The 144,179-nt window shown below is 35.3% G+C and overlaps 1 protein-coding gene across 1 annotated transcript; it reads left to right on the forward strand.

Moving 5' to 3' along the window:
• The first annotated feature begins 364 nt into the window (after positions 1 to 364).
• On the forward strand, positions 365 to 68,914 carry FBLN7 (fibulin 7). The gene is made up of 8 exons (XM_012540098.2): positions 365 to 865; positions 38,506 to 38,665; positions 45,977 to 46,147; positions 57,248 to 57,373; positions 58,337 to 58,474; positions 61,746 to 61,883; positions 64,037 to 64,175; positions 66,939 to 68,914. Exons 1-8 carry the CDS (start codon positions 791 to 793, stop codon positions 67,309 to 67,311), a joined length of 1,320 nt encoding a protein of 439 aa, XP_012395552.1. The 5' UTR covers positions 365 to 790; the 3' UTR covers positions 67,312 to 68,914.
• The last annotated feature ends 75,265 nt before the right edge of the window (positions 68,915 to 144,179 follow it).

Below are 144,179 nucleotides of genomic sequence, written 5' to 3' on the forward strand. Positions count from 1 at the left end.
TGTCCCCCAAGAAATCACCAACTGGCATGACTTTAACAGCCAACAATGACATGTGTCCTGTTCTCCCCCGAGAGATTTCTATCATCTCTTTTCTATCAGATGCTGAAAGAATGTGCTGGTTGTTCTCAGAGGCTTTCTCTGCAGGAGCAGCCCTTCTCTTTTGGATGAGACAAAGAAGGAAGGAGCGTTTCAGCTCCCTTTGAAGACAGTGCAGGCTGCAAAAAGGTCCCATTTGCATCTCTCCCCCCCCCCCTTTTTCCTTTCCTCCCTGAATCCAGGAAAGGGCCTGGGGACTTAGCCAGCAATTTGGCAGGCAGAGACATATGCTTGGTGCTGTCCTCTCCACTCCTCCCCCCCACTCCCTACAACTTGAGGACTGGCATAGGCTTTGCTGGGTATTTGAGTGGGAGGAATGGAATCAGAGCCAAACCAAGCCACTTAGGTGTTAGCTCATAAGCCCTGAGAGCAGCAGCAACCTCTGCATCTGGGACAGCAACAGCTGTAGCAGCAGCAGCAGCAACAGTAATAGCAGCAGCAACAGCGGCAGCAGCCCCACAACTACGAGCTGGGTGCACAGAAAAGTGCTTGCAAAAGCAAGAGTAGCCAGACGTTTCCCAGTCTTTAACATCATTAACAAACAGTTGGAACTCTCCAAGGCGTCCTAAACTAGAGTACTGCTGGATTCCAATTGTTGTCAGGGCTTTGGACCCATTTAAGACAATCTTGAGGGAGGCTGGGGGAAAAAAAGAAGCACTTTTCCTCTCTGCAAAGAAACTCACAAAGTAGCAAGATGATTTCAGGATCTCAATGTGCCTTGTTCTTTTTCTTGTCCTTCATTGCCTGTCAAGGATCTCCGGCATCTCAGGTAAGAAGGTTTTCCTGGAGGATTTCATGGCTGAGAGTTTGGTGTCCATCCACCTCTCACAGGTGGAGGATGCTATCTCCAGATGCATAAGCCCCTGGGCTTTTTTCACATTTCATGTGGGTGCTTTGGGGCTGAGGGGATGGGGACAGATGAGAAAAATAATTTAAACTTTGTGTCATTAAAGAAGCACTTTTACTAACTTTTTCAAGAATATATCTGATTCTCCTCATGTGGCACACAGGTCTTGCCTACAGGTAAGTGGATGTATTTGCCAACTAGTAACTCAATGAAGAAAATGACTTGGAATATGCTCACACAAGCTTTAAAAAGTGATTACACACATGGTGATTTGTGGGAGATTTCTAACTGATTGTCCTTTGCAATATTTCAGTAGGAATCCTGGTCTCTTGTTAAACTTGAAATATCCCCTACTCTGGACAGGTGCTTGCTCCCTACTGAAAACACTATCATAAATATTTTCCCCCTCTTGTGAGAGGCAGAATGGTATAAGGAGTAGAAAACTGACCATGAATAAGATCATGAAGATCTGTGTTCAAATCTTACATCTGATACTTAACTGGCTGTGTGATCCTGAATAAATCATTTAAATTCCCAGTGTTCTGTGTAAATTTCTAAGATTATAAATTGCAGGGAAAGTGCTGACCTGTTTTGATGGAAGGAATTTCCCGATGGAAGAGATAGCAAGTAAAACACAGATCTAGTTCCTAATACTGCCTCAAAATAAACATCTTGTCTCTGTATTTGTATTAGTTCCAGGAGAATCAAAGAGAAGTGACTAACATTTTCTATAAGGGCATTTGGAGTTTGGGTTTGTATTTTATTTCACATAGAGAAAAGGACAACTTGCCTTTTTGATTTTCCAATCTGGCTGCTCTTAATCATTGAAAGAATTCCAAAGGATTATGCCATATTTAAAATTTTTTCTTTATTTTTTTGACTTTTGGTCTGATACTTGTGTGGTAGGTTTCCTAGGTAGGATAAGATTGGAACTTCCTTGGATGCACATTATTTTTGGACAAGGATAGTAGGGAGGAAGGTTAGAACAATTCTGGGAAACTAAAGAATTTTGCAGGATCTATATAGATATCTTCCAACATTAGTGAACTTAGGGGACTTATGGTCATTGTTGTGCAGATGTGCTGGTTATATTTAGGATATCAGTATCTCATCTGCACTACTTTGGCAAAATTTTCTATATATTGGACTGGCTCTCCTGGGTAAGTGATCTGTTGGCCAAGACTAAGTACATTGTTTTGACAGATACATCAATATCTTTGAAACACTTAAGAGATGATGAGTGCTTAATAGAGGAGCAGATTACTTAAATTATTGTTTTTCCTAAGGAATTACTCAACAAAGATTACAGAATTTCAGAGTTGGAAAGTATCTCAATGGTCTGACCCATAATCTCATTTAATCCATTTACCATTTAATTTCTTTCTCCCATTTTACAGAGAGTCAAGTCAAATCAGAAAATTTTTATTAAGTGTTTGCTATGTGACAGGCACTACAAAGAAAGCTAGTATAATCAGGGGAAAAATGTCTTGGAGCAGCAGCTAGAACTTGGACCCAAGGTAATTAGTTGACAATCTTGGCTCTGTTAATAATCATATGACTCTGGATAAGTCATTTCACATCTATAAAAGGGATACCTATCTCAAAGAGTTGCTATGTGGGAAGTACTTGAAAATACTATAAAATATGAGTCATTAGTAGATGAAAAAATTGAGGTTAATCAGACTTTGCTTCTTGGCTCCAAATTCTTGGCAGATCTGATCCTTTATCAGATCATACTAGCAAGGTGGTCTGAGAAACTTCCAGAGAATCCTGATTTCCTTCTCCAGATTATAGGAAGGGTGAAAAAAGCTCCAAAAAGGATCAGCTTCAAGTGGCTGTTTATTGAACCCCAATAGATTGTAGGTTCCTTGTGGGCAAAGGGCTGATTTGTTTTTGTCTTCAAGAAGTCGGGGGGTGGTTAGAGGTTAGAGAGTCAGCTTTGCAGTCAAGAAGACCTGATTGTTTTGACTTGCATTGGTTACTGGGGTAAGGCCTTACCCTCAGTGCTCTAGATGCCTCTCAGAATTGCAAAAAAGATACTGATCTGCCTTGATAGAGGGAGTGAAAATTTTCTAAATGAACTAAATCAAAATTTCAGGCCTTATCTCCTCTCTATGCTTAGTGTGTGGCACATATCAAGCAATTAATAAATGCTTATTGATCCCATTCCTACAATTTATAAGGAATATAGGGAATGAAAGAGAAGGAAAAGGTTACTTCCAGTGGTCTTGGACCATTCTTCATGAAGAAAATTAGATAATTATAGTGAGTAGATGAGGGAGGAGAAGGAAAACTGTTAATCCTGATGGCAACAATCTGGCTAATTAATTTTGTATTGTTTAATATTATATTACCATTTGTTGACTGTAAATAATAGATGTGATTAGACCTAATATTGCTAACATGAAGAAACTATAGGAAAATGTGTTCTCATAGAAAAGAAAATTGTTCCTAAGCAGGGCAATGGAAAGCAATTCCTCAATTTTCAGTACTTGTTCTGATTATACTTTGGTCAGTGTCTCTCTATTCTTATCTTCATCAGCTTTCTCAATTTTGACTTCTCTCTTCCAGCATTTCCTATACTTCCTCACCCCCATCTATTTTTCAACTCTCAATCATTCCTAACTTATTCTTTATCTCTTTGGCCCAGTTATAAAGCTCTGTGTAGATCAGTTATACCCCAGTTGATTTAGGCGCATATGACTATGAGATCTGCTTGTCTCTTTGTGGTCCAATTCTCCTCATGAATACACAAGTGATAATATGCTTTTAATGAAACCAGGAAAATGCAGAGGACTCCTTTAATATATGGGAGACATTTTGTTGAAGGAGAACCCTCAAAATTATGTTTTGTGTTGCCAAGGTAAATGCTTTTTAAAAACAATCAAAGAATAAAAAGGTGGGATCTTGTATTCTTTTCACTTTTTAATTAGCTGCTTGACTATAAACATGTGTGCTGTCTTTTAGAATTTCTTGCCCTTATGTTGCTTTCTTAAATTTTCATCAGTGATTACTGAACAGTCCTTATGAAGAGTTTTATAGGTTATTGATAATGTCTATGATATTTTCAGTCATTTAGAAAGGTTTTTCCATCAGCTGTTCATCTTTACTTCCTTTTCCTTGTTATGGGTACAGAGATATCAGTGATGAAAATAGATTGATATTGAAACATTACCCTTTTAAAAATTTGCAATTTTTCTTTTGCATCTAAAAATTCTGATCCTACACCTTTATTGCTATTCACGGACTTGTGAGATGTATTCATACTCCTCTACTAAGACAATTTACAAATAAATGTGTTTATTTTCTAAAGTTATTTACCATATTTTTTGCTTGAAGAGAGCAAATATTTGCAGATTCAAGTAACTTCTGATCTATTTTTATATCCTTGTGGTGGCAATTTCTTTTCATTGGCTAAACTTCTGTAGGAAATGTAATCAAAGACAATTGTCTTTTGCTTTATTCATTCTAATTATTCAGCATCAGTAGTTTGCTTTCCTCACACTATAGTAAAAATAGTTTGTGCCTTTGAATTAGGGGGGCTGAAAAGAAAAGAGATACTGAAAGGGGGAATGCAATGACTTTTGTGAATTTGATATTCTGAAGGAGGGATCTCCATTGGTTCTCAATTGGTGGTAGTAGTAAATTACCCAAGGGAGCACCATGGGAAATTCCTTCATAGGCTTTCTATTTGGGGGCTGACTTGAATTTGTTTTATAACAATGGTAACAAGGGGAAATAATAAGATGACTTTTCTATTTGTCCAAATTGCGAAGCTATTCTTATTACAGAGCTGAGATTATCTTTGTAAGACTTCATAAACTCTTCACTCCACTCTTCTACCTTAAATCATGCCATTAATTTTCTTTTTCCCACATATACCCGTCTACTCCTCATGTCAGAGTTGTAACTAAGAATTTTTGTACTTGGGTCAAGGAGGATGATGGTTCTAGAGTGGGAATGTGGGCTGGAAGACAAGATTGTGGGGAGGGTAAGGTGAAAAAGGAAATGTGCCCCAGATAGTGCTTTTGTCAACACTCTGGAACAAAGTCCTGGTTGTCTTACTGATATTATGAATTTCTCATCTTTATCTCAATCTTATTTTTCATAATGCCGGCTGAAAAAAAAAACAGGTGAGTGTAAAGAAAGAGGAAGAAACATTTCATGAATAAATAGTCCAAAAGATTCTCTATTCTAGTTCTTCCCAGTCACTTTCTCTTAGTGGATGGGAAAGTCATAGATAAATCATGGTGAAAGAACTGAGTCAAAAGTTAATCAGCTCAGTAAGCTAATTAGCTCAGAGCCAGGGACCTAGGTTGATGTTGAGGATTTTTTTTTTTTGTTTTATTGTTTGGAGACAATCAGAATTAAGTGACTTGCCAAAAGTCACACAGGTAATAAGTGTCTGTGATCACATTTGAATTCCAGGTCCTTTTGACTTCAGAACTGGTGCTAGATGCACTGTGCCATCTAGGGCTCTATGGTTGTGAATTTTTAAAGACTAAAAAGAGAAATTACAGTGGTTTTCAGTACCTTGGGCAAAGAGCAAGTCAAAGAGTTCTCCATCTATTGGACTGCAAGACAAATTTTTAGATTCTACTTTATGATGTGAATAAACATAATAATAGTTTACATTAGGTTGCAGTCTACAATATACAAAATGGACCTGGCATATCTATTGGTTATCATTGTTTTGGGAAAAAAGATTTTATTGATTTTTTTTGTTTTATTTACATCACCTGTGTTTTCCCCTTTTCTCTCCATCCCTTTCCAGAAGTCTATGCCTTATAACAAAGGACAAAGAAAGAAGAGAAAATAGCAAAGAATAACTTTAAGTTGGTAACAGCTTAGGATGAAAAGAGAGAAAGAGGGAAAAAAAGAAGGAAAGCATTTTTTGAATGCAGGAAAGATTTATTTTACATTCTTGCAAGAATAAGTGTACCCCAATTCCATAAAATGGGAACCCACTTACAGAACCCAAGTCAGGCCTTTTTATGGGGTTTAATTAACCCTACTTCAGGAAAGCAGTTATTAAACACTTACTATGTGTTAGGCACTGTGCTAAGGGATAGGGATCCAAATACAAGCAAAAATAAAGGTGGTTTGGATTGCTCACAAATTAGAAGAGGGTGTTAGAAGGTGGAGGTAAGAGGTAGAAAAGTCTGGAGAACTAGGGGAGCTAAATAGAGCAAGTGAAGTTAAATAATTTTTTCAAGAATACTTTGGTGGTCCAGAGCAGGGATGAGATGGGAACCAAATCAGGTACACCATCAGTCTTTTCAAGAGCTACATATCCCTGTCCTAGAGAGCCTCTTTTTTAGAACCTATCTTAACCCTTAAATTGCAAGATAAATCTTAACCGTTTTGTACTAGTCTCTTGTTCTAGCTGTTGTTTAGTGGGGTCTTGGTGAAGGCCCTTTGAGCAAAGTTCAATCTTCTAACAAAGAGCTTACTAGAGAAAAAAACCACATTCTAGGAATTAGAAATTTTTTCCATCCAGTAGCATCTCTATTTCCCACTTCCCAACAGGTGCTGTATATGATAAAAGGAGTTTTCTCTTTTGAAAACTTATCAAAGAGGAAAAGATGTCATAAAAACCTAAAAAGATTTTTAAATAAATTAAAAAATTAAAAGATCCTTGCAATGGAAAAGAATTTCTTAACTCAGGACCAGGATTTTGGAACTCGTATAAGCAGATTTTTGAAACCAGGTGTTTGAAAATGAAGGATTATATTTGATAAACAAATATAAATCCATGAAGAAGGGGTATTTTGGGGGTGTAGGTTGTTAGCAGTTGATAACCATGAGTCAGTGAGGACTACTGGGAAGAGGAAGTAGGGATGCCCTGGACATCTGTGCCCCAAATGGAAGAAGTGTGGGAGCTTCCTCTTTACTCAGCAGGACACCCCTTCCACAATGGGTTCAGTTGCCATCATGGCTTTCATCAAAACTCATCCAGGACTCCTAGTATCAGCAATATCATCATTAAGATGCTAATGATGAACAGTGGTTATAGCTTCCTTTAAAGTTTCATTCAAATTGCATCTTCTACATGAGTAGGGACAGCAGTCCAGGCCCTAGGGGGAGTAAGTACAAAGGCACAGTACAGGTGAGATGCTGTTTGTGTGGGTGTGCACACATATATGTGTGTTATTATTATTGTTTTTAGCCATTATTGCACCACACCTCTTCTTTTATTAATTATTATACTAACTAATTTCAGGTACACTTGAATTTTATTAAAAAAAGCTCAAGTCAAAGGAAAGAAGTATAGAAAATATACATTTATGTAGCATTTTATAAAGCTCCATATCTTTGAGACTCATAAGTGTTCAATGAGGTAAATAATGTAAATGTTATCCCATTTTATAGATGAGAAAACTGAAACTGAGGGGGGTTAAGTGCCTTGGCCAATATCAACTAACCAGTGGAGTGTGTTTCCAATTCCAAGTCTAGTACTTTTTCTGCTAAACTACAATTACCTTTAATTATTGTAGGATTTCAGGTATCAACTCCATAGAGAAGGTGTATGTGTGTTTTGATGGGAGGCAGGAAGGGGCTGGGCTTCCATCCTTTCCTGAAATGCCTGGAATGCCATGCTGGTAAACCCTTGGAGGAGGGCGAGGAGATTGGAAGATCTAGAATTGGGAGAGGAAGACCCCAGCCAAAAGCAGAGGCAGTTAAATGTCATGGAGAGGGGGTCCTAAAGAAGAGGGTCCTGGGATCCATCCAACAGCATGAAATGTCAGCAGGTCCTGGTCACTTGCCTTCCCACTGTATATATATGGAAAAACTAAAAACATCCACAACTGAATAAACTATAGTGCTTAAAAGGGTAGGACACACTTTATATGTATTATTTGCATACTAGAATAATTAATGGTTATTATCTTTAATTCCAAACCTATGCTTCTTCCTAGCTCTAACATCTCCTTTCCATATCTCCTCCCCACTCTCATTTCATCAACTCTCACTTGAGCTATCCCAGCCTCAAGGATCTATCTGTCTTCAATCTAGCCTCCACACAGTTGGCCTAAGTGATTTTCCTAAAACACTGCTCTGGCTCCTTCCTCAATAAACTCCAGTGGCTCCTCACCTTTAAGATTAAATAAAAATAAAAATTCTTCCACTAGACATTTTAACCCTTTTAACCCAATCTATGCCTCCAGCTTTATTCCACATTACTTCCCTTAACTGAATCTCTGGTCCACCTTATTTTTCTCCATGCATGGCATTGCCTCTTTTGCCTCTTGTACAGAACATGTAGGATGCCATCATATCAATCTCTCTCTAGATTTCTTTAAGTGTTAGCCAAGAGCCATCTCCTAATAGAGCCTCTTTCAATTCTCCCCTCCCTGAAATTATCATGTTTCTATGTTTTCTCTAATGATAGAACATAAGCTCCAAGAGGGCAGGAACTACCTCTAATTTTGTATGTGTTCTCAGCAGCTTCCTTATATATGTGATTGTTTTCAGATTTAAAGATTCCTTTTAGTTCTATATTCTTGATACCCAACAGATACTTCATAAATTACTACTGATTGTTTCATTTGAATCTGACAATAGCTCTTTGAAGAAAGTACTAATATCCCCATTTTACATGTAAAGAAACTGAGGCTCAGAAATGTGAAGTAAACTTAATCTTGGTCAGAAGTGGGATTTGAATCCAGGCCATCTTGACATCCAAGACTAACACCCTGTCCTCCATGCTGCCTCTCCCAAAGTCACTTAGAAATTCAACAAAGATGAGAAGTTGAAATTCCTGCTTGTTGCTAAGGCGTTTCATAATTACAGTTATTTCCAGCATTTAATCAGTCACAGATGATTCCTAAGACCCCCCACCTACCCAGTGAGGACTGGAGAATGTGGCTCCCTCCACTGGAGCCCCCATATCGATGTCTTAAGAAATTAATTATATCATGATAAGTTACTTATATAATATCCCATCAAAGGAAAAACCATAGCATCTTCAAGTTGGAAAGGGACATTGGAAGTTATTTAGCCCATCCTCCCACCCATCCCCAAGCATCCCTGATAGAGTAATTCATCGGACTTCCAGGATCACTAAATCAATCTCCCAGAAGTGGAAAGCCTAATGAAAACCATATATCAGTTTCCCCAAACCCAGCCAACAAGAACTCTGAACCCCTCTCCTATTTGATCCATTGCCAGTAGACAGTTCCATTTCCTTCCAGTCCTTTGGCCTGGCTCTTTCTATGTCCTAACCTTCTTTATTTCCAAGTACGACTTCATGAAGACATTGAATCATACATATTTGTATGCTAAAAAAGAGAAAGACTATTTGTTCCTATTCTTTCCAACAAGGGAGAGATTTACCTTATATCAACTCTATCCTGAAAAATGGTATAATTCCTTTTCTGCTGTTTAAATGCTTCTAACAAGATCTGTTCTTTAGAAACAGCTGTTGCCATTCATGTCCCAATTGTGATCTGGTTCTTTTCTTTGTTTTTTTTTCTTCCAAATTCTGGCTCAGTTCTGATCACAGTAGAGTTTTTCCCACTGGTGTTGAGTTGTGGCAAACAAATGATACTCTTTGCTAATGTGGGAAGACAAGACTAAAAAGAAACCATTAAAGTTGTTTGCATAGTGTAATGATGATGCCTGGGTGCTAGTGAAGAGAACATCTTAGAAGAGATTGAGAAAAAGCCAGAGTAACTTAATCCTTCAAAAATGCATTTGAAATCAAGACTCTACCATGATAAAAAAATCATACATAGCTCTCCATTACTAACAGAATAAAGTCTTAAAATCCTTTCTCAGCCAGCAAGTCTTTCCATGGTCTAGCTTTAAAAAAAACACTTTTATCTTTTTGTTTTATCTTTTGTTACTTCCTTTCATACACCTTATAGTTTGTATTGCTCCCAGTTCTCCCAATGTATCCCATGCTTTCCCGCCATGAGCAGATTTCAGAGCATTTGGTAAAAGGATTGGCAAGATTCCATGGTATAGAATTCTTCAGAAGCCAGAGTAGGAATGCGGGGAAGCTGAAGGGGAGAATGAAATTCTGAAGATGCAGGAGGAATAATTCCAATGGGCAGGAAATAAGGGAGTTGTCTAAAGAGGCCGATGTGGATGCACAGGGAATCCACTGATCAGCTGAAGATGGAAGAAAAGTTGAGTAATGGAGGAAGAGTACAAAGTGTTCTTGCCATCTTTTGAGAAGAGTCTCAGAAACATCAAAGTTCAGAATTGGTTGAGGTAAAGAATGGAAACTAAGGATTAAAAAGGGAAGGAAAGGAGGACAAAGAATGAAGGAAAAAATAAAAATAGGGCTGGATAGGGTGATAATATCTGAAGACTGGAGAAGTGACCCTACTTAACTCAGAGTTACCCTACTTAAAATTAATTTTTTACATTCATCTCTCTACCAAAGAGGGAAATCTTAAAATTGGATTGAATAGATAAAATACAGGTAATCAGGACTCAGTCAAGGAACATTTATTAAGCGCTTACTGTGTGCTAGGTATTTTGCTAAGTGTTGGAGATCCAAAGAAAGGTAAAAATATGATCCTTGATTTCAGTGAACTTTACATATGAACTGAGTTGATACCAAAGATAAGTAGGAGGACTGCAAGAGATAACTGAGCTGTTCTTGGTGAATTCTGAGGTTTCTGAGGCAGATGGGCTCCATTTCAGAGTCTTGAAAGAATCAACAGATGTGACTGCAGAGCCTTTCAAAAGATTATAACAAAATGGATCAGCATCCCAAATTAGAGGACAAATGATGCTCCAATTTTCTTTTCTTTTTTTTTTTTTTAATAATAACTGACTCTTATCTAGGGCTTTAAAGTTTTCAAAGCCTTAAACACAGTATATGTCATATACTATTATTCCCATTTTGCTGATGAGGAAATTGACACAAAAGAGGTTAAGAAATGGAATTAAAGTCACACAGCTAGTAATAGAGGCAGGATTTGAAGCCAAGTCTTATCTTATTCCAGAATTCCACCCTACTGTGCATTGCCTTTCTGTTATCCCAATTTTCCCAAAGAAAGAGAATATAGTCTACAACTATTGGCTAATGAGTTAGACTTGGATTCTTAGAGCTAAAGGGATGATTTTTGATCATATAAAAAAAAGGAGGCAATGTTTATAAGAAACCAGTATGGCTTCCTCAAGAATAGGAAGACCTTTTTTGAGGCAATTGGAATTAAATGATTTTTCCAGACAGTTGGTAAGCATATGAGTCTGGATTTGAACTCAGGTCCTCCTGACACCACAGCCAATTGCAAGGAACACCTATTTTTGCTAGACTAACCCTAGTGCCCTTTTGGAAAGGGTTCTAAAGGGAAAGACCAGGGGGTATAGTGAAGATGTAATAAATTTAGACTTTAGCAATGAGGCAAGTGACCTTGCCAACTCACATGTCATGGCATCCCTCCTGATGCCATGGTCTTCTTTGAGAATGAAGGACAAAAACGACAGCAAGTATTGTGGACAGGATTCAGAGATGTGGGCTAGATAATTGGATTCAGAACTAGCTAAATGAGCAAAAGTTAAGAATTTGATGACAACATGGCCAATGGAGTGCCTCAGAGATTTTTATTTAACTTCATTTTGTCAGTGAGTATAACAAGCTGTTGATTACTCAGTTATCACAATTTTGAAAGTCATAAAGATGTGTGTGTGTGAGAGAGAGAGAGAAAGAGAGGGGGGGGAGGGAAAGAAGGAGGAAGAGAGGAAGGGAAGGAAGGAGAGAAAAGAAAGAGACAACTAGGATATTAGACAAAAGGATTAAAAAATATTGACAGACCAGAACATTGAACCAAATCTAAGAGGATATTTCCCAAGTCATGCTTGGGTTGAAAACATGAACTTTGAAAGCAAAATAGAAAGGAAAAATGTCCAAATAGCAGTTTTTCTGGGAAAAAAAAACTAAGGATTTCAGAGAATTTCAATATGAGTCAGCAACAGGATGTGGCAGTTGGAAGAGACAACGTAACCTTGATCTTCAATAAAAGTTAGGCAAAGTTTCCAGGATTAGGGAGATGATAATCCTTTCTTATAAGTCTTCTGGTCAGATCTCAATTGGAGTTGTGTATCCATTTCTAATTTCATTCCTAAGAAAGACATTGATAGGTTGGAGAGAGCTCATAAGAAGGCAGAAATAGTACAGAAGAACCTTGGAATTATGTTTTATGGAGGTCATTTGAAGGAACTGAGGATATCTAGGCTAGAAACAAGAAAATTTGGGCAGGATACAGTTATTTTCAAATATTTGAGGTACTATTATATTATGTGTAGGAAGGATTAGATTTGTTCTGCTTGACTCCAGAGGACAAAATGAGAATCATTGGGTAGAAGTTGTAGAGGCAAATTTTGGTTTAGTAAAGGAAAAAAAAATTCACTTAGTTATCCTAAATTAGAATGGGAAGACTCAAGATTAGGGATCATGTCAGCTCTGTTGCTGAGAGGGTTCTCATTCTGGTGCTCTCTGAAGGACCTTTCACATGTTAAAGTCTTAACATTCTGTGATACTATCTTTTCCTGGGACTTTGAGAAGATTCTCTGCCTGTCTTATTTCTCTCCTCAACCTATACCCATTGGATCTCTTAACCATTCTTTAGAGTAGAAGTCAAATATCCTGAAGTATTCAATGATGTTGCCTAATCAAATGTAATCTCTCCTATTAAACATTGTATTTCTCCTTTAGCAATGTCTTTCCATTTAAAATTACTATTTGTATCTTAGATTATTTCCTCAACTATTTGATAGATTGTTTCTTATTCATCTTTGTGCTGAGCAAAGTAACAACCATTTAATCACTCAATAAACATTTATTGAAGAAATGAAAGAAAGCAATACCTTATTGCAGTTGAGATTAAAGTAATCCACAGATTCTTATACTAGGTTTTCTAAATGTGGGTTTGTTTGATTTTAGTATAATGCTCAGCACACAATAGGGGTTTAATAAATGTTTGTTGATAGTTTTGTTGACATGAATACCAAGATGAGGTGGATATTATTCTCAGATAGGATTGATTTCAGATTTTCAACATTTCATTAGAGAATATAATCTAAATTGTGATCAAATCAAGTAGTACTTACCTTGGATTTTTCAAAGTAGTTTTCTGACAACTTTCTGGACTTATTTTTCCTTTTTAAAATTTTTTTTTGTTTATTAAGAATATTTGTTTATTAATAATTAATATTATTATTATATAAGGTTAATTATGGATCAGTAAACAGGGACTTAGTAACAAGAATACTAGATATGGAGCCAGAGGATCTAGGTTCAAATGTGGACCTTGCTACTTACTATCTGTGACTTAGAATCAGAATTTCATAGTTGAAAGAGACATAAGTAGTTGTTTTATTCAATCCATGCCTATAGGTTTCCCTTCTACAATACTAGATCATGGGAGCCAGAAGATATGGGTTCAAATGCGGATTTTTGCTACTATCTGTGATTTAGAATCAGAATTTCATAGTTGAAAGAGACATAAGTAGTTGTCTTGTTCAAACCATGCCATACAGACTTCCCTTCTACAATATACCCATCCTGTGGTTCTCCAACTTTTCTTTACAAGCTTCCTGAGGGTCTCATTCCCTTCCAGGGCATCACATTCTACTTTGGGATATTTCTATTTGTTCAGAATGTTTATTTTTTTCTGACACGGACCCAAACTTTGTTCATTTGAAATTTCCATATATTGCTCCTAATTCTGTTTTCTGGAGCCAAACAGTATAAATCTAACACCTCCTACACATGGCAACCTTGCAAATACTTAAAGATAGCTAACAAGGACCTTTTGAATCTTCTTTTCTCCTATTTAAATATCCCAAGTTGCTTCATGCACTCCTCATATGACATTGTCTCAAATTCTTTCACTTCTAGGTGCTTCTCCTCTTTAACTGAGTCTGACTAGTAAAGACCAGAGTAAGGGAGAGGGAGGGGACAAATAATCCATCAACCAACAAGCATTTCCTAAGTGCTTACTATGTGTCAAGTACCTGTGCTAAATGCTGAAGATGCAAAGAAAAAAGCAATGCAGTCCCTACCTTTATCTAATAGAGTGATTATATTTGAATCCATTCAATCCATCAATCAATCAACCAACAAGCATTTACTAGGTGCACCTGGGTTAGGTACTGTGGTTTCATATACAAAGAATGAAACAATTCCTGTGTTTGGAAAGGTCACATTCCAACAATCGCCTTCTTATTCCTGAAAGCTCTGCCTCCCAATGCTACCCCGTATTGCATTCCCTTTCTTGGCACCTCATCATTCTGCTGACTTACTGCTCTTGATTTCATTTAACCCCCTAGATCTTTTTTCAGACTAAGAGCTGCCTAACCAAGCCTTCTCATACTATACTTGTGAAGACACAAATCAATAAGACATATGTTGTATGCTTGAACCTGAGTGAACCTCTTTGGATTTCATTTAATTGTATTCTAACCAGGTCTTCTTAAACTTTTTCTATTGGAGACCCCTTTTCTCCAGAGAAAATTTTTATATGACCCCGGGTATATAGGTATATAAAATAAGTAAACAAATATTTTGATTTACTGATAATAAATCATAATTTCATGACCGACCACATTTAGTTATGAGACAATCCACAGTTTAAGAATCTTTGATTTAATCTGCTAACAATGCCTCCCTGCTTTATGTCATCTGCAAATTTTATAAGTCTCATCTATATCTCCATCTCAGGCAGGAAAAATATATGAAACAGCATGGAATCCAGAGTAGATTCTTGATTCCTTAGTTTCACTAACTTCACTTCAAATCACTTTAACCTCTCTTTTTGAGCTCCAAGCACTATACTTTCTTTTTTAAATAAAAAAATTACTAAAAGTTTAATTTATAGAATAAAATAATGAATATTCTATAATAAAAAAGATGATTGCATATGAAATCTATTATGTACAATTTGATATTCCTTTAAATTATATAATGAAGTTATGTTAATTTCTTTTTTCCCCTTTTCTTCCCTTATTTCCTCACACTCCCTATCTTGGCCATAGAGATGATTACCATTAGATCATTATACTTTCCAACTCTAAAGTCAATGATCTCTTATAAACAATGATCCAATGGAGAGTATAGTGAGCACAGGAGGGAAGGTTACAGTAAAAGGGGTTGTTTGTATCAAGCCTCATTAGGTAGTAGTAGCTCTGACTTAGTAAAATGTACTTTTTTTTGGATTTTTGACACTCTACCACTCTATTTGCCTCTAGTCAGTGTTTCTGAAGCTCACAACACCCCCTCCCCTTTTAATCCCAAACATAGCCTGTTGGCCAAGACACAAGAAGTCATTATAAGCATTTTAGCTGTACCTCAAACTTGAATCCCTGGTTTGTTTATTATAGCCCAGTTTGTGGAAAAAAAAAAAGAATAGCACAGCCTAGAGAAGGAGGTTTGAATCAGCATTGAGCAGAGTGAAGGGTCCCTAGAGACATGCCTTTAGACATTTTTTACATAGAAGTTGCCTTAAAGGGAAGTTAAAATTTAGGAAAGGTTGTCTTTTTCCTCTTCTCTACCTCCCTTAAAGCCACACTGGAAATGGAAATCAAGGTCAGTATTTTACCTAACCAGAATCCTTGATAAAATAGCAAAGTAGGGGAAGCTCTTTGCAAGCTCTTCTCCATGCAAAAGAAAATATTGGAGCTAAATCCGTGTCTGGAGTTTGGAGCAGTGGAAAGGACACTACATTTGGAGGCCAAGGAGGGCATAGGTTTAAATTCTGTCTCTGATCCTAGGCATGTTATTTAATTTCTATTATATCGGGCCTCAGTTTTCTCCTATGTAAAATGAGGGAAGTAGAATAAATAATCTCTTTGATTCTAGAAAACTAAAGTTCTGGCTAATGTGTTCATCACAGGGAAGACCCCAATGCTAAATGTGTCATGCTACTATTGGTTTCATTGACTGGTTCTATGGCTTAGATAACTAAAGTAAGTGGTGGACTTCTATTTATAGTTTTATGATTAGTTTTTTCTTTCCCCCCTGCAAAACTACTCTGGGCATACTTTAAAATTTAATTTACATTTTAAACATTTTCTTCATCACTTTCTTAAGTCTGGACAAAAAAAAAAAAAAACCAATAAATCTAGTCTGATCTATAGCATTGGATTTCTGAAGTGTAAATGCTCACACTGAAAATTTAACAATCAGCTTTCTGTCCTAGAGCTGGCTCCAACACATGGAGAGTTAAGATCATTTCCTTTGGAGACAAACAGACTTGATCGTGGGAGAGTTAATTTCTGCTCCTCATTGAGAGGTTTTACATTTCTTTAAAGGTCACTGGTGCCTTGGAAGGCCTAAGTGCTGCTCAGAAATGGTGCTCTTCTCTCTATTGTTTCTGTGATATAGGGATACTTAACCTGAAAATTGTGAACTTGGTTCAAATTTTTTCTCTCTCTCTACCCAATATAATCGGTTTCTTTTGTAATCCTCTGTATTTTGTGCACTTAAACACATCATTCTGAGAAGGCGTTCATAGACTTCACCAGACTGCTTCCCAAAGGAGTTCATGACTCTTAGGTTAAGAAGAACTCCAATTCTAGTGGGAAAAGTATTGGACTCAGAGTGAGATCATTTGCCTTCAGGGTCTAGCCCTGGGCTTCAAAAGCTGGGAAATTTTGGCTATTCACTTGACCTCTTAGGCATATGGTCCTCACCTGGAAAAGTGAGTAAATATTGGCAAGGTTATGACATATGTGTGTATAGTTCTTTGTATGTGAATTATAACACATTGCATGGGAATTCCTTCCCAGTGCCCATATAAGATGAATGATAAACACACACTGCCCTTGAGCTTTGGAACAGAGAGCCTGCTTGCTTCTTTCTTCTTAGTATGCCTTCCAGGGTAGCAGATTCTTTCTATTCTCTCTTCTATTCCCATTTAATAATTTGGTTTGGATTAACAAAGAAGTATCTTCTGTTTTATTTTGTCACTTCATTTAACCAGGATTCAGAGGGTGGAGCTTGGAGATTATGGGCTCCCTGATAAACTCTTTCCATTTCATCTTCCAAAAATTTGTACCTTTTTTGGTGTAGGTTCTCCCTCCACCTCTATAGACCACAAGACACCTGAGAAGATGGCCTCATAAATTTCTGGGGCTGAAAAATAAAGGTAAACACTTTTTGGTGAATCTTCTGCTGAAGATGTTCAGCAAATTCAACATGATTCAGCCTTCAACAACAAACTGTTGCAGGCAGAGTTTTAAATAGATTGGGATGGCTAGAGATTTGACCCCAGGTGTTGAATTTAGGGGTTGTGAACATTTGCAACGTTTCAGCATCATAGAAACAACAGCTCTTAACAGTCACCATCTAGCAAAAAAAAATAGTTTAAATGGGAAGTTACTAGGTGGTGGCTGGGGCGATCTCCTCTGCTCTCTGCACTAAGCCTTCCTCGTAGCTGGTTGCCCCAATATGTCTTTCTTCTGCAATGAAATGATATCTTGCTCTCACTTCCTCCTTCACCCCTGTCCTCCAATTAACTGAGTACTCATGTCCATGCTTTTTGTCTTGGAATCATTTGTGATACTTGCTGTTGCAAAGGCTCTGACTGGTGGCCAGTGCTAAGAACCTTTCTAGTTTGGTAGGATTGTCAGAGAATCTGTTCTATTGGCACAACCTTTGGGAATCTGTGGTCATCTCCAGGCCCCAATGAGGCACTGGACTTCAGGGAGACTATTCAGTATCTTCATCTTCATGTGATTAGGAATATTACTTATTTTTTTCTTTTGTTTTCTGAAAATAGCACTCCCTGACTCATTCCCCACTCATTAGGGGGCCCAATCCCACTGCCAATCTGCACAAAAGCTTTGACTTGCTTCATTTCCAACTTCGATCACTTTACTCTCCTTAACAACCTGGTTCTCTTTCCCTCCCCTTTATTAGTGCCTAGGGTGGACACCCTATAGCCTTGAGCCTATTACAGTTCAAAACTCTTGATGTCAAGAAATCTACTAGCCTTGGCTTTCCCAAGAGCAGGGATTGTAGGTGTGCACACCATGTCCAGCATATTTTATTGTGTCTAGTGTCTAACACAGTTCCTGTAATACAGCAGGTACATTTTAAATGTTTGTTGACTGATTGATTGGGAGATGAGAGAAAAACCATTTATACTGCAAATCCAAATCAGGATCCTTACCTTTTAGTTCCAAACTGCCGAGTGAATCTCCAATTTTATTTTAACATTTTATCTAATGTAAAATCCTGATTGGGATTGAAAGATCTTCATAATTTGATCCTTTTCCACCTTTTTAACATTCTTATTCCTTATTATTTCCCAAGAATTTACATTTGGCCTCTTGGTGGTTTTTTGACTACATTCCACTTCCCCTCTTGTCTTTAGATCCTATCTCTAACATCCAGGATGCTCTGCCACCTAATCTAAGCCCCTTAATTTCCCTGGCTTCCTTTAAGCATCCGGTCCAATCCTATTCTCTATGGACTTTTCCTGATCTCCCTAACTACTAATGCCTTATCCCTTCAGGTCACCTCCATCAGTGTTGTCTCCCCAATTAGAAGGCAGTCCTTGAGAATAAGACCCCTTTCTTTGTATTTCTATCACATAGTAAGCACTTAATAAATATTTATTTACTTCATGTCTAATTTGCTTTGCCCTTTAGGCAGCTCAAGGGCTCTCATGATCTCTTGTGACTATTTTGCTTTTTCCTACATCCCCCTTTAGGCTTCAACATCATGCTTCCACTCTCTCCTCTTCTTGTCAATCATCATGTTAGAGAGGAATAGTTGATAGGTTTAACCCTTAGAGGACATATCTGTGCTTTAAAAGGGAAACTTCTTCATTAGTAGACTGTATAATGGAGATAGTTTTGAGCAGTGGAGTCTTCCTGGTTCCCCTTATAAAGAAAGGGAACCAAACACTCAGTCCTTGCTTCTGAGAGCCAGCCTTGTTTTTATGGACATGGGAACTTTTCTAGAAAGCTTTGGGAGCTTCGGTGTTCTAGTATCCTTTTAAGTTTCTTCCTTTTCCTCTTGTGACTATTTCTGACTCAGACAGATGCTGGTGGGTGAAGAATGAAGGGATGAAACCCAGACAGGCTGGTTGAAAAAAAAAAGCAAAATATACATCAGGCTGATTCTCCTGCTAACCGCAATTTTTTTAAAAGTAAAATCTCAAACCAGAAACCCAGTCTTTTCCTGAATATTCTCACCCCTTATTGGATGTCAGAATCGATTCATAAGCAGAAATAATCTTAAGTAAAGAAGAACTATTTTTAGAGGGTTTTAAATTTTGTAAAAGCACTTTTCACAAAACTACCCACAAAACAGATATTTATGTCCATTTTCTAAATAAGGAAATTGAGATTTAGACAGGTCAGATCATTTGGCTGGGGTCACATGGAGACAGGATGATTTAGTAGACATAAGGCTGGCCTTGGAGCCAGGAATGTGAGTCTGAGCTAATAACTTGGCTTCTTGGAGATATAGCCTAGGCAACTCTCCATTGAGTTTAGCCGAAAGTGCTGCCCTGTATTGATTAGAAAACTCCTTCATCTCACAGTGCATTAGGGGAGTGAAATCATAAATCCAATTCTCATCCCCATATTTTAGCTAATGCCACAGAAGGACTCTGAGCTTCGATTTTCTGACTTTAAGTCCAGTAAATCACACTGTCTCAACTTCTCCCTTTGCAGCTAGTTACCACTACCAACCATTTTCCCATTGGGATCTGATCTCTCCATCTTCATGCTCCCTCCCACTCTTTCCTGTTTCATTTCCTTTTCCCTCCTCAAAACTGAATTGCCTCTTGCTATATTCTTTCAGAAGACATTAGTAAACAGGCTAGTAAATATTTTATTCAAGTACAGATAGGACTAGGTAACTTTAGAGCATGGATTTAGAATTAGAAGGGACTTTTATGATTATTTTAGTCCAAATCACTCATTTTATCAGATGATGAAAGTGAGACCTAGGGAGTAACTTTTCAGATTCTATAATATTAATCAGATAGTAGGATACAACTGAAATGACTTCAAAACAAATTCTGATGCCAGTTCCAATAGTCTTATGATGGAGAGAGCCATCTGCACCCAAGAGGAGGATTGTAGGGACTGAGTGTGAATCACAACATAGTATTTTCACTCTTTGTTGTTGTTTGCTTTATTTTGTTTTCTTTCTCATTTTTCCTTTTTTGATCTGATTTTTCTTGTGCAGTATCTTAAATGTGGAAATATTTATAGAAGAAATTGCATATGTTTAACATATATTGGATTATTTGCTGTCTGGAGGAGGGGGTGGGGATAAGAGAATAATTTGGAACACAAAGTTTTAAAGGATAAATGTTGAAAATTATCTATGTATATGTTTTTGAAAATAAAAAGCTTTAATAATAATAATAACATACTGATGAGTGATAATAAATGAATATCCCAGTCTCAAACAACATTATTTTAATTTTATTTAAAAACATTTAATTGATAAATTTTGGTTTTATATAATCTTTATTTCCCAACCCTGCCTAGAAAGCCATCCTTTACAACAAAGAATAAAGAGAAAGGGAAAGAAAAAAAAGCAAAAACTATTAGGCATATCAATCAATTCTAATACATTTTTATTTTAATAGATCTTTCTATAGATATGACTTTTCTAACACTAACACAACAAGAGAGATGATCTTGAATAGATAGGTCTTTCTATACTCTTTAAATCACCTGTAACTGGATACTCTACTCCTATCAACATCTACTGAGAGGGTCAAAACCATAAACAGGAATTCTTGTACTTGGAGAAAATTTGGAGTTTTATTGGGGGAGGATGGTAACCACGAAGAAAACAGTCCAACAATGGGTGCCTGTCCCCCAGCATCCTGAGGCCTCTTTGGAAATGGGACCAAAGGCAAATTCTCTCTCCTTGAGAGGGGGGAGCCATAGCCCCTGAGAGTTGTGGCCTAGGGGAAATAAGAAAGACTGTCCTACTTCAGACTGTTGTAGGCTGGCTTAAGACCATAAAATCCTCATGTTTTAACAGTGGTTGACACAGGGACTCCTTCCTCGCTTGTACACCTTGATACAAAACTCCACTTGCACTGTGTTAATTATGGTTCTGCTTTGGACTCTATGTTCTTTTGCATGACCTGTCAAATAAATAGAAATATATCCTTTTGTGATTAGGCTTTCCTCACTCAGATTCACAGTTTGTTGAGGCAGTAGATGTACTCTACACAAGGACAGGTTTGGGTATTGCATTAATCAGAAATCTTTGCTGATCCTTATTTAAAATGTCTGGAAACAAGAGAATTCACTGGCTATAAGGTGAAGAATAATGGCTATCATGTATTCTACACTTAGTGCCTATAAATGTGTATTTTACAAAACATTTAAAAGTGGGGGGAGGAGAAGTGGACAATAAAAGTCTTTCCCAACATAAATCTTAGTGTTCTAGGCAAGAGCAGGATTAAATAAATACAGGAGCAAAAGCAAAATAACCAAACTGGAAAACTGAGACAGTGCTTTCAAAGTTTGCAATGAAATCTCATTAGCTCATCATCAGCATCTGGGGAATTAGCTATTCTCCTGCCTCCTCTATTCTTTTCTCCTCCTTTGAATAGTGAGTAACTATCCGACTCCATCAAAATAAACACATTTTTATTAAAAACAACCCATGATTTGGCAGGAACCAAATGTATCCATTTCCAAGTAAGTAAAATCTGCATCCCAAGAATTAATCTTTTTTTCCTTGAGTGCACTCAGCCTTGTGTGTGGGAAAATATGTACCCATCTGGTTGGATACAGATAGATCCGATTTTTCCATTTTTGAGATGAAGTCATCCTTAGATCCTCTATGGAGCAGTACTTGGTGCACTAGGGCTGAATGACTTGGAAGAAAGGGATCCACTTTTTTGGTAGGCAATTTAGCAGCTCATCCCTTGCCTTTCAGAGCAGTTGGAAGCAAAGATGGGATACCATGTGCTCAGGATTCATGTGGTGAGGATATCGGGCCACTGAATTGGTGAAAACAAATTAGGTTCAAGAGTGTTCTGGCCTAGCAAAAAGGGCTGTAGGAAGGAAAAATGATGCTATTGTCATGGTAGGTGCATGGCATTTTTGAAGATCCTGAAGTTTATTTCATCTGCCTATTCCACATAGATTCTTGTCCTTTTTCTTTTTTCAGATCTCTCCTTACAAAATAAAACAACGATTAAAAATATTTTCAAGCATCTAAGTTATAGCAAACTGTGGTAGTGACTGGAGAAGGTAAAAGTTTAGTTAAGACCTAGTTCCTGTCAATTCCATTCAATTCATTAATTTATTAAGCACCTATTTCGGTCAGGCACTGTTATGCACTGGAAAATTTTTAAAAATCTCTATCTTCTTAAGAATTTATAATTAATCTTAAGTAGCTTTTGTGTTTTTCTTTCTGCCTGTGCCTTTCTTTTTTGTAACATACTCCCCTAGCCAGTATCTAAAATGTCTTCCTAACCATGATTGGTTAACTACCTGATAATGAATACTTCCCAAGCTCAGAATATAAAAAGAGCATCTACTTTGGACTCATAAGGCCTGTTTTTGATTTCTAGTTCTGCTTCTTACCGACTATATGATTGTGGTCAACTCACTTTATGGTCTTTAATTTCCTCAGAAGTAAGATAAAGGAACTAGTTTATATATGACATTAAAGACATTTTTTCTAAATCCAGAATCTTCTGATTATATGAAATCAGACCAATTTTACATTATGGCCTTCTGACTCCTACAGTCAAGGTGAAGCCATATCAGGTCTTTTTGGGGATCATAAAATTTAGAGCTGGAAGAACTTTTGAGGTGGAGTCCAACCCTCTTGTTTTACAAATAGTAGGCTAGTCTTTTTAAGAATGAGGTGATTCAGGCCAATTCCAATATTCGTTATAGAGAGCCATCTACAATCAGATAGAGGGCTCTGGGGACTGAATGTGAATTGCAATATAATATTTTCATCTCCTTTGTTGTCATTTGCTTGCTTGTTTTTTTTCTTTTTTCTTTTTAATCTGACTTTTCTTGAGCAGTATGATAAATGTGGAAATATATATAGAAGAATTGCACCTGTTCAACATATATTAGATTACTTGCTGTCTAGGGAAGGGGTGGGGGGAAGGAAGGGAGAAAAATTTGGAACACAACATTTTTCAAGGATGAATGTTGAAAACTATCTTTGCTTGTATTTTGAAAATAAAAAGCTATTATTAAAAAGACAAATAACAGGCCAAGAAAGATGAAGCAACTAGACAGACGTCAGTCACACAGACAATAAATAGTGGCGCCAGGTACTCTGATTTGGAGTCTAACACTACTTAGTCAATTTTATTATTTATGCCCTTTTTTATACATCCTGCCTGCTAATAATCATTTAGCTATTTTTCCTCTTCCTCCTCCTTGTCCTCCTGCTTAAAGTCTCTTTTCCCTTCTTCCCCTCCCCCCTTATAAAAGAATTGAACTTTTTCTCCCAGAGGCTCATTTCCACTGATCATTAGGAACATGAGCTCACACATATAGAATTGGAAGAGATCTCAGAGCATGTCTACTCTAAACTCTTTATCTTACAGAAAAAGAATCTAAGGCCTAGAAAGAGTATGATGTGCCCAAAACTACATAGACACGCCTGCAGCAGAGATAGAATTTGGACTCAGTTCCTCTTCCTTCAAATCCAGTGTTTTCCTTAATACACCATGTTGCCTCAGTTATATTTTATGTAAATTAATCATTGGAATAATAAAAAGCACTCATGAAATCAAGGAAACCAAGATCAAGTCATTTAGAGTGGCAATATTTGTAAGTGAAAAAAACCAAAAGCAGTTAAAAAATTCCACAAATGGGGACTAGCTGAGCAAAAAGCAGAGGCAGAAGCAGAAACAGCAGCAGAAGAAAAAGCAGAAACAGAAGAAGCAACAGCATTATCAGCAGCAGCAGCAGAAGAAGAAGAAGAAGAAGAAGGAAAAGAAGAAGAAGAAGAAACTGAGGGCTAATATATATATGGCTATATAACAGGCACATAGAAATATAAATACTGTACAAAGATGATGGAGAGAGATACTACAACAACAAAATTATTGAATAATCAAGGCCTCAAATAGGGACAAATACACCTTGTTCATCTTTGTTGTGGATGTTCAGCTCTTTCAGTCGTATCTGACTCTTTGTGACCCATTTGGAATTTCCTTGCCAAAGATAATGAAATGTTTTTCTATTTCTTTCTTCAGCTCATTTTACAGATGAGGAAACTGAGGCAAAAAAGTTGTTAAATGACACTTTTTAAGTGCCCAGAGTCACACAGATAGTATTTTTATTTTTCCTGACTTCAGATTCGCTTTTCTTCAAAGATAAGACTTTTGTTTTTCGGTTATTTCTTTTGTTTTTATTTATTTCTTTACTTTGTTTGTGAGACAGTTAGGATTAAGTGACTTACTAAGGGTCACACAGCTAGTAGGTGTCAAATATATGAGGCCAAACTTGAACTCAGGTCCTCCTGACTTCAGGACTAGAGCTCTAACTACTGCATCACCCAGCTGCTCCCTGGTCATCCCTTTCAAACAATGTGGAATGAAGAGACCTAAGTCATTTAGCTTTAGGAAGCCTAGAAAAAGAGATGAACATTCCTCAAAAAGATTCTGGGTCCAAATAGACTTAGAAGTCTTAGTTTGCTTCCTTTTTCTCTTTGGAAGTTCAAGGAAAAGGGAGGAGATTCTTGGGATAAGATGAATTGAAAGATTCTCTTGTTCATAAAATCATAAGAATGTCAAAACCTGGAAGAATTCCTATTGATTATGTGATGCAGCTGGGTTCTGTAGTCAATGGATAGAATATTGGACTTTAAGTGAGGAAGACCTCAGTTCAAATCCTTCTTCAGATAACTGAAGAAGTATTTACCCTTTCTGTGCCTCAGTTTCCTCATCTGTAAAATAGGGATAATGCTGGTATCTCCAAGGTTGTTTTAAGAGACAAATGAAACAATGTATATAAAGTGATTCATAAGCCTTAAGTTATTACATAAAAACTAGCCACTGTTTCTATATTCTTGGTATCCATCTTCATGTTATAGAGGAAGAAGCAGAAGTCATATAGTGGTAATATTAAAACTCAAAATGAATCCAGAGCTTCTAATTCTAAGTAAAGTGTTTTTTATATTATACTGAGGTGCCAATTCTAACATACAGGTGTCCCAGTCTTTTAATAGGGGTAGAATTGCACAGAGGACAAAATATTAGATTGGAATAAGGATTTCTGGATTCTGTTCCTAATGCTACCACTGACTAGAGCTGTGAGACCTCAGCTCCTATACACACACAAACACACACACACACACACACACACACACACACGGATAGAGGGGATTGAGGTTAGGTTAAGTGATTCTTATTACTTCTTCTGGCTCTTGTATTTTGAGATTCAGCCCCTCCCCTCATTTTCTGAAAATCTTAGGCACAAATAAACATGTCCACGATCATCCTTTGGAAAAAAAGATGAGTGATATTGAACAGAATTTGGGGAGGTTAGCTTAGGGATTTGGAGAGATCCCAGCTTCATATGGTCATGGATGGGGGGGGGGAAGGTCAAGACTTCGCAGTTTGGAGCAAAATATAGGTTGGAAAAAGTAAGGGCATATTAATGGAATTGCTTTGATGGGAGAGTGATACAGTGGTAAGCTGGATTTGAGTAGGAAGTATGGAGTTAAAATTCTAACCCTGATATTGTATTATCTTGTCATAGAGGAGCGAGCCTCTTAACTTTTCTGGTCTTCATTTTCTTTATCTGTAAAATTAAGGGGATTGATTAGATGGTCTCTGAGGTCCCAATTCTATGATCCTGAATATATCTTCTAAGTTACTATGGAATTTAATTCAATTCAACATGCATCTATTGTGTAGCATTAAAAAAAGGAATGTGATTTCTGCCATTGGTTATAATCTGATAGCTGTCATTGCGAGAATTATCTTCATGTTGTTTCTCAAGTTTTTTCCTCAGGTATGAGGTTAAATGAACTCCATACTTTATTAACCTGAAAGAAAAAAAATTCAACATGAATCTATTAAATGACTAGTGCTCGTCAAGTGTTGTGCTTAACCTGAACGCAGAGAGACAAAAAGGAAACAGTCTTTTCTCTCAAGGAGCTTCCACTCTATAGGAGAGGGATAATGACATACAGATAAGTTTAAAAAAAAACAACTCCCCCTCCCCCCAAATCACAAACAATCCACAAAGTTAAGCAAAGAAATTTTGAGAGGAAAGAAGCGCCAATAACTGGAAAGATCGGAAGGTCTTCCTCCTATGAGGGATACCAACAGGTGGAGATAAGGAGTGACTGCATATCAGGAATGTGGTGCTGACAGATGTCAAATACCAAGAACCCAGGCCAGTTTGACTGGAATGAAGTCAGATAAGTGTTACAGATCCAGAATTGTTTTCCTTGAATTGTTCCATTTCAAATTGGTTAAGTTTCTTGAGGATAGGGACCATGTTTTAATAATTTTAATTCTCTCTCCCATTTTCAATCAATGTTTATAATATTCTTTATCAATGTGTAACAGGGGCAATGAAAAATCAGTTTCCTCCAGTGAGGAGTGTTTTTTGCAAATGAACTCAAGCTCTGATTACATTTGTCTGATGAATGTCAAAACTCCCCATCTCTACTTCCTCACTCACCTACTTACTGCTCACTTTCTTAAAATTTGTTTTAGGCATCCATGAGCAATTAATATTCTTTCTAGGGTCAGCAACGGCTCCTTAATTAATCAAGAAGGCCTTTTCTGAACCCTTATTTTCTCTGGCCTTTCTGTAGTATCTACTCTTTCATTTACTTTCTTCCTAATCTTTTTCTTTGCTCAAATTTGCTATCAAACATCCTCTCCTCTAATCTTATTATACCCTAAACATCTATCTGAAGTCCTGTTTTCTTTCTTGAATATCTCAGTTACGAAACTCATCCATTCTAATGGCTTCAAATTTTATTGCTGTGGGTTCACACATTAGTGGAACAGAGTTAGCTTGAGTAAACCTCCACAGTTTCACATCACCAACTGGTTCTGGTATTGTGAGCAAAAAGGATACAGAGCAGACCTGGGATAGACTAAATTAATTTCCCCCAAGGCAATCTAATCCAGGATCCATCTGTAGATCCTTTGGGGATGGAATATCTAAAGATAACTTTAGAATTCTGTTGGGAGCCTTTACACCCAAGAAACTTCTTTGTGGACTGTGTCATTTTGTTGAAAGTGGCACTTATTTCTTTGTGGATTGCTTTTACCTGGGGGCGGGAGATTTACTTAATTTCTTTTTATTAAAGAAATCACATATTTGAATCCTTAGCTTTGAGTAGTTGGAACTAGAACATTATCTTTATGGAATTATATATGTTTTAGTCCACTTTAAGCTTCCAATGACTATTATAATAATGTCAGACAACTATCTACTTATGCTTCATGTACTTTTTTAATTAGTTGGTTTTCATAACAACTCTGTGAAAGTAAATACTACAATAGGCATCATCACCCCTATTTTATGGATTTGGAAAATAAGGCTTGGTAAGTTTAAATGACTTGTCTATAGTTGCATGGCTAGTAAGTGTCAAAGAAAAGATTCAAACTATACACACATGTATATATGTATGTTCATGTTTGTTATACACATACATACATGCACATATATATAAATATACATTTGGAACTTCCTTTCTAATAGAGAAATAGTAGTTGAGCAACTTATGCATGCATACAATACAAACATATAATTCTATACATATACATATATATTATATAGTATAGATTGGAAATGATCTATTTTTCTGTCTTCAGTATCAATGAGAAGTAATTTAATTACCTCTCTATCCAAATACTGTATGCATATGAATGCTTGCTTGCTATTTCTCCCATTATAAAGGGAAATTCTTGAGAGCAGACATTTTTTCCTTTCTTAATGTTCCCCAGGGCTTAGCATAGTTCCTGGCATATAGTAAGTGATTAATTGATGTTTGTTAACTGACTTACTGACTGGCTTTACAACTTTAAATCTATGATCCTAAATATTCTTCAACTGAACCTTTCTGATGACACTAACCCCAAAACGAAAACAGACAGAAACTAAAAACAACTCATTTCCTTGTCTTTGCTGTTCTAGGATTCCAGTTGTTCTTGTTTAAAAAGAAGTGCTAGAATGATTTTGAAAATGATTTATTTATTACTGAGCACACATTGTCAGCTTAACATTACCACCTACATTTGAGGATCTGCATTTTGTATGGGGGGATTCCTTCTGTCAATGCAGACTGTGTTCAAGCTAGAGCACTACAAACAAGTCTTAGCTCCCACCAAGTAGATAGAGGACGGAAAAAGACAAAAGACAAGAGGTGTGGGATGTAGACAGGGTAGAGAGTGGAAGGGAAGGAGAAGGAGCATGTGTTCGGCCAGCTCCCTAAGGTGGCTGGTTTGCAATGTATACATGCTGCCAAATACATAACTAATTATTTAGAAGGAACTTAGATGCTAATGATAGTGATGTTATTGCTAAAGGCATTCCTCAGAAGCTGGCACAAGACTTGCAGCAACAAGAGAAAAAAAATAACAACAAACTGAGAAGTTTGAAAAGTAAATGCTGATGAAACAGATAGATGAAAGAGATGGTCTAGGCTAATATTTGCTTCTTTCATTCATTCAATAAATATTAATCAATTGCAAACCACTCAAAATGTGCTCTGACTGGGATAGAATTCAGTGGGACTCTCGCTTCCCTCATTGTGGAACTACACCTTGGTTGAGCACTGGACTTGAGATCAGGAAAATTTAGTTTCAAATCCTGCCTCAGATACTAGTTGTATGATTCTGGTCAAGTCACCTAATCTCTCTATATCTTAGTTTCCTCATCTGTGAGATGAGGGGATACACTCAATGGCTTCTAAGATCCTTCCCAGTGCAAACATATATTCCCATAAATGGAATAAGAATAAGATTAATTCTCCATTTCCACGATTTTGTACAGCTAGGTTCTGCAGTAGATGGAGTATTGGAGTTTTAGTCAGGAAAACTTTAATTGAATTCCTGCCTCTCATTTCCTAGTTGCATGATCCTGAGCAAGTTACTTAACCTCTGGCTGTTTCAGTTTTCTCTTTGGTAAAATGGAGATAACAATAGAATCTACCTTCCAGAGTTATTGTGAGGAACAAATGAGGCAATATTTCTAAAGCATGTTGCAAATCTTAAAATTATTTTGCTACATAAATGCTTGCTATGATGGCGATGATGATGTTTTCCCTCCCCATAAGTGGGATGTACTTAAAAATTGAAGCAATTACACTCAGAATTCAGGTCTACAATATTCTGAAGTTAACCAGAGAGATGAGGGGAAAGTCCTTTATTGGCATGAATTACCAAATAATTTTCTCAGTTTTCCTCTTCAAGTTTATGGTATATAGAAACATCCTATCCCATCCTATTCCATTCTGTTCTATACTATCCTATTCCATCCTACCTTATCATACCCTATTCTATCGCATCCTATCCTATCCCATCCCATTCTATTCTATCTTATCCCATCCCATTCCATCCTATCCCATCTCATCCTAGCCTATCCTTTCTTATTCTATCCAATCAAAAACCTTCTTTCCTGCTTTTTGAAACCTAGACCTGTCAAAAGATGAAGCCCAATTATTTTCCGTTGGTTAATAAGAAACACTTGGGGACCTGGGGGGTCCAGCTGTGTTTATATGTTCTCTTGGTTGTTTGTAGGGGGTTTTTTCTGCAAAGGATACAGAGGTATTTATTTTCAGGTCAAGATCATAGATTTAGGGCTGGAAGAGGCCTTGGAGATTATTTATTCCTATTCTCTTTATTATGAAAACAAGGAAATTGAGACTAAGTGTGGATATGAATTGCTGAAGTCATATCAGTAGGAAGTGGCAAAGCTGGGATTTGGACCCAAATTCATATAGCCTTCTTTAATAACTATATATGTTGAGGCAGGGATTTCCTCATTAGAATTTTGCTATCCACATGAAATCAGTTCCAGAATAAAAAAAAACCCCAACATAATAAAAAAAAACTATTTAAGGCCTTAGGTTTGGCATATGGTGGAGAAAAAAAAAACTTAGATCTTCATTGTAGCCAATCTATGAACCTATGGCATTTTTCTTTTTTGAGGTAAGATATTCAATCTCTAAATCTTTGATACTTTTCTTCTTTGAAATATCAAATTGAATTTATGAAGTTTATTTTAGAACAATTTATTATTGTCTTGGAGATGAGCTCAGAATAACCCAGAAACTTTTTCTTTAAAAAATATGCTTTTTATTTCATTATAGTCACTTTCAATGAAAGTCCTCAACTCCCTACAGAATTTCCTTTGTAATAAGTAAGTATAGTAAGGCCAAACAAATCAACATGTTGGCTGTGTCTGAAAATGGATGGTTCATTCTGTATCTGTATTCTGCCCTCTCTACTGAGACCCAAGCTTCATTCTTTATTATCAATCCTCTGAAATTACATTTGGACAATATATTGACTAGAGTTCTGTTTTATTAAGAAATATTTTCTGTATCACCGCCACACATTTTTTTAAAATAACATTTTATTTTTTCCAATTACATTTAGAAATGTTAATTTTTTTTCAAATTCCAAATTTTTCCCTCCCTCCTTCACTTCCTCCTCTCTGAGATAAATCAGTATAGATTTTACATATGGAATTATGCAAAACATTTCTACAGTTGTCACATCATCATACATTTTTGAGGATATTCTTGTCTACTTTCTTCATTTTATAGATTAAGAAACAAGATGTGGACTGTTGTTTTCTGATTTTAGATCTAGGGAATGAGAAAAGAAAGGAAGAAAGGAAGGAAGGAAGGAAGGAAGATCTTTGTTAGAAGATCTTTTTCTTTAGCAAAGATCTACCAATCCTATGTGACAGATTCCAAAGTCTTTAAACCCTTGGATTCAAGGTAGATACATCTGGCACTTTAAAAGAACACCAAAATCATGAAAATATCTGTTTTCCCATTTAAAAATGCCGAAATGAAATATAGTTCTGACTTGGAAAAAGACTTTCTAGCTGTGGGCTCTGGTATACAAAATCATGTTACAAAGGAGCTGCAACGTGATCACAACTCCTACCTATAATCTCAGAGATAGGATTACTCTTTCATAAAGAAATGAAAGATATCTATGGGAAATCATTCTTGCATGAGGCAGTTCATTATTTTGGACCCCTAGATTAGCTCATGTGAAAAACCCAATATATACTAAAATCTTGGGAAATTTCAGAAGCCAATGGGGGTCCCTTGGTGACTTTATAAAAACTATGTACTGTCAGATGATCTCAGAGTACATTCAGGACAGTAAATTAGAATCTTGTGATTTCCACAGAATGAGCTTCCCTTCTTTTCTTTCTTTCTTTTTCTTTCTTTCTTTCTTTCTTTCTTTCTTTCTTTCTTTCTTTCTTTCTTTCTTTCTTTCTTTCTTTCTTTCTTTCTTTCTTTCTTTCTTTTCTTTCTTTTCTTTCTCTTTTTCTTTCTCTTTGTCTCTTGTCTTCTCTTTCTTTCTTTCTTCTTTTTTTTGAGATTGGTCTCTCTAAATCTCCTCAGGCAGTAAGTATAAGCTGCCACTCAAGGGTCTGATTCAATACTATTATTAGGTTTGGATGATTTTTCCAAAATATTTGCCTAGTGGCCCCCTCCCTTACTTCCTCTCTTTCCTAGGAGATCATGGACTTAGTGCAGAACCCATTAAGGATCAATCTGACAGCAATTTAAAATAACTGTACTCAGTCAATCCACTATCCCCAGCATCCCCATAGCAGAGATTCCAGGTATGGGCTGTCATGGTGCAAGCTTCCTTTCTTGAACCACATTTATCTATCTCTGCTGCAACAGGAAGAGCATACAAACAGTAAGTGAAGGAGATGAGATGCTAAACAGTAAAGGCAATCTGGGCTTAATATAATTAATAGGAACCAAGCTAGAAAGAAGGAAAGAAAACTTCCTGGATCCCAGTGGTCACTGAAATATCATTTCTTTTTAAGTGAAAGAGGGATGTGTGTTTGTGTGTATGTGTGTGTGTGTGTGGGGTATAGATAGTTTTTTAGCTGACAGAAAATCCTATTCACTGGAAACTACCTAGAACCCTCTCCAAAGCAAAGAGTAGTTCCTGATTTAGTAAAGAGAACACAAAGGTCCCAAGGGAAGCCATTTAGGCAGATTTTGATGATAGGTGAATAAAATGATTTCATATGAATCTTTCCTAACTCTAACATTTCCATGCACTAACATTACCCAGCATTCTTAAGATTATAAGGGGCTAGTTGAATGGAAGCTAGAAAAAAAGGGGAAAAAATCAAGTTCCAGTGGACACTGAAGAAAACAACCAAGACCTGAACCATATAGAAATCCATGACTTTCCATTCATTCTCCATAGAGGGGTCACCCCCCTGACTGGATATCTACTGGTCATAATAATTTGTGTGTACCGATGCAGTAGTCCTGTTACATGCTATTCACCTATTTTCTTCACTCTTACTGCATAATTAGATTACCAACTCTACAATCCTCTTCTACTTTTTCTAATGATGCTTTTTTTTTTTTTTTTTTTTTTTTTTTTTTTTTTTTTACCATTTTGTGCCATAGTCTGGTAGCTAAGTGTTACAATGGATAGAGCACTGGACTCAGAGTCAGAAAGAAATGAATTTAAATCCAAGCTTGGACACTTTTAGCTGTATTACCCTAGTTTAGTTTCTTCATCTATAAAATGGAAATTTTACACATTCTTATGGGGTTGTTATGAGAGTAAAAAGAAATAATATTATAAAGTACTTCACAAAAGTTAAAGTGCTGCATAAATAATAGCTATCATCATTATTATTTACAAGTCATCATAATCTCTGGAGGCTTTTCATTCTACTTTTGTACAGATCTAAATGTTCAGGGAGCTTTGTACCATTTTGATTCTAAATCAACCTTTGTGAAAATTTCACAAATTGCATCTAATTTAACTCTATGGGGTTAAGTAAAAACAAATCCAACTTTTCATCCACATTATAGCTCTGTAAATAATGAAAGACAGAGAAGATGTTCTTTTCCCAGGTCTTTTTCAGATAAACTATTCTCTAGCTTATCTTCCTTATAATATACTGAAGCAATTGGTTTTCAGAACAAAAATCTGAATGATTTTATATTTATTCCTATTAAATTTATTCTTAGACCTGTGACATTGATACAATCTCTATCAAAGAACTTGCAAAATGTCCCTAACTTGCCCATTACATATATGCACTAAGCTCAAGTCATGTTAGACACTGAATTTGAGCAAAACTCAATTTAGATGCCTGGTCTTACTGAAGAGAAGATGCGATATGTTCAAATCTCCTGACTTTCTTCTTGAGTTTCCAAATGTTCAGGGTGTCATGATTCTTCACAGCAAAGATTACTATAGCATAAGAAAAGCTTCTGATTCCATCATTTATAAATAAGAAAAAACAAAGCTCAGAGATGTGAATTGTCTTGTAATTGACAATTGAATTGACAATTATCAATTGAATTGACAGTGAGTTAGTGGAAGAATTGGGATCTGAATCAGGTCTTCAGAAACCAAATCCCAAGCCTTTTCCACTGTACCAATATGGTACTAGGCTCCACACTTCAGAAAGCATGTCGGTATCCAAACTTTGCTTTCTATTTCTTGATCGAGTTGTTCCAATATAAGCTTGATTTTTTAGTTTCTTTCCAAAAGACTCTACTCCAAATACAATAGAGGTTTCTGCCCATCAAATTATTTTCTTTCAGGTTTATGTGGCAATTTGCCCAAGCCTTTTCAGTTCTCACTAAGCTCTCTGGGATCAGGGAATAACAAGTCTCATAGCAGCTGCTGCCAATAATCATCCTACAAGAGCTGGAAATTCCTCATTGGAAACCCCCACATCCTTCTCATTTCCCTGGCAGCCTCACCCCTGACAACTGGCATCCTCCCTGTTCAGGGATCTGCAGAGCTTATCTGCACCTTTGGTTCATTCTATAAACAATCAATCTGCATGGTTTGCTCACAAAACCAGAGCAATCCTTATCCAGAGAGATGGGAACTCCTGACCTTATTAGCAATATCTCTCCAGCCTTTCCCAAGCTTATTATTGTGCCTCTGTCTCAGTGAGAATCATAGGATTTGACTTGAATTCAAAATTCTTTCATCAGCTATCTGGTGAATTCCCTCAGAATCATGTTATCTTAAATATAATATATAAACTCTAGTTCTGAAAATACAAGTCAGTAATTTCTTGACTTGTCTTAATGCTATTTTCATCCTTCATAGGCAAAGGAACCAGCAAAGATAACTTTCATTCTGGACCAGATTCTCCAGGACCAGAGGCAGCATGGCTTAGTGGATAAGATATTGACCTTGAATCCTACAGCAGATACTTGCTAGCTTTGTGACCCTTGGCAAGTCAGTAGAACTTTCTGTATCTTAATTTCCAGATTTGATAGCCTCTAAGACCCCTTCCATTTCTAAATCAATGATCATCTAAATCAGGAAAAAATTGGTTAACATAATAGAAATGATGGGCACCTTCAGAGGAAGAGACCTTTATTTCTTAAGAGTTTTTGATAATTGAGGAGGGTAAAGAAAGGCATGATGAGACATGTACCACAGATTTAGGGAGAGCAGAATCTTAAAAATTTCATGAAGACAACTCATGTGGAATGGGAAGTTTTCAAGAATGAATTTATGGAGATATAAAAGAAACAGTTTTCATGATGAAGGAAAAATGGAGATATCCATTTGATTAGTATAGATATAGAGAGAATACAGTAGTCAACTTTTTATTTTTAAGAAATATCAAAAGATTGGATTGGATTCAAGATCAGTTACTATTATCTTCTTAATTTTTATTATCAACTCCTCATTTGCCATTTAAAATATTCCATATGTGTGTATATACAAACATACATATATACATATATGTATATGTATAGGTATACATATGCATATATATGTAAATTTTCTTTTATCTTTATTCTGAATTTGCCAAATAGAATAAAACAAGCATTTCCTTATATAGAGTAGAACAGAACAGAATTGTATATGAGACTGTAGATGGCTTATGGAGAACTTACTCTTCTTTTTAAGTATAATAAATTCAACATGTAGATTTTCAAAACTATTCTGCTTGTCTATAATTCCTTCTGCCAAGCTTTTGTATTATTCATTCTTTTTACCTACCCTTCATGAGTTCAAGTCACTAGGCTCAGATTAGCTTCCTCCCAAGGTACTAAAAGAATTAGCAATTGTGATAGCTGAGCTGTTTACAAGTTAGCAAGGCAGCATAGTATGGGGAGAGGGTGCTAAAAATCCCTTCTTAATTTATCTGTCACTCAATTTATCTGCGTCTCAGTTTCCTCATCTGTAAAATGAGAGGAATTATACTTACTGGCCTCAAGGGTCCTTTCCAACTAAAGCTATGACCTTCTGAGTTTTTAAAGATCATGGAGAATGAGAGGTAATATGGGAGTAAAGAAAACAAAAATTGCCCTGATTTTCATAAAAAAGACTTTGGGCATTATAAACAAGTGAGCTTATCAATATCTGGCAAATTTCTAGAATTATTACATAAACAGTTAGTACACATATAGAAGGGGAAATGGTGACCACAAAGAGCTAACCTGGCTTCATCAAGAGTTGGTCATGCCAGACTCAATTCATTTCCTTTTTTCACAGTATTACTAGTTCAGGGCAATGCTACATTTATGATTTACCTGGGTTTTAGCAAAAAAAAAGTTAATAAAGTATATTATGCAATTTGTTTCCAACAAGATAGAGAAAAGAGGAAATAGAACTTGTTGAATTGTCAGATTCAAAGATTTTTTTCATTAATGGTTCAATGTCAACTTGGAAGGAGTTCTGCAACAGAGAGTAGCAAAGTCTATGATTATTGGCCTGATGCTGATCAACATTTATATAAATTATTTAGATGGGGGCATAAATAGCATCCTTATTAAATCTGTAGGTGACATGTAGGAAGGATAGCCAACACACTGGGTAATAAAATCAAGTTCCAGAAAAGACCATGACAACCTAGAGGCCATCTGATCCAATTCTATATAATCCTTATAATCCAATTCCTATAAAATATTATAGATGAAGGAACTGAGGTCTAGAGAAGTTAAATAATTTGCCAAAGTCAAATTTCTAGTGAAGGGCAGACTTGAGATTTTAATCCAGCTTTTTAACTCTAAATTCAATATATCATGATGTCTCCCAGAAATCTAAAAAGGTAACATTAAATGGAAATAAATAAAAAATTAAATCAATAACCATTTATTAGTGCTTATTCTATGTTAGGAATACAAAATGTTAGGAATACAAAAAGAAAACTAAATTAGTCTCTGCCCTCATTCATTTACCATTAGTTCCATCTTCTCCAATCTTTTCCAGCAGATTATCTCCACTTTCATCCCCACTCTCTCTTATCTTCAATCTTTCCCTACTAGCTCCTTCCCTACTGCCTATAAGCTTGCCTATCATCTATCCTTAAAAATTCTTCTGCCTCCAAAAGACAATTGTCCTATATCTTTTCCCTTTGTGGCTAAACAACTTGAGAAACGCATCTACACTTGGTGCTTTCCCTTCCTTTCCCCTCACTCCTTTGTGACCTGGCTTCCAACCTCCTCATATGACTGAAATGACTTTCTCCAAAGTTACCAGTGAACAATAGCTAAATCTAATGGTCTTTCCCCTTCAATACTCATTCTTCTTGATTTTTCTGCATTCAGTGACAGTGATCACTTTCTTCTCCTGGATACTTTTTCTCTAACGTTTTTGAGATATTTTTTCCTGCTTCTGACAGCTGTTTCTCAATATTGCCAAGTGGCAATCTTGCTGATTACTTCTGGACATCCCTTGAAGTTTGTCCTGAATTTTCTTCCCCTTTCACTCTGTATCACCTTACTTGGTAATCTCATCAATTTCCATTAGTTCAACTAAATTCCCTCAAGATGATTCCCAGATGTATGGATCCAGCCCTAGTCTCTCTCTTGAACTGTAGACTTGAATTACCACCTGCTTTTTGGGCACATTGAACTGATGTTCTCTGGGTATCTCAAACTTAACATTTCCTAAACAGATCTTAATGTCTTTCTCTCCCAATCTATCCCTAATTCTGAACTTTTCTATTACTATTGAGAGTATCAATATATCAGCTCACAATCTCTGAATTATTCTCAATTCTACGTAGGAATCACCCCACATATCCAAATTATGGTCAAATCTTAAAATTTCTATCTTAATGACATATTTTGTGTTCCTTTCTTATTGTTCTTAAAGTTCTCACCCTAGTTCAGGCCCTGATCAGCTCTTGCCTATTCTACTTCAAGAGCATTTTAGTTGTTCCTACTTCAAGTCTCTCCTTATACCAATCCATCCTGCATCTGCCAAGGTGATTTTTCTTTTAAAAAATAGCTCTAGGTCATGCCCTTCATCAATGAGTTCCAGGTGTTCCTTATTACTCAGAAGATCCAGAACAAAAACTTCTATAAGGCACTTAAAGTCTTTGTAACCTGGCCCTTCCTATATTACCAATCTTGTTACACTTTATTGTATTCTGCACTCTATGATCCTGCTACACTAGCTATTTGCTAATCCGAAAACATGATACTCTGTCTGTTGACAGTTTCTGAACTGGCCATTCTGCATTACTGAAATGCATTCTCTCTTCATCTCTACCTTTTCATTTTCTTGGCTTCCATTAACACTCAGCTCAAATTCTGCTTTTTCTAGCCTGTCTTGCTACTAATGCCTTCCCCTCCCATATTATCACTCATCTATATATTATTTACACATTGTCTCTATCTTTAAAATATTAAATCCTTGAGGGTAGGGGATGTTTTTTGCCTTTCTTTGTAAAATATGATTGAGGATAATCTAAAGTTATACTCAATATCAGAACTATTTTAAGTTGAAAATCAAAGTTAACTCATGGACTAATGAGATGACCAATATAATACGATATAACAAATAAGGTTAATAAAATACTACAAACATTTGTTAAACAACTACTGTGTGCAGAGAGATCCCATTTTTATATGGAGATCCCATATTTATATGGAATGGAACTATGGAACTTATAGTCTCGTAGACTGTCTAGGTGCTAGAACTTTGGCATGGTGATAGTCATACCAGGTAAATCAAGTTTGTGATAGGGTATGTGCCAAGCCAGTTCATTCTGCCTCCGTAGAGTTGCTAAATTTTCAATATAAGAGTTTATACTTTGAATATAAGATGGGACTTAATTTCATGTGTTGTTGATTGTCTATTCTTAAGAAAGTTAATAGAGAAAATGTAATTAATATTGATTAAACTAGTAGCTGGAACAGCAGGAGCAGCAGCAGCGGCAATAATAGCATTTGTAGTAGTAATAGCAGTAGGAGCAGCAACACTAGTAGTAGCAGTAGCAGGAATAATAACAGTGCAGCAGCAAAAGTAGACATCTTGGGCTAGATCTCTGAGGTTATGCTCGAAAAATATCACAGGGCTATTGGAAAGACAAAAATGCCTGTTTGTTTTTTTTTTTTTGTTTTTGTTTTTGTTTTTTTTTTTTTTTTTTTTTTACTTCTGCAGAACTGTCTTAATAAACAGCAGCTTCTATCTGCTATCCGTCAAATGCAGCAGCTGTTAAAGGGCCAAGAGACACGCTTTACAGAGGGAATTCGTAACATGAAGAACCGGCTGACGATGCTCCAGAATTCTGTGAACAAAGCTCTCCCAGATGTCCCAGCAGGTAAGATGGCTAACCAGTAATGACCTGCTGCAAAGCAATCATACTAACATCTGTGACTTTTTCTAAGGTTAACTTTAAATTTGTTTTTATTTCCCAAGGTAGCCTTTATAATCCTTGATCCTATTTTGAAGATGTTGTTCTGGTATAGAAGAAAAAGCAATGAATCTTAAAATAGGAAGACCTGGGTTCAAATGCTGGCTTTTTTCTTTTCCAGATATGTGATATTTACTGAAAGGAAAAAAATGAAAAATGAACTTTTCTGTGCCTCAGTTTCCCTATCTGTAAAACAAGCAAAATATAAACTTTATATTGCTTGTTTTACAGAGATATCATGAGTGCTTTGTAAACTTTAAATTGCTATAGCAATATATTGTGGTCATTATTATTGTTGTTATTATATTTTTATAAGCCTTTGATTTTCCTGCCCTTCAAGAAGAAATAATATAAGGAAGAGAGCTTGGACTTAAATTTTGGGTCTCTTACTTCTTGTATTCCTTTCAACATGTCTTTTAATCTCTGTTAACCTCAGTTTCCTCATCTGTATGATGAGACCTTTGTTCTATGATCATTAAGCATCTTTAAAGCTGCATGACCTTTTGTCTAATTTGAGAAAAAGTATTATATCTTACTATATCAGTTCTCTGGTATCTTTTTCCCAACAAATCTAAACATCTCCCCTCTTCTGTAAGTGAACACACCCATTTACCCCTCCCCCCAGCAATGTAAATATGTCATTATTTAAATATGAGGTTAGAAAAGTATAGAATAATTACAATAAAAGATGATATAATGATACAATAAATACCATAAAACTTTATTTAAAAATATAAAAACCAACACAACAAAATATGACACAATATATAATACAATAAAACTTTATTTTTAAAGGCAAAAACTATTTTTAGGTTGTAGATATAGAAAAATAAGTGGCAGGACATATTTAGCCCTTGAACTGTAATTTACCAATTCTTGATCTAGAGGCTTGGCTGGATTAAAAGTCTCTGATAAAGCAAAACAAGTGAATACAAAGTAGGAAATTGTATAGGAAAAAGCTGGCATCTGGAAGCTTCCAGTTTTTATCATCATAGATTCCATGTCATAGACAGTATGATTTAGTAGAAAAGTCAAAAGATCTGCTTTCAAATTCTTGATCTGCCAATTACTAACTTAGCCCCTATGGACCTTATCATCTCTATCTGAATGTGGTGTTGGATTATATAATTTCTAATACTTTTTCACTTACTGGCTATGTGATCATAGTCAAATCACTTAACCTCTTTTTGCCTCAGTTTTCTTAACTGTAAAATGGGGATAATAATAACACCTCTCTCCCAGAGTTGTAGTGAGGTTCAAGTGGAATAAAATTTGTAAAGCACTTAGCACAGTGCCTGGCATATAGTAGATACAATATTAATATTATATTTTATCTTATTAACTTTAATTAATGTCATTATCATTAATAATAATAATATTAATAATAATGATACCCTGGAACTGTGGAAGTACCCTGAACATAACTATACTACAAAGATTCTTACTTTATTCTCAGAAGTCCCTCCTCTTCAGAAATCAGAACCTCTCCATGTTCATGAATTGGGCTGGCTGGAAAAATCATCTCCCTTAGGCTAGACTTCTCATAATCAACCTTGTGTACCTAATGAGAGCTGGTCCTTGCATAACAGACATAAAGGAGCAATGTAATTGACTTTATATGTAGCAATATTAAATAGAGTCTGATGTATAACCTGACACATTTATAGATCACCCAACTTCAGCCTGCCATTTGATTTATAATTATGTAGTTTGATTAATCATCTCAAGTTGTCTAATTGGAGTCTATTGTGAGAATTAGATTCTTCTTAGCAACCTTATAATCTTTTTCATTTGTAAGCTAATTAGCTTGAACTTCATCTCAGCTAATTAAATATTATTTGAGTAATAAAATGGAGAAAATTCCTTTCCTAATATATATCTATAATTGAATACTGAAATTACTGAATATGAAAAAATATAAATGGAACAAAAAGCATAAAAACATTTATAGCTATTTAAAATATTTTGGTGATGACCAATGTCACAGAGCCATGCCCTCAACACAACAGTAGTGGACATGTATAAAAATTCAGTTTAACTTTATTCATTAATCAATATTAAATAAAAGTCTCTATAAAGAATCAATATTTCTATTATAGTCTTTTTTTCCTTCATCTTCTCTTCAGCAATCATATGAAAGTCTTTTAAGATATGTTGTTTTTGTAACTTCCTCATAGATTTTTCCTAGACTTCTTTTTCTAAAGGTTTTTTCTTTTTTTAAAAAAATAATATCACAATTAAAATAATAAGAAGGACATTTCTTCTCACCTCCTTCCTGTGTCTTCTTCACAGATATCTCATAGATCCTCATGGAACGCAGATCAAACACAACCTTCTCCTTTATTCCACATAAAGAAATACTTCCCATAACTCAACTTTCTCTTTGAGACTAACAGCACAAACTACTTTTCTTGCAACAATTCACATGACTTCAGTACTCTTAAAGAAATAGTAAATTGGGGACAACTAGGTGGTACAGTGGATAGAGCACCAGTTCTGAAGTCAGGAGGACCTGAGTTCAAATCTGACCTCAAACCCTTAACACTTCCTGGCAGACCTTGGGCAAGTCACTTGACTCCAATTGCCTCAGCAAATAAAAGAGAGAGAGAGAGAGAGAGAGAGAGAGAGAATAGTAATATATATATATATATATTGTATATATAATATATATTTATATTGTATATATTATTACAAACTATATATATTCAATATACAAATGCAAATATAATATGTATACAATTTTATATATAATATACAATATCATAATCTCGGTGAGATATACATTCAAAATAGGAGTTCCTAACAGAAGACTTGTTGGGACTTTCCAGTGTTTGTGTCTTATTGGTATAGCTGATAGGACCTTAGGATCCTCATACCATATTGAGATTGTAGAGAAGGACTTTAGTTGATGCTTTGAAATAGTAGGTACTTTAAAAAAAATCACAATAATCTGTAAAATGGGAGGCATTTAGATTAAATGATCTTGAAGGTTCTAATTCCTATTATCTGATGATCCGGTAGATCTGTGACTAATGAACTAACTTCCCAGTTTAGAAATTCCTTTGAATGCAATGACCATAATACAGTACCATGAACCAGATTGGAATAATCTTGTGAAGAGAAGACACTATGAATTTGAGGAATGGACCGTTTTCCAAGCTCCTTTTCTGCTCCCCCAATATTGTGATTGAATTGTCACAGCTATTTATTCCCATACTTCCCCTTGGTCCCTTATGAACAATGGTACACTGTGCAGTCTATGCCCACAGCATAGACAAGCCAATGGGACACTTTTTCCTTTGGCGCAATTATGAGCAAGTGCTGGTACATTACATTTCCCCACTGAGGAACTGATTCATCCTGTGATGCTCTGGTTTTAAAAAATCAATTAAATTTTTTAAAAACAGGCTATTTCCTCAGCATGAAAAAGTTATTTTACTGATGTCATAATGACCAGAGAAACATAATCACTTCATTCATGAACATGGAGAGTTATGATCTGAACTTTAGAGAGCTTGACAAGATGAAGTTCTTTTCCTTTCAAAATGTTGAAGAAGAGAACTATCATGGACTCTAGTAATTTTGTGATTGACAGAGAGGCAAATCACTCTTGGCTCTAATTATAATCAAACATAAACAAAGTACCCCAAACTGGGAATTTGTCTTTGGAGCACATCATGAAAAAAAAATGTTTCAGAGATTCCAGACCTGGAATGCCAGAGCAAATAGATCCTAGTGCCATGGCTTTTGAATGTCCACATTGTCCAACCTTATGGAATCAATGATCTTTTTTATTGTTTTTCTGTATATGAATAGCATAGGCGGGTCTTAACAGTCCATTCCAATCATAGATTTTATAACTGAAATGAGGCTAGACTCAGAGTCAAAAGCTATGATAAGATACAACAATAAGCTGTAGACAAGCCAATTGGATCGTCTGGGTCAAAATTACATCCATTTGGGTGAGCTTAGTAAGACAGTCAATCAATAGATATTTATTAAGTACTTATTACATACTAGGCACGGGGATACAAAAAAAGACCAAAGCATGGTCCCTGGACTCAGGGTAGACAACACGCAAATTATAGACATATAAGGAATATATAGAGTAGATGGAAAATAATCTCACAGAAATTGATTGATATACTGAACTAAATTCTTTGCCTTGTCTTTACTGAAGAGGTTAGAAATATACCCATACCTAAATGATCTCTGGGATTGTCTAGATTCCCAGGATAAGTATTCAGCTCTCCACTTTGCTCTCTTCTGAAGACCTGGCCAAGGAAGACCAGAGGGGTCCACTCTTGATGATTCCATATTTTTAAAGTATTTATTAATACTTAATTTGTTGTTTTTCTCTGGGATTGTCTAGATTCCCAAGATAAGCATTTAGCTCTCTGCTTTGCACTCTTCTGAAGACTTGGCCAAGGAAGACCTAGAGAGGATCCACTCTTGATGATTCAGTATTTTTAAAGTATATGTTAATACTTAATTTGTTGTTTTTCTCTTTGGGGAAAATAAAGTGATTTCTAGCTTCTTAGTGTTTTTTAAACTCTAGTATTCAGATCACTCCCTCACTCCTCCAGTGTTCAATGATCAAGAGCATTAACTATGTACTTATAAAGTTTGGAATCTTTCATCAATAAGTGAAATTTGGGATAGCTAGATAGTAGAGGGGATAGAGGACTGGCTCTGGAATCAGAAGGACCTGATTTCAAATATACCTTCAGACATTCACTAGACACTGTGATCCTGAGCAAGTTACTTAACCTGATTGTCTCCCACCCCCCAAAAAAGTGAAAGTTTTTGAAAAAATTATCCTTAGGACCTTTTTTCCAAAATAGTGGCCAGCTGAGGGGTAAAATGGAGACAATAAATAAATTTTTAAAATTTTAAACTATCTGATAGAAAAGCAGATGAAAGCAGGATTTCCTTAGGACAAGGCTTCTTAAACTTTTTTCCATTAGTGACTCCTTTTCACCTGAGAAATTTTTATAACCACATATAGGGTGGCAACCTACAGTTTAAAAACCTTTGCTCTAGAAGAAGTTCCCAAAGATAACAGTAAAGATATTTGTGGCTTGTATTTTGATTTTGGCAGTACTATTAAAAAACAAGGCATTTGATAAGCCAAATAATTAGGTAACAGGTAAGAAAGTCCAGTTAAATAAAAATCTCCTTCATTCCAAACTATAGAACCTTTGAAAGAGACAATGCCATTGAAGAGCAGAGATTGTGCTATGTTTGTGTTTTTTTTTTCCCCACTATATAGGCTACAAAACTTCTAAGTATGGTCTGAACCAGGTTAAAATACAACTGGGAACTGTTTAATAATATACATAAAAATGCAATCAAACACAAATAATATTACATTTTAAAACTAAGTCAATATGTGGCCTCTAGGAATATTTATATATAGTTTGGGGTCCCCCTTTTCTATTGATTTTGATGCTAATACTCTAAAGTATCCAACAGAGTGCTATTGGATTTTTTGGGGGGAAAGTGAGGCTTTCTAAAAAGAATAGAAGTCACAGTAGAGAAAGAAAAAAACAAAAATATTAAAGAATCCAAGAGCATAGGGTAATCTAAACTTACATTGGGTAGTTGGAAGGTAGAAAAATGGGTCACAAAAAAAAAAAACTATATAATTCTCTGGAAGTTCTATCTCCCTGAAGAGGATATACATTTTCTAATAAGGAAGAATTTTCCAGTGCTCCACAAAATGATGAGGATCATGTATAAGTTCATCTAGGAGAGAGAATATCTTCTATTGGTCAAAGAAAAAAAAGAGATATGTCATGGTCATCAGTGACTCCTTGCTAAGGGTTATTAGCATGATATGAACAATGGATGAAGGTACATTTCCTGGGATTTATTTCTATGATATAATGAAGACCTTCCCTAGGCTTGATATATTTATCACTTTGGACAAGTCATTCAGCTGCTATAAACCTCAGTTTCTTCATTTGTAAAATGAAGATAATTTGACCAAATGGCCTTTGAAGTTTCTTCCATTTCTAAATATGTGATCCTCTAAGCCTACTGACTATCAATTCTCACTTCTGGGAATTTTCTTGGGGTAAGCAGAAGGAAGCTAGATAAGATCTCTAGAGATTATGAAGTCCTGAGCAAAAAAAAAAAATCTGAAGACCTTTGGAATACAGATAATCTTTTCTCTATGTCTGCCAGTTGAAAATTCTGTAGGAGTATCAAAAGAAAAAGGTATGTGGGCTAGGAAAAAATAGTTAAGAAGATGGCATATGAGAACAGGGTTTAGTGGTGGACTCTTGGCTAGGGAAAGGGGAAGGAGAAAGACGTTCACATAAATTTATAAAACAACATAGCAGAGAGAGTAGGAAATAAGATAGGAAGAATATCAATCGGGAAGACCCAATAATTTACAAGAGATACCTGTTCACTAGTGCACATCATATAAATAATTAACAAGCTCAACTAGAAATCTTCACTCAAGAAAACAAATTCAGCAAACTAATTTGTTGAAGAGGAGGCAGCATGCTCTAATAGGAGGTGCCCTAGTTCCAGGTCCTAAGTTTAATCATGTTTCTGACACTTAATTCCTGGATAGTCTTTGACCAGTCATTTACCCTCAATTGAGGGAGTTGGACTAGGTGTCTCTAAAAGCTTTGTTCACTTAACTGCAAAGTGTATTTCCAAAGGACAGGTCTAACTAACCATGTGGCCCGTCCTTCCTACTTCCTATTCAATAAACCCCAATGACTCTCTGTCACCTCCAGGATCAAAAATATAAAATGCTCTGTAGGTGTTCAAAGTCTAAACTTTCTATTCTTCCTATACTTTATGCCCTCTCTACCACTATACACTGTGGATCCAGCAACAATGACCTCCTTGATAGTCCTTGAATAAGATACTTCTACTGTCTTTTATGCTTAGAATCCTCTCCCTCTTCATCTCAGACTGTAGGCTTCTTTGACTTCCATCAAACCCCACCTCAAATTTCACCTTTCTCAGGTAACAGGTGGGAAAGGTAAGATTTTAGCTGGGACTTCTTAATTTAAAAAGGCCATAAAAGCATTTTGCCTAATTAACTTGGAAAGCAATTTCCATAGATTTACAGAGAATTTTAACTTTCCATTCCTCCTTTAAATCTATAGAATTAATTTTAGGACCAATCTTACCCTAGCTTCTCTTGGAACATAGATCATCACTGAAATAATTTCACTTCTTTTCCTTTTTTAGTCTCCTGTCCTGCACTGGAAGCCCCACACAATGGGAGAAAATTTGGCAGCAAGTACTTAGTGGACCATGAGGTCCATTTCACCTGTAATCCTGGATTCCAGCTGATTGGCCATAGTAGTCTCCTCTGTCAGTCCAATGGCAATTGGACAGGTGACAAACCGGAATGTAAAGGTATTTATTGTTCTCTATCATTTAATGGCTGGGGTGTTTCTGTAGGCCTGGGTTACCTTCACACAAGCTCATACATGACTTTAGAAAAAGTAAGTTACATAGTGACTATCCTACTAGTATAAAGAAGGAATCAATAGGAATTGGGGTGCTAATAGTAGAATTCCTATGCTTTTTTTGCTTTTCAAATCTCACTGAAAAGTGATGGCACTTTATATAGGTTATAGAATGAAAAAGAAGTATATACTTCTTTGCTCTTTTTTTTTTCTATATCTTCTTTCCCCTTCTACTTCTCAAGGAGCAGAGATTTTCCATATGGCTAATATGTTCTCATGATTTCCACATTGTGAAAGAATGAATGAATAACAAAACCTTTATTAAGCACCTGCTATGTCCTAAGTTCTGGGGATATTAAAAAATAAATAGAGAAATAGACAGTTCTGCTCTAAAGGAAGTCATACTACAAAGATAAAACATAAAAGGAAGTTTAACTATTGTGATCATTATCCCTGGGATGGAGGGATGCTTCTCTAATCCTTGGGATACTGATTTGCTACATGTCTTCTAGGCAGGCAAATCCCAGCAGAGAATCTCACTCCAGCAGAGTATATGAAAGCAGACATGGAAAGCTTCTTCCTTCTTTCCTCTGAGTGTTCTAGGAAGAATTTGCCTTCAAAATAAGAGTGTCTCTTTTGGATGGATCTTCCATTTAGCTTTCAAAGGATTGCCAATATTATCACCAAGAAACATTTGCAGAGAATTTTCTTCCATGGGGATTGTTTGATATGACAAAGTTTACATAGTTATGATTTATTAGATGTGATATCAACAGAGAAAGAATTGATAAATAGAAGCATATAAGTGTATATGTAAATATACTTATTTGTGTCTAATAGTAATCATCTATGATGGTAGAAAGAGGGGAGAAAAAAGAGATTTACATGATAATTTTGTTGTATATTTAAAAGGAATAACAAATTGTATATAGTAGGTTTACAATTTCATTTACAATCATCTTTTTAAGAAAACGCCTTATTCCATAAAGTAAAAAAAATTAAAAAATATTTAGCCATCCAAAAATTATAGTAGATATAGTTATTTTATATTGTAAATAATTGTTGATGACATTAAATAATTCATCAACTCCTTAGAATATGTAAATAAATTGAATACATACTGATATATTTCAAACTTCAGGTAGGGCTTAGATTATATAACCTGTAAGTTTCCTTCTAAATCTTAAATTTTCTTAAATTTTCAGGTCATACTTGTATCTATGGTATACCTAAGACAACAACAGCTAATTAGTTAACATCAGCTATAAGGAATAAAAATGGGTAAATTTATGAATTAAGGTTCTATTTAACCTTTTGGGAAGGATAATAATTTGTCACTTGAGAACAGGAACCATCTACAAAAGTCTTAGCTAATGAGTCAGTTTTTTCAGTTATACTGTTGAAATTCAATTGTGTAGAAATTTAAAGGATAAAAATTTGTCAGTTGAGTACAAGTACCATCCATAAAAGTCCTAACTCGCTTGAGTCAGTTTTGTCAGTCAAGCTGTTGAAATTCAATTGTGTATAAATTTAAACAGTTTTTAAATTCATTCATGACCATAATTAAAGCTAAATAACTATTTTATGTGAAAGATTTTCATTTTCATATTCATTTTCATTTCATATCATAGGGATAAAGAAAAATCGCTAATTTAGAAATTTGCTAATATTTTTTATCCTGTGCAAGTCTTTAGTTTTTGTTGCATCTGAATCAAATTTTTCACAGACCCTGTGAAGGGATTTATAAACTTGGATGGGGAGGGAGGAAATGCATCTGTATTTTCTCTAACCTCTAACTTAGAATTTAGAATTTCCTTTAATTCTTTGAAAACAAGATTCTGAGAAGTGATCCATATGCCAGGGGGTACAGGGCAAAAATACAATGCTCTATAACCATTGCACATACACAGAAGTTAGTGTCAAATGGTTGCAATGTAATGGTGTGAGTTAGAAGGTGGGTTGGTATTAAAGTGATACCTTCTTCCCCAAGTGTGACTCACTTCAAGTACTAGAGACAAGCAGAGACAAGAAATCACAGAATTGCACTCTTAGATAAGATTTGAATTCTTCTAGTCTAGGGTCAATACTCATCAGTAGTTACCAATTCTTCTAGTCATCAGTAGTTACCAAGTTAGCAAATTGACCAATTTAGGACACTTTCCTTCCTGCTCATCCACAGATTAAAATAGATTCCCATCCAGAATATATTTCTCACTTGGAAACGAATGGACAGACAGTGACTGTTTGGATTAGTTTCAAATGGATAGCTTCTAAGGAAACACACACATTTATGTCTAAGATCAGAAAGGGGTAATATCTTGTAACACAGGAAGTAGAGAATTCCCTGAATTTCAATGGCCTTGCTTAAACTTCCCACATGTGAAAATACAGAGGGTTTTTGTGATAATAACTTATCTCTCTGTAGGTATGGGGAATTTTGTTGGATTCCCTTATTGTCTTTGAAAAATGCAGCAATATTTGATTACTTATCATTCTCCTGATAATATTTGTGTTTATAATTTAGTTCTTAAGGCTAATGGTTGGGGGTAGAAGGATGAAGATAAGGGTTCACTGCTAAGTAATCTCTAAGAAAGATATCCCAGAATCTAAGAAACAACTATAGTATTCATTTCATTTTCTATATAGAATTAGCCCTAAATATTGTGTTCAGTTATTTTAAGGGGGAATCAAAGTGATTTTGAAATGATTAATTTCAAAACCTATAATGTCAATATCATTGAAAAAATTGACAAGACACATTAATATTAACCTGCCATCTTTTCACCCTGCCCCCAGTTAGCTATTTGGAAAGATGCCTCTCTGTCTGCATATGACTGATTCAACTTGGCAGGGAAGAAAATTACATATAATTACACCCTGTTAAAAATAATTTAGCGGGCAGAGGTTGGCTCCATGATGGAGAGCAGCCATTTGGCATCTTAAATGTTCAACAGATTTTTCCTTCTTGTTCCGCTAAAAGTTATATTTGTAAAATTTAGGGCCTTCCTGAAACTAGTGTAGAATAGCCTTAGCAGTTGTCCCCCTGAAAACACAGTGAATCAAGATACCCAAATACAGTTGAACCTCTTAATGCTGCTTCATTCCATTTAAAAATTCAGCACTGGTTCCATCCCCAATCTGAGCTTCTTTTGTTTTCTCTTTCCCAGGTTGCCTATCCTTCTTTAAACATTAATTCAACAAGTGTTTATTATATGTCTCCTTTATTATTGTTATAAAAAAGCATATGTATTAAATTCATATTATGTGTCTGGTACTGTACTAGGTTCTAGAGAAACAAATACAAAAATAAAACAGTCCTTGCTTTCAGTGAGTATATTTTCTAATAAAGGGAATGACTTATAAAATATAATGTCTGCTAGCCAAGAAAGGGGGGTTTTGAGAAGTGGCAGGGATGGTAACTGTAGCCTTGGCTCACTCCATGAAGCAATGGTAGATAGTATTTGTTTGATAATTGTTCTCAAACAAGGAGTTGGAAAATGGAAAGGGAAAGGGGCACACAGAGGTATGTCCTACAGAGACAGTACATCTGAAGAAGATAATTAGATTGATCACTAATCATCCACTTAGATAGATTAAAGTAGATAATTTATCTCACTTTGTTGCCAGGCACTATTCTAAGAGATATAGAAATACAAGCAAAAGAAAGACAGTCCCTTCCCTCAAGGTGCTTACACTCTAATGGAGGAAGTCAGCTAAAAGTAAAAAGTAAACTAAAAAAGGTATGGAGAGAGAGAGAAATTGTACCCACATTTATAGGTTAGTGTACATTTAAATGAATATAGTTATCCCTTGGATATTTCTTTTTTTAAGTGCAGCTGCAAAAAAAAAGCAGCAATATGGAAAGCAGTTCCTGAAATTCCCTGTTAGAAGAATTTTAGACATCAAGGAGAAGATAAAGAAAGTGGTTTTTTGGATGGGGGAAGGTTGGGTTTATTGGTATCTCTGAAATTGCAATGCATATAAGTTGTCTCCTCTGACTATGAGTGAAGGTGGACCTGCTGAGGATGCTTCAGGCAATCAATGTACATTTATTAAGCATCTGCCATGTTTTCATTACTGAGCGCTAGTTCATGTAAGAAAAATTTCTGGAGTGTAAGGGATCAGAGAGTCCCAGTTTCTTACAGAAGGTTGACTTGGGATCCTTAGTTTGGCAGGAGAAAAGGGAGGACAGGGAGAGGAGTAGGAAAAGGAATAGGAACATGAAGGCAATGTGTGGACTAATAATTTTTACTTCCAAGGAGAGTTAGGTCCATTGTGTTATGTCTCAAATCCAAACCCAGTTTAACATCAATAATAGTAGAATGATCTTTGGCACCATATCATTGGACCCAAAAGATACAAAGAATTGGATTAACAGCAGTTGTCTAAGTATCAGAATAAAAAAGCAGGAATCCCAATGAGATCTATTTTATACTGATAGATGATTTCTTAGACTTTTCACTGAATTGGAAGGTGTCTCCTCCTTTACCTCTTCCTACTTCCCCTATCTGCCTCAGTTTCTAAAATAGGGAAATAATGGCACTTATTTCCCAGGATTATCATGAGGATCAAATGAGATAACATTTTTAAAGCTCTTTGAATACCTTAAAGCACCATATAAAGGTTAATTAGAGTCAATCCTCAACTTTCACAGAAATAATATTCTTAGAAAATAGTGCAAAAGAGAGTCAAAATGCAAATACTGATACATTGATTTCATGAGAAATAGGGGGTTAGATTCCTGCAACCACTAAAAATGATCATCTTTCACTAGAGATTGCTGGAAATATGCTTTTAGGCATATAATTCTTTATAACAAAACATTAATTCTGATAACATGCACCTTTCTTAACACAGTAACCATGAGATAATTCATAAAACAATATACAAAATAAAATTGGCAACATGCAAAACATTTTTCTCACTAAATTCCTTAGAATTCTGTGATCTTTTGTGCTATCTCCATTAAAAAAAAACATTGATTTCAGATAATATTCACTTATTATGACATGAAATCTACAGTATCATAACTACTAGTATAGCAAATGAAATTCATAAAATGAAAAAATTTTTTAACCTGAATCATATCTTCTACTGTGTCAGATGGCAGTATGAGGGTATTGTTACTATTCTGCTATAAACCTCTCTACCCTGACCAGTCTCTGAAAATGAAGGAAGAGATTGCTAGGACTTAAGTCCCTGCTGTTAGAAGATGGAAAAATAGGGAGGTCTTGACATCCCCTCTAACACTGTGTCCTTTTAGGCTGGCAGATGGTATTGGAGATTGAGAAGGACTCAGTAGCTTGAACTAATCTGTCAGTGAATTTAGTACAGTTGTCTATTTTATGCCCCATTTGAGATACTTAAGAGCATCCTGGCCCATAAAGGCTACAAACATTTTTGCAAGAAATTTATCTAACACTTTTATTTTCTCATTAAACCATATCACTGACTTTACATACTTAGACTTAGAGTCCAGTAAACTTACAATATGCCTTGGAAGCATAAATGAAACACAAAACTTGAGTTTTAAAGGTAAACAATGAAACAAATGCAAGGGAGTTCTTTATAATAGTAAGGTGAACAAGAGCACTAAAGCCTCTAAGAGGCTATCAGCCACTCTACAGACTTGTTCACAACTTGTCTTTCATTTTTTTCCTCTATTGGCATAGCTGCATCTGTCTACAATTATCAATTAAAAATGAAGTTACTAATAAAATAGCACAAATGCTTGAAGTCATGAAACTTAAGCATGTCAGTATTAAATGAGATAACTGATGTGTATACTCAACATTAGCTTTGCTCTTGTAGAGGCAGTCAGGTATCACATTGGATAGAACCTTGAGAATGAAATAAAAAAGACTTCAATTAAAATTCAATCTTAAATATTAATTGCATAACTCTGGGCAAGTCACTTAACTTCTTTCTGCCTCAGTTTCTTCAGCTATAAGATGAGGAGAGCAATAGCACCCAACTCACAGTGTTGTTGTAAGGATCATAGGAGACATAGTGCCTAGAATATCATAAGCATTTAGTGAAGCTTATTCCATCCCTTCCTCTTTCTTTTTCTGATCTTCCTTATCTTTACTTTCTTTTCTTTGAGATGATTCCCAATTTATCCTGTCTCAATCTTCTTTGTACATAGCTACTTACATGTTATGCAATAAGTTATATTCTTATTGAGATCAGGAATTTGTTTCTTTACCTTTCTATCTCCAGCACTTAAAAAGTGCCTAGTATGTTGTAAGTACTTAATAAATGGCTTGTTGACAAATGCTTGTTCAACTTTCTCATTTTACAAATGAGGCTCAAGAAAAGTTAAATGATCAGCTCAAAGAATATCAAGGATTGCTTGACAATCAATAATTGAATCCTGGTCTTCTGATTCTAAATCCAAACCTGTTTCCCTTACATGGCATCAATATGGTATAAAATATAAAATTCCTCAAATTATTGTGACTTCTTTGTAATTCTTTTTTCTACTCATTTAAATATCCTCCTTCCAGGTGATGATGTATCTATCATGCTCCCTCCAATAATTACTATTTTAACTTTATAGTAAGCAAAGAAGAGAGGAAGGATGGAATCAGGAAGGATTTGGGTTTAAGTCCTACAAGTAATATAATGATATATTTATAGAAGGCTTACTGATCTGCTTTGGGAGATGGATTTTTCCATACTTAAGAGTTCCTTACTTGAATAAAATCATAAGACTAGAATTGCTGCCCTTCCACAAAGTGCAAATTTTTCAGATAGTATTGTATTTTTCCAACTATATATATAATATATATCAAGACAATTTTCATTGTCTTGATTCATTCAATCATTAAGTGATTGATTTAATCATTTAATTAATTAAATCCATTAAAATTATTAATTCAGTAATTCATTTTAAAATTTGATTTCCCAATTTTCTTCTTTCTTCCTTTCCCTAAGACAACAAGTAATTTGATGGCCAGTCTTCTGGTGCCAAGCCTTTTTAAACTCAGCTAGACTGGTGTTCTGATAGAAGCCACTCAAGTCTGTTTTTGAGCTTGTGTTTGACACCCTCTCAGCTATGTAAGACCTGCCAGAGCTTGTATTCCATGGGCATAGCCTTAAAAAACCTAGGGCAACCCAGCATTGGAAAGCCTGGTCAATGGAATGCAAAAGATGCTCTAAATAAAATAATTCATCAGGCTACCTGCTGCTTTGCCCTCCCACCTACTGGGCTTAGTACTTAGTAACATGTCAAATGCCTGTGCTGTTAAAATTCATGGATCCAGAAAATAAGGAGTTATTGGGATCTCTGAAATTGCTAAGCATTTTGCCACATTCCACAGTCTTGTCTTGTCTGACATGCTAATGTAGCTCAGTCAGGCTGCAGAGACCTGGGACTTCCTAAAGCTGCTTGAGTGGAGTGGGTAGTGGGGAGGATAAGGAACATAAAAGAATTATATCACTTCTACTAGGAAATCCAGAAGCTAAGAGGGACTTATGGATTGAGGTCAGTGGGCCATTAAATCCTCCTTGACTCCTTAGTGAGATAAGCAATAGACGGGCTATTTATGATGCCTTTCACAAAATGAAAATTCTTGGCAACCAACTCCAGAGAAGGAAATATATTCTGTCCCCAAACACCTGTACAGGGGCTGAACTTTGCATTTCAATAAGGAGCTGGCAATTATCTGGCACGCAACCCCTCATTCAGGTACAGTCAGGGTTCACTGCTTCCACCTTAGCCAAAGCAAAAAAAAAAAAAGCAGTGGAGCCGAGTCCCTAATGGGGGTTAAGGTGAAGGACAATGAGGTTAATATTCTTTGGCTTTCTGTCAATATCTTCATGGTCTAGCAGCTGGCCAGTATTTAGGCTATGCTGTTAGGAAGTGGATAGGAACAGAGGAATTCCGAGCTCTCTGGTATTTGCTGACTGACTGTCTTCATTGACATTCCTTGGAGGTGGTGATTTAGTAACATAAAGCATGGGGAATAGATTAAACTAGGGCTTATGTTAATAGGAAGTTGAAAGCATTCTTTCCAAAAAGATGTGTATCAAAGCTAAAAACAGATTTTGGAATTTTTTCTTCCATTATTAAAAACATTAACGTAATTTTCTTCAAAATTTAGATGAAACAATTCATTCTTTTAGGCTTTTTCCCAATCCATCTTCTATGGGAAGTCTTTCTTATTTCACCTTAATAGGAGCATCTTTCCCTTTACTATCCCCAATTTACTCTTTATATATTTTGTTCACATGTTGTTCTCCCATTGCTGTGAAATCCTTGAGAGCAGGGATTGTGTATTTGCTTCTCTTTGAATTTCTAGTGTCTATGCACAGAGCCTGGTACAAAATAGGAACTTAATAAATGCTTATTGGCTGATTGCCTGAATCCAGACAAACATCAAGGCTTCCTTAACAAGTAGTTAACAGAGATTTCCTCCATGTGATCCTTTTAAGAGAGGTGCATTGGGAAAACACAAACTTTAGTCTGTTAGTCAATGTGTTATTGTGCTCAGTGCTACTAAACTTTATAGTATCATATCTTTTGATTTAAAAAAGAAAGGAGAATGAAGGGATGCAATTTGTCAATCCAAGGTAGGGTAGTACAATGGAAAGAAAAACATTGGCTTTGATGTCACAATGCCTGAGTTTGAGTCCTGGCATGAGCTTGAACAATTATTAGCCTTTTTTGGTCTCAATTTCCTTATCTAAAAATGAGAGCATTGGAATCTTATTCCATCTACGATTTAAGGAAATCAAAGAATTTCAGAGTTGGAAAGAGTTTCAGAAGCCATCCAAGTCAAGTCATGCCTGAATAATAATTCTTTCCATAACAAACTCCACAAATAATTGGGGTGAAGGGAAATCCGATAGCACTTGAGACTAAAACATTCCTAGTTTTGGATATTCTAACCAGGATATTTTATTTAAAACCTAAATTTATCTGTTTTCACCATTTCTTTCCATTTCTTCTAATTCTACTCTCTGAGACCAAAAAAATTCTCTCTCTACCTGATGTTCCTTCAAAGACTTAATGAAACATAATTTCCATTTTCCTCATCAGTTATTTCCTTTTCCAGGCTAAATACCCCTAGCTCCTTTTACCATTCCTCCTATGGCAAGATTTCATGAGAAACTTGACAGTCAGTGAGAATAAATGACTTCCCTAACTGCAAAATGAAGTTTAACTCTGCAGCTCCCTTGTTATAAATGTGTGGTTCTATGAGATTTAACCATAGAAGGAATGGTTAAAGGATCAAGGTTATACAGGTAATAAATAGCAGAACCAAGACTTAAATCCAGGTGCTCTGACTCCAGATCAGGTGCTTTTTCCATTATGTTTTTCTCCAAAGCCCTTCACTAGCCTGGTTGCCTCCCTCTGAATGCCCTTCAGCTTTAACAATGTCCTCCTTGAGAATAGGGATGTTGCCATTGCTGAACACAGTGCCTGACACATTGTACATTATATTTTTCTTGATTTGCTAAAATGTTTCACAGTTCTAAGATCACTGAGTTCTCTATCTTTTCAATTTGATTCAGAAAACTTAGTAAGCATAAATAAAATGCTTGCTATGTGCCAGGAACTGTGCTAAATGCTAAATAAATAATCTCCCAATCTCCAAACCCAAAACAGCAGAAACAAAAATAATCCCTGAAGGAACTTACAATCTGCCTACTTTGTGGATTTTAAGAAACCTATCTGGTTTTAAGAAACAGGTTAGGAGAATTTATCAGAGTCTAAATGGACTGTGTTTCAATATTGCAACCTCTAACTCAAAATTGATATGTTAATATTTTCCAACGTGTGAAGTCCTGCTTCTCCAATCAACAGGTTGGTACATACTTCAGCAGTCTGTAGATCTGTGAATATGCTGGCAAATGTATGTGGCTGTGCAAAGTGGAGCCAAATTAAAGTTCATTTGAATCAGCACATGTTTTCTGCACCTGGGGCAGCCTTGGTCTTGGGAAAAATGAGTTGGCAAGGGCATGCTGAAACCAGCTTATACAGGCTGAGGAGGGCCAATTGTTAAATACTTAGTGTGATCATTTACACCTCAGAAATTGGAAAATGTTATAAAGCAGAGCTTGATTTATTGGTTTGTTGACTGTCTAGATTTAATAAGGTGATGGCACCCATAGTTGGTTATTAAACATTTATCAGCACATCCTTGGTTGTGGGTATTATTGGCATCTAGAGTTGCAGACTAGTTGTCAGGTTGGGCAGATTTCCTTTAATGCTAGTACCTTCCCTCTATTATCTCCAATTTATTATTTATATATTGTGTTTGTATGTAATTGTTTTCAAATTGCCCCCCCCCCCATTGGACTGTGAGCTGCCTGATGCACTGTCTTTTGTATTTTTTTATATTCTCAGCACTCCCAGAGTGACTGACTTGAAAGAGGGACTTAATAAAATCATCTTGACTGACTAACTAAAATAATGTACAATTACCCTTTAGCCAGGAATCTTTGAGTATTGATATAAAACTAACAGTGTTGTGTAGTTACATGGTTGTTGATATTTCCTGATTCAACAGGCAGTGTGATATTCAGGGAAATTATTTTTACTGGTTAGTACTAGCCATCTACTGCAATATCATTTCCTTTCTTACACTAATAACCCTATCTTTGATGAAATCTCTTTTTATCCAGATACTGAATAATACTTCTTGAAGTCAGAATATCTCAGAAGGCAATCAGAGTTGATTTCATCAAGACTTTACAAAATTATATGGCAAGCTTTTAAATAAGAAATGTCAAAATTCTAGACCCTTTCCTTTGGATCTTGGGAGAAGTAATTGGGAGAAGGAAAAGGGAGTTAACTCAAGAGGCAAGGAAAAGGAAGACAGGGCATGTTTGCTGGATGCTAATTCTTACAGCCTGATGATGCTCATGTTATTGTTGGGGAGGGAAATGTGGCAGCAGTGGCAGTCATTTGTGTCAAAGGAAGCTAAGTGACCCATGCACCAACCTATGCTAGGAGTTTCTGATCTTTATCTTGTGCTTTTCTATTCATTTTTATACCCCAACACACATAATTATAATTAAAATTAATTTCTTTCCTTAGATATCAGTGAATGTGCTAGCCATCCTTGTCAGAATGGTGGAACATGTGTGGAAGGAGTCAATCAATACAAATGTACTTGTCCACAAGGATGGAATGGAAACAACTGTCAGCATCAGGCTCAGACAGGTAGGTAACAGTTTTGTGAGTGGGTAGAAAGAGCAAGAAATTGGAAGAGAAAGCATAAGTCCTAATACTCCAAACTATTAATTTGTCTGTATGGGCTTGCCTCACTGTGCTTCCTCGTGATTTTCCTTTTTTTCCCAGAAGCCTATCCTCTGTGGAATGCCATTCTTTTAGCCATTCTTTTGTCCAGCACCAAAGCCACAAATTTCTAGCTATGAAAAGTGAAAAGCCTTCAAAATATAGTGACTTAGTGGGATGAATAAAAGCCACGTGGAACCAAGACAAAATGCATATCAGTCCAATCATTATGCCTGCTTCTTGGAGTTGGCCAGAAGATGCTTTTAGTGAACCTACAGGGAGCTTACATTCCAATATCTTTATTCAGCTACAAAAAGCAGTCATTTTATCTACCTGATCTTAGAATGTTCTGTATAAGAAGGCAGATTAATGACTTGTTCTAGGACTATTTCTCTAAATGCCATAAACAAAGATGAGAACAAGATTAAAAACAATAATCACTGTCATCCTGCCCAAACAGGATGAGAAGAATAAAATGACAACATTGGCAACAATAATAATGATAGCAGCTGCTGACAATTATCTAACACTTTCAGATTTGCAAAATACTTTATATCCATTATTTAATATTATCTTTACACTAGCCCTATATTCAGTACTATAGGTGTTATTATTTCTATTTTACAGATGAGACTCTCTGAATCTCAGAGAAGTTAAGTGACAACTATAGTCACAAATCAGTGGCAGAGGCAAGAGTTAAATGTAGGTCTTTTCTAAGTTCAACTTCCTTGCTCTTTGTCCCATGGACTGAACTTTCCCAGTACACTTCCCTGCTGACTCCCAAGTTCAGCTCCTTACCTATATTTAGCTGTACTCTCCCTAAGTTGAGAACAGAACTTCTCCATAGAAGATGCTCCAAGAGAAATTTAATTTTTTTTTCCTGTTCAGCGGCACCTGAATGGAGTGTGACCAATGACCCTGCCTTCAGTCGCAAGCCACGTTGTGCCAAGGTGGATAGAACTCAACACTGTAGTTGTGAAGCGGGTTTCCACATGAAAGGCACAGCGGACAACAGCATATGTCAGGGTAAGTGCTCAGGGAACCCTGTAGGACCAAGACTAGAAGGTTGAACTCAAGCCTATAAGCATTCAGTACTCTTTTAAGACCCTGGGTCTTAGTGGATTGAAAGAACACACGTTTCCCCATGGTCCTAGCTATCAGCCGTGAATGACTCAGACAGAAGGGGAAATAGATCAGTTAAATGAGTCCTGATTTTAACTTTGTGTCTGGAACATGTTGTATTTTTAATGGTACTGTCTTAATGAAAGAAGGAGCTGAGTCACTTACATCAGAAATTACCTCCTTTTGAATATCTTAAACTGAATCTTCTGCAGACATTTCCAAATCAACATGTCCAACACAGAGCTCATTACATCCCTTTTCCCTTAATCCTTCCCTCTTTTCATTAATACTGTTTAGGATACTCCTATGCTGATCATCATCTCCACACTGATTTTCTCAGTCAACATTATGCCTATGGCTCTAATATTAAGTTTGGGAGAGACTGCATTATATATACAATGTATATTAGTTAAAATAATGGAATCAAATCTCCATTACACTTTCTGTATGTGATGTAGTCCTAGTCTTTGATGTGGACAGTGGTAGCAGGATGATCCTATTGCTCTTCTCTGATGTTGTATTCCATTCACAACCTCCTCCTGTATCCCACCAAAAGCAGGATCTCCCTTCCCAGAACACCCCGCTGAATCAAGGGACTTGTTCTGAACAGGAAAAGGGCTGCTATTCAGAGATTTTGCGCAGATTTAAGGCCTTGAAAACCACTCATTTTACAACTGTTAAATAGATTCTCTCCCCTTTTATAACTGATGGTAGGAATTGCTTAAGTCTTTTAATAGAAATAGTTAAAGATCCCAAAATCCCTTCTTCCCATGCTACCTTGCTTTGCTCCAGACTAGACTGTTAGAGATAATATGCCCTGAGACTTCCAAACTTACCAGCTACAAAACAGGACACACCCAGACAAGGGCATGCAGGCTGAGAAATGCTTGTACTTTCACTGCCTGTCAACACCAGTCTGCCTGGGAAGGCACTGTATCAGCTCTACCTCCCAATAGATGAGCGGAAAGAATTGTCTTCTTCTCCAACTCCATTGGCTCCTTCCCTTGTTCTTTTTTACCCCATACCCTTATTTCTATCATCTCTGGAACTTCTGAGAAAAAAAGCAATCATTAGAACCTTCTAAAAATCTCCTTGTGAAAAGTTAGTTCAGCCTTTATGAAGAATTTCTATGCTTCAGAGGTCATTGCACCCCATTCCTTGAGGGTTTAATAGCAGCATTTCAGGATATTCTCAGGGTTAAAGGTTTTTTACCTTCTTTAGTCATGGTCCTATCGCAATGTGGTGAAGTATAAAGAACCTTTCTCCGAATAACTTTTTTTTCTTTTTTAATTTATTGAACTAAATACAAAATAAGAAAAAGCTGAATAGAAAAAAGAAATATAGAAAAGGAAAACAAGATAAAACATTGTCATGTACTCAGCAGACACCAAGGAGGATTTAAAATGCAGAACAATAAATTTCCATCTCAAGAAAGCTTATATAGTAGTAGAAAAAAATTATATCTTTGTTTTCTTGTAGATTATTCTTTTCTTCTTTGCTCAAGAACCTTTTACTTTATTCTTTTTTTCCTCTTTCATACACCTCACTACCTTTCCCAAGCAGGCTACAATTAATCACAGATATCAGTGATTATGCATAAAGTAAAATGCATAGAATTTTAAAAAATTAACTATACTGAAAGAGAATTATCAATATACACACACATACATATATATATAGATATATATACATATATATCTACATATACATATATGTACATATATACATATACCCACAGACCCACACACATATACATATATCTATATATACACATACATAGGCCTATGTGTATACATACTCACATATACTCAGACACATAGTAAACATGCATCTAAAACAATAATAATATGGCTGACACATAACGTACATTTCTTGTTTGATTGAATCTTTAGGTTTGATTTTGTCTAAGATCAGTGATTACTAGCCCTATTTTTTTCTAGTAAATTCTATTTCTGATTTTTGCTTTAGTGTTTCTGTATATCTCATATTTACTAACCCTGCTAACCACTTTAATTCTGCTCTTTAATTGCCTTGCTATTACTCAGCTTTCCCTCATGGATCCTCCCTTATCATCACCTCCATCTTTTCTTCCCTCTTTATCCTATTCCCATTAATCTACATACCTTATTCCATTCAGATTAATCTAAATACCTTTCTGTACTCCCACTTTATCTTATGCTACCCTCCCCACTTTATCCCTTACCCACTAATCTACACACCTTATCCCATTGTCATAAATCTGCATATCCTTCTATATCCTATCTTATCTCATTCTTTCTCCCCAAACCTCCCCTCTTATTTTTTTAATAGATTTTGAAGGGTGCTATATCCTATATCCTTCATGGTATATATATAGTTGCCCATATAACCCATTCCCAATGTGAGTGATTTTTCAGAACTATAAGCCCTCTTCCCCTCTCTAATGGTTCTGTGTCTAGTCTTCCTCTGTACATCATTTGTATAACATAATTCCTATTTTTACCTTTTCCTAGAGAGTTTTGCTTTTTAGAGTCAGATTGTACTGAACTCTGTCCCAGTCTTCCTTTTGAGCTACTCAATTGCTGATATCAGTCTTAAAAATATGATATACATTTCCATGTAAAGAAAAATATAAACAATTTGTCTATGCTAAATTCTTTCAGATTAATCTTTAATATTTATTCTTTTATGTTAAATTTTCTATTAAGATCAGGTTTGGTTGAAATAAAGTCCTGAATCTGCAAGTTTGTTGAATGTCCTTTTTTTTCATTCAATATTATGGACAATTTTGCTAGATATGATTTTTTTGGCCACAGGCCTAGTTCTTTTGATTGTCAATATATATGTTGCAGGACTGTGATCTTTTATTGTGGCTGCTGATAAGTCCTATACAATTCTAATTATAACTCTAGCATATTCGAATTTTTTCTTGTTTCAGAATAACAGTTTTTAAAATATAATGTATAAAAATAAAATGCATAGAATTAAAAAAATCAACTATACTGAAGGATAGTTATCAAATTATAATTGAAAAAACAAGTTCATAGACTTCAGGTTAAGAACCTCATACCAGGCAGAAGTGGCAATAGCTTTGTGGATGGCACATAGTAGCCCAGGCCATTATAATTTACATTGGCCAGAGATTCATGGATGTTGATTGTGGGGGTTGGGGAGGGGGAATTTTTTTTCTCCACAGATGTGAACGAATGTGAAGTTTATAAGTTGGAAGGGGCCAACCAACTCTGTATGCACAACTGCATTAACACTCCTGGATCCTTCCGCTGCTCTTGCCCAACTGGCTATAGGACTCTTGAGGATGGAAAAAGCTGTGAAGGTGAGTTATATACTGCTAATTAAAAAGATCACTGGTTGGAAGCGGGAGGAGATGGACTGCAGAGCAGACAGAAATACTTCCATTTCTATCTCATTCTGTTCTTTCAACTTCTAGGTCCTGAGATAAGAAGTAGAGACAGGAAAAGGGTGAGGCAAAAGAATGGAAATGATTAGTATTACAGACTGCCTTCCAAATATTCCAGCATACATAGTTGTTTCATGAACGTTTTTAAAAATTTGTATAAAAAATTCTCAAGTATGTAGACATTTTCAAGGTTGTAACTGCTCTACAGAGCTAATCTCTGGCTCAGAAGAAAGAAGCCTACCCAGCAGAGAGAGAGGGTGTAAAGTGGGGAATATTGTGCTGGAGAAAATCCTATAATTAATAATGATGATATTATTATACCTCATCTATAGGTATGATAATATCATATCTATAATTAATAATAATGGTATTATTATATATCATAGTTATTTCAGGGAGGGTGGGGTGTAATCCCTCTTTTCACTCAGGTTGCTTGATCACAAACCTCCTTAGAGAGTTGTAATCTTACTTTGGAAATCATTATCCCAGAGGGTAGTGGAGATGTGTCATAATCTGAAGGGGAAAAGAGGGAATTGAAAGAGACTATTCCTTTGATGATGTCACTTAGCCTCCTTGGGTTTCAGTTTTTTGTTATCTGTGAAATGAAGTAATTGAACTAGATGTCTTCAGATGTCCCTTCCAGAATGAGAAATAGGAGGGGAGTAATGACAAACTGCACACCTTACTATGTAAGATGTCCTCTGCACATCACAAAACTATTCAGAGAAATGAGGTTTTATTGTTTTTAGACTGGACACTAGTAATAGTAGAATTTGTGCCAAAGAGAAACAAAAAGACTGAAGGTGTAACTTCTATAACTTGTCACTTGCTATCTCCATCACTAGTAGAACTGGGATCTTTCAGAGTTTTTTCCTAACATTTTGAAATTTAACTAAAAAAATTTTAAATCGTATCTGGAAAGATAAGAATTAATATTGCTAATTTATGAGTGATATAGGGGTGTTTTGGGGATAGGGAGAAGTGTTTCTTCTTTATTCTGATGGGTATAGAATGCCATAGTAACATTAAATAGTAATGATGATGCTAATTCCTATTTGTATTATTAAGTTAATTGGTATGGACTCCATGATTTATCTTCTGAGCATCAGTCTTGCCAGCAGAAGCAACATGGTATAATGGAAAGAGAACTGATTCATGAGATTTTAAGATGAGACAAACCTGAGAGTGAAAGTTAACATATCAGATGACAGTCAGGATCTGATCTTGACAGGCTAGAGTACCAAGATGAATCTAGTAAGATGAAATTCAATAGAAATAAATGTAAAGTCATGTAATTTTGTGCTTTGAGTAAGAGAACCTGGGTCTAAACTCTATTTCAGTTATTTAAATATCTGCATTACCATGGATAAGTCACTTTACTTGCTGGTTCTGTTTCCTTACCTGTAATGAGAGTGTTGGACTAGTTCTAAGTCTCTAAATCTATAGCCTTCAGATTTATCATGTTTGGCCATGTAAGTATGTTACCAATACCGTATACCCAAAATTATTGTAATCACCAACAGGAATATCAAAGAAATAGAAAGCATATTTCCTGTACTTTCAAGGAATTTATAATATGGGTTTTTTGCAGTTATATTTTTATTTTATAATAATAGGTTTTTATTTCTCAAGATACAGGCAAAGATAGTTTTCAACATTTACCCTTGGAAAACCTTGTGTTCCAAATTTTTCTCCCTCCTTCCCTCCTTCCCTTTCCTCTCATCTAGAAGCAAGTAATCCAATATAGGTTAAACATGTGCAGTTCTTCTAAACATACTTCCACATTTATCATGAAAAATGATATGAGTGAGGGAGGGACTTAAAGGAGGGAACAAATTTGGAATTCAATATTTTAAAATATTAATGTTAAAAACAAATAAAGTATAATTTTAAATGAAAAGAAATGATACAGGTCTGGGAGAACTGGCAGCAGGTATAATCTTTTATTTCCTTTTTCTTACCCATTTAATCTCTTAGAACTTGAGGGGAAAAGAAATTCTCATGAATTATATATGATACTGCAGGGAAATGTTGATTCTCTTTTTGCTGTTTTTCTCTGTATGTTATAGATATTGATGAGTGTGCAGATTCCCAGAATACATGTACACGGGGGACCACATGTATTAATACAGGTGGCAGTTTTCAGTGTGTCAATCCAGAGTGTCCAAAAAGCAGTGGTAATGTGAGCTACGTGAAAACATCCTCATTGTAAGTAAAGCTAAAAATGTTTCTATCATAGGGTCACTTCAGTCCGAAAGTTTTTTTTCCCCCAGTGGCTTTTAGCTATTTAATGTGACTCAGGGGAAGTAGTACTTTCTAATGGGTAGGGCGCTGGGAGAGAACACAACTGGGTTTTTGTTCCATTTCCACTATTGCCAATAAGAATGAACTGGAGCAAGTCAGTTACCTTCCCTCTCAGGATAAAAGGAGAATTGAGAATTGGATATAAAGCTCAGCTCACTAACTTAATAGTTTTGTGGCCTCCTCCTAAATTAGATAGATTAGAAGCTATAAAGAAAGGAAAGAAGTTAATTGAAGCTAAAATGACTAGAAAGGGTAGGAATCAGTAGGTTTGTGAATTGGAGTAGGGCGATGACAAAGCCAGCTAAAAAGTCTGGGAACATTTAATATCAGATTAAATAATTGTTTACATCCAAACAGCCCCCTAAAGCATCCTTAAATCAAAATAATTGTCATTCCCAATAATAATAATAATTCATCATGAAAACAATCAATTCAATCCAAATAATATTTCTTAGGCACCTAATATGTGACAAACACTGGGGGTACAAATATCAGACAATCAACCAGAATTTGTAAACTTACTTTATGCTAAATGCTGAGAATCCAAAAATGAGTCATGGAATACATCCTAACCTCAAGGAGTTCAACTGAATAAGAGTGTTAAGATATGTACAAGGAGTGCATATCTAGTAAGAGAGTTAAGATGTGAACAATCTAGTAAGAGTTAAGCATTCTACAAATTTGAGTATGAGAAGTCTGAAGTGATATGAAGAAACTGAATAGAAGAGAGATCATTTCCATCTGATAGAATCATAAAGGATCTTATGAGAAAAGAGAATTTGAGTTGGGCCTTGATGGAGGGAAAGGATTTAAATGGGTTAAGAGGAGAAAGGGAGGGCAGAGGGGAATCCAGAAAGAGTATACTCCAGGCCAGAGGGATTCTGTGAGTAAAAAAACAAAGGGGAGAATAGAGTTGGGAGATGAGGAATAAGTTTTATGGTTTGGCTGGCATATGGGAGGGGCAAAGGAGAATAGTATGAGGTAAGCTTGGAAAGGTCGCTAATATTTGTGTCTCTCTCAAGATCTAGCATAAGGTCTTGTACAGAATGAGAATTTAACAAATGAATGAGCAAAAGATGAAATTAGATTATGAGGGTTCTAACAGAGGAGTTTATGTTTTATTTATTAAGTAATAGGAGCCAATGAAAAGTTTCAAAAGGAAACCACTAGGACTAGAGTGATATAAAAGAAGGGCTTATTCTGGGGAAAGACTAAGACTGTTATTAAATAAAGTTATCATCTGTTTAATAAAGGAAACACAATCAGTACATTTAAGTTAGATTTTAATCCAAAATAGTTGAAATTAAAAAGTATTGGTGCTTAAAGGAATAAAAAAATATTCTGACTCTAGTGATCTGAATATAGACCATTCTCATTACAGGTTCTGCTCATAAAACAGAGGCCTATTGAAAAGAAAATATACACATATATAAACATGTTATGTCAGTGTATTGAGGACCTAAGATTTATTGAAGTAAGAATTCTCTCCACTGAGGAAAATTGCAACACATGTAAACTTCTAGTGTCAGAAAGATAACTTTGGAAGATAGGAAGATCTGGATTCAAGACCTGATTCTGATAAATATTTGTTGTGTTCCCCTGGATAAGTTCCTTAACTTTTCAATAATTCAGATATTTATCAAAGACTAAAACTTTCAGAGAAAGTCCAACTTGCACTAATAGAGAGAATTACATCATCTGAGAACTCCTTATACTAATAATTTTACAGATCCAGTTACTATCCCTAGAAGAAAGTAGGTGGCTGGATCTGAAGTTAGGAAGACCAATTCAAATCCTGATTCAAATACTTACTACTTCTGTGATACTTAAATCACTTAAGCACAAAAAAGTCTTAGTTTCTCCATCTGTAATATGGAAATAATAAAAAGTGCCTGCCATCCAGGGTTGTTGCAAGAACAAAATGACATAATATTTTGAAGGTGTTTTAGAGCTCTACAAATGTTAGCTATAAAATCTAGCTCTCCTTAAGTATTTGAAGCTCAATATGGTTAGTGGGTCCTCGGTGGCCACAGTACTTAATATCAGAGACAGAATTTCAACCTAGATTTTTCTTAACTTCAAGTCCAGTGCTCTATGACACTTTATCAGTGCATGTAGGTTCACAGTGGAAAAAAAAACACTGATACAATTACAGTCATATATTACATAAGTTACAGTCATATTTTTTATGTTATATTTTGTGAGAAAATGTTCCATGTATAAAAGAATGTGGAGGACCAGTATTCCTGATGATAAATGATAAATTCTTTATTTGATGAGACAGTGGTAGAAGGGGGAATCAAAGATACATCTTCACCCTGCTAGTTAAGTGAATTGAATATGCTTATGTCCAGTTCATACTGGACATAATGTGATGTGATATGACATGATGTGAAAGAAACATGGCTATAGATAACTCCTTGGATAACCATTCCCTGGAACAAGGGGTTAGGAAACTGACAGATTGGGACAAAATTGTGTGTGTGTGTGTGTGTGTGTGTGTGTGTAGGGGAGATGGAGTGATTATACTTTGGGAATCTATCCCACTGTATACATATGGATGAAAATATCCTGTCCTGTATCATAAAACTTCATTGTTCCTTTTTTTTTTTTTTTTTTTTTTTTTTTTTTTTTTTTTTTTTTTTTTTTTTTTTTTTTTTTTTACAGCCAATGTGAACGCAACCCTTGCCCCATGGATAGTAAATCTTGTCACCATGCTCCCAAGACCATCTCCTTTCACTATCTAGCACTGCCTTCCAGCCTGAAGACGCCAATCACACTCTTTCGCATGGCTACAGCTTCAGCACCTGGACGGCCAGGGCCTGACAGCTTGCGCTTTGGGATTGTAGGCGGCAATAGCCGGGGGCATTTTGTTATGCAGCGCTCTGATCGTCAGACAGGGGAGTTGATCCTCGTCCAGAGCCTGAAAGGACCACAGACATTGGAGGTGGACGTTGACATGTCAGAGTATCTGGATCGCACTTTCCAGGCTAATCACTTGTCTAAGATCACTGTTTTTGTGTCACCCTATGACTTCTAGAAGGGCTAGGTGGGATGGTCACAAGCACCAATGCCTCGGGATTGTTTCTATGCACCAAAGACTCAGCTTTGGGCACTGGTTCTAAAGTCGTATTTCCCCTTCTTAACCAAATTCATACCTTAGAGACTTTTTGGTCATTGTAATGTCGCTGTTCCACATGATGGTGCTGAAGTGTCATCAAGACACTGACACCCTTAAATGCCTTAATGTTCTTCTAGTAGATTATGCACTAACCTTCTCAATATGCCTCAGGAAATGGAGAGCTGCTTTAAACGAATAGGAATGCAATCTGGAGTCAGTTGGGGAATAGGAAAGGGCAAATATACTTTTCTGATGATCTTCAAATATTTCCTATACTAGAATAACTACAATAATTACTGCAGTACAGTACTACAGTAGTATTTGAAATACTATTGTAGAGTGTTTGCCAGCTTGTGGCTTTAGAAATATTGCATGCTAGATCACATTTCCTCCATAGGTAGTGGAATATATGTTTCTCCTCTCCATAATGCAACGAAACTTTGACATGGGTTTTATCTTTGTCTCCCCAAACCAGTCATTATGGAGTCCCACCAATCAAAGAATCTGAGGGTTATTTGGAATCTTCCCTATATTCCTTTGAACCAAAAAGACTAAATAATAAATATAATAGCTAAAAGAGATTCTGATATTGCCAGAAGTAAATATTTTCTGAGAAGCTGAGTCATATATTAATAGTCCCATTTTAAAGCTGAAGAAACAAACTGTTTTTGCTTTTCTGGACTTTGTTTCTGTCTTTGGCTCATGAAACAACATAATACCATCTAGCTGCATTAATGTGGTCCTCATCTTATTGGACTAGCTGAAAGAAACCCATGGGAAAGAATGCAAGTAACAGGGTAATATGTTGATGAATGCTTGATTTTCATGCAATAATCCCACAACCAAAGTCTACTATATGGAAAATTGAAAAGCCCACCATCTTGCCATAGATTTTTAAGGGAAAAAAGTGTCACATGACATCCCCCCCCCCATATATGATTGCCTCCCATATATGGTTGCCTCCTATCTATGGGTAAATCAAAAAGTAATGCTGTCTAGATAAAAGAAAGAAAATTCTAGAAAGGGAAAAGTAAGAATATTTGTATATCTAAGAGATTTGTTTAACCTCATTACTGAAATTTCATAACATAAATCTTTATTTTAAACTTTACCAATTTATCTTCAATGTATTTTGTTTAGATTTTATTTGGCACTGAGAGGCAATGTAATGTAATGGATAGAGAACTAGAATCAGGAAGATGTGGATTCAAATACTGCCTTTAATACATACTGGATACATGATTCCATTTTCTATTCACCTTTCTAATAATTGCAGAGAAGGTGCTGTCTTACATTGGTAAAGGGAATTTCTTTATCTAAAATATCTTTATAGCAATGAAATCACAACTCTAATTGCTATCCCTGTGTATGTAGAACTGGAGGCAATTCTATTAATGTTAGTAATTTATACTAGTTAGTTAGTATATACACTAGATATAGTATCTATGTTCTGTGAATTCTGGGTGTTATAATATGGGAGCCACCTGCCCATGGCTGCTGGAGGTCTAACTCAGACCTGTAGAATGGATCTCTTCACATGAGAGGATAATGATGATGATGATACAAGGAGACTGAGAGGCGGTTGCGTTCTCTGACCTCTCTCCTCTTCCCTCTTGCCTACAATTTATTTCATTCTCAATCCACAAGGAACATCTGAGAAGGCTGCCTTGCAATGCCTTCAAGTTTATGATTCACAGCTGTGGAGGCTTTTGGAGAATTGACCTGCCCCTTCACTTAGGCATGTCATTAACACCTGGGGATGAGATGGTATTAGTGAATACAAGTGTCTTCATTTGTCACTTTATTTTTGGACTATAAATGTGACTGTCTTACTCATGAATTAATTTTAAAATGTACATTTTCTATTCATGAGATTTCTGTTTGGAAAATGAAGCTCCCAGATATCCATGATTCACAGGAATTTCCCCACAAACCTGTTTCTCAAAATTCCTCATCTTCTTAGACTTGATTGGTGCATCAATAAATTGTTTTGTGTTTTGCCAGATCAGATAAATTAGCAATTACAGATAAGATATGAAAAGGTTGCTTCCAATAAAGCACTTCTGCTTTTGCAAGTATTAAAGGCAGTATCATTATCTAGAAATGAAAAATAATCCCAGTGATAAATGAAGGAACTAAAATAATGAATAACCCTCCATATAAGAATTCTCCATTTAGGTCTATGAAGGTCTTTAGTGAAGGTAAGGGCTCATGTGGCCAATGGGGATTATGTAGTTCTCATGTAGATCTATGTAGAATGAACTATACTAGTACAATATCAAAATCAAACAAGAATTTTTGAATGCTTATCTTTTTCAGGAAAATATCATTAGTTTAGGAGGGTTCTAGTATTGTTCCTTATAGCAGAACTCTGCTATTTTTAGATTCATGTCACTGGCAGCCTTCTCCAATCAACTTTTTCTACCATTAATGGAGAGATTTTGATAACACTGGGCTAACCAAAGATGAAATTTTGAATCAGGCATTGTTTTATCTTTGCCAATTCTGATTTTTCACTTTTGACACCTTTGCCATTCATTCATTTATTCAACAAACATTTATTGAATTGTCATTTATCTTTGCTCTCCTGCTTATTCTTGCTTTCTGGGATCTCAATAGTAGTACAACACTTGGGTCTCTTCTCCTCAGAAGCACCCCTAAACTGGTAAATTTCCCTTCAATAAATACCTCTCTGGTGTCCCATTGGTCTCTGCTAGGTGAATACTAGATAGTCAGATAAACTAGTGCATATATAAGTAGATGCTGATATTATCCTTCTTGAGGAATATATTTCAATTTTATCAAGCTTTTCTATACATAGTGCTTTAACTCAGGAGTGAATTAAATGATGGACATTTCAGATATTATTGGCTGATGGAGAGAGAAAATATTTTAAGGTCAGAAAGGTCTTTTAACACACAATAATTCCACATAAGCAATAATCAATTTTGCATAGATAGAAGCCTATTTTTCTTGATCACCACCTTTGTTAAGCTTCTCACTGGTCCCCATATTTTACCATTCCTTTTTTTATCCTAGAGTGATAGCAGTTATAATGAGAGAATAATGGGCATTCTGCTACCTGGAGCAACTTCTGCCTTTCTCTAATATCTTTCAGTATATAATGCTCAGAAAGAATTTGGGGTGGGATGTTACTACTACATCCTGTGACAAGAGGGACTTTATTGATGTCCCACTTCTGAATGATTCTGACAGCTCACTGCTATGACACCAGCAAAGTCCATACATTGCATAAACTCAGTTCATTGAAAATCAGATTACTCATCTGTAAGCCATAAGAAAGAGTTATATGAGTATCCAAGAGGAAAACTATAGAACCTCATGGAAAAATCTGTATAGATTATGTTGGGAATGGTTAGGGAAGCTTTTCTACTTAAATAAAATAAACCCAAAGTTACTCCCTTTTATTAAAATAATGAATATGATAAGACAAGCATAAGAATTCAGATACTCCCTTAGCCAGTTAATGAAATTGTTACATATCTAATTAGAAGAAGGATTCTGTGATCAGAAAGTTCCAATGAATATCTTGGTCCAAAAGTAACAGGAGATGGACAGTATATTTTGAGTTGGATGGACTAAATGTAATATCTCCTTTTATCAATCCTCACTTTCAAACCTTTATTTTCACTCCTTCCTAATATTCAACGATATAATTCTGGCTATTGAAGAACACTTTAAAAGGTAGTATTTCTTGAGATCATTTTAAAATTCACCATAAAGTTGGGTTATTTAATTCAGATGAAAAAAAGTTTATCATCTCTATTCACTCCACACAAAATCAGGAATAAATATTTCTATTTTATTAATCAAAATAGTAGACTTTTTATGATGGACATACTGAACAATTTAATTTTTAAAGAAAGTTGATAAAATGGCTAATTAAAGCTGGCATGTCAGTCTGTAGATAGACTTCTGAGGATCAGTGATCTTGGATAAGAAAAAAATAATTACATGTTTATTTTCATTGGCCACTAAATGAAAATTAGCATTTCCTTTGGTTATTAAAAAAAGGGATGCATAGGCTTCACTAGATTGCCAAATTAGTCCATAACATGAAAAATGCCAAGGAACCTTTGCCCTAAGGACTGAGTTATCCTGCTTTATACAACTTTAAATTGGAGAGCAGGAAGACCTCTATGAATTAATACTGAATGTGACCTCAATCATCCAAGAAAACCCTCAAAATACCTTACAGAATACAGAAGAGTGAAAAAGCTGGAGTTGATTTTTGCCTCTCCTGCCTATTTTTGGCCTCTCTTGGTGGGAGATGTAAAATAATATTGAATGGATAAGGGACAGGAAACATTAGGGATCTGCACAATGTACAAATTTGAAAATTGGCTCTTGAGTAATGGAAAATGGGCTGAGCTTTGAAAGACTTTTTCTTTTTAAATAAAAGCTATTTTTTAAAAAAGAACCTCATAACCATTTTCTTTGTAAAAAAAAAAAATTAAGGGACTAAATTAAATGAGCTGCAAGATCTCTTCCAACTCAAAATCCTGTGACCTAAGGACAAACTGATATTAAATCATAGTAATAGTCTTGGGTTCAGGAAAGGAATTTGAAGAAGGGCTACAAAGAGTTTTACTTTGATAGGCTTTAAGGGAATTGAAGATCAGTTATGAAAAGGTTGCTGCTGACAAGCTATTGCCTCCACTTCTTGCCATGATGAAAGGGAATATCATTATTCAGAAATGGCTATATCTAAGGTGTTTATTATAGAATCTATTGCTGTATTCATGTTGATATCTGTATGTTATAACAACCCATCAATACAGCAGATCTGTTTTTAAGCCTTCATATTCTAAAGGTTGCAACTATAGCCTTTTTTGATAGTCGCACACTTGGAGAAATGAATCAGTCTAGTCTAGACTTGTCTGTCTGTTGCCAATTGTTTTCCGCATGTAGCCCACAGTCTACGATTGAAGTTTGGGGGAAAATGAAAAATACGTTCAAGGCTGTCAGCTCTTCACCACCAGCAGAAATGTAACAAAAATTTAAATGCTTGAGGGAATTCCATTGAATTGAAACTCTGAGATACCATTTTATGATAGGAAAAACTGACCCCAGGAAACTATGAAACTAGTTTTGGGAAAACATCCATAGGAAAGCAATTATGTAGGCCAAGAAAGAACTTATCTGAAATGTATCCATGGTGAGGAAAGACATATAATCTGGGAATTTCCTGTTTAAATTAATTATTCTTGCTAAGGTAGGGTTAAACTTAGTTATTTTCTGTACTTCAAGAAAATCTAAGTGCTATAGGTGATCTCTAAATTTTGGTACTCTGGGACCAAACTCCAGTTGTCCCATCGTGATTATAGTTCTTAGCACTTCACCACCTTCAATAATTAGATACATTCTGCTTGATTCTGAAAGGGTGCTCATTCATCTGTATTTCTGTATATTAACTGCCAAACAATTCATTATGCATGTATATTTTTCACAAATTATTTGAATAAATGAGAGGATTTTGGTCTAATGAAATAAAAAGTCAAATAATTTACACTTAAACTTCTTTTGAGATTTATTCACAAGGGGTATTTGTTCATAAAGGATAAACAATTCAATTCTAGTCATAGGGAATACAAAGATAGAAAAATTCTGTAGTCTTTGGGAATTTATATTCTACTTGAAAATAGAGTTAAAAACATATATATATAAGCATGGGAGCTATGAGGAAAAAAGAAAGATCCAGACAAGATGCTCTAGGAATATTTGAAGAAAAAGAGAGCATTTATAACTGGGAGGGGAAGTATCCATGAAGTAGCATCTGAGAGATAAGGACTATTAGAGGTGGAGATGAGATAAGAATATATTCCAGACAAGGGAAGATGTAGGAAATAAAATGTCAAGTGTGAAAAATGATTAGGTAGTCTAGTTTGAATGGAATCTAAAATGGAAGGCATGAAAGAGGGATGATGTAAGCAAAAACTACTAAAATAGGTTTACTCAAAGTACATAAAGTCTTGACTGGCAGGGAGGATTTTGTAGTTTATATTGCTGTCAATTAAGAACTTTCGAAAGTTTGTGTTATGACTTGTTTCAGCAAGATTATTTTAGAATCTTCATGAAGAATGAACTAAAAAAATAGAGATTAGAAGTAAGGAGAAAAATTGGGAACCTATGAAAAATATGGGAGGCCAACCAAAAAGTGAGTAAAGCCTAAAGTAGTGTGGTGGTATGTGAGTAGAAGAGACACTGTAAATATGGAATTTATATAACTTAGCAAATGATGAACTCTTGCCTCTTCCCTCTTCTCTGTTACACCTTTATCCAAAGATGATTCTGCAGTTTGGAATTTGGGTGACTTGGGAGTATAGTAGTGCCCTCAGTAGAGGGAAGCTTGTGGGATCATAGAAAAATATGGAGGTAGGGAGAAAGGATATTGAATTAATTTTTGGACAGATTAAATTTGATGTTGTAATATCCAGATAGGGATGACCAGCAGAAAGTAGCATATATAGTTCTTTGTATTTAGGAGAGATATTAGGGCTGCTTATGTATATTTTGGAATCTTCTGTGTAAAGAGGATAATTAAAAGCATAAGAGATCATTAAGGGAAAAAATATAAAGGAAGAAAATATAGGATTTTTTTTTGTGGGGGGACTAAGGAGAGTACTTGAAGAAAGAATTGTTATGGAAAATAAATGAGAAAAAATATCTAGACAGTCATTGTTCATTTATTTTTCAGTCATGTCTGACTCTTCCTGACCTCATCTGAGGTTTTCTTGGGAACGATACTGAAATGGTATGCCATTTCCTTGGGCTCTAGCTCATTATACAGATGCGCAAATTGAGACAAACCAGGTTAAGTTACTTGCCCAGGGCCACGCAATAGTAAGTATCTGAGGCCAGATATGAACTCAGGGAAATTATTATTTCTGACTCTAGCCTGATATTCTATCTATTGTACTACTTAGCTGCCCCCAATCTAAGTAAAGGAAATGTTTGACAGTATCAAAAGCATCAGAATGGCAAAAGAAGATGATTTGAAATTTGGTAACATGAATTTTTAGTGGAATTTGTTTGCATAGTCTCTTGACTTTCTTCATGATCAATAATTTGGGAAGAGAAGAAAAGAAGGATGCTATGGTTGATGGGAGTGATTCAGAGTTGAGGAAGTTAGAAGGAGAAGTCAGGGAATTTGGAATAAAGGGAAGTCACTCCCTTTTTGAACATGTTAACCATACGCTCAAAACTAAGATGATAAATAAAGGCAGTATAGGGATGATGGGATGGAAAATAGAAAAGCAAATTAAAAAATTTTTTTTTCAGTATTCAACATATTGAAGCTTTGGGTGATAATGAGTTTAAAGTGTGATGATGCTTGTGGATACACTGAGGACATTGTAATTGAGATAGCTGATGGTATCATTAACCCAGACTAACTTCATTTCTTTTTTTTTGTCTTTTTTTTTTTTTTTTGATGGTAGTTAGATTACTGCAAGGGAAAATGTCTTAATGGATAAAGATGGCCTCAGAATCAGAAAGATATAACTTCAAGCTCTGCCTTGGACACTTATTGTTATCTTCTCAGCACAATCCCTGCTTTCAGCTTGAGTTTGGGGATAGGAAGGATTACACATACATGCATATATACATATATTTACATATAAAACACATATGCATATATATATTTGATTATGATAATGATAGACAAAAGAGAAATGATGAATGTATTATCAATAACCATCAGAGAAGCAAAGCAGTATCAAAATCCAAACAGCCATACTGAATTTGTCTATTTAAATACAATTTATGGGGAACAATCCATCAAAACATCTGAATTCCTAATCTCTGATGATGTCTTTCCAAATGGACAGCTTGAGCGAATTATCATCCTATGAGCACTATTCCACAATCCAGAGAGAATTAAAATAGTGTTTTCATAAGTGTATCTATGAATCATCTCAAGAAACACATGAAAAGTTCCAATAAGAAGGAACATTATTGCAGAAACACACACACCCTTTCAGGGTTAGAACAGATCCTTGGATCCATGAGAATCCAGTGGTATCTGTACTTGGTTGTCTGTATGTTGGTTTTTGAGATTCATACAATGTGAATTATTATCAGTTCACCTGTTTCTACCACTCTCTCCTTGGGAATTGGTAACCAAAACCAAAAAATCTCACTTTATCCCTTTCAAAGAATAGAATCTTGCCCTTTGGGTATAGTCAAATACTAAATTCCACGTCTTCAAGAAAGTCTTTGTTTGCCAGCATTTTTATTATCTGTAAATGTCCTCTACAGACCTCTTTCTACCTTGAAAATACTAGCAGTTCTTTCCTGGCTTCCTTGTTCTTGATTCCCTTTCTATCTACAGAATGAATTTATAATCCTCGCTTATAGATGGGTGCAGATATTGACAAATACTGACAGGGTTCCTCTCTTTTGTCTGGTCAATGAATATATTCACATTGTTATAGAAACCTCTGATTAGTCTCTAGGACCTGGCCTCCTTGACATTTCACCACAGGGCATATGAAGAAATAAACTAAATTGCTTATCAGTAGCTTAGAAGATGTGGAACAGTTTATGGGAGGTCTTTACAAAGATGGAGATGAACAAATATACTAAAAGTACTCTCTCTAGGCTGCATCAGAAACAAAAGCAGCAAAATCTCATCAGAATTCATAAACAATAATTTGGGGAGATCCAGACCTCTTCTTTTTCTAAAGTTCTGATTTTTAAAAAGTTCAATTTCTTGAAGGACATTGCTGATAATGAGAACTTTCTTGTTCAAGACCCAATCTGGTTTGGATGGGGCATACATTCTTTAACTAGATAACCCAAGGCTTTGGATGATCTGGGTATAGAGATAGTTTCTCTGTCCAAGGGTGACATGATGTCACTCTCAACTTCTCATTTTAATTAATGTGTTTCCCGCTATGTTAATCAATCAGAGTTGATTGCCACTCCTCCTCTTAAAAAAAAAATTAGCCCTAAACTAGCTGCCAAAATTGTCTTAAGTCTAATAGATAACCAAATAATCATCCTTTTATTTATAATGTGTTACTTACTAATAAAATAAGCAAATCATCCAGACACTCTCAAAATTATTTAAAACCCCACACTATTTTATCTTTCCAATTCTTTTGCTCTCTTGTCAAGTGAAACTGCTATTTGTTCTTATAGTAACTTTACTAGATCAAGAATAAAACTTGCTTCCTATTTTCCCTGTTCATTAACTCTTTTCTTGATGTATTACATACCTTGACACTACTCAAGCTGCCACAACTCATTTTACCAATACTCTTGGTAGCAACCTACAATTGTTTATTCCCTTATCTTTCCATCATACCCATCTTTCCAGATCCCAAATCTGATAACATTCTCCATCATCATTGGCTTCTTCTGCTCTTGGTCTTCTCAGGAGAGGGGGGAGAGGTGAAGGGGAAAGTCAACAATGTGCTGATGAGGTCCAAACTATTAATAGTTTTTGTTTCTAGTCTTTAGCTATAATAAAAAATGTTGCAATAAATATTTTGGTGTTTGTGGGGATTTTCTTTTTGTCAAATGACCTCCTTGGGTTATAAACCTAGTAGTGAAAATTATGGATCCAGGGACATGGATATTTTATATAAATTGTTTCCCAATTAGTTGTATTGATTCAAATAGTGTACCATTGTTCCCATAATCCTTTTAATGTCAAATATTACTATCTCTTGTCAAATTTGACAATTTGGGTGTGTTGAAACTTCAAAATTGTTTTGATGTGCATTTCTATTAGTGATTTGGAACATTCTTTCATCTAGTTGTTAATAGTTTGCAGTTCTATTGAATGCTTTATCTTTTGACCACTTATCTATGGAGTATTGACTTTTGGTATTATTATAATACACAGATATATAGATGAGTTTATTCTTTGATCAAGGAGAAAACATGTAAATAACCAAGTATATACAATGTACATAGAGAATAGTTAGAAGGTATTCTGACATTGAGAAGGTATCAGCTGCTAAGGCAGGGGCTCAGAAAAGGCCTTCTGAAATATAGGAGAGGTAGTAGGAGAGGTAGAGGCGAGTAGGCAGAAAATTGCAATGTGAGAGATACCATAAAAGGGCAAAAATTTCAAGGAAATTATTGGGAAAAAATGCAAATGAAGATGGCCTAGCTGTACCAGTCCTAAAAGCAATCGTCATCCAATACATTTGGTACCGACTAAGGAATAGAGTAGTGGATCAGTGGAAAAACTTAAGCTCATAAGACACAATAGGCAATAAGTATAGTAATCTAGTGTTTGATAAACTCAGAGACTCCAGTTTCTAGGATAAGAACTCACTATTTGACAAAAATTGTTGGGAAAGCTGGAAAATAGCATGGCAGAAACTAGGCCATTAATCAACACCTAACACCCTATCAGGGATCCTCAAATTACAGCCCATAGGCCAGATGCAGCAGCTGAGGATGTTTATCCCCCTCACCCAGGGCTATGAAGTTTCTTTATTTAAAGGCCCACAAAACAAAGTTTTTGTTTTTACTATAGTCCGGCCCTCCAACAGTCTGAGGGACAGTGAATTGGCCCCCTATTTTAAAAGCTTGAGGACCCCTGCCTATACCAATATAAGATTGAAATGGGTTCATAATTTAGACATAAAGGGTGGTACTATAAGCAAATTAGAACTAGGGATAGTCTACCTCTCAAATCCGTGGAGAAGGGAGGAATTTATGGCCAAAGAAGAACTAGAGAACATTATAAAATGCAAAATGGATAATTTTGATTATATTAAATTAAAAAGGATTTTTTTTACAAACAAAATCAATGCAGCCAACATTAAAAGGGAAGTAGAAAGGTAGGGGAAAATTATATCCAGTATTTCTGATAAAGGTCTCATTTCTAAAATATATAGGGAATTGATTCAAATGTATAAAAATACATGCCACTCCTCAATTAATAAGTGATCAAAAATATGAACAGACAATTTTCATATGATGAAATTAAAGTCATTGCTACTTGTATGAAAAGAAGCCTTAAATTACTACTGATTAGAGAAATGCAAATTAAGACAACTCTGAGGTACCACTTCACACCTCTCGGATTGGCCAGAATGATAGGAAAAAATAATGATAAATGTTGAAGGGGAAATGTGGGAAAACTGGGACATTAATACATTGTTGGTAGAGTTGTGAAATGATCCAACCATTCTGGAGCGTAATTTGGCACTATGCTCAAAAGGACTATAAAACTGTGCATGCCCTTTGATCCAGAAATGTCTCTACAGGGTCTGTATCCCAAAGAAATCATAAAAGAAAAAAGATTGATTTCAGAAAACTAGGAAAGACATACAAATTGATACTAAGTAAAGTGAATAGAACCAAGAGGACATTGTACACAGCAACAGCAAAGTTATGTGATGATCAACTGTAATGAACTTGACTCTTTTCAACAATATCGTGATTCAAGGCAATTCCAATAAACTTGGTTTGAAAAAAAGTCATTCACTACCAGAAAGAGACCTATGGAGACTGAATGTAGATCAAAGCATATTATTTTTACCTTTTTTAGTGTTGTTGGTATTTCTTTGCTTGTTTTTCTTTTATTTCTCATATTTTTCCCTTTTGATCTGATTTTTCTTGGGCAGCATGACAAATATGGAAATATATTTAGAAGAATTGCATATGTTTAACCTATAATGGGTTGCTTGTTGAAAGGCAGGGGGAGAAGGGAAGCTGAAAAATTTGGAATACAAGATTTGCAAAGGTGAATGTTGAAAACTCTCTTTGCATGTATTTGGAAAAATAAAGCTGTAGTAAATAAATAAAAATGATATGAAGTAGAAAATTTTATGAAATGTAAAACTGTTAATTTTGATTATATAAAATTAAAAAGGTTTCATACAAACAGAACTAATGCAGCTAAGATTAGAAGGGAAGGAGAAAGGTGGGAAAATTTTTTACATCAAGTGTTTCTGATAAAGGCCTCATTTCTAAAATATATGAAGAATTGACTCAGATGTTTACACATACAAGCCAAAAGTGTTATTTTTAAGAACTTGTTAGCTGGGCAGTGTTATGGAACACAGAGTTCAGGGAGGAAAGAAAAACGTAAGGAAATTGGAAATGTTGGAAATGGCCATATACTGAAACACTCTAAATAAAAAAAAAAAAAAGGAATTTATATTTTACTCTGGAGGGAATAGGGATCACTGGAATTTAATACATAGTGGGTGACATGATCAGACTTATGCTTTGGAAAAATCACTTTGGCAGTTAAGTGGCGATGGACTGGAGTAGAGAGAAACTTGAAGAAGGGAGAAGAGTTAGAAAGCTATTATAATAGACCAGGAAAGAAGTAATAAGGGCTAGTATTAGGATGATGACTATATAAAGGCAGGTGAGTACATATACTAGAGATATGAAATAAAAATTATAAGATTTGTCAATAGTTTGTCATTGAATTAGTTCACCTAAACAGAGATCTAGGATGGGTTCTGTATTTGAGCTAACTAGATACAGAATTGAATGGAAGAAGACCATAGGCTGGAGAAAATTTGGGAAATTGTGGGGTTCTTTTAAAAAAATATAACAAGTACAAAATAGAAAAAATGTCATGTACACAGCAAAACATAAGAGAAAATTCAAAATATAAAACAAACAATATCTATTTTTTTAATTATAATAACTTTTTATTGACAGAATCCATGCCAGGGTAATTTTTTACAACATTATCCCTTGCACTCACTTTTGTTCCGATTTTTCTCCTCTCTCCCTCCACCCCCTTTCCCAGATGGCAAACAGTCCTATATATGTTAAATATGTCACAGTATATCCTAGATAAAATACATGTGTGCAGAACAGAACAGTTCTCTTGTTGCACAGGGAGAATTGGATTCAGAAGGTAAAAATAACCAAGGAAGAAGACCAAAAATGCAAACAGTTTACCTTCATTTCCCAGTGTTCTTTCTTTGGGTGTAGCTGCTTCTGTCCATCACAACATCTATTTTTAATTAATGCTATATAATAAATACACATTGTATTCAGAGCTTTTCTACTTTTCTTAACTTCAGTTCTTTTTTTCTATTTGATATATAATGTTCCAAGACCTGCAATGTTTTAATGTAGCCATTGCTAAGTCTTATGTGATTCTAATTGTGGCTCCATTGTATTTGAATTTTTTTTCTTTCTTGTTGCTCATAGTTTTTTCTTCCATGACCTGGGGATTTTGGAATTTGGCTTTGATAACCTTGTTGGGTTTTTTTTCTAGAATCTCTTTCAGGTAGTGATTGGTGGGTTTTTCCTATTTCTACTTTCTCCTCTTCTAACATGTCAGGGACTTTTTTCTTCAATTATTTCTAATATTATTGAATCCAGACTCTTTTCTTGATTGTAGACTTCAGGTCTTCTGATTATTCTTATGTTTTCTCTTATCAATCTGTTCTCCAGATCAGTTGTTTTTCTTATAAAATGTTTCACATTCTCTTTTAGTTTTTCATTGTTTGTATTTTAGTTTTTTTTTAATTATTTTTTGGTTTCATAATTTCACTGACTTTCCCTTGCCCAATTCTAGTTTTCAAGGAGTCATTTTCATCCTCAAGATTTTAGTTCTCTTTGATTAACTTCCTTTTCATAATCTTATTGTCTTTCTTGAATTATTCTTTTAAAATTTTTTTCTCAATCTCTCTCATTTGATTTTTAAAGGTTTTTTGTTGTTGTCATTCTACAAATTCTTTCTGGGCAGGTGGGGACCATTTGACATTACTCTTTGGGGTAAGAGAGGCTTTTTTTGTCTCAGTATATTCCTCTGAAGATGAACCCCCAGTCTTCTCTATTCCCACAGTAAATTTCTATGGATTTTTCTCTTTTGCCTGCTCATTTATTTTTTATATACTTTATCACAATTTGTCTTCTAGTTTTAAGATAAGGGGAGGTGGTGCCTCTGGCCTCAGATCCTCCTTCACTTTCCCCCTCTGGGCTGGAACTGAAACCAATAATTCCATACTCCTGAAAGTGTCCACAGTCAGCAGCAATCTTTTGTACTACAAAATAATAGACAATAAACAATAAACAAAGTACAAAGTATTTTTCATATAGAAGATAATTAAATGTGTTGATGAAAGTTTAAAGGACACTTTGTGACTATGATAAAATAAAACAACAAAAAAGAATTGTAAAATACAAAGTAGGCTCATAATATTTAAGTAAAGATGTAAGATATATGAACCCTCCACATGTGGTTTTTTTCCTGAACAGTTAGAATACACCTCAGAAACAGAACTTTAAAAAATTCATTCATTTATTTATTTGTTTTTTGGATATCTATATCTATATCTTCTCTGAGGAGGGTATTCCATGCTGGAAAATCCCATACTGGTGTCTCCCATGTCATACAATTGATTCTAAAGTTCTTAAGAGAGACCTTGAAAGTGTCTTTGTATTGCTATTCTCTGACTACCTTGAGAGCACTTGCCCTGTGTGAATTCTCCATAAAATAAATTTTTTTTTTTGGCAAGCTTACATTTGGCATTTGAACAATGTGTCCAACCCAATGGAATTGTGCTCTTTACAATACAGTTGGCGTATTTTGTTTAGTTCAAGATAAGACCTTAGTGTCACACTTTATGCCAAAATCATGAAGCCATTTTAACCTTATTTTGGTATGGGATGTGAGATGTAGATTTATGCTGAGTTTTTAATGTTATTTTCCAGAAGCAATTTTTGTGAAACAGTGAGTTTTTATCCCAGAAACTGGAGTTTTGAGGTTTATCAAATACTAGATTATTATTGTTACTGGTTAGTATCATGCATATCTAACCTATTGCACTGATCCACACTGTAATTTTTAAGTCAGCAGCATTCCTGTCCTTTTGCTTCTGCACTCAAGGGACTTGTGTTAGTTCTTTCTTACTCAGGATCTTGTCTTGGCAGCATAGCTGAGTTGGGTGTTCCTTATCAGCAGAGGGTCTCTCAGTCTTCCTCAGCTTGTGCCTGACTCCCCATATTATCTAGGAGAGGGAAATTTCTGTGGTTGAGCCTAGTCTACTCCCAACTCAGCTAACCCCAGGGCTCCCTGCTTGTTGCTTCAGTGGAACTAGCCTATTGGTGTCTATACTTCACATGGGCCAAATCACCATTCTGCTATATTTCTTTGGATCTTCTCTGATTGTCCTAAGAGGACCACTGTTCTTTCCCAGCTCTTGTTTATTTTTATTCTCTCTACATTTGCCCTGAGATGCTATTTTGTCTCATTTGGGGAAGAAATCTGGAAGGCTTGGAATTTTCTGACCTACTCTACCATCTTCCCAGAATCCTCTCTGTTCTTTACTACTTCTAGGAATTCCAAGCTGTTTCTTAACACAAAGACTTACATTTTAAATATTAATGTTCATTTCCCTGGGAAGTTTTTACTCATGTAACTGATTATAAAAAGCACCTCAAACAAATGAAAAAATATTGACTCTGGATTTAGAAGTTCTATGATCCCTTGATACATAATGCCTTCCCTTTCCTTTTCACTTGCTAAAATTTTATCTATCTTTTGAGACTCAGCTCTTCTATGAAACCTATTCTGAGTCCCTGAGCTGACAAAAAGGAAACAGAAATAAGAGAATGTGTATAGATTATATAGAACATTGTATTGATAATAATTCTTACCATTTTCACAGTTGTTTTTACATTAATTACTCTTTTGATTCTGCTAATTTCAAAACCTTTCCCACCCCAAAGACTAATAAGGAAGTCTCAGATGGAAGGTAGTGAAACTAAAGAGGACTGGGAAAGGTTCCTTGTGGAAGGTAGAATTTTAATAGAATAATAATCTTGGAGGGAGCCAGGGAAACTAATTTGCAGAGATAAGGAGGGAGAGAGTTCTGGTAATGTCAGAGAGTGAGTGAAAATGCTTGGAACTGGGAGATGAAGTTTTGTGGATGAGGACCAAAAGAAGTCCAGTATCACTGGATTATAGAATAAGTGAAGGGGAATAAGGTATATCCATTTTGGGCAGAAAAAAGTAGTAAGGTTATAAAGGGTTTTGAAAGCCAAAAAGAGAATTATATATTTTATCCTGTAGGTAATAGAGGAAGGAGTTTATTGAATAGGGATGGTGTGAGGTGAGGTTGTAATATTGTCAGAACTATGCTAGAGGAATATCAGTTTGAAAGTTGAGTGGGGGAAGGAATGGTGTAGGGGAGAGACTTGAGGCAGACAGACTAATCAGTATACTAATTATCCAGATATAAGGAAATGAGAGCCCGCACCATGGTGATGAAACTAGACAATAGAAAGGGATATAGACAAGGTTGTTAAGGTAGAAAGTACAAGACTTATGGGAGGTGAGAAAGAATGCAGGAGTTGAGGAGAGATTGGGAAGATGGTGGTACCCTCAAAAATGCCAACCTTGACTTGAACCCTTGTCATTATCATAGCTTTAGAGCTGAAAGTAACTTTAAAAGTCATGTAGGACAACTCCTCATCTTACAAGCATCAGCTGAGGCTCAGAGAAGGTAGGTGACTTGTCCAGCCCAAAGTCACTCGTGAAAAGGCACATTCTTCACTCTTTCCATTGTGTCATGCTGTCTCCTTTCCTTCAGGTCTGTTCTAGTGAGAATTGTAGGGGCAAGTGACTAGGAAAGGCTGGCAGTGTTGCAGTGATAGGGAAAAATGTCCTAGACTCTTTTTATAAAGGAGTTTAAATAGGAAGAGACAGGGAGCCTTCAAAGAGAAATGAGGAATATATTTTTATTGTCCTATATCTTCTGAATCTTATTTTATTTTAACTATCCCTTTTCTGCTTTGTTTTTCTAAATAAAAAATGAAGGTGGAAATATGCTTATGAGGGGTCTCCTATGAAAGTTTTAATATATTTTAAAAGTTTATTAACATGTGCAATAAACCAGCTTCCTGATTTTTGCTTGATCAAATAAAAGTCAAGGGTACCATTCTTGACCCCTTCCTTCTGAATCCATTTTTGTTTTAGTAAAGGTAAAGAATATAATTGGTTTGATTCTCTGTCTGGAAGATCAGAGACAAGGCTATTTTAGAATCATAGTATTTAGTGTATATATATATATATATATGCATATATATATATTTAGTGTATATATAGTGGCTTCTCTAAGGTCATACAGGTATTAAGTAATTGACTAAGGATTACAATTTTCAACAAGTCCAAGAAATAATTTATCTTTCCCCAAATTCCTCCTCTTTTCTCAACTTTCCTATAATTGTTGATAGTACCATCTTCCAAGTAACCAGGCCTGCAGCTTCATTGTATCCTTGACTTTTCATCTACACCCTTTACATATCTAATCCATTGTCATATCTTATTATTTCTACTTTTCCACTGTTTCTTGTATATGGCCCCTCCTTTTTTTCTTGAAGCTACTACCTTAGTATAGACTCTCATCATCTATCTCTCCCTAGAACTGTTGCAATAGATGTCTAATTAGCCTTTCTTATTCAATCCATCCTCCTCTCAGTTACCAAAGTGATTTTTTTTTTAAAGCGTAGGCCTGACCATACCATTCTCCTACTCAGTAACCTCCGGTACTTCCCTTTTATCTCCAAGATTCAGTATAAGTTCCTGTTTAGCTTTTGAAGCCCTTTGCAACTTAACTCTTTTCTATCTTTCCAAGCTTCTTACACTTTAGTTCCCTCCACACACTCTGGTCTGCTTCCTATTCTTCATAAAACTATATACATTCCATCTCCACCCTCAATGCTTTTGAATTGGCTGTCCCCCTCCTCACTTCTGCTTTTGAGCTTCCTTGGTTTACCTTAAGACTTAATTCATATCTTACCCTCTTTAGAAGACTTTTCCAACTCTGTCCCCCACACATCCCAATCCATGTCTTCTCTATGGTATTACCTTCCATTTTTATGTATATAATTATTTCATGTTGTCTATCAAAATTAGCTTGTAGGATCTCTGAAGAAGGGACTGATTTTGGCTTTCTTTTTACCCTCAGCATTTAGCATAGTGTCTAGCACATAATAAGTGCTTAATAGATGCTTGTTGACTGACTAACTGCTATCAGAAGTAGTACTCAATCCCAGGAATGAAAATCCTCAGAGCATTGACTCAAGGGGAAGAAAATGTATCTCCATCACCGCAGGGGCTTTGAAAGAAGACTTACTTTTCTCTGTGACTCCAGTGTAAATTATTTGTTTTCTATAGAACAAAAAAGGGATAATTTGTCTGATTATGTTTGCAGGTTCAAGGTTAATCCAGGCCTGGGAAAAGAGTCAATTCTTTTTTTTTTTCTCCCTGGAGAAGTATGAAATTATAGCCTGAACCATGCCTGTTGATTCCTCTTACTTCATTTTGCCCAGCCCAATATATCATTAGCAGTTGTAAAATTAACCATCTACACTGAAAAAATATTCAGTTATAGTGACTAAATCCATGGCTTCCGGCTGCTGCGAATGGAGGCCTTTTGACTCAGCTTTGCGAGACATTTCCCTTTGACTATGAATTCACTTGCCATTGAGATAATCCAAGAGATTTTCTTGTCTTTAGATTATGGAAGCACAGAAGGAAAAAACAGTATTGAGCTGGGAAGTGGCATATTGCAGAGAAAGAATTTGCTTTCGATTTCTTGATTATCCACTATGAATGTGACTCCTTATCTTCCACATTGGTTGGCCCAGAAAGACTACTCCTATGATCCCAGAAAAGCTGCAGAACATGTTTAGAAAAATAGTTTCCTCAGCCAAGAAAAGTGAGGAGTTTGACAAGATGTTCTCTATGTTCTGACTGTTAATAGATTTTATGAAGGTGTTGTAGTATGGAGGTGACTCTGGATTCTTGAAGACTACACCAGGAGTTCTGATTAGTTTATGGAGCTGGAAAGGCTCTGGGTTTGGCTCTAGCAATAGGTCAAGTCTGTTTTCTGAGGACCAGCCTAGCTAACTACAGAGAAGCATTTCACCAAAGACTAGCAACCTATTGATGAATGATTTTTGTCCATGACAACTCATTAAACAAAGAAAACATTTTAAATATACTCAGCCTGTTGTAGCTCTCTTCTGCTTCTCCAATAACAGTGACAAAGCATTAAGAAAAGGGACAGAAGATGCTATCGATCACATGAATATAATTTAACTCAACTATCAGTATTCTACAAGGTGCATCCTTATCTAAGCACCAAGTAGTGAATTTATTGTTAGAAGAAATGAATACTGTCAATCTTGATATTCTTGTTATATATGGAAGGAGGTCTAGTCAACACTCTCCGGAGAGGCAAAGAAGAGAGTCAGCTGAGTGAGTTTTATTGCACGTCCAAAGGAATAATAAACATTTTAATGGAACATTTAGCTATCGTGTATTGCAATGTTAATGATAAATTTTGCAGGAGGATCATCATGAAAATAATTGCAATTTAAGCAACACCATAAATTGCTGAAGATGGAATAGTGAAGAAATTCTTTGAAGATCTTGATAAGATACTCTAAATTATATGAATTTCTAATAGCCAGTTAAATGCAAAAAGTGAAAAAAGATGATATGTGAAAAAATGGGGAAGTGTGTTTCAGGAAGAAGGAATAAGAGAGGCTGAAGACGTATAGATCACATAAGCCTCATATCTCTATATTATGATGAAGTAATAATTCTATGAGAAAAGTGTTGGTATATATTAGGCATATTGAGCAGCAAATAACAGCATAAAATAGATTGCAGTTCAATGAGTATGGAAAGACTTGTTATTGATGTAGTTATCCATTTTTGTATAGTCATATTATCAGACATACCTCAGATCTGAGACCAAAATTTGTAAGGGGCGGAAACTCTGAATAGGTGCACTGGAATCAGACAACCAAGCATTTAAGGCTAATTACCTATTGGACAATTAACTGTATTAGCATGTTTGGAATTTATCTTCTCACAGTTCATGCTGGCTCAATGCTTGGGGTTGAGGAGAATTGTAGGGAAGAATTGTGGGTGGAGTGAGAGAGGCCAGAGAACTTCACTTGGCCTCAGGAGGAGGAGGAGGAGAAAGGTGTGGAGATTTTGGACCCTAGAATCAAGGAAGGATCCTTGGCAAAACTCCTGGCAGTTTTGTTGATCTCCTTCACTTCTCCCCCTAAAGACCAAGGACTTTTGCTTATCCTGACTCTGACTGATTCTGAGGCCTCCAGGGAGCTAGCCTGAAATTCAAAAAATTAAAAAAATAATAATAATGGCATACAGTTTAGAAGATTTTACTCTGAATCATTTAAACAAGCAGTGAAAAATTAAAATTGGGAAAAGTAATTACATTGGTAGTAAACGTAATAATTTTATCCAGATGCACAACCCATGGAAAGAAATTGTTACAACAAATAGATGAAAAGAGCCTAGAAAGTACTTTATTTATCAAAATTCTGATTTAGTTGTCAAATTAAAAGAGGTAGCACCTGGTTAGGAAATAAAATTATTTGTAAAACTACAAAGAAAGATGATAGGACATCATGAATAGCATGATTTTTATAGAAGATAAGAATATTAGAGAGGAAAAACAATTTAAAGAAAAGTTGGAAAAAAATCCAATTAAGCAAGTAACCACCAAGGATATTCAAGGATGAAAGTGGAAAGAGAATTATAAAAAGAAAAAAAGGTGAAAACTATATGTAGAAAGCATTATAATAAAACTTCTCTCCATTAAAAAAAATTATAGCATTTGGATCCTAAAAATCACAATGTTGTCATATGTAGATAGAAATGGCACTAAAGAGAAAACAAAATACTAAAGCGAGCTAGATTTAACCAAGTATTTGTAGAGAAGATCTATTCTGGAGATGACACAATTGTTAGCATGTCAAGGGACTGATGTTGTCAGGGAAGGGGCAAAGATATGAAAAATTTCAGATATTAATACTGAAAAAGCCAAGCCAATCCAAGAGAATATTTGCAGCAGCAATAATAATGCTAGCTGAAATTTATCTAGTGCTTTAAGACTGGTAGAGTTCATGATCAAAAAGTTATAAAACTGTATACCTTTTGATCCAGCAGTGTTTCTACTGGATTTATATCCCAAAGAGATCTTAAAGGTGGGAAAGGGACCCACCTGTGCAAAAATGTTTGTGGCAGCCCTTTTTGTAGTGGCCAGAAACTGGAAACTGAGTGGCTGCCCATCAATTGGAGAATGGCTGAATAAATTGTGGTATATGAATGTTATGGAATATTATTTTTCTGTAAGAAATGACCAACAGGATGATTTCAGAAAGGCCTGGAGAGACTTACATGAACTGATGCTGAGTGAAATGAGCAGGACCAGGAGATCATTATACACAGCAATAAGACAATACAACAATCAGTTCTAATGGACGTGGCTCTCTTCAAGAATGAGAGGAATCAAACCAGTTCCATTTGTTCAGTGATGAAGAGAACCATCGACACCCAGAGAGAAGACTGTGGGAACAGAGTGTGGAACAGAACATAACATTTTCACTCTCTCTGTTGTTATTTGTCGCATTTTGTTTTCCTTCTCAGTTTTTCTTTTTCTTCCTTCTTGATCTGATTTGTCTTGTACAGCAAGATAACTGTATAAATATGCATACATATATTGGACTTGATATGTATTTTAACATATTTAACATGTATTGGATTACCTGTCAGCTAGGGGAGGGGTCAAAGGAAAGGAGGGGAAAATTTGGAACAAAAGGTTTTGCAGGGGTCAATGTTGGAAAAATTACCCATGTATATGCTTTGTAAATTAATTAAATAATTAGTTAATTTTTAAAAATAAAAAGCTTAAAAAAATAAAAAGATTAGTAGAGTTTTTTCCATATGTTATCACAGCTGATCTTCACAATAATCTTCTGAAGTAAGTACTATCATTAACCCCATTATAAAGACAAGTCTAAAAGAGATGAAGGGATTTGCCCAGTCATACAGCTAGTTTGTAAATATTTCATCCTTTTTACTTACACACCTACTTTCCCATTTATATGAATTTTTTATGAAAGTGATTTCTATCCAGAGTAGTTATTTTTAATGAGGGTATTAGTAACAAACAATCAGATTTATTGTTATATTTAATAATGGACTATATCTTTAGCAAAATTCAATGCTATATAATTATAATAATTAAGCTTGATTCTGTAAAAGAGATAAGATGATGTACTTCCCTTTCTTCTTTTCAGAGGTAAGGGAATATATATATATATATATATATATATATATATATATTTATTTATGGAATATTAAATAATCTCTCAGACTTGTGTAACAATGGTACTTCAGAAAGTACTAGATCCTTTTTCTCTCCTCCTTCCTTCTGGTGGAGATGGAGCTTAATCTCATCTATGCTTTATCTTTTAGAGCCAACTGTTCTCTTTCTCCCCTTCCCCTTCTAGCTCAAGGTACTAAATATTTAATTAGTCACACTCTTTTAGAACAATTCACTTTTTGTTCAAGCACAGAAGTAGTCTAAGAGCAACATAGTTGCCCTTAAGTCCATGTAGTCTCTTTTTCTTCTCTCTTAGGGGAATTTATAGCAGACAAAAAAAAAAATCTATAATAGCTCAGAGCCCCTAGGTTAAGAAAATTCCTAATATTCAGAGAGAAGTTTGGCTTTCTGCTCTTATTTAAATTTTGTTTATTTCTAGCTAGCTTCTTTACATTTGGGGAAAAATCAGAATACAGAAAATGCTTAAGTAGAAAAATAATGTAAGCAGACTATATGATAGTGCCTGGTACTAGACTCATGGATAGAGGAAATTGAGAAAAGAATAGAGAGTTTGGAATTTCTCTTCAGTCCTTAAATCAGTGAATATATTTGACAGCTTTTGTCTTGGTCTTCTATACTAAGACAGCTGCTGGACCCTGATAGTCAACATCAATTTTTCCTTTTTCTTCTATGGCTCAGCAATCCTTTCACCTTATCCCTGTATCAGCAATTTCTTCCAACTCAGTCAGGTTCTGAGTAGAACTGGGGATATCATTTCTATTTACCTTTTAGCTCAGTTTTTCTCTTCCAGGTTGAATTCTCTCTTTTTAAAAACTCCTAGATATGATTCAAGTCTATTTTTTAGCTTAAAAATTAAGATAGTCGAAATCACTCCAAAAAATTGAGAAACAGTGCTTGCAGCACTGAATTCCAAATCACAGAAAGCCAGCCAATTCTCAAATATTATTATGCTCGGTTGATGTGTTAATTGATTTTACTGAATCCTATTTTCCCCTTCTTTCTTTATTGTCAATTTTAATGGGATAGGTTAAAAAGGATACATTTAGAAATGAAGGTAACTTAAAAACAAGAAAAAATGACAAGTATCTTGTACTTGGAAGATTAAATCCTTAATTTCTAAAAGGTAAGAGTTTTGTAATTTAATTTTCATCTCAGACAGGAGCTTCTGGGGGGCAGTATGAGAGCACTGGGCACCAGGAATTTGGTATTGGAAGCACTGACATTGTCACGGACTGGAAGGGAATGGGAGATAAAAGAGATCAGGGAAGAGAGGTGAATGGTATGTGAAAGCTACACAATGTTATCAAACACTAATTTTCAGTTGAACAGACACAAACAAAAGCAATGTACCCAAAGCTGGAGGATGATATTTGTGATTGTGTTGGTAATGACTTAAGTCTCTTCTTGTCCATGGCTCCTGACTGACAAAGTTAACTTTAATAATTATCTTAATTATCTTAAGTTAGATGTCAGGGACTTCTCCCCTTGCTTAATGAGTTCATTAGAAATAAAAATAGGAGGGTAGCTAGATGGTACAGTAGATAGAGCACTAGCCCTCAGAAGAACCTAGTTCAAATTCTGCCTCAGATACTAACTGTTTGACCACACTTAACCTCAATTACCTCACAAAATGAATAAACAAACAAAAGGAATAAAAGTAGACACCCAAGTTAAACCACCCCCATCTATGCTCAGTAAGAACTCTAGGGGAAGAGGGGCATACCCCCTGTAACATATCTGGCATGAGGCCAGGATAAATAATGTAATTTATAGTTGAGGAAACTGAGGCTATCTAGATCTTCCAAGCTCACAGAAGTAGGCATTGGTATAGGCAGCTGAATTTAGGTCTCACAGCTCTAAATTTAGCACTCTTTCCATTGTACCACAGAGTGGCTTGAAATGAAATGTTATGGTTCTATTCTTTTCTTTTACAATATCAAATCCATAGTTATGTTTGAAGGAAATTCTTCTCATTGAAACTTCTCTGATTCTTCTCTATTGGAACACAGCCTTTTCTTTTAACAATTTCTGATTCAGGAAAAAGTTAGCCACCAAAGAAAGGTTTTAAAATGAATTCTCTGTGACCAAAAAAAAAAAAAAAGTGAGAATTTATAAACTGCACACTTAGCTGCAGGAAGTCTACAAAGTTTAGAACCACCTCCAGTATACAAAGGGATGAATCCAAAAAAGTTGTGTAATAAATAAAAGAGAGGATTCTATCCTAAGGGATTTCACTTATACCCTTTCTACCAACTGAAATAGAAAAAGGAACATTTCTTTGCGGCACAAGGACAGACATTCAGTCTCCAACACCATCAAAAATTCACAGTGACCAAGATTTCTTCTTACATGTTCTGAAATGACTGTTTTATGGGGATTTGGCTGAAATAAGGGATATTACTGTTGACTTAAGGTTTACCTAACTGAGTTTAGCTACATAAGGAAGTTTCAATTGGCTGGAGCTCTCCAGACATATGGAAGATGGAGAATGGCTGGTTTGTCAGCCATGGTGGGGGCTGAATCACCAATTTGTTCAGGGAGCCCATGATTAAGGTTTAGTTTATACTATTATGTAACAAAAATACCTGCCAAAAAACACAGCCTGGGAAATAAATCTGAAATATTTGTGTGTAGGATACAGCTGGGATACAAAACTTGAATTTATTGAAGACTTATGGGACAATAAACAAAGCTGCATCTCTGGAATTCTTTTTTTTTATTTTTTTTATTTAATAGCCTTTTATTTACAGGATATATACATGGGTAACTTTACAGCATTAACAATTGCCAAACCTCTTGTTCCAATTTTTCACCTCTTACCCCCCCACCCCCTCCCCTAGATGGCAGGATGACCAGTAGATGTTAAATATATTAAAATATAACTTAGATACACAATAAGTATACATGACCAAAACATTATTTTGCTGTACAAAAAGAATCAGACTCTGAATTATTGTACAATTAGCTTGTGAAGGAAATCAAAAATGCATGTGTGCATAAATATAGGGATTGGGAATTTAATGTAATGGTTTTTAGTCATCTCCCAGAGTTCTTTTTCTGGGTATAGCTAGTTCAGTTCATTACTGCTCCATTAGAAATGATTTGGTTGATCTCGTTGCTGAGGATGGCCTGATCCATCAGAACTGGTCATCATCTAGTATTGTTGTTGAAGTATAGAATGATCTCCTGGTCCTGCTCATTTCACTCAGCATCAGTTCGTGTAAGTCTCTCCAGGCCTTTCTGAAATCATCCTGTTGGTCATTTCTTACAGAACAGTAATATTCCATAATTTTCATATACCACAATTTATTCAGCCATTCTCCAACTGATGGACATCCATTCAGTTTCCAGTTTCTAGCCACTACAAAAAGGGCTGCCACAAACATTCGTGCACATACAGGTCCCTTTCCCTTCTTTATAATCTCTTTGGGATATAATCCCTGGAATTCTTTTTTTTTAAAAAGTGTTCTCTCAATCTCCATCATTTTTGTGGGGGAAGGTAAGATTTGAGGTGTTTAGGAAATTTAATTCAACTCAGCAGGTATTTCTTAAGCACTTACTTTGTGACTCTGAGCTGGGTGCTACAGATTTTTAAAATAGTATTTTATTTTTCCAAATACATGTAAAGATAGTTTTTTTTACCATTTAAAAAAAACTTTATGTATCAAATTCTTCTTTCTCCTTCCCCAAGACAGCAAGTAATCTGTTATAGATTAAATATTGCAATCCTTTAAAAATATTTCTATATTATATTATACAAGAAAAATCAGATTAAAGGGGGGAAAAACACAAGAAAAACAAACAAAAAGGGGAAAATACAATGCTTCAATGTACAATCAGTCTCCATAGTTCTTTCTCTGGATATGATTGGCATTTGCCATCCTAAATCTATTGAAATTTCATTAATAGCTTCATTGTTGAAAAGAACCAAGTCCATTCACAGTTGATCATCACATTATCTTGTTATTAGATACAATGTTCTCTTGGTTCTGCTCATTTCACTCAATATCAGTTCATGCAGGTCTTTTGGGGCTTTTCTGAATCAGCCTCCTCATCATTTCTTACAGAACAATAATATTCCATTACTTTTATATACCATAATTTATTCAGTCATTCCCCAACAAGTAAGCATCCATTAAATTTCCAATTCCTTGCCACTACAAAAAGAGCCGCTACAAACATTTTTGCACATGTGGGTCCTTTCCCCTTTTTCATTATCTCTTTGGGATGCAGACCCAGTAGTGAATCTGCTGGATCAAAAGATATGAACAGTTTTATATCCTGTTGGGCATATGTCCAAATTGCTCTTTAGAATGGTTGGATTATCTCACAACTCCACCCACAATGTATTAGTATTTCAGTTTTTCCCACATCCCTTCCAACATTTATCATTATTTTTTTTGTCATGTTAGCCAGTTTGAAAGGTGTGAGGTGACACCTCACTGTTGAAGATTTGAAAGCAAAATGAAAAGCAAGATCTGCTCTCAGAGTTTACATTCTGCTGGAAGCAAGTGGAGGTATTCTTGGTACTGGTTTGGTATTATCTTTCTCAGAACTGTGTTTATCTCCCCACTTCTGTGGTTGTCACTCAACACTACAGGTAGGAATCTTCTAAGTGAAGAAAGAAACTTTTAACAGAGGGAAGAATTGGGTACTCTTCTATATTAATACTTAGGTAACTGGGAGTTGAACTAGAAATACCCAAAGTTGCCCTTCCTGTTCTTTGCCATATGTGACTGACTTAGTTTTAGGGCACATTGGAGATTTTGGAATCTCTGGTTGCTTCCACCAACCTTGACTGTGACTTCAAAGCTAAAGAATTTTTATTTTCTGAGATGACAAAGCAATTCTCTCGTCAATCACTAAACCAAAAGAAGCCAAGGAATCCATTTCCCCAACACACCCAAATGCTAGGTTATACTTGTCCAGATATAGAATGGCAACTCTGTCCATGTCTTATTTAATCCCTATTCACGCCTGTCATAAAAAATTATTTCAAAGAGAAATCCTATTTAAAATAATTGTAGATAATATAAAATCTTTGGGAGTCTACCTGCCTAGACAAAGCCAGGAACTATATAAACACAATTACAAACCACTTTTCACACAGATAAAATTAGACCTAAACAACTGGAAAAATATTAAATACTTACGGGTAGACTGAGCAAATATAATAAAAATAACCATTCTACTTAAATTAATCCACTTATTCAGTGTCATACCAATCAAACTGCCAAAAATTACTTTATAGATCTAGAAAAAATAAGAAAATTCATCAGTATAACAAAAGATCAAGGATTTCAAGGGAATTAATGAAAAAAAAAATGCAAAGAAAGGTGGCCTAGCCATATCAGATCTAAAACTATGCTATTAAGTAGTGGTCAGGAAAACCATTTGGTACTGTCTAAGAAACAGATTAGTAGATCCATGAAATAGGTTAGGTTCACAAGTCACATTAATCAATAGCTATAGTAATCTAGTGTTTGATAAACCTAAACATTCACTATTTACAAAAAATCACTGGGAAAACTGGAAAGCAGTATGCTGACTAGAGGATGGGGGAGGCAGAAAGGGAGGGAGAAACATTTGGAACACAAATTTTTCCCAAATAATTTTGGAAACAGGGTAGCTAGGTGGTGCAGTGGATAGAGCACCAGGTCTGGAGTCAGGAGGATCTGAGTTCAAATTTGACCTCACACACGTAATACTTCCTGGCTGTGTGACCCTGGGCAAGTCACTTAACCCCAATTGCCTCAGCAAAAAAACAAACAAACAAAACAAGGAAACTACCTTTGCATATATTTGGAAAAATAAATTATTATACAAATTATTTCTACTGTAAGTCTATAATAATATCTTAATTTTTGCAGTGCTTTTTGATTACAAAACATTTGGCATAATGTATCTCCTTTTTTGGTCACTTTCAGTTTTATTGATGTGTTGTTTTTTTATATTATATACATTAATAGATTACTTCCACTTATTAGTAAAACTAATATGACCTATTGAAAAAGCATGCAGCATTTTGCATCTGCAGCACCCTTCCACATCTTTATTCTTAAACATGAACAGAAATACATTTTTGTTCCTTCCCACCACTCTATTCCATTTAAAAACACCACCACATTTCTTTGTAACAAATATGCAGACAAGCAAAACAAATTCCCCTAATGATTTTATTTTTATGTATTTGTGTGTGGGGGTTTGTGTGTGTAATTACAGATCTCATTTTACACATTAAATTCATCACTTCTCTGGGATGGATAGCATATTTCATCATCAATCCTTTGGAATCATGAATGGTCATTGTGCTAATTATAGCTCTTATAGCTTTCAAACTTGTTTGTCTTTATGATGTTGTCATTCTATAAATTGTCTAGTTTTGCTCACTTCATTCTTTATCAGTTTATAAATGTGCTCAAAATTGTTCATTTTTATAATACTGATGTTACATTACATAGTTCTACTTTTGCTTACTTTACTCTGCATGCATTTATATAACTCTGCATACCTTTTTGAACTCATCTATTTCCTTATTTCTTATAGTACCCTATTATAATGTTCTTCTCTAAAAATATAATGTTCTCTGGGAGCAGGTTTTTTGGGGGGGCTTCTGGGAGCAGCCTTAGTTTCAGTTCAGTGTAAGAATCACTTCAAATGAAGCCAGGGATTAAAGTCCAAATCCTTTACTGTCAAAATCTTATCTCCTTCACTTGGGGCTCCGCTAGTTTTCTGGAGGCCTTCAGGATCTTGCCTCTAGTCCTTTGCCTTCGCCAGCTTCTGTCTCTAGCTCCCTCCAAATGTCTCTGAATCCAAAGGTTTGTACTTCAGCCTCCAGCTAGCACAAAGGTAGAAAATGGAATGAATCTGTCTCCTACTCTGAGAGTGGGCTTCTGTAGTTTTGATTGAGGCTCCTAGCTTATATATGTTCTCTCAAAGTTGTGAATCTTATAGTACTCTAATAAGTACTAAGTACATTAGTGAAGTAGAGAACTGTTAAGTACCATGCTAAATTAGATAACTGATTTAGCACCTTGTAAGAATCCTAACACCCTATGGTATCTCATGAGAATTTCACAACCACTTGAGGGAAGTAACGTAATTATGACCATCCCCATTGTACCAATGAGGACTCCAAGGTTCAGAGAGATTGTATCCAAGATCACATAGGTAGGGACTCCTCTTCTCCCAATGAGGGATTTCATAGCTTATGTAGTCACACTGGCACATGACCAAAAATATCTTCTGTAACTCTGCTGCCAATTCTACTTGCATAATTCTATATCCCCACTATCTCTCAAAGTAGTCCATTCTACTTTGGGAAGGACTAAATAATCAGGAAATTTTTCTTTACAGATTCAAATTCAAAACCAAAACTCTTCTTGAATCAAAGTCCAGTGCTCTTCCTTTTTTTTTTTTTTTTTTTTTTTTACAATAATTTCCTTCTAAAAATGAAAAAGGTAATGCATTGCTCAGTAAGGCTATAGAGTAACTTGAAGAAAATTGTTAGAAAACAAAACCAAATCCCAAATTTAATGTTAGTGATGAAAGAGCTGACCAGGTTTTCTTTCCATATCAGTGCATCTACAGGGCCTTCTGTTTTCATAATTATTTTAATTATTTCCAAACTATGCCATCAGGTAAAAATTAAGTCTTTTGAAAACACGGACAAAGTATTTTAGAAATAAAAGGGGACAAAGCAGAGAGTCAAATAAGAACATAACATAGTTATGATCCATGTTATGATTTAATCAAGAGAGATACTTCACGCATAACCTCTTATTTTATGATTTTTAACTTTGTCCTTCCATAAATACACACTTAAGACTTTCTTTTAGATCTTAAATATCAGTCCAGTCTGACATCCATACATGATTAGTTTACTTCTCTTTCCAGTCACATATTTTCTGGTTGGTGTTTTTATTCCACTTCTTGCACAAAAGTCATTGCTAGTAATATACTACAGTTTATTTATGTTCATGAAGTATCATCTATATTTCACAAAAAATAAATAAGAAATTTATGATTAACATTTGAATACTGGCTGTGTAACTCTTATTATTCCATCTCACATCAATATTTTTAAAAGGTATATTGGTAAAGTAAAAAGTGCATAATTAAGTGGTTCCACAAAAATCTAACATTTGGTAAAACAAGATTATTGGAGATAATTAGTTTCACAAGAATAGAAATTTTAAAAGTATAGATAGAATCTTCTGGGTTTTAGAAGATTTTGAGATAATACCAGATCAAGTTGAAAACTATTTGAGTTTATAATAGGAGGAGAGAATCAAGAGAAGTTTTAGAGATCTCATAACTGGGAAGGGTGGAAGCTTCCTGACCAGAGACAACACTGAGCTAATAGGGTGGAAGCATGAGCTTAATCCTACTGGAAGAAGCTAGAGTGAAGACTGAGTTATATTGGTCTTACAAGAGAGTGAGATTGAGGACATTATGGCAGAGTTTGGTTATACCATTTTAAAAAGATTTGTTGCAAGTTTGTGTAGGATCCACCTGTATTAAGTATCATGGGATTTTCTCTCTGTAAAGTCATGGAAACATTAGCTAAGAAGAAATTAATACCAAAAGAGAGAACAAAAGGCTGGAAATAGAATGATTGTGGAGCCAAGAAAAATTAAGGAAACAAACATTTATTAAGTTCCTATTATGTGCTAGGCACTGTACTAAGCAATTTTATATATATTATCTCATTTGATACCACAACCATGGAAGGTAGATATCATTATTATCCCCATTTTACAGTTGAGGAAACTGAGGCAAATAGAAGTTAAGTAATTTGTGCAGAATCACTCAACTAGTAAGTATTTTAGGCTGGATTTGAAACCAGGTTTTCCTGATTCCAGACCCAGCATTCTATTCACTTGACCATGTAACTACCTCTAAGGATCACTGGGTCTTCAAAATGAAAGAATCTTGCTAAAAGGAAGAATCAGTGGCCTTTATCCTTTCCTTTCAGGCCCATACATTGCAAAGAATATACACTTAAATTCTCTACTTGGTTATTCGGTTTAGGCAGAAATTTATTCTGACCTTATGCACATCCATTGTATTTGATACCATGAGACTTATGCCTGAAAATTATGAAGAACCAGGTAAGGAGAACTTCCCAGGAACATGTGGATCTCTTAATTCCCTACAGGTGGTGGTAAGAGAGTGACCAGTTAAGTAGGTAGAAGATGCATGTCTTCCATCTCTCCTACCTTTTTAGGGATACAAATCCACAGAGGGATGGAGAGAAGCAGCATTAACATATCTCTATGTGCTAAGAGCTTTTACAAATATTATCTCATCTGATTTTTTTTTCATCTGCTTCTTTATTTGATTTCAACTGCTCCTCTAGGGTTAAACTCATCTCTTCTAATTTTATCACCATATTACTAATCTAAACCTTGACTGACACCATCTCTCAGTCTCCTTTCCCTTCTAATTGGAAAGTTGGAAAATGTATTACAAAATTCTTCCCAATGTCTTCATTTATAGAAGGCAAGGAATGGACTTTCAGATGACTCCAATGTGCATCTGCTGCTTTTCCTGGTTTCAGTTCTGCAGAATAAGATGTCCCATGCCAGGTGCTTAATAAATATTCATTAAATTCTCACAACAACCTTGCAAATGAGTACTATTTACTATCCCCATTTGAAAGTTAAGGAAACTGAAGCAAACAGAAATTAAGTAAATTTCCATGGTTACACAGCTAGTAAGTGTCTGGCGTTAGATTTTAATTCAGGTCTTCCTGATTTCTGGCTCAGCACTCCATCCACTTATTTCACTTAGCTGCCTCTAGAAGATTATTCTTATAGTTTTATAAAAACCTGCTCTATAATACAGTTTGTAGAGATATGTCTGTAATTCTGAGTGACTTACACATTTAATGAAAAATGTGTTTTCCATGGTGGTACATAAGTCCATAGAATTACAGAATTTCCAAGCTAGAAGAGCTTTCCTTCTACTTCATATTTGAAACTCCAGATCTGAAAAAGTTGCCTTAATTACAACATAGTCATTCATTCTTTATCTCACAAACTTCAGTGATATTCAGTGTTTCTCTACCTTCCATTCCATTTTGGAAAGCTCTAAGTGTCTGGAAATTTTTCCTTAAGTCTAAGTGTTTCTAAAATCAAGGTTATGTGTAATTCTGAACAGAGTTATATAATTTCAGATTCTTCAGGATTTTTCAAGCTTTGAAGATGAATTGTCTTCTAGACAGAACAGAGATCTCAATTGTCCATATGGAAACTGTTCAGTTTCCTGTTTGATATTGGCAAGAAAGAGATGAGTTGGTGGCAACAAGTTGTATGAGGAAGTCTGTAGAAACCACATTATGTTGCTAAGTAAATAAACTCATGGTATTTGTGGCTCAGTCAGTTTCCATGTGTTATGGTCTTCCTAGCTTTCCAAATATGCGCAGAATGACATGAGATCTGCTCCCTGAGCTATCACTCGCCACATTGTTATGGTTACCCTCACATGTGAAGTGTCAACCTTGAATTCCCTATCTGTCTCCTGTCCTACCCACTGTCCTGAAGCTGGGAGTCTGAGTTAAGTTGGGGGCAGTACATGCCTTTAAAGAGTCCATAATATATGAAGTATTTCTTTTGGAACTATGTGTTTCCAATGGGAGTTTGATTTTGGGGAGTTTTCCAGTGGAAGGAGGTAGAATGGGAGGTAGGAGTGAAAAGATATTGGGCAAATTTGGGGGAAACATAGCTAAAGAAAGCTGATTTCTAATCTAAGAATGGATATGGATTCTGGCTTAAGTCCAGACCTGATATGGACTCAATGCAAAATTGCCCAGCTTACAATTGGAGCTGCAGATCAGTCAGCTTCAAGTCCATCAATGATCTGTGCTGACTTCCAATAGATTTTGAATCTCTTTGTTTTCTCTGCTGTATAAACACTTGGGGGTCATCTTTGTAAACCTGAACTTGAGGAAGAAAGCATAGAATTTCAGAATTGAAATGGCCAATACCTTTAACCCAAACCTCAGTGGGAGTTCCTTCTAGAAATCCCTGAATATTGATCTAGCCAGAGCCTTAAGATTTCTAGTGGGGAGGAAACCCCCACATCCTAAGGCAGTCTATTCCATGAAGTATGCTCTAGTTATTAATAAGCTTTTCTATACTTAAAACACAAGTCTACCTCTTTGCAATTTTCACTCAATGCTCCTAATTCTGGCCCATCGAGCAAGCAGAATAAGTGTACTACTTGAAAGCAGTTACTCCATCCCTCACCCTTAATCCCATACATATTCTTCTTTTCTCCAGAGCAATAAATCCCCTTCAACTCTTCCTTATTTGATATAAATTGGGACCTTTCTCCGTCCTGACTTTACTTCATTGGACACTCTCCAGTTTATCAAAATCCTTCCTAAAATGTGCTGCCCAGAACTGATCACAATATTCCAGAAGTAGTCTGACCAGGGAAGAGTACAGCAAAACTATCCCCTCTTTATTCCTGGAATTTGTTTCTCTTAGTGCAGCTCATTAACTTTCTTGGCTACTATATAACACTGTTGATTCATATTGAGAGTGTAATATATACACAGACACACACACACACACATATATAAAGCTTTTAGATTTAATAGCTTAAAACTACACTGAGACTTTTGGGACATACTGTACTAATAGATGGGCAATGAATTGGGCTTAGAATACCACAAGAGGAAGAAAGCATACTGATCTGTCAGAAATGGCACTGTGCTTTTAATGACCCCAACTTCTCTCTGAAATAAAATATCTCCCACTGGATGTCTCAGAGACAACATGTACAAAATGAAATTCACCATTTCCCCCAAAGTCACCTTACTCCCTGATTCTTGTTGGGTAGGAAGGGAATAAGCATGCATGTAATTGCATACTATGTAAGGCACAATACTTTTAAGCATTTTTAAAAATATTGTCACATTTGATACTCACATGAACTCTATGACATAAGTGCTTTTATTTCCCCCATTTTGTAGTCAAAGAAAAAGAAGCAAATGGAAATTAAGTATCTTGCCCAGGATCATACTAGTTACCTTCTGAGGTTGGATTTTAAATCAGGTCTTCCTGATTTCATATACTTTGGCCACTGGGATACCAGTTCCCTCTATTATACTTCTAGTAACCCGTAACAAAGTTACAACTTTGGAGTCATCCCTGACTTTTCCCTTTCCACCATCCCTTACATTTAACTAATGCACAAGTCCTGTTGATTCTACTTTCACAACATCCCTTACATGTGTCTTCTTCTCTCTACTTACACAATTACCACTCTAGTTCAAGGTCTCCCTCATCACTTTTATACTAGCTCAATGCAATAATTTCCTAATTATCCTAGCTCTCTTAAATCTCTCCTCATTCCAATTCATTCTCTACCATTGTCAAACTGCTTTTGCTAAAGCCCAAATCCCGCCATGTCATTTTCCTATTCGATGAATACTATAGATACCACCACATCCTCTGGAATCCTGACATTGGTCCCCCTTGTTGATCCTTAAATAAAACACTCTAACCCCTGACTTTGGGCATTTTTGTTGGCCATCTTCCATGCTCTGAATGTTTTCCTTCCTCCTCTCTGTCCCCTGGCTTCTCTGGCTTCCTTCAAATCTTGGTTAAAATGACACCTTTTATGTCTTTCCAATTTTAATACCTTTCTTTCTATTGTCTTTAACTTATTCTATATATAACTTGCTTGGTCATAGTCATTTGTGTGCTGTCTCCATTAGACTATAAGCTCCTTGAGAGTAGGAACTGTGCTTTTCCCTTTCTTTGTATACCAGTGTTTAGCACTGTGCCTGGAACATTAATAAACCTTTGTTGATTCACATACTGTTACTTCCAGGATCAAAAATAAATTCTCTTGGGCACTTAAAGCCCTTCATGTGTTGGTCCCAATAGGCTTCCAGACTTATTACAATTATTAGCCTGCATGCATAGAATGATTTAGTCAAAATGACTTTATTTGTTCTTCATACACAACACCCCAGCTCCTGACTCCACACCTTTGCAATGGCTGCCCCATATGTCTGGAATCATTCTTTTCTTACCTCTGCCTGTTAGAATCTAATTTCCTTCAAGGCTCAGCTAAAGTACCACCTTCCACATGAAGCCTTCCCATATTCCATCACACCTACTATGGCCTTTCTCCCCTGATTATCTAGTGTTTATTTGATATTTTTTATATATTCTTGCATATACATATATATATGTGTGTATAATGGCTATAATATAAAAAGAAATTTAGGGGCATTGCTCCATTTGGGGACACCCATTAATCACCTACTATAAAGAGGAATGGAAAGAATGAAGAATTGTAAACTCTTTGAGATTAGGATTGTTGTATCTGTCTGGGTAGCTCCAATGCCATCTAGATAATGGAAGCTAGATCATATTTGTTGAATAAACGATAGTTTTAGTGTTCCTTGAAAACCTTCTAAAATCAATTGAGAATGAGAAATTTGGATTTGAGTCCTACCAGTGAGTAGCTATATGATCTTAAGAAAACTTTTTCATCTAAACTGCCTAGACAGATGTCATTATAATGTAAGAATAAACAAGCAATAGAGATACCTAGGAGCAATTGAGAATGTTAAGTAGAACAGTCTTAAATAAGCAGTCTTATGTTTACAGATTTCTCCAAATATCCTTTCCCTGTTTTGGAATATTTCATAGCAATTCCAAAGAAAAGTTCAGGATCAATCAGCCCTGAACTCTCCTTTTGCTAGGAGTGCACAGCATGTAGATGATAACTCCTAAGCCAAATAATGCGTATTTGAAAAATTTATTCCAGAATAAACAACTTTTCCTTATTTATTGCATAATTGCTCCCAGACCCTTGCTGCTTTGTTATGTTTTCAGATATTATTTGTATCTAAAGAAAGGAACTAGTCTACCACTGAGATGTTTGAATTCCTTTGCAAAACACAGATGTGGGAATCCTGGTTCCCAGATAATGCAGATGTTTTGATGTTTGGCCACCAAATTCCAGGACTAGAATGTTCAATGACTAGGAAATGAGTGGATTTTGTTAGCTTGCAGAGGTCACTTACAGGGTCTCATTCATAAACTGATTGGTCCTGCTAGTATAACTAGACTTTCCAAACAGGCAACAGATCTGGCCTTATACTAAGTAGGTCATATGATAGCCTATGCAGAGTGACTTAGGGGAATTAGGTTTTTGTCGTTCTTGCTATATTCTTCACCTTTGTGTCATTAAGAAAAGTGCTATTGAGAGAGGTACTGCATATGGAATCAGGGAGATGGGAGGCCAAATATAATCTCATTTACTTACTAGGGCAGGTAGGTGGCATAGTGCATGGAGTGCTAGCCCTGGAATCAGACCTAATCATTTTCATGAGTTCAAATCTGACCTCAGATACTTACTAGTTGTATGATCCTGGGCAAGTCATTTAACTCTGTTTGCCTCAATTCTTCATCAATAAAACAATAGGATTAGTACTGACGATCCTTACATTCCTTTCCTACTCTAAACTTAAGATTCTTTTGGTTCTGGCATTCTTTGAGGTCTTTTTATTATGTAAATATTTCTGGGAAAGGATGTGTTTTGTAAAATATGAGGGGAAAATTACACTACAGTATTGGGTGACATCAGAATCTGTTTCCTCTTTCAGTAAGATAACACAAGGACTTTTCAGAGATTTGGGCATAGTATGCTGAAAGAGGGAAAAGAGGAAAAGGGGAAATTGTAAGAACACTGGACATGGAGTCAAGAAATTTGGATTTGAGTCCTACCAGTGAGTCACTATGTGATCTTAAGAAAACTTTTTCATCTAAACTGCCTAGACAGATGTCATTATAATGTAAGAATAAACAAGCAATAGAGATACTTAGGAGCAGGTTGGTGGCTCAGTGGATAAAGCACCAGATCTGAATCAGGAAGACATCTTCCGGACTTGAAATCTGGCCTCGACATTTATTAGCTGTAAGATCTTGGGTGAATCACTTAGCTTTGTGTGCCTCAGTTTCCTCAATTGTAAAATAAGCTGGACAAGGAAAAGGCAAACCTACTTTACTATTTTTGAAAAAAAAAAGCCCCAAATGGAATCATAAGGAGCTATACATAACTATAACTTACAAGAAAATCTAAGAAGCCTTGGTCTAGGTGCCTATGGATAAATGTACACAGAATAGAAAGCTGTCATGATAAATTAGGGCTCTTAAAGTGAAGAAGCACATTTGATCTCTTGAGTATCACTGAGATTGGGTAGCATTGGACTCATGGATAGAATCTGGAATATATATTTTTTGAGTTTAAAAGAATAGTGATAAAATGGTGTAACATCTCCTCTAGAGAGAAGAAGAATGGCCTGGATCCACATCAATTGCTTGGATCTGGTGTTTTCTCTCATGTCCCTGGAATTATCACATGGTTTGGGGAAGGAGGTGGAATTAAAAAAGAATGCATCAGATAAGAGAGGGCTCAGCATTTCTTTCATGGCAGTCACCATGACCTTTCAGTATGTGAGTTAGGAAGGAAGTCTTGAAATCAGTCAAATGTGAAGGCTTTTCTTACCAGGACATGGAGAGGGAAAAAGTAAGATATGGGTAGTTGGCCAAAGAGGTGTAGGTTGCTCTAATTGATGGTGGCCCATCATAAACTGAATTATTTCTAGTCACTACTCCTTAGGTACAATTGGAGTCTATTTTTGTTTGTTTGTTTTTGTTTTTATGTTTTTTTTTTTGTTTTTTTTTGCTGAGCCAAATGGGGTTAAGTGACTTGCCCAGGGTCACATAGCTAAGAAGTATTAAGTTTCTGAGGCCACATTTGAACTCAGGTCCCCCTGATTTCAGGGCTGGTGCTTTATACACTTTGCCACCTAGCTGCCCCTGGAGCCTGTTTCTTAGTATATATTCCATTGCTCTGTTAAGATGTGTTTTACAAAATAAGTTTTAACTCTCACAAACTCCTGTGATTGACTAAAATGTGCATTCCTTGTGTTCACTTCTTCAAGGCTTATGTGTAAAAGGGCAACTCTCACAGCTACACAGAAGACATTTTCCTTGTGTAGTTGTGATCCCAACTTCAGTCTCTTGTTGGAGTCTTTATAAGATTCCCTAACTGGGAGCATAATGAGGGGGGCAATTTCTCATAAGATACAATAACATGCAACTTTTCATGATCTCATTTAGAGTTCTCTTGACAAAGATGCTGGGGCAGTTTGCAATTTCTTTCCCCAGATCATTTTACAGGTGAGGAAACTGAGGCAAATATCTTCTCCCAAAAGAAGAATGAATAGAGCCATAATCTGTTGGAGCAGAATGAACCTGGGCCTTTCATTCTGCCCTAGTAGACTATGAGCTAAACTTGTTAATTTTCTGTGTAATTCAGGTGCCTAACACATTAAGGATAGTAGGATTCCAGGGTTCCAAAGCAATGCCTGGTGTTACAGAAGAAATACAGAAATTAAAACATACTAGAGATGGTCATTTGGATGATCAATTGAGGTAGAATAGAAATCACACTGTCACAAAAGTTACTAAAGACCACTTGGACAACAAAAAGGAGCTAGATGGAGCAATTTGAAAAACCAATTACAAATTTGGCAGTGAAGTATGTTATAATAGTGATGGGGATTTTAATTATCAGGATATCTGCTGGAGCTCTATTTTTGCCCAAAGCAGTAAAGTTAATAATTTCTTGGTTTTCCTGAATTACAACATCATTCTATAAAAGGTAGAAAAACTAAAGAAAGTAGTTGCATTTCTTGGTCTAATTCTTTCTAGTAAGGAAAAACTAGTCGCAAAAGCAGAAATTATAAAAATCTGACAATGTTAAAAATGTTCTAAATCACCAGTAATAAAAGAAAGGCAAAGTGACATGACACTGTTTCATTGCATACACAAATTGACAAAAATGACAAAAGAACAGAAAGATTTCTGTTGGAAGGATTATGGAAAGATAGGCACATTGGAGGAACTTTGAATTTTGGGAAAGAATTTGAAATTATGCAAATAAAGTTACTAAAAATCTCCATTACTTTTGACTCTGAGATTCCATAGTAGGTATATACACCAAAGATATCACTGATAAAAAGAAAAGCATTATATATAGCAAAATATCTACAATGGCAATTTTGTGATAGCAAAACAAAGTGGATACTTATTGATTGGCAAATGGCTAAATAAATTGTGATATGTAAAAGTGATGGGAAACTATTGTGCTGTAAGAAATGTCACAAATATAAGTTGGGTCAAAGTAAAGAGAAAACCAAGAGCCAAGAAAATGATACAAGATGACTATAAACAAAAATGAAAAATGCAACAATGAATGTAGAAACATTGCAAAGAACAAACTGCTTCAAAGGAAAGATATGAGAACATACCTCCCCTCACTCCTTTGCAGAGATAAGGGATACACTGATGTGAAACATTGAATTTATTGTTAGATATTTTTTGCTATATTGATCAATTTTTGATTATTTTCCCCTCTTCTTCCTCTTTTTCTTTTTTTCTTAAAAAATAAAATTTGCTAAATTGGATACCTCTCTAGGAGAAGGGAGAAGAAAAGATATGTGAGAAATTTAAGAAGCATAAAAATAAAAAATACCAACAAAGTTTTATTATAAAAATGACAATCTTGGGAGAGAAGTCATTTCCATCTTAGAATCTGTAACAGAGAGAGCAAAAGCCTGTCTGTGTCAATCATAAATCCTAGGATGAGAGTTAAAAGGATTCAGAGGCAAGATCCTAGACATTAAAATTGCAAAGGAGAAGTTAGCCCCCAAAATTGGGGAGCTTTCAAGAAAAAAATAAAAACTCTGAAAGACAAAGAAATAACTTCAGTGAGAAGGAAAAGGAAATTCGTTTAAAAAAAAACTTATGTGAGTGCCCAGAGATCTAATTGCACAATTTATAATGTTTGGAAATGAAAATAAACAAAAGGTATTAGGTAACAAAGAACAAATATAAAAGTGTGGCACAGAATTGAAAGAATAGTGCCAAAATACTAAACCTCAGAATAAGTTGAGGTGGTTGGAAAGGAGTACTAACAACAATAAAACCTTTTTTAAAGCCATACTGAGGATTATTGGAGAAGGATTAACAGAAGGCTATTAACCAATGTGGAAAGGATGGTGATGATGATAATAGGCAATAAAAAGAAGAAAGAGTTTATTTTACTTAATTATTATTTTTCTTCTGTTTTATCTTCCAACCTAGAGAGTTTCTGGCTTGGAAAAGAATATGAAAAATGTTTAATAGGGACTTAAAATCCAAGTTAACGAATTTGTAAGAGGACATCTAGTTACTCTGAATGATACATCAGATAAAAATGAATTGTATTCTGGGATAATGGACAGAACCAACAGATAGAATTCCTAACTCACCATCTTTCATCTTTGAAAGAATACAGAGAAATTGAGTGATGATACAGAAAAGAAATCCATGATTTTTAACAGGGAAGAGAACAGGGGTGTGCTTCTAAATGTTTTAACAACCGGCTATCTGAAAAACAAAGTTTGGAGGGCACAATTTAAAATTTAATCATTATTAGTAATACATTTGCCATCATTTTCTCATCTGTACAATCAAGAAAACAATAAATCAAGTCCACCATTTGTAGGATGTGTAGATTTCCAAGATGTAAATGCTCACACTAAAAATGTAAGAGTCCTGATGAACTGGCTATAGCCAATTCCTGGAAGAGATTGGGTTAGAGAGCTTGATTTCCATTTCTGGCCCAGATTTTAGAATGTGTTAATAAAAACCAAAAGGAAGGGTGATTAAAAAGAGACAACTTTGTTTTGTCATAAAAAAAATGAGTTGTCAAAGAATTGGAACTGGTTTTTTTTGTTTTCAATTTGATTGATGTGTTTATTTTCACATTACACACATTTATAGATTACTCCCACATTGTGAAAGGCCTCTTGTAATAAAATAAAAATAGTTAAGAAAACTGATAACTCAGTGACCTCATCTGAAAGATCCTGGAACATTCCACACCTGTAGCATCCTCCCCCAATCTCCACCAACATTAAAAAAAAAAATAACAGATATCTGCTTTCTCTCCATTCCACTCCTCCATTCAAAGATAAAAAAAATACCAAACTCCTTGTAATGAATATGCAAAATAACACAAAACAAATGCTTTCATTGTATACATAGGTCTATGTATACACATTTATATATATATATACATATACATAGATATATAGATATATGTATATGTATATATATATGTATGGATATATAGATAAAATTCTGCACCCTGAATCTATTACCTCTCTATCAGGAGGTAAATATTATTTTTTCTTACTTTATCCTCAGGAATCATTGTACTGAATGTAATGAAGAAAAGAAGACTATCAACAATCAGATAAAAGATGGCCCTAAAATATAATTATTAATAAAATACAAATAATATGATGAATACAAATTAAAACACCTCTGAGATTTCATATACACACAATAAACTGGCCAAAGTGACAAAAGGTGGAAATAATATGTTTTAGAAAGGCTTTGGGAAAGTAAGGATACTGATACACCAGCAGTTAGGTGGTACAATGGATAGAATGACTGGTGTGCAGTCAGAAATACTTATCTTCATGAATTCAAATCTAGTCTTAGATATTTTCTGGTTAATGTGATTCTAGATGTGTTACTTAACCCTGTTTGCCTCAATTTCCTTGTATGTAAAATAAGGGGGAGAAGGAAGTGGCAAACTACTTCAGTATTTTTACAAAAAAAACCCCAACAAAAAACCTAAATGGGGTCAGACACAATTGAAAATGATTGATGTGTGTCTGTGTGTATTAAGGGCTTGATGTCAGTTTGGAAAGAGAGTCCTACAACAGTACTTCAGGGGTCTGTGTTAACATTTTTTATTATCGAATTTATACTCTAATGTATTTAACATCTACTGGTCATCCTGCCATCTAGGGGAGTACAGTGGGGGCTAACTCATATAGAGATAGTGCATCCCTAAAACTGCATATTGACTTAGAAAATGACATGTTAACATTATCTATGTTCTATAATATTTTTATTTCCCAATTACATTTTTATCTAATTCCTGTGGCAATGGTAGTAGTTGGTTTGACACTTCTGGTACAGTGGATAGAGAGTTAATCTTGGAGTTAGGATCTGAGTTCATAGCCTACTTTTGACTACTCTTGGTTCTATGAGCCTAGATGGCAGGATGACCAGTAGATGTTAAATACATCTGGGGGGGGGAAGGAGGGGAAAAATTGGAACAAAAGGTTTGGCAATTGTCAATATTATAAAATTACCCATACATATAACTTATAAATAAAAAGCTATGAAATAAAACAAAAAAAACATTTTTTTATTGATGACTTGCATAAAGACATAAACTGTTAGATTTGCAGATAACACAAAGTTGGGAAGAATAACCAGTATTACTGACTAACAAAGACAAAAAGTTATCAACAGGCTAGAAATTCAGATCAAATCAAAGAAGATAAAATTTAAAAGAGATAAATGGATGGCTTATATTTATAATCAAAAAATTAACTTCACAGAAACAAGATGAAGAAGAATCTCTAGCATAGTCTCACATGAAGACTGAATTCTGGGACTATAGACTTCAAGGAGGAGTGAATAGATAGAAGTTTGCTTTAAAAAGACTTTAGGATTTTTTGTTGGCTCAATGTGAACTCAGAATAATATGGCATATAAACCTGAACCTAAAGGAGTTATGATGTGTGGCAGTATGGGTTAGTACAGTGGGGGCTAACTCATATAGAGATAGTGCATCCCTAAAACTGCATATTGACTTAGAAAATGACATGTTAACATTATCTATGTTCTATAATATTTTTATTTCCCAATTACATTTTTATCTAATTCCTGTGGCAATGGTAGTAGTTGGTTTGACACTTCTGGTACAGTGGATAGAGAGTTAATCTTGGAGTTAGGATCTGAGTTCATAGCCTACTTTTGACTACTCTTGGTTCTATGAGCCTAAACAGAGCTCCTCAGGGTTCTGGCAATTGATAAAGTAGGAAAGAGTGACTCTTCACTGGGAATTCCCTATGAAACTGTTGTTGGTGAGTTGTCAAACACTTTGTGACCCCATTTAAGGTTTTCTTGACAGAGATACTGGAATGATTTGCCATTTTTTTTCTGGCCTATTTTACAGATGAGGAAACTGAGGCATATGGAGTTAAATGACTTTAGGTCTTTGAGAAAAAAAAGACAGAAGTGTCCAGGATTATGGAGGTGATAGTCTCACTGTATTCTGCCCTGGTCAGACCTGGTCTGACCTGGTCTGAGCTTTTATGGTCGGTCCTGAACATGTTTTAGGAAGAATATTGATAAGTTGGAGAGCAGGCAAAGAACAACTAGGATGGTAACTAGGGTGGTAAAGGGACAACCTTTGGGAATTTGTGAAGTCTTGTGAACTCTGTTCACCAAAATGTTTTTAAATGAACAAAATGAAATGCATAGGATTATAAAGGAAACAAATTATAGTGAAATAAAGCTATCAAAATACACAAACACACACATATCTCATCTCTATCTCTATCTCTATCGGTATACACATATATTTAAATAAGCTCCAAATAGGTGCAATGGATAGCTCATTGGCCTTGGAGTTAGGAGGACCTGATTTCAAATCTAGTTTCAGATACTTATTAGTTATATAATCCTGGGCAAGTCACTTAATCTTCATTGCCTAAAAAAAATAGCTCAAACCATAGATTCTTAATGTTTTAGACCATATTCCAGTAAAAGGTAGTCTTCTACCAAGTCTCAGTGATACTGCATAGTCCTATCCTTGCATTCAACTTGCTTCAGCTTGCTAATAAACTGCACTTATAAATTTGTGTATAACTTCCTGTGGCCTTGGGGTTTTTACTTGGCTTTTGTCTCCCTTAAACTTCTGAATATCCCTACTACTCTTATTATTTTTTTAGCTTGATAGTTATCTATGGTGTCATCCCTTTTAGTTTAAAGCCACGTGGGTAGATTCACGAGATGATTATCCTACTAGTTCATATACAAGTTCATAGCTTGCCGACTGGAATAAATATTTCTTAATCTCAAAACTGCACAGAAAACTATTCCAAGAAATACCTAGGAATTGTCCACGTAGGGGGAATATTTATATCCTACAGTCAAACATGCCTTCAAACCTTGCAGCAAACCTCTTAACTAGTTTATTGGGAGGAGAAAACTTTTCTTCTACCACTAGTCCTTAAATTGAAGAAATATACTTTCTCTTGAACGAGGTATCAATGGTGCCAGCTGACATAAAAAGTTTCCTTAGAAATAGAGATACTTCTCTCTACTTCTTGTAGAGACTTGGTCAAATTGTGCAAAAATTTCATGGCACCTAGCATTGTATCCTATCTGGAGACAGATTGATCATTTGTAGAAGTTGATTTGTTTCCCCGAAGTTTTGGTCACACATCCCTCTATGTATTGAAATGTCAGTCTAAATTCTGAGATACCACTACACACCTGTCAGATTGGCTAAGATGACAGGAAAAGATAATGATGAATGTTGGAGGAGATGTGGGAAAATCGGGACACTGATACATTGTGGTGGAGCTATGAAGGGATCCAACCATTCTGGAGAGTAATATGGAACTATTCCCAAACTATCAAACTGTAGATACCCTTTGACCCAGCAGTGTTTTTCCTGGGCTTATATTCCAAAGAGATCTTAAAGGAGGGAGAGGGAGCCACATGTGCCAAAATGTTTGTGGTAGCCCTCTTTGTAATGGCAAGAAACTGGAAACTGAGTGGATGCTCATCAGATGGGGAATGGCTGATAAGTTATGGTACATGAATGTTATGGAATATTATTGTTCTGTAAGAAATGACCAGCAGGATGATTTCAGAGAGGCCTGGAGAGACTTACATGAACTGATGCTGAGTGAAATGAGCAGGATCAGGAGATCATTGTACACAGATACAACAAGACTATACAACAATCAACTCTGATGGATGTGGCTCTCTTCAACAATGAGATGATTCAAACCAATTCTAATTGTTCAGGGATGAAAAGAGCCATCTACACCAAAGAGAGACCTGTGGGAACAGAGTGTGGACACAACATAACATTTTCATACTTTCTGTTATTGTTTGCTTGCATTTTGTTTTCCTTCTCAGGATTTTTTTTCCTTTCTAGATCTGATTTTTCTTGTGCAGCAAGAAAACTACAATATGTATACATATGTACAAATATGTATACACATATTGGATTTAACATATATTTTAACATATTTAACATGTATTAGACTACCTGCCATCTAGAGGAGGGGCTGGGGGAAGGAGGGAAAAATTTGGAACAGAAAATTTTGCAAGGATCGGTGTTGAAAAATTAACCATGCATATGTTTTGTAAATAAAAGTTTTAATAATAATAATAAAAAGAAATATCAGTCTAATCACAGGATTGCTCCTCCCTTTCCTAGTACAATGCAATGTGTAGTTCAAATTTTCTAAATAGCAATCTTTACTGATTAAATTCTTCACTTGTAGGCACAGCTGCAAGATGGATGATAGGATCACAGATTTTGAGCTGGAAGTGACCTTAGAAGTAAAAATTCCCAACTTCCTCATTTTACAGATGTGTAAACTGAAGAAAAGAGAGGTTAAGTGATTCATATCAGGATAACATAGCTGGTAAGTATCTTAGGCAAGATTTGTCATGGAGAATGAGGACTGGATCCCTTAATCTCTTTGGGGGCTCCTCTAATATATGGGAGTATGTGGGAATTTCCCTGATGACCCCCACCCCACCTTGAGAGGCAATATGGTGGACTTGTGGAGAATTACCTGATTTCAGAATTAGGATGGTGTGGTTTCAAGTGCTGTATCTGATACATATTGGCTACATCACTGATTCTCAAACTTTCATTCTCAGTATCTCTATACTATTAAAAATTATTGATGACTTATTCGAAGACTTTTTGTTTATGTGGGCTATCTATACATATTTCTCATTTAATAAATAAAAACTAATTTTGAATTTGTAGAATCTCTGAAAGGGTTTCAGAAACCCTTAGGATTCTCTGGACCACACTTTGAAAACTACTGGGCTATGTGACTCAGTGTTTCAGGGAAACCTCTAAGAACACAAAGTACAGAAAAAAGTTCCAATCTATATTGAGAGAGAAGTTTCTTCCCAGGAAGAAATAGTTCCCCTAAACTGGTGAAATCACAAATGTGAAAAAAATTATATCTTTGTGTTCTTTCTGAACTCTATTTGATTGTTCTTTTGTACCTTTTGATTTGTTGCTTTTAGATCTCTCCTCTGGCACTTTTTTAAAAGATACATGACCATGAGTTTACCATTTATCTCTCTGATATTCAGAGATATTCGACCAGCCCCTTGACTGAGGCAATGTCTACACAATGCTGGAACAAATAAATAAAAAGTAAGAAGTAAAATGATTTTACATTTATAACCTATAAAGGAAGAAGGGAAGGAAGAGAGGAAGAAAAATATTTGGAACTCAAAATCTTACAAAAACGAATGTTGAAAATTATCTTTACATGCCTCTGGAAAAAAATAAAAAACACATCAAGTGGGATAAAAAGTGAGAAATTAAGTCAATTAATTATTTGGGCATTTTATCTATAAGAAGAAAGTTTCAGTAGACGGCATGCATCTACAAGTTTAGCTGAACCACCCAGGAGTTTTGCTGTAATGTAGACATAGGCAAGGAAAGTACTCTACTTCCCTTGGCTCACCCTAAGAACAAGCACATGGTTTTGGCATCATGTATTTGGTTCATTTTTTCAGTTTTTCTTCCAAAAGTTCTTTTAGCTGGAAGTAGTTATGAATAGTCTGTTTTTTTCCCCTTAGCCACTAGTGTTGCTCAAAGATATAAGAGAATAAAGCCCTTTGTCTGAGTTCCAGTTCCCTCATTAAATTTACAGCTAAGCTGGTTGAACCAAGGACTCACAGCAGGGACCATGGACAAGTAGTTCAAAAAATTGCTCCTCGGTCTTAATTTTGTATCCTTGATTTTTGGTGAGTCCAGGAAATAGATTTGGAGTTTCTGGTAGGGGAAAGTCTCAACCTAATGAACTCTTAAGTCATTGAGTTAGGAAACAGGGCCTGCTCTGCATTGAGCATTCTAATGGCTGCCATGGAATGTTAGAATTTTGATCACAGATCTCCTCTGTGCTTTGGAGCTGTTGCATAAGTTCTACTGTATAAAATAAAACTGCTTCCAAGAATACAGACAATAAAATCAGGTGAGTGATAGCTAACAAAATCAAAGGTTAATCCAACCTTTTCCATTTCTGGTCAATGATGGAATGTGTGATACTGATAAACATATTCCCTTGTTTTTGCTGGTGGACTGAGGAGAATATAGATAATTTTCCCATATAGATAAGGAATAGTATTTGATAATGAAAGCCCAGGACTAGATCAATCATTCATACTATAAATAAATAAGTAGGAAAAAATAAGTTAGCATTAAGGATACACAAAATCCCTTTCTACTTAAGTCTAATATATAAATAATTCCTTTACAACTGCTTAACAAAAAGTTAGGGACAGAGGATGTGAAAGAACTCATATAGTTTCAAGGCATATATACTTTTCAATTGTTGTCTTTTGCCTCTTTCTGTATCCTCAGTACTTAACACAGCACTTGGAACATATCAGGTGCTTAATAAATGTTTATTGATGATGATGATGAATTATACCCTACCAGTTTGTGAGCTCCTTGAGAGCAGACACTAATTGTATCTTTAGCATGTAACACAAAGATTCACACATGGTAGCCATTGGATGAATGATTATATGGATGTATTTGATTGGCCATCAATTGGGACCAAGACCAGAAAGAGAGGGCTACACTTGGGCTCTCACTAACATCAAGGCCAAAGAGAGCATAGCATTAGTTCCCTAAAATATCCAAACAATTTTCTTCCTAATTAATCTTTGAAGGCTTCAGAGAGAGTGTATGACCTTTATTAATTAACTGGGAAATATGATGCAATGAAATGAGTTTTAGCATTATACAAAAGTATAATGGCTTATTTGGGGAAATAATGGGTTTTCTCCCCCTGGAGGTATTCAACAGAGGTTGGATGACCACTTATCAGACATAACAGGTAAGAAAGGAATATATTCAGGTATACTTTGGACTGGACAGCCTCTAAAATCTCTTTCATTCTTGTAATTCTGTGACTCAATGATGTTTTTTTTCTATTTCTAAGAGCATTGAACTTATAATCAGAAGATCTAGGTTTGATCTCTCTATCACCAGACAGCTGTATGGCTTTAGGCAAATCAGTAATCTCTATAAAATGGGAATTTTTAATATTGTCCTACTTCCCCCTCATGGCCATTGTAATGATCAAAGAAAATCTTTAACTCTTCCTGTCTCTCCAAAGCCACATCTTACTAGTGGCAGGTAGATGGTTCATTGAATAGAATGGTGGACATGGAGTCAAGAATTCTCAAGGTTTAGTCCAGCCTCAGACACTTACTCTCTACAGAAATAGTCTTTTAACTTCTCTGTGCCCTGAGTTCTTTATCTGAAAAATGGGAATTATAAAACAGCGAATTCCCAGAGTATTCTAAGGATGACATGAGATAATATTTGTAAAGTGCTTTGAAAATCTTAAAGCACTGTATAAGTGCTAGCTAGTTGATGTGTAAAATGATCATGAGTTGAATTTCCCTCATCTCCCCCTCCCAACTGACTTCATTCAGGTATGCCTATAAACAGGTGATGAGTGATGGGGATGGGAGAGATGAAGGATATAAAGAAATAAAATAACAGAAAGGTTTTTTAGTCCTGAGGATTCAGCCATATGTAGAAAAATGAAGAAATCAAGCTGGTTTAGGGGGAAATGCTGAGTTCAGCATATTGAATTTGAGATTTAGGCAGAGATACTTAAATGGAAATGTTTGATAGGCAATTGGAGACACTGGATTGGAAGTGGTAAAATTGAAATTATCACTGTAGCCCTTTCTCTCTGACGAACTATCAAAAGTCCCAAAGCACTGAGTGAGGAGGAATCCTCCTCACCTTATGCTGGAGAATCCTTTTCATGCTAAATCTGGCATTGGTCCAAGTTTCTTCTATACTTGACTATTCCTCCATGATGGCTGCTTTGGGAAATAATCACCTCACTTTTTATGCTATATTACTAGAAGTCAAGAGTTTAGAATGAAGAATAGGATAGTCTTTTTTTGTTGTTATTGTGTTGATCAGAACACAACTGCAGTATGGTAGTCAGTTCTAGATACCACATTTTGAAGAGGGATATTTTTGAATAAGAGTAGTGAAGGGATTCATGTTAAATAAAAATCAGTACAAAGAGCAGGTGATGTGATGACAGGAAGCATGATAGCTGTCTTCAAATATTTGATGGATTTATACATGTCAAAGTAATTACACTTATTCTACTTGGCCCTTGAGGCATAATGGAAATCTTAGTTGCATGTGAAAGGGAAATATCTTTTGGTTCAATATATGAATGAACTTCTCAAGACCTAGAACTATCCAAAAATAAAATGAAATGTTTGAGTTCCTTATTACTAGAGGTCTTCGAATATAGACCTAATACATATTCCCAATATGCTCCCAGATCTAACATTCAGTGATTTGAAGAATTGAAATAATAATATTGGACCAATTGGTACTCTAAAAATAGCTAATGGTATTTCTGTAAAACCCTAGTCTCCCTGCTCATAGCATTGTTCTTGCATTAGCTGGCATTAGCACAGTCACCAAATCATCAATCAATGAACCTCAAATGTTAAGTATGATTTCAAGGAATGTTAATGGTAGGAGTAACTACTCTATCAACTACAACCACAGCTTACAATCTCCAAATAGTTCTGAAGTTCAAGTGGAAATATAATTAAGAAACTGGAATGATGAGGATGTTGAGGTTCAGTGAGTTTATTTTTCAGTAGAGAAAAAATTCATAGTAAATATTCAGGAACTAAGTTCTTCATCAAACATATTTGTTATAATAATAATACTACTTTTGACACTTACTAGCTAAATCACTTCTAGCAAGTCATTTCTCTCTAAAGCTAGTTTTTTCATCCATTAAAAACAAGAAGATTAGATTAGCTGATGGTTGTAGTCCCTCCTATTCTAAATTTATGACCCCATTTTACAGATTAAAAAGCTGAGGTTTAGTGAGTTTATGTGACTCCCCCAAAGTAAAGTGTGTGTGATATGACTGGAATTCACACCAATGCCTTCTGTTAGAAGTCCAGTGTTCTACTTCTTCCATGTGATGATCACTCACCTAATCTGTAGATACCTTATTGGTTTAAAGAATGAAGATATTTAGAATTAGAATAAAAAATTAGGCCTTGTCATTTTTCTACTGTAAGTCCTTTTGCTTTTGGTTAAAGTTTTTTTTTGAGCCTCTTAGAAATCTGGGTTAAATATGAAATGTTCACGTATTGCTACTGGAATCTTCTTAACCCTTTCTTATATTAGCATTTTTAGGCAAGGAGGAATGAGGGAGAAAGGAAAGGGATCCTCTTTCTTTTTGTTCATTATCTTCACTCCCCAACATAACTCAAAAGACTTTAAGAAATCATTAAAAGACAGAAATAGGATTACTTCATAATGGTGCTTGTGTTAAATAATTTTGGGTTAATTCACTATCAGTATTTGTTTTTGATTCCTTTTTGAATGGAAACAAATAGTGGAATTAGTGAGCAAGAAGTGACCTTAAAAAGTCATTTAGTCAAAACTCCCACCTTATTTGAAGATGAATATTTTTTTTTCCTTTTTCTTAAAAATTTTCAGAGACATACCCAGCTCCAAACCTCTGCTCCCCCCATCCCAATGAGATTTTTCTCCTCAGAATCATGTCCCTCCCACAGATAACTGGAAATTTGGGCAGTACTTCTGACATTTTAGTTAACATAACACACCTAATCTTAATTCTGGACTCTTGCCATCTCTGAAGCTTTCCTGCAAAGGATTTATCTCAATGTTGTTTCCACGACTATCTGTTGAATGCATTCAAAGGCCTTAGAGTCAGTACAACTGTAGCCAGAGTCAAAAGCCTGAAAGAAATTGTTCTTGTTCAATTAATTTGTCTGATATGGCTGAGTGAATCTAACACTTAAAAAGAAAGATTAGTGAGATGATTGCTATTACCTCCAATTCATTTTTGCTTGTGTCAAGTCTTTTTAGAGCACAGGTTCTAATTAAGATGATTTCAATGTTTTAGAAAGGTAGGACAAAGTTCAAGTTAATTTTTCTGTTTTGTTTGGAGACCCTTTTTCTTCTTTCTACAAGTTTAGGTCCAAAAGGTATGAAAGCATCATGGATAAGACATCACTTCTTGATACTTTCTCATAAGGGAGTCAAAACAACTCATTTGACCAGAAAATGACCAAGTTGGTATAAAAAAGGCAAACTGTTAGTTTTAGAAATTCTAAGCTCTGTAACTTCCCTAGTAATATCACTTAGACGTTCTTCTGAATATTAATTGAGGAAACATTCCCACAGTTGTTTTCTCCTATCTGGTCTTTCATACATAATTATTTATGGTGGAGACACTGACTTCCCACTCTGAGGTTAGGCATTATCTCCCATTCCCACATCAGCTTTCTTACTCTTAAAGTTTTGTTTTCTTGTCATCAACTTTAATATCCTTTCTTGAAACTCTTTCTTTTCAGAAAACAAGAAATCACCAAATTAAAATGTGGGCAATATTTAAGATCATAAACTTAGAATTGGAAGAAAACTCTGAAGGCTATCTGGTTCAATTCTTCCTCTATGACCTAGGGCAGATCACTTTATTTGCAGAAATTGAGTGTTTGGTATTAGATTATCCCACCAAGTCCCTTTCAGGTCTAACTCTGCCATTCTACTTATTGAAGTTAGCAAATGAGCACACACTTTCTCCATCTTCATATGATTCATATTCAGAAGACTTTCAGAAGATCCAGAAAACTCAGATGAATACCTTAAGCTTTAAAAATTGAAATCAAGATTCTGGATATTAGTATTTTCTTTTAGAGAAAAAGTATTGGCCCTTCTGCTAAAAGTCCAGAGGAGATACAACAAATTTTGCTGTTTCCTATGAGTTAGATTAAGATTATATTTCTTTTCTGAATAACTCAAAGGTATCTCAGATTCTTCAGTACTGAGCAATGCTCTATGAATTTAATTCTTCATAATTCAACTGAAGATTTTGGGAATCTTAGTGATTTTATGGAATTCCTTCCAATTCTCCCAAGTTTTCTTGCTTTATCTTTTTGTTTTATGCCATAATTGGTGATATTGATAAGCAAAGCTCAACTAGACAAATAGCCCACTATATCTAGCCAAGATTTGATAACCAGATCATACTTCACTTACTCCACTCCACTCCATCTTCAATTTCCCTTTCTTCTTCTAAGCACAGTAATCAAATTAGCATTTTCATTGTTTTTACCTAATGAATCACGTTAGCATCCTTCTGATGCCTCACATGCTTCCTTCCCTGGTCAGCATTCTCATATAGGTGTGTTTTCTCCATCTATCAGAATTTAGGCTCCTAAAAGGCAAGAACTATTTAATTTTGTTTTCATATCCTTACTACAGGACACTTAAGGTCATAGCTTTAGAGCTGGGAGAGACCTTGGAAACTTTCCAACCTTTCATTTTACAGTTGAAAAAACTGAGCCCCAGGAAAATTAAGAGCTTACCCAAGGTTACATAGATACTAAAGCTCAGAGATAAGATTAAAACTCAGGTCCTCATAATCATATTTATGCTTTATTCCCTGTACTAACCTGCCTTTTTCATTGAGGAAGGGAGTTTATAAATGCTTGTGAATTAAATTTCTCCTATGACCCAGATTGGGTATTTCTGCTCAGATTTTATTTCCTTCAAGGTCTGATGAAATTGGTCAAACAAAGAATCTTGTAAAGGAAACTCAACTGAAGCTCATCTTAGTGGTTTCACTTGGATTCTTAGTCATCTGTGTATTTTCCTCTGGAAACAGAGCAGTTGGTTAATTCATTTTTTGCTGAACTGGATTTCCCTCGCCTTCTCCCCCTCCCCCTTAGTTAATCATGTTGAGGAGCATGTTAATTGCTTACTTTGGTCTCCATACTTGTTTTGGTGAAAACTTTCAAATTCACATGGTAATTCTTGTTAAGGGTGTTAGCAGCAATTAGCACAGCAGTTTTCTGCTAAACCGGATTTTTTTCTTGCTTAATCTTGTCCAATTTCATTGAACTAATTGCTTATTTTGGCTTCCAGATCTGTTTTGGTGAAAGATTGTAATTCTTGTTACCAAGGTATCAGCAGTAATAAGGGCTTGAGTATCTTTGGGGATCCCTGTACATTCAGAAAACAAATTCTTACTCAGAATCCAATCCAGTGTAATCTAATTGACATTTGTTAGGTAACAAGTACATATAAGCATTCTGCTTGGTAGGCTCTCAAATATAAAAAATGTATATGAGTTTGGGAGACAACATATAAACATGAATGTATATATTACTTATTGAGGAAATAAAAGCACTACCAGCCAGGGGCATCATATAAGACTCTGAAGATGGAAACAAACCTTGAAGAAGCTAGAAATTCTAAGAGAAGAGATAAAGATTAAAAAATGAAATAAAAATCTTATGGAAAGAAGTGGATTATTCCACAATTCTAGCAACAATGAATTAGTGTCCCAATTTTTTCATTTCCTCTCCAACATTTGTTCTTTTCCTCTTCTATCATTTTAGCTAATCTGGTATGTGAAAAATGATATTTCAAGAGTGTTTTAATAAATAATGATTCTGAAGACTTTTTAATGTGACCATAAATTGTTTTGATTTCATCATTGCAAACTGCATGTTTATATCTTTTGGCAATTTATCAATTGGGGGATGACAAGTGTCCTCTTATATTTTCACACAGTTCTTTATGTTTTTTTAGGTATGAGTCTTTTTTCTGATAAATTATCCATAAAATTTTTTCTTTGCAATTTTCTGCTTTCCTTCTAGTCTTGGTTATGTTTGTTTTATTCATACAAATAATTTTTAATCTAATGTACTTGAAACTAAACATTTTGCTCTAATTTTGTTCTTTCTCTCTTGTTTATTCATAAATTATTCAATTATTCATAAGTCTGATTCCATGTTTTTCTAATTTTCAGCCTTAAGAATAATGAAAACATGGTTGGCCTGGACCAAATGGAAATTCTGGGAAAAATCAGCCAATCTAAGGGAAAGGCTCCAAGGATGGAGAGTGCTTCTAACATGAGAAATCCCAGGGTGAAGTGAACTTCCCAGGTAAAGAAGTGTATTTGGGATGATGGAGAATATCTATAGTTAGGAGGGGAGCTTGGAGAAGAATCAAAATCCTACAAATCTCATTGGGGAAGTTTATTTTTATTGGGAGAATTTAATTATGCATATTTTTTATGTGACACAAGTCCCAAAGCCCATTGGTATATTACTCTCCTTAGTGGTAGAAATCAACAATTCATACCTGTGTGAAGGATGCAGCAGAGTTGGTAAGGGTGGGAGAGAGAGGTCTTTGTCTTTGAGATTCACGCTGGACTAGAACGTTTTCAAGTATTTCTAATGAAAAATAAGAGCTGAGTAGAAATTTTGAAATACAAACACAAGAGGAACCTAGAGAAACATGTATTTGAGAATGTAGAAGGGGCTACATGATGCTGTAGTTATTAACATTCTAATACAAGGAAAAAAAATACGTGTTCATTCAGAATCTTAATGTCTTCAAAGAATATTGAGAGAGTTAAACAAGAAAAACAAAGGACTGGGAGTGGATTGGTTTGGTTCTAAGAGTTAGAAGAGGGTTTTCAAGGGAAAGAGTGTATATAAAGCTTAGCAATAGTGATTTTTTAAAGGGAAGTCAATTTTAAAATGCACAATAAAAATGGACAAATTTTTTTTAAAAGGAAGGACAAATAAGCTGGACAGTTTTGAAAATAACATATAGATATATACACATACACGCATAATATAGATTTATAATTTTCTTTTAAAAGCAAGTAACATACATAGAAACTCCCTGTAGCATATAGAATCCTCTTTTTGTATTCTATTGGAAATGTTCTTTTTTGTGTTTAAGTTCATAATAAAAATCTTTTTAAAAGAAAAAAAAGTATTCCACTGTATTCAGTGTTTCCTGACTATAAAAACATTAATTTTGTAGAACAAAATGTTGCCTTTCAGGTTTGCCTCCTGTTTCCCATGTATTTCCCATGCATTTTTCAAGATTATACAAGAGTCCTTGAAAGAAGAGTAAAAGAGATAACTGTGTAATAAATCCTGTGATTGTTAAAATCAAGCAAGAGAAGAAAAAAGGGAACTTTGGTTTATCAAAAATGCCTGCCACTATCATGGTAGATATCGAGCACAGTATCTAAATCAACATGCTATTTCTTATAGTTGGTTTGGTTTTCTTTTTCATATTGTACATTGATCATATAAAGTTATATAGCTTCCTTAATGACATCCATGATAGCACAAAAGACTTTGTCTTCCTCATACAAAGGGGGAAAACTAAGCAGATGAAAAATGCCTATTATATAGATTTTGATGTATAGTGGGATGGATGGCTCATAAAGCTGGTCTATTGGTTCATATATCTTGGACAGACATTACAGCTAGATGGTGAACTGGTCTCTGAATTGGATAGGGGAATAGAAAATTGGATTGCATTTAGGAAATTGTACAAAGCTTTAAATGACCTAGTTTAGATATAAAGGGCCACTTAAAAAATTAATTTGTATCGCTATCTTTTGGTTTGGGCATCACCTAGACTTCCTAAGGTATCCCTTTTCCCTCCTCCTCCACCAAGAGAGCAATCCCTTATAATAGAAAATAAAAAAAGAGCAATTCCACAAAAGTAGAAGATATCTTCTCATATTTTTTTCCTTTGGGGTCAGCCTTAGTCATAATAATTTCATAGCATTCAGTTTCAATTTTTTTTGTTGTTATTCTTTCAATTTATATTGTTATAGACAGCTAGGTAATACAGTAGATAGATCATTGGCTTTGGAGTCAAAAAGAGCTGAATTCAAATCCTACCTCAAACACTTATTAGGTATGTGACTCTGGGTTAAATCATATAATCTATGCGTGCATCAGCCTTCTCATAAGTAAAATGAGGATAATTATATTACCTATCTCACAGTGTGGTTATGAGGATAATATTTACAAAAAGCTTTGCAAACTTTAGAGTGGTATATAAATGCTATTAGTCATTGTCTATTTTGTTTTCCTATTTCTACTTACTTCATTTTGTACCAATTCATGTCTTCCTGTGCTTTTCTTTATTTACCATATTCGCTTTTTCTTATAGAACAATATTATTCTATTTGGTTCCTGTACCACAATTTGGTGAGACATTATCCAATGGGGTCTTTTACATATACACCCACACATACATACATACATGAATATACATATATGTGTGTGCATTGTATGTGAATAAATATGTGTGTACATATATACATAAATATATGTGCATATATATATATATATATATATATATATTCTTCAAGGTATTCTGCATGACTTTGAGTAAGATACCTTATTTGAGGAATAAAACTCAGCTTATTGTCAATAAAGAATTGTGTGGGAAAAGTAGTATAAAGGGCATCTCAAGAAATGTATGATGGGAAAAAGAAAAGGTTGATAATGTAATAATAATAATGAAGAATAATAGAGAGTTCCCATAATTTTTAGCATTTGTGCAATGTCAGGTAAGGATCTGGCTAAAAGGTTGAGCACACTGGGTAAACTCTCAATTTAGGATTAAAAGAAGAATACAGCAAGGACTGCAAAAGATTCAGAAAGTGTGAATGTAGGACAAACTATTCCTTTAAAGTAGGGCTTCTTATATTTCCATTTGTGACCCCTTTTTGCTTAATAATTTTTTACGTAACCCTGAATATATGTGTATAAAATTGGTATACAAATTAAACTTTCACTAATAAAGAAATCAAAATTTCATCATCCCTCCCATTCAATTATGAGACGCCATTTGGGATCCCCAACCACAGTTTAAGAAGCTGGACTTTAGAGGGATGCTTTCAACAACCAACTCAAGTTATAAAATTTTTGAAGTATAAGTATCTTCCTAATCTAGAGATCAATCTCTGTAGAAGAGAAATTAAATAAGAGCTGAGTAGTTATGACACGTTGTCTAATTCTAGCCTTTCTTCTTGTCTCCACCATACTATTAAAAAAAAATCTTTTTGGGGGTAGTTAGATGGCACAGTAGATAGAGACTAGCCCTGAAGTCAGGAGGACTTGAATTCAAATCTGGTCTCAGACACTTAACACTTCCTAGTTGTGTGACCCTGGGCAAGTCACTTAACCCCAATTGCCTGGGGGGGGGGGGAACTCTTTATTTTCTTTACCATTCAGCACTAATTTCAGATTATTATTTAGGGTTAGTAATTGACACTATTTTAACACAAATGTTACTATTTTTATTCATCTTCCTCTTATCTGTCCTGACTAATGTCTCCTTTCTTATCTTTTTTAAGAATTTGAGTTGATTAATGAAATTTTTGAGAAACCCCATTACTTTTTTAAATGACTCCCTCCTTTTGGGGAGAATATTTTCCTTTTATATCTTAATAATTTCATTCTTGACTGCTTTCCTGTCTTCTTCAGCTAACTTTTCCAATGTAATTCAAAGCCACAATTGCTTTTCATTCAATTCAATCAAATAAGTATTGATTGCTTACTACATGTCAAACACTGCTAAGCATTAGGGATACAATTAATAGAAAGAAAGAAAGAAAGAGAGAAAGAGAGAAAAAGAAAGAAAGAAAGAAAGAAAGAAAATTTTTCTTTCTTCCTGGTCAGAACAAGACCCAGTATGACAATTCTCTTTGTTGGCTTCTTCCACACTTAAAAGAATTAAATTAGCAGGGCAAGGCAAGTATTTATAAGCTGCTCTGTTTTTGGCAGAGTGCATCAGCAGATGCCCACATAGTTGAAGTAGCACATTACTTTCTAATTTTTCTTATTTCTAAATTTTCTTATTTCCTTTTCTATCCAGTCAGTCTAGTATACTCTGGTGAAAAACCTCTTTTTTGACCTCTCTTTTGATCTCAGCCCATACATGACCCTTCAATATCTAGAATGTTCTCCTTCTTTAACTTTAGCCTCTTGGAAGTCTTGATTTCCTTTTAGACTCAGCTCTTGCTATTTTCTGTTTGAAGCCTTTCCTGATCTATCTGTTATCTTGGATTATGTTCTCTATTTCTGTATCCGTGCATGTGCTTATTTCTTTCCCTGTTAGAAAGTAAAGTCCATAAGAGAGACAATTTCACTCTTGTCTTAGGAACCCTAGTACCTGATACATAAAATTTTGTCTATTGATTAATTAAACTCAAAGGAACCAAACAGGTCAAGAAATTCCAAAGGAATAAATACACAGTATCTCTGTTTACTTTCATAACTGTTTCATTTTTATGTAAGAAAACTGATTATAGAATAATGAATAAATTATTATAATCAAGTTCAGTTCCATCATTTTGCCAGGTAGTCATTTCACTAGTTGGAAGTTAACTAGTTCCCAAAATGCTTTGGTCGCATATTTTTTCTAAAGATGTCTAGTATAATATCTCATGATTATCTAATTTAAAAGGAGCCATCCAGGCATGGATAGGCCCAAGAATTCTCAGTGTCATTGATAAAGGGCCATAGTCCCTTTCTTTAAAATTTGAATGTCTTATTCACTCAACCACTAACACAATATCCCACACCATTTTCTACTTGATTGGTCAGTATATGTTCACTTTAGAAAAAGATCATTTTGGATTCCTTCCAATCCAATCTAGGATTTCAAGGAACAGAAGCAGAACCTCACACTCCAATGATCCATTCAACTTTCAGGTCTCTGCTGTTGTTACTGTTTGTCCTTCATTCTTGAAGAGGACCATGACATCAGCAAGATGAGCCATGACATGCAAGTGAATTGAATTTAAATGAGAGAAAGCTGAAATATAAAGACTCCTGAAGATGTTCTTGGATGAAATGGGAGACCTTGGTCTTTTTAAACTAAGGTTTTCAACAGATCTCAGTTTGCCTGAGGCCGCACCCATTCAGTAGCAATTGAAGCAAAGAATCTTCTTTCACCTAGTCCAAAAAAACTCCTAAGGATACAGAGAATACATGTGTCCTAACCATCTCATTGTCATTTCAAATATCAGTTGTGTAATTCTCATCCTTGGAGACAAGAAAGCATACATTCTGGAAAAGGCCCCACCCAAATCCTGCTGAACATTAGGATTAGTGCTCTATATTCAAGAGGTCAAAGAAGGTAGAAAGTCAGAAAGGGAAGATAGAAGGAAGGAAGGAAGGAAGGAAGGAAGGAAGGAAGGAAGGAAGGAAGGAAGGGAGGGAGGGAGGGAGGGAAGAAGGGAGGGAAGGAGGGAGAGAAGAAGGGAAGGGGGAAGGGAGGGAGGGAAGGAGGGAGGGAAGGAAGGAAGGAAAGCAAAATGATGGAACTGAGATTGATAGTAACCATTCATTAATTGTTCTATAATCACTTTTTATATAAAAAATATAACAATTATGAAAGTAGGCCTGGGACACTGTATATTTATTCCTTTTTAGTTTCTATAGTTTTTTTTTTATTCCTTTTGAATTTTAATCAATCAATTGGCAAGGAAAAAAGGATAAGAGAAAGACAGAAAGGAAGGAAGGAAGGAAAGAAGAAAATGAGCATGTGGCAAAAACCTGCTATGTTCGAGATACTGCACTAAGTATTTTACAAATGTTATCCCTTTTGGTGTTCACAACAACTCTGGGAGGTAGGTACTATTATTATTCCCATTTTATAGATGGGGAAATTGAGGCAGATAGTGGTTAAGTGATTTGCTCAGCATCACTTAGCTAGTAAATATTTGAAACTGAATTTGAATTCTTCTTGACTAAATTGGATACTCTATCAATAGAAAACCATTTTGATTCCTTTAATAAGAAACAGAACCTTTTGCAAAAGTAGACATCTAGGAAGAACAGATCAGAAGCACTTCAAATTATACTAATCACACATAAAGAAGTCAAGAATAAACTTGAGATTTGGCTAAAGCCCTATGGTGTCAAGTACTATAATTAATGACTGCAACTAGCTGTTTCTGTCTATATATCCTTCTCTGCTGCCTTTGTCCTCTAATATAACCAGACTATATCACTGCCTTTAAAAGTTACAATATTATTTTTTTCTCAATCATTTTCATGTGAAGCAACACTTTTCCTTCTTTTACTTTGCTTTAAGAATTGTACAAGAGGCATTGAAAAGCAGATGTGACCCTAGGACTATGGTCTGGTCACCTGTTTTCTTATTCATTTCTCCTTTTTAGAGAAGGACTATCTGATTTAAAGATCCAATGTCTAAATTATAATCCTGGAATAAATTATTTTACCTTTGCTATTCATTTATTTTACTTAATACTATGTTCTATGATGGTGTCTCTCTGATTGGCAACCACTTCAGGCTTAATTGAAGAGCACAGTTGTAGCTGGACAAGAAGATGACAAGTTCTGATGCCTCTGGGAGCGATCCATAGCTATGAAATAATAGCAATAGACTGGTTCTTAGTGGATGAGCCAGGAAGGTTCCAGGTGGGTTGACTCAACTGTAATGTACTCCCGTCTAAGAACTTGTCTCCTGCTGGGCCCTGGCTGAATGGAGAAATCCTGAGACACCACAAGTGAGATTCTCGTCATATTATTTCCAAACAGACTGGGACCACAGAACCCCTTCTTATGAGAACTACAGCACTGCTTTGAAATGTAGTATGTAGTTGGCTAGCTCATGAGGTAGCATTTAGAGTCCACAAAACTGAAATTCTTAAAACACCCCAATCCACATCCTTTCTCTAAGTCCAGCTGGTTCTAGTCAACATTCTTCAGTCTGGCAAGCCAGGAAGTTCAAAATTTTCCAGGAGAATATAGACATGTCTTTCTCAGGATATTTTACTACCTTTGTTTTGAGGATTGATGAAATCAAATTAATAAGAAAGGGCATGAATATTTTGTGATAGAAGTAGTAAGATGACCTTTAACAAAATCATCAGGTAACTTTATAAGGCATTAGAATCTTAATTGCTTTTTGGTTAATCTCAAGGGATCTATTTGGAGGCATAAATAGAGAGTAAATCATGGATTGGTGTCAGATTTGGGCAGTCACCTCTAGTATGTGATCAAGAACCAAGGTGGTTTGCCAAAGAATCAGAGTCCAAATGTAGAACACAATAGGTATCAGTTCAGTATAGAGAGGTGTTGTATTATAGCTCCTGTGAAGATCAGCTACAGAACTGACTCCTGCCTCAGTGGAAGCCTTCTGTCTGAGGTAGGGGGGAGTGATTTCAGTTTCAAAGTCTATTAAGCTCTTGGGCTATGTCCATGTCAGGCTTTCTGGATGTCCTTTCCTGACTTTTGCTTATTCAAACCACTGCTTTCCAATTCTTTGTAATCTATGACCCTGGACCAAACCCAAAGTTCTGAACTCTGTATCCACCTTTATTCCTATGTATTTCCAGATACTTAACCATCTCTCTGCCTTATGTTTTTCTTTTAATATTTGATGCCCTGTTGTTACATTGACTTTGCATTGGTTCCTGATTTTCTGTGTTTCATCTCTGTCCACATCCTTGAAAACAAGAACATGATTTTTGATAGTCTTCATGGATCAAAATGCTTTGGTCACATATAATTTCTAAAGATGTACTGTCCTTTTTCTCTCTAGACATTGACAATAGTATTATAATTTTGACCATGATATCACTATTGCAGTCACAAAATTACCAGAAACGACCATGTTATCTTGTTAAGTAGCTATCTATCTTGTAAAGAATTTATGAAGATAAATTGTTGTATAATAACGCTTGGGAATATATATATATATATATATATATATATATATATATATACATAGATTCAGAAGTGAGTATATATATATATATATATATATATGCACACATGTGCATATACACATAAAGATATACATATATCTATAGTTTCAATTATTTGAAGTCCAACTTTCTTTTAGTAAGGAATTTTCCTAATATATGAGAAACTACTTTCTTGAAAGGCAATACAGAAAGCAGCGGGCCTCTGTATTCTTATTAGGAACCCAGGAAGCCTGAGTTCAAATTCTATCTTAGGCATTTAATAATTTGAATCAACCTGGACACCAATAATCTTTTGGAATCCTAATTTCCTCAGCTGTAAATTGTAAATAACAATAATGACTATCTCAGATGACTGCTGTGGTGGTTAAACAAGAAAAAGTCTATAAAGCATTTCACAGATCTTAATATAAATGGCAGTTATCCTTATCATTAGTCATATTACCCCACTCCCACCCCAATTTCAATGTCCATATCTGTAAAAATGAGGAGATTGGAACACATGAACTCTCTTCTAGCTCTCCAATCTAGGGTACCTAGATGGAGTAGTGGATAATTTGCAAGACTTGGGAGATCTAAGGTCAAATTCTGCTCCAAACCTTTCTAAATGTGTAACTTGGGCAAATACTCCAATCTGTCTTAGCAGCAGTTTCTTCTTCTATAAAATGGAAATAATAATGGCACCTATCTTTCTTAGAGTTGTTACAACAATCAAATGCAATCATACATGTAAAGTGTTTTGCAAAACTGAAAGCAATATGTAAATGCTAAGGATTTCCATCATTATTATTCTATTACAGGGTGTCAAGACATTATTAGGGGAACTTCATTATAAAATGTGGCTGGGAAAGATCCTGGCCAATCCAAAGTTTGAGACATCCTCAAATGAGGAAAGAAGGAAGCTTGGAAAGGGTATAAATTTAAATGGGTCATAGAGAAATAAAATGAAAGCCAGCTTTATTAAAGAATGAACAAATCTGCCTGCTTTCATCCTTCCTGAGCTGGCAAAGTTCAAGGTATAAATGGATGGACCAAATGGAGAGGAGGTCATTTTGAAAGGATTCTATCCATCATGCCCACAGGAAATGAGCCTGGTTATAAAAGCTCAGCTGGACAGGAACAGTTCATTTTGGTTGGCTCATAGACTTTGCTTTATGAGGGTATGAAGGAGGAAGTTCAGAGACCTCATTTTCATTAGAGAGTTTAATTGCCAGAAAAATATAATCCCGTACATACCCAATTCCCAGGCTCCTTTTTATATACTCACCTAGAAAATTATCAGGTCTACATTAGAAATATACATTCCTCTGAGACCTGACTGAATTTAAGCTCAAATGTCACTTATCATTTCTTTCACTTGTTATTTGGGGCGTATCTCTTTCCCCCTTCTCCTCCTTCCCTTCTACACTATGTAGTACCTACTAGACTGTTCGTGAATTAAGAAGGGTAAGAAATGGGTCTTTAAATCACCATTGCTTTCTTTTCTACATATTTAATAACCATCTCTTTAATGATCTATTCTAGAATTTATTCAGGAATTGAAATCATGTTCACTGACCTACAGTTTTATATCTTTATTCTCTCCCTCCCCCCACTTTTTTTAAAAAATGAGATATTGCTTTTCTTATTTATTTATAAAAGACCAAAAATGATTCTATTCCAGGGGTTTTCCAGTCAGTTTTTTGTTACTACACTTCAATAAAATGCTTTAATATTTGATCAGTTTCTTATCTAGTCTTTGAAGGAGAATTAGCCAATCAATATATATTTATTAAGCACTTACTATGAGTCAGTCACTGTGCCAGGCCTTGGGGACATAAATGCAATAAATGAAACCATCCTTATTCAAACAGATGTTGTGTTCTTAGAAAAAGGCTAGGGACATGTATTTCTTATATTTTGAATTCAAGTTATGTTGAGAACCCAGAGTAAAGTGGAAGACTCATTACCCAATCTTTTAAGATCTACATTGAGTGTTACTTTCTCCATGAAGCTTTCTGAGACTGCCTCAATCAGAAAGATTCTCTCTCCTCAAGACCATCATAGGATTAATCATTCTCTTTTATACTAAAATTATTTATTTAACACTAGATTTCAATCAAACTTCACTTGATCATTGTTTGGATTTTGATAGTTCAGGGTGAGTGTAAATAGCAATTGTTTCTGTTCAAGCCAGAAATTCTGAGGGTCTTCCCTTCCCAGTTTGATTCTTTTCTTTTCTTTTCCTTGTGTAGGCAAACTAGGCTGTCTTTTGTCTTTTTTTTTTAACCTAGCCTTGATCACTGAATAGCTATTGCCACAGAAAAACTGAGACCTGCAAAAGCCAAAGTGTCCCACTGCATCTGGGGTTATCTTCAATCATTCTGACCTATGTCTTACCAGTGGATTCAGATGGCCCTAGGGGAGAGAATAAGGCTCTTAGACAACTCTGCCTCACTTAAATCCAATTCACTGTCAAATCAAGATAACTTCCTCCTATGGTCTTTAGTCTTCTTTAAGAGAAGGACGAACAACAATAACAATAATAATTTATGTAAATGAATACAGCAGTTTGTTTTTTAATTTAATTCTGAAGCACAGTTTACAGTTGAAATAATGGCCTAAGTATATTTTATTGATACCAAAAAAAAAAAAAAAAAAGTAGGGATATGTGCCAGTGTTCCCCATGGACACCTGATTCCCACTGTACATCCAGATATAGGATGCCTAATAACACCTATGTCATGAGGTCTAACCATAAGCCAATGACTTTTATCAGGAGGGAAGACTGATCTTGGTTTGGCTAACTCTACCCCTGCCTCCACTGAGTATATTCCTTTTGTTCAAAGCAAAGAAGGCTCATTTTATAAATGTACTAATCAGGAATAAGAAAATCCATGTATTTGGGAGTATACTAATCAGAAGCAAATAGAAAGAGAAATATCTCAATTATTTTTTTTTCTTAGTAATGATGCCTTTGGACCCATCAACCACTTTGGATTTTTCTATCACTTTGTTGCACTCCCTGTCCACTTTTCCCTCTCAATCATTTTTCCCCCAGGAAGCCACCAATTCTGTCAAAGTAGCTTCAGAATTTTCTTTCCTCCTAAACAATATGATCCATGAAATCAGGGATCTTACTTCCATCCAGAACTTTTGCACATAGTAGGTACTTCAAGAATTGTTAAATAGTAGCTTAATAGCTCTGGAACAGTTTCCAAATATACCTTACTTTCTGCTAGGAATTACCATCATCATCATTATCATCATCATCATCATCATCACACTAAAAAAAAAAAACTCCAGCAATAATAACATCAGTCTATACTTGTCCAGGGGAGAGGTTATGAAACCTCTCTAGCTTCAGCTAGGATGATGTCAGTAGGAGAAGTAGGAAACAGATTTGAGAGAAATTACCTAACCAAAATCAACAAGAATTGGTAACCGATTGAGAAATGGAAAGTAGAAGAAGTTAGGGGAAAGAATTCCTCTCAGTTGAGGAACAACAAGACTGTTAAATCAGTGGGTGTTAGCACAATTAGTGGAAAATGTCCTGAGTATCATTCTGAGTTTTCAGCAACAACTTCTGCACATTCACCCTGACAGTTCTCTGAGCCAGGCTCAGAGTAATATGGAAAAGCATCCAAGGCAGCAACCAACCAGCCCTTAAGTTTCGGGGCAAGAATATGTTTGTCTCATCTATAATTCAGTAATGTTATCACCAAGGTCAGCACTGGACTACCATGGATCAGAACCTTCAGATCTTTTTTTTTTATAGCTTTTTATTTACAAGATATATGCATGGGTAATTTTTCAGCACTGACAGTTGCAAAATCTTTTGTTCCAATTTTTCCCCTCCTTCCCCCTACCCCCTCCCGCAGATGGCAGGTTGACCAATACATGTTAAATATGTTAAAGTATATGTTAAATACAATATATGTATACATGTCCATATTAGGAGAATCCTAAGTGTATAATGTCTTCTTTTCCAGGTGTGCTTTAAATTAAATTTCCTCGAAGATCCTATAGCTTATCATATATATATATATATATATATATATATATATATATATATATACATATATATATATACATACACAATATGTGTATGTATGTATACATATATTTATATTTGTATTATATATGTGTTTCTCCCACTTTTGCTTCTGTTTTCTATTTTTTTAACAGAACTTTCCCGAAGACAGTGATAGTGCTTTCAAATGTTCTCTATTCATCCATTTATTTATCTAGCTATCTATCCATAATTATACATAGCTAAAATTATCCATAAATGAAATATAAATATAATATCATTCATACTCATCTTGTCAATTTTCCATAAAGTCCTTGTGGGAGAAGATTTTCTCTCTCCTTTATATTTCTTAGGAAGTACATTGTGCTGCAGAGTGATAGTTGTTTCATTCATTAACCCCTTTGCTCGCTCAGTGAAGGGACCAAATATCTCTTAAGTGCTTAGCATGTGCCAAGTACTATCCTAAGCATTTACAAATATCTCATTTATCTGATTTGAGATAAAATAATTGAATTATCAGAAAAAAAATCAGAGTCAAATTTAACAAGTGTAAGTGTTGACAAGGGTTACTTAGGTACAGGAACTTTATAGAATTCAGCTTAGTCCATGCCCTCTCTTCCCTTCTGCACAGCTAAACCTACTCATTCTTCAAAGCCCAGTTCAGGAATGAACCTTTCCCTTTCCTAACCTCCCATCAGATTTAATACTTCACTGTTTAGTAAGTAATTATTCAGACTTTTCTCCACCATTAGTTATTATAATATGCTTGTTTAAAAGAAGCACTTGAACACACACAAACAGAGCTACCATTGTGAAATGTACATTGTTTACATTTTTTGAAAAAGAGCATCCCCCCCATCCAAGCCAAGGAAAATTAATCTCAGTGGGAAAATCTCCAAATTTCCGTAGTGGTATAATGCTATGGGTTAGAGTCATACAAACAAAAGCTTTTGTCATAACAACAGCATAGTGGAGACAATATTGTGGCCTTTCTCCTTCAAGTCAGGTTAAGCCTCAATCTTAAACCCAAATGTAAGTTTCTTTGATTTTGTACTTTTACATCAAAGTCATGACGTGATTTTAGTTTATTTTAGGTTGTAACTATGTCTTTTGCATTGAAAACAGAACAGTGCAAGTATCTAATCTCCCATCATGGGGCATGCTACATGAAAAAAAAGAGTATTTCAGAGGGTATCCCACAAAAACACAAACTCTGCCATAGAATATTTAAACTAGTGAACAAAGTATCAGCTGTCTGTTTATCTGCAATTGAAATTCTATCCTTTAAAATAAATTCCTCTGGCTAGAAATATCATTTTCTAAACCAAGTCATTTGAATATTATTAAACTCAGAGAATTCTTTTGGCCATATGATTCCTACAGATGGATAAGCAACCATAAGATTAAATTGGGCCAAAGACAAGAAATCCCATTTCTAAAGGATTTTCTGGGGAAAATATTGTTTTAAAAATAGTCAATTCTATATTATGGAATATTATTGTTTTGTAAGAAACAACCAGCAGGGTGATTTCAGAGAGGTCTGGAGAGACTTACATGAACTGATGCTAAGTGAAAGGAGCAGAACCAGGAGATCATTATACACTGCAACAACAAGAGTATAACACGATCAATTCTTATGGACATGGCTTTCTTCAACAAAGTGATGATTCAAATCAATTCCAATTGTTCAGTGATAATGAGAGCCATCTATATCCAAAGAGAGGATCGTGGGAGCTGAGTGTGGACCACAACATAGCATTCTCACTCTTTTTGTTGTTTGCTTGCATTTTGTTTTCTTTCCCAGTTTTTTCCTTATTGATCTGATTTTTCTTGTGCAGCAAGATAATGTATAAATATGTATACATGTATTGGATTTAACATATATTTTAACACATTTAACATGTATTGGACTACCTGCCATCTAGGGGAGAGGGTGGAGGGAAGGAAGGGATAATTTGGAACAGAAGGCTTTGCAAAGGTCAATGTTGAAAAATTACCCATGCATATGTTTTGTAAAAAAAAAAAAAAGCTTTATTTAAAAAAGGAAAATAATTCAATTCTAATTCTACTACTAATATAATTTATTGCTATTTAATTCTTTCAGTGTTTGTCCCATTACTCCAATTATGATCTCTGTGCTTATATTCCTTAATGCAAATCTTTAGCCCCATCTCTCATCCAAATCTCAATTCCTTATTTCTAAATATATAATGAATGTCGAAAATTGGATATCTCACTATCATATCAAATTTGCCATATCCCAACTAAGTACACCATCTCATTTCAAAATTGGTTTGAGAGAAGTAAGAGGAAAAAGTGAGAGAAGAATGGATTTCCAATTATCATAGTATCACTATTTTCATCTTCTTGGTTAGAAATCTTAAAGTTGTTTGTAACCCCTCCCATTATTTTATTCAGTATATCCCCCATTGCCAACTCAAACTATTATAATTTAGATATTTCTGACTACTATTAAAGCTTCCTACCTTTCTTTTTTGGAGGTTTTTTTCCTCTTTTAAGACTACTTTTGGACAAATGTTTCTAAAATACTGTTGTCATAAAATCACATTGTGAAAACCTACTGTTCCCCACCTACATCAATTCTATACTCTTCTGCCTGACTCTCAGGACCATTCATAATGTAGCCTTCTCCTAATTGTCAAACTTTATTTTTCTCTTCTTCTCTAGAACAAACTCCAGCCAGATAGGTTTATACATTGTCTCATATGGATGCTATGATCATTCCTACAAATATATTTTTTTCATGCTGTTTGCCTTCTTAGAATGTCCTTTCTCCTCCCTTTTATTCCACCCCAGCCAGTGAGATGAAAATAGATGAGGTGGAAGAGAATTATAGATTGGCTCTATTTGTAACCATCATGATGGTTGGCTTGATGTAGAGGAAAGTTAAATAAATGGTAAGCACTTCTTTATGTTGTGGCAGCACATGACATAATGAAACAAACTAGAAACAACAATATTCCTTCTATTGGAAGTGCATCAGTGCAAATGACATTGATTATTAAAACAGGAAAACCAAGAGGATGCATGAAATGGACTAAAGACATAAATATTTCCATCATGTGTCAATACTATATTATAACAAAACTGCTAATAGAGGTAGGCAGTAGTTTCATACTGAATTTTGATAACAGTATTCTCATCTACAAGTTATATAGCAATGTATTTCCCAGTGCAGTGCTATTGTAAGACATAACTATGTATCTAACCTTAAATTAGATAAAATAAGGGGTGAAACTGAGGGGACCATTAGAATCAGAAGAGGAAAAATTAAAGATCTTGAAGCCATTGAAATTCTTTTATTGTAAAATGAAGAAATTTTATTTAATAATTAAATCAATCCAATAAACATTTATTTAATGCCTACCATATGCAAGGCACTGTGCTTAAACACTGAGGATATAATTAGTAAAAAGAAATACAATTTTTGTTCCCAAGGGGTTTATGATCTAAAGAGGGGAAACAATCTACAAAAGTGGCAGGGCAGAGAGGAGATGAGGCAGGTAACCTTGGGGCATCTTGTTCTATGGAGTTGAAACTCGATAGAGCAGCAGATGCAAAGATGAGTGAGTGAGTTGAGAGTACAGTTTCTGCTTTCTATAAAGAAGGCACCAGGAAGAGCTTGCTACTCTACCATCTAGCCCTTCAATCAGAGAGAGAAGAAACTGAAGAAGTTGATTGTCAATCAAGGCTTGAATTAGTAGGATGGTGGAAATTTTAGAAATGATAGTTAAGAAAACATGAGAAAAATAGCATCAGTGTGATTTTGAGAAAGAGATTGGCATACTTGGACTAGAATTCTTTTTTTTTGTTTGCTTATTTGTTTTTATTTATCTTGTTTTTTGTCCTGTGTTCTTTTAAAAAAAATAGTATTTTATTTTCCCAAATACATGTGAGGAGAGTTAGCAACATTCATTTTTGTAAAACTTTGTGTTCCAAATTTTTCTTCCCCTCTCACTTACCTCCCATCACCCCCAGACATCAAGCAATCTGATGTAAGTTAAATATGTGCAATTTTAAAAACATATTTCCGTATTTGCCATGTTGTGCAAAACAAAAAAAAATCATATCAAAAGGAAAAAACACAAGAAAGAAAAAAAAAAAACAAGCTAACAAAAACAATAAAAAGGTACTAGGAGTTCCCTGCCTTAGGGCATTTTGTTCTATGGGGTTGAAACCCGACAGAGCAGCAGATGCAAAGATGAGTGAGTGACTTGAGAGTCCATTTTCACATTCAGTCTTCATAATTCTCTCTCTGCATGTAGATGCACTTTCCATCCCAAATCTATTGGAATTGCCTTGAATTATACTTCATTGTTGAAAAGAGCCAAATACATTGCAATTGTTCATCACACAATCTCCTTGTTACTGTGTACACTCTTCTCTTGGTTCTACTTACTTCACTTAATATTAGTTCATGTAAGTCTTTCCAGGCTTTTCTGAAATCAGCCTACTCATCATTTCTTATAGAACAATAATATTCCATAACATGCATATACCATAACTTATTTTAGCTATTTCCCAACTAATGGGCATCCACTCAATTTCTGTTCTTTGCCACTACAAAAAGAGCTGCTATAAACATTTTTTGCAAATGTGGGTCCTTTTCCCTTTCTTATGATCTCTTTGGAATACAGACCCAGTAGAGACACTGCTTAATCGAAGAGTTTGCACAGTTTGATAGCCCTTTGGACATAGTTGTATATTGTTCTCCAGAATGGTTGGATCATTTCACAATTCTTTCTGTAGAGATCTTTGGGCAAGGTATAAGACCCTTTAGTCCAGTAAGGAACACCGTACTGACAGCATCTGGTTTGGATCCCCATCCTCCCCCTCAATCTTCCAGAGAAGTCAGGGGGCATGACAACCTGTATTGAACTTGAAGCAGAGTTACGTTGTTGTGGCAAGGAAACAACTGTACACAATAGCCAGTTCTTTATGTGGTCCAACATGCGTAGTATCCCATAGTTTGTGCATGCGCAGTATCCTATAGTTATGCAAGTATATTATATAAGCATAGCATATAGAAGGCTGAGGATTTTTTGAATAAATGGACTCCTGTTTGACCATCCTTTTGAGTTCTACCTCATCACTCCTCACCCATGATCAAGATTAGGGTTGGCATTGAAGTCCTCCTGTGAGCAGGTCCAGACTTGCTACCAACAATGCATTAATGTTGGATAGAATTCTTAGAGGTGTCTTTTTTGAGTTTGATGGCAGGACTACAACTTACAAGCCAATTATATCAAAACAGAGTGATTCAAAATATATGGTATTTGTTATAACAATCATATATACATATATTCTCCCAGAGTGTCTTACAGAAATTGTGGAAGCACTTCAGGACCTTCCTATAACAATAAATGTCACAGCGGTTACCATGGTAAAAATGATAAGAATAAAAGTGTGAGTTATAAGGAATAAGACAGGCATTAAACACAATCATGGAAGAAATAATTTTGGAGAGCTATTGAATACATATAGAAAGCTATCAGAAGATTACATGAGCTTTGGTACTTATAGTAGAAAATTTGAATTCCATCCTGGTAAATTAAAGGCAAAAAACCCCCATAACATACAAAGGGGAAAAAGCAATTATTTCTTTTCAAACAATATATGTTCTATCTAGAGAGATGGTGAATGCATATAATAGTATAACATCTGAAACTGTTTGTCCCTGGTGTCCATATTTTTCTCCCATTCACTCTGGTCATGATCACTCATTTCATTCTGTCAAATCTGAATTCCTAAAGAAGGACATGGTTGTATTTAAATTTTCTCAAGGCTCTAGTGATAAAATTGTTGTGAGAGAATACATTCATTCTACTAAGCTCATATTTCCAGCCCCTATAAGTGTCCTTCCATCCCAGGGGTCCTCAAACTTTTTAAATAGGGGGCCAGTTCACTGTCCCTCAGACTGTTAGAGGGCCGGACCATAGTAAAAACAAAAACTTTGTTTTGTGGGCCTTTAAATAGCCCTGGGTGAGGGGGATAAACGTCCTTACCTGCTGCATCTGGCCCGCGGGCCATAGTTTGAGGACCCCTGAGACAAATATAGAGATTCACACTTATGACATACTAAACACACCTACTTGTTTAACAATAAGATGAAAGTGATTAGTATAACATCACAGATACAAATATAAAATAAGTAAAGTTCACATGTAAAATTGGGTCATGTTTTTCCCATAAATGTAATCAGTATCTGTGAGGAAAAGAGGAAGCATACAGAAACCTGGCAAAGACACACATATAAACTTAGGATAACTCACAGCTATGGGACTATAAGCTTCTTTCTTGTTCTTCATTCTTTCTCCTTATTTTCTTCCTTCTCTTCCTCCTTCTCCAATTCTCTCTCTTTTCTGCCTTCCTTCTTTCCTATTTCTTTCTTCCTTCTTTCTTCTTCTTTTTATTTCCTTCCTTCCTTCCAGATTCTCATTAGTCAACCAATTTTCCTAGCTAAGTAAAAGGAGAAAGAGAGGGAGAGGGAAAGAAAGAGAGGAAGAAGGGGAGAGAAAAAAGGAGGAAAGTTAGGAGGGAGGAAAGGAGAAAGAGAGAGATGCTATCTTTAATACATTTTTTCCTCTCTCTTATCTTTCTATATTCAAACTCTTACTCTTCTCTGTGAATAATCTCATACTAGCTTATGTTTGGTAACAAAAAGGTCATCTTCTATCTCTGATCAGGTAAATTATATTTGTCCTATAATCTTAAAACAATTTGTAGATACATATTTCCCCAATTGGTAGCCTAAAATCTGTCCAAGTCTTCAAATATAAATCACTGAAGTGTAGTGCATTTTCCATTTGCTTGAATATTCTATAGCTTATTACATTAAAAATGAGCAACTATCATCTCCTACTGAGACTTAATTTCAGGATCTGCCATCTTAGAATTCTGAGTATACCTGAGTAACCCTAGACAAGTGAGCTATAAAGAAAAACTTTAATTAGTAAGTGTTTTTCTCGGGAACATACTTATATCTCATACCAGTCTATGATCATTCCCTTAAAAAGCCACTAAAAAAATTTATTCTTCTATAATTGAATTTCAGTATCATGATTGCCTAATGCTGAGAGATTTAATGACTTACTTGAGATCAATTTGTCAAGTCAAAAATTAATTGTTTACTACATGCCAAGTACTGTGCTAAGCACTGGGGTTACAAAGAAAGAAAAAAGTGTTACTTTCTATGACACAATATATATACAAAATCAATATAAGGTAACTTAGGGGGGGAAAGACATTATCAGCTGAGGGGATTAGGAAAGGTTTCATTATGAGATAGATTCTAAGCAGAAATTTGAAGGAACCTAGGGATTCTAAGAAGAAATGAAGAGGCAGGGCATTCCAGCAAATGCAAAGGATATAGGAAGTCCATTTGCTGAACCAGACAGTATGAGAAGGGGATTAATGCATAAGGAAACTGGAAAAGCAGCATGAGGCTAGATTGTAAATGAGTTTTAAATGCCAAAAAGTTTTAATTTTATCCTAGAAGTAAAAGGTAGCAATTGATGTTTGTTGAATAAGGAAGTGCTGTGGTCAGATCTCTACTTTAAGAAAAATTCAAGTCAAATTACAAGGCCCACATGTATGTGATTCTTGGATGCTCAAAGAACTTGCAGCTGTGATTGCAGAGCTGGTGTCAGTGATTTTTGAAAAATAGTGGAGAACAGGATATGGGTTGCAGAATTAAAAAAGGGCAAGTAGTGTCTTAATTTCTGAAAAATCATTGATGCTTTTTAAAATTAATGATTAAGCAGTGAAGGGAAGAAGGATAGAGGATGATAGTTTGGATAGTAGGGTCAAGTGTATATGTGTATGCATATGCTGGGTCAAAGAAAATATATATACATGTGTCTATACATACAAATAAACATATATAAGCACACATATATGTCTATATATCTTAAAGTTATCCACATAGAGATGTTTGTGTAACCCATGGGACCTAATGAACCAAATTAGAGGGTTTAAGAATAAGATGATAGAATCTCAAGAAACACTAGGTATATGTGTGTCTATACACACACATATACATACACACATGCATACCAACATAGCTACACATATTTGTACATATGTACATATATGCATGTTTATATGTATGCATACATTCAAAGATACAATCCTAGTCTCTATCCAGTCCAGCATCTCAATTTTTTGGACATTATGTATTGAATATCCTGTAGAAACTCCAAGTATAACATATTCAAAACAGAATTCTTTATCATTCCTCCAAAACTTCTTCCAAACTTTTCTATTTTTGTCAAGGGTGCCACCATTTTTCAAGCCAACCAGGTTCCCAAACTTGGGGTCTTCCTTGAATTCTAACATCTCATATAAACAATTTACTATATACATATTTTTTCATTTAAGCCTCACAACAATCCTATGAGATAAGTATTACAAAAGAATGGAAGTTCCCTGAGGGTCAGAACTGTTTTTCTTTCATGTTTGAATTTCCAGTGCCTAAGTCACAGAAGAGCTCAATAATGCTTCTTAAATTTAATTTCATTATTATGATTATTTTTTATGATGGGGAAACTGATAGAGAGGTTAAGACATTTCTCCTTGGGTACATAGCTAGTAAGTATCAGAGGCTTGAATAAAACCTAGATATTCCTGATTATTAATCCAGTGGTCTTCCTGAGTTCTTGTTTAGTGCCATTCCTCTGGTTCCATTTACTTTCTCATTAAAAGCACCACTTTGTTGAAAGCTGGTTCATTGCTGCCAAAATCAGCATTTAATAAATGAACTCAGTGAGTATAGTCTTGAAGTTACTTAAGTCAATTTCAATGGAAAAGGGAAGCTGCAATTTGTTTGGGTGTCTGCATTATTTATACTGGCCCAGAGAGAGTTAGCCATTTGGCAAGAAGGTTGAAGACCAAACGAAAACAAACAAAAATAGCTTTCCTCCTTGGAGATGAAAGGCAGGATCCATCCTGAAAAAACATGACTATAAACTAAGTAATAGCTTGGAAATGAATATAGAAAAATATGGAGAGTTCATTTCACGGAGAGAGAAGACAGACTTCAAGAGCAGCCTGTTCAGGTTAAGCACTCTGCCCGACACCTCTGCCCCAACTCCCAGCACTCCCTGGACACTAATAAGATCATTAACGGGAAGCTGTTTGTCTTGGGATAGCATCTGAAAATGAGGTCATTGGCCACATGAGCTCACTTTAGGGAGCTGTATCTCAAGCCAGTTGTGAAAACAAGTGTTTGTTTGGATAACTGATAAAATATAAGGTTAGAGGTAAAGTAAAGCCCGGTATTTTTGGTCTTTTGGATAAAAGGAAAGTTCTTGTAAGCAAGAAGTTTTCAGAGAAGTGTCTCTCTCCAAGATTCTAAGTGACAAATGAATTGCATCCAGTGGAAGGAGTTCCCCAGGTCAGTGAAATAACAATTCTGGGCCCCACCAACAAAAGGATATAGCCACAGATGTTAAGGTAGATGCAACTGATCAAGAAACAATCAGATGTTCAAAGCTCTGAAATATTCATCATGATTTTTTGAGGTGTTTCTGGAGTATTCTCTAATCATTCTGCAGAGATCTAGGCTCTGGGAAATCTTCTTTCTTTAGTATTACCAGAATTGTAGAATATGAAAACTGGATGGCACCTTAGAAATCTCTGGTAGATTAGAAAATCAAAGCTGTGACAAGTGAAGTGATTTGCCTAAGAATATACAGGTGTGAGATAAGTAGCATAGCCAAAATTCAAATTCAAGTCTTATGGCTCTGAATTCCATATTCTTTCCATTACTGATAATATTTAATATTTATTCAGCGCTTTAGGTTTGCAAAGTCTTTGACATATATCTTATTTGATCCTCACAGGAACTCTGGAAGGTAGACACTATTATTATTCCAATTTTACAGATGGGAAAACTGAAGCAAACCTCAGAGGTAAAATGACTTGCCCAGGGATTACACAGTAAGTTTTGAATCCAGATCTGAACTCAGGTCTTCCTGACTCTAGCCCTATGTTATACTCCCTGATATCTGGTCCCTCCCTATTTTACTACTGCCTGCTTTTGTGTGTGGTCTCCTCCTTTACATTGTAAGCTCCTTGAGGGGAAAAATTGTTTCTTTTTATTAGCTGTATCTCTAGTATTTAATACAATGCATGACACATGGTAGGCACTTAATAAATATTTATTACATTGGATTATAATTTCAGATGGCTGAAAAGCTGAAAGAACTGAGCCAAAACTGTAAAACCCACAAGGAAAGGCAAATCAAGAAGCACACTAGACCCTTGATGGCCATCCTCTTTGTGTATGGGTGTGTGTGTGTGTGTATGTGTATATGTGGTCATGGCCTAATTGGGGATGCAAAAAGTATGTGTGTATGTATATCCTTCCATCCATCCATCTACCTATCTATCTATCTAAATATCTATCAGAACCCACTGTATCCCCAATTAGCCTATAAATTACATAAGGTCAAGCACTATGGAACTTCAATATCCTCCATAATGCTGCATAAATAGTTATTACATTGTATCACCTAAATTTAATCGAAGAGTTTCCCGATTTAAAAATATGAAACAAAAGCCCACAACTAGTCTCTCACACCCTTTAAAGAAAACAGTTCATATCTTTCTCCTGATATGGTTGAAATGCCATTGTGACTGCCATGTGAAACATTCAAGAAATATTTATTAATCTTATATATGTGTGTGTACATGAATGTAAATAAAAGTAACTATATTTGACACTAGGGATACAAAGTGCCCTCAAAAGGTTTATTTTTTACAGGAGGTAGGATTAGAC

This window comes from Sarcophilus harrisii, chromosome 2 (genome assembly GCF_902635505.1).
Source record: "Sarcophilus harrisii chromosome 2, mSarHar1.11, whole genome shotgun sequence".
Lineage (NCBI taxonomy): Eukaryota > Metazoa > Chordata > Mammalia > Dasyuromorphia > Dasyuridae > Sarcophilus > Sarcophilus harrisii.

Excerpts from the sequence above, each read along its gene's own strand:
- FBLN7 (XM_012540098.2), top strand. The coding sequence starts at position 791 with ATGATTTCAGGATCTCAATGTGCCTTGTTCTTTTTCTTGTCCTTCATT. Across the intron at positions 46,148-57,247 it reads TGACAAACCGGAATGTAAAG|ATATCAGTGAATGTGCTAGC; the intron begins GTATTTATTGTT and ends TTCTTTCCTTAG. Across the intron at positions 58,475-61,745 it reads GGACAACAGCATATGTCAGG|ATGTGAACGAATGTGAAGTT; the intron begins GTAAGTGCTCAG and ends TTTTCTCCACAG.